The sequence below is a fragment of the Blennius ocellaris genome (genome assembly GCF_963422515.1).
Source record: "Blennius ocellaris genome assembly, chromosome: 15".
NCBI lineage: Eukaryota > Metazoa > Chordata > Actinopteri > Blenniiformes > Blenniidae > Blennius > Blennius ocellaris.
The window spans coordinates 3,284,129-3,418,669 of NC_137664.1; the positions used below are offsets into that span (position 1 = coordinate 3,284,129).

The 134,541-nt window shown below is 41.2% G+C and overlaps 4 protein-coding genes across 4 annotated transcripts; all 4 read right to left on the minus strand.

The window, feature by feature from the left end:
• Positions 1-11,598: 11,598 nt before the first annotated feature.
• Positions 11,599-68,672, minus strand: LOC308140523 (uncharacterized protein). Its single transcript, XM_080510340.1, has 11 exons — positions 68,382-68,672; positions 65,716-65,787; positions 36,352-36,444; positions 36,210-36,268; positions 34,971-35,079; positions 33,696-33,840; positions 32,586-32,782; positions 29,373-29,534; positions 28,684-28,879; positions 27,096-27,417; positions 11,599-14,339 (listed from the first exon to the last, which is right to left on the minus strand). Exons 1-11 carry the CDS (start codon positions 68,484-68,486, stop codon positions 13,727-13,729), a joined length of 2,073 nt encoding a protein of 690 aa, XP_080366466.1. The 5' UTR covers positions 68,487-68,672; the 3' UTR covers positions 11,599-13,726.
• A 4,597-nt stretch (positions 68,673-73,269) lies between these two features.
• On the minus strand, positions 73,270-81,283 carry cacfd1 (calcium channel flower domain containing 1). The gene is made up of 5 exons (XM_080509804.1): positions 80,918-81,283; positions 77,779-77,851; positions 76,362-76,487; positions 76,144-76,251; positions 73,270-75,797 (listed from the first exon to the last, which is right to left on the minus strand). The coding sequence occupies exons 1-5, from the start codon at positions 81,024-81,026 to the stop codon at positions 75,707-75,709; spliced, it is 507 nt and encodes a 168-aa protein (XP_080365930.1). The 5' UTR covers positions 81,027-81,283; the 3' UTR covers positions 73,270-75,706.
• An 873-nt stretch (positions 81,284-82,156) lies between these two features.
• On the minus strand, positions 82,157-85,724 carry ptcd2 (pentatricopeptide repeat domain 2). Its single transcript, XM_080510047.1, has 10 exons — positions 85,610-85,724; positions 84,841-84,933; positions 84,631-84,760; positions 83,867-83,984; positions 83,702-83,780; positions 83,522-83,613; positions 83,310-83,423; positions 83,151-83,225; positions 82,941-83,054; positions 82,157-82,800 (listed from the first exon to the last, which is right to left on the minus strand). Exons 1-10 carry the CDS (start codon positions 85,716-85,718, stop codon positions 82,579-82,581), a joined length of 1,146 nt encoding a protein of 381 aa, XP_080366173.1. The 5' UTR covers positions 85,719-85,724; the 3' UTR covers positions 82,157-82,578.
• Positions 85,725-92,457: 6,733 nt separating this feature from the next.
• On the minus strand, positions 92,458-108,897 carry map1b (microtubule-associated protein 1B; the record flags this gene model as incomplete). The annotated part of the gene is made up of 7 exons (XM_080509732.1): positions 92,458-92,613; positions 92,738-92,970; positions 93,087-98,280; positions 98,955-99,095; positions 99,896-99,973; positions 106,813-106,919; positions 108,714-108,897. 7 exons carry the CDS (start codon positions 108,895-108,897, stop codon positions 92,458-92,460), a joined length of 6,093 nt encoding a protein of 2,030 aa, XP_080365858.1.
• Between the last annotated feature and the right edge of the window lie 25,644 nt (positions 108,898-134,541).

The following is a 134,541-nucleotide window of genomic DNA, read 5'->3' on the forward strand; positions in this document are numbered from 1 at the left end:
GGCGTGACATTTGTGATGACATTTATGATGGCGACACTTCCACCATCTGGAAAGAAGCTCAGGGAGAGCGTCGGTGGAAGGTTCTGCCAGACAGCAGCTTCTTCCCCTCGAGCCATCAGGACTCCCAACTCCCTCGAGATGCAGCCCCCCCCCCCCCCCCCCACACAGACACACACAGTAAATAATACATTCACACAATTGGACACGTGCACGAGTTTCATCCAGGGAAACCGCTGCACGAATGACTTTTACTTTGGCGGTTGATACAACGCTGAACAAAAATATAAACGCTTTTGTTTTTGTTTCTCAAAAGATGCAAAACATTCTCCATAAACCCAAAAGACCTATTTCTCTCAACAATTGTTGACATATTTGTCCAAATGTATAGTGAATCCATCCCCCCTCACAGGTGTGGAATATCAAGCTGCTGATTAGACAGGTGTGCCACAATAAATAAATAAATGTGTATTTCTTTCCAGCTTTTGCTGTTTTTTGTTGTTGTTTTTTTAACCTTTTGTGATGACTTTTCAATCTATTTCATTGAGATTTCTTATTCTACTTCAAGGTCAATAATATCCTGATTTCCAATGATGCCAATAACGTGTTAATGAGTAACACAACACTGTACTCTCATATGACCACTATTTCCAGTAACGAGTAATCCAACTGCTTTATTTATTTATTTATTTTTAAAACAGAACCAAGCCCTCCTTCCTTCAAACGGACACACACGCACACACGCTTCACGCTCATGTGACCCCGCCCCCTTCTCCACTCTCAGCCAATCACAGGCCAATTTGCTCAGACGACACGAAAGAATCGGAACCAACAAACGTAATCATTTAACGTCCAAATTGCATGAAGGACACAACTGCAGAGATTTCACACTAGTTTTCCTGAGTAAAAAGACAAATTGGCAGGAAGCCCCGCCCCTTTTTTTCATTAAATCAAATCAAGCAAAGACTTCGATTTCTGAAAATGCCGTCGTCTCACAATGTAAGGGGACGGTATTGTCCAGCGTGCAACTTCTCTATGTCAACTCGCCAATTTATAGTCTTTTGGATTGCAGCCAACATCACAGTTTGCATTGAGTAAAAAAAAAAGTTGGATATAAACTCATGCATGCTCGGGGAGAACATGCAAAATAGAAAAAGTCTGGAGGGAAACTCCAAGTATTGCAGGAGTGAGACCACCGGAGTATTATCTGTATTTATATGGTTGATAGATGATAAGACAAGGTTAATTAATTTCCCTGTAATGTTGCAAATGCGTAAAAACCAGTAACAAAATATTTTTGGACTTTTTAAATGTATTATTGGCTATATTACATTCCAAATGGTTGAAAATACTACATCATTGCATATTGTGCTCCTGAAGCAGCAGGAGAGTGTAATGGGTCACTTGATAGAATATGTATAAAAAAAATTTTTTTTTTAAAGAAAAATCTGATCTGGACATCAAGACTTTCAGTCTGAGTTGGAAACTGAATAGAGGAACAGAAAGAATGTCTCATTGAAAACAGTCTGCTTCTCCTCTAAACATCCCCTTTAAACTGTAACAACCATCAAACACTTCAACGAGAGCCTCAGCTTGTAAACAGAACAGAATCCCCCCCCCCCCCCCCCCCCCCGCCCTGCTTGGCTCCAGATGTGAGTGACTCTCCCAAAAAATATCATCTGCAAAAATCTGGATCTGGAAAAATCCAGGCCAATTTATTGAAGTCAACTCTAACCTCCACCATAGACAATGACCTGATGACCAAACCTGTTAAAGGCACATCATAAAGAATATACATTACATACCTGCAGCGTCTCTGCAGTCTCCATGATGCAGGAAACATTTCCCCGGCTTGTGTCTCCCTCCAGGCCACACAGACACAGAAGCTCACCTGCCCAGGTGATCCTCCTGATGAAAGGCCGCCCGCCTCTCTTCTCTGAGCCACACCCATTCAAATGAACACTGCCCTCATGCAGCAAACACAAAGGGTGCGTCCCAATAATCCCTCCTATCTCCTTTCCTATCCACTTCTCCTCAACCCCAGGAAGTGTTTAAGTGGCGGCCATGAAAAGGAACGTTGGAATACTCACTAAGCCACGAAAAGGAAGTCCAAAGCTTCCTTTGGAGCCTCCTTTAGCTTAGGAAACATTGATGCTTCCTTTGGAGCCTCCTTAAGCCTAGGGAACACTGCTGCTTCCTTTTAGAGCCTCCTTTAGCTTAGGAAACATTGATGCTTCCTTTGGAGCCTCCTTAAGCCTAGAGAACACTGATGCTTCCTTTTAGAGCCTCCTTTAGCCTAGGAAACATTGATGCTTCCTTTGGAGCCTCCTTAAGCCTAGGAACCACTGATGCTTCCTTTGGAGCCTCCTTTAGCTTAGGAAACATTGATGCTTCCTTTGGAGCCTCCTTAAGCCTAGGGAACACTGATGCTTCCTTTTAGAGCCTCCTTTAGCCTAGGAAACATTGATGCTTCCTTTGGAGCCTCCTTAAGCCTAGGAACCACTGATGCTTCCTTTGGAGCCTCCTTTAGCTTAGGAAACATTGATGCTTCCATTGGAGCCTCCTTAAGCCTAGGGAACACTGATGCTTCCTTTTAGAGCCTCCTTTAGCCTAGGAAACATTGACGCTTCCTTTGGAGCCTCCTTAAGCCTAGGAACCACTGATGCTTCCTTTGGAGCCTCCTTTAGCTTAGGAAACATTGATGCTTCCTTTGGAGCCTCCTTTAGCCTAGGGAACACTGATGCTTCCGTTAGAGCCTCCTTTAGCCTAGGAAACATTGATGCTTCCTTTGGAGCCTCCTTTAGCCTAGGAAACACTGATGCTTCCTTTACCAAAGGAGACCAACTCATGCTGCCCCACAATTCCTTGCAGCGACAACATTTAATCGGAGCGTTCAGGGAAACTCAGGACGGATGAAAAGGGAGCAGATCATGTAAGTTACCGAAGCAATAATCTGCCTGGAACAACTTGAAGTCCTCTCGAACCCAGATCCCAACTAGGAATGTTCTGGATGTTGTCGAACCGACACGGTAAAGTCCAGTTTTTGTTTGATTGGTTCTTTATTCTCCTGCAGCCATTTACCTATAGTTCCTCTTTTCCTTTGATTTACATCCAAACCTGATTATACTTGACAAATCAGTGGTTAGAACTGCAGGGCGAAGTGAGAGAAATCACCTTTTTGTTGTCCATATTTGTAAATTTGTAATATTTTTCAACACAGCAACCTTTGCCACCATCGGATTATTATTACGGAAGTGCGGTTTGATTGTGAAAACAATGTTTCCCTCCTCACACCTTTCCTTAACCCTGTGATGTCATCCAGGTTAAGGAAAAGTGGATAGGAAAGGAGGTAGCAAGGACTATATATGGAAGCGCTCGGAAGGCACTTGTATGTTACGTTTGTAAGAAGAAAACCAAATACACTGGAAGCAATTTTTTGCACCGACCAATTGGGTTTGAGGAACTTTCATGTTGTCATTTCAAAGCAGGTATAATGAAATTAGAATTACTGACACTGGATGTGCTCGTCGTGAGAAACGGATCCTCTCTACGTCACAGGCGGAGAGAAGAAGCCGTTCCTGCAGAAAATGAAAAGATGAGTGACGCCTCACGGAGTCGTCTTTGACCGGTGAGTGATGAGGCTTTGTGAGAAGACCAAAGAGAGCCGACTCAGGTCTCCGTGCAAAAAAACGGGTGCGCTGCAGAATCCACAATCCAGAAACCAAACGTGTGGATACGCAGAAGCTTTGGGGACGGTCCATGCAAGTGGTTGCCGGTGAGAGATGAAGAGGAGGATGTGAAGAGTCAGGCAGAGGATGCAGTGACACAGAATGACAATTATTTATTTATTTATTTATTTGGCTAAATGGGAAGGGAAGAGACTCTGCAAGGTCAGGGACGGGCCGCAGTCACATCACAGTCATCCATCTAAGCGAGCCTGATGGGCTGACGACGCCGCAGGGTGGGGGGGGGACGACTGCTCCCAGGCTGGTCTGGCACACTTTAAAGCGCCGCCGCCGCCACAATACGACGGCCTGCCCTGGACTTTCCTGTCGCGATGATGGCGAATGGATGTGGCGGCTGCCGGGCAACCGGATCAACTTATAACTGTAATGCTGTCAGCCGCTCCTGTAACAACCGGAGCACAAATTAAAAGACATAAATCAGCCAGGAAGGGATAAATCAATGGGTCCAGGCCTGTGTTTATGGCATGATGTGTGTATCCTGTGTGTGTGCGTGTGCGTGTGCGTGTGCGTGTGTGTGTGTGTGTGTGTGTGTGTGTCCTCTCATCTGCACAGCATCACCTCCATGACAGGCATTAGATTGAGCTCTGTAAATGTGACGGGATGTTTTTCCCGCTATGCGTCTCTCCGGAGAGTGCTGCTCATGCTGCTTCAGCATCACCCCGATCAATTTGTCACTACGGTGTGAATAATCTGATTAATCTCTATAAGGCAGGGTTCTTTTTTCTTTTCTTTTTTTTCTTTCCTTTCTTAAAGTGTGTCTGCAGGGAGATGTGAGGCCTCACAAAGTCTCCGCAAGCCAGTCTTTTCACAGTGACACAGCGATTTTCTTCTGCCGCCACAGAAGACTTGGACACTTTGTCGTGTGCCGATTTTAAAAAGCAATTTTCCACGAGGACAGAAATCGGGAGCAAATGCGCTGAAACTGAGAGACATTAAAGAAGAGGGGGGTTCAGTTGTATGCATGCAGTATGTCCTTCATCATCCAGCAGAAAGTACCCAGTGATTGCTGGTACATGGAGGATCTGCGCAGGACAAGAGCATCATCCCCAGTTTCCAATGTAGACATCAATAAACCACATTATAGACTCTTTTTTTTTCATCTGGCGTGTGATGTGTCGTCTTTATCAGGCGACTGGCCAGACTGGCTGAGGAAGTAAATATTTAACATGCCCACACTGCCAAAGCACCAAAAATTGGATTTGGTTTAATTCAATTTAATTAAGTACCAAATACAACACAGTCATTTCTATGTGCTTTTAACAGAGAAAAACCCAACGGATCCACATGAGCAAGCACATGAAAAATTCCCTTTCAATGGGAAGAAACCTTTGCAGGAACCAGACTCAGAGGTGGCGGCTTTTCTGCTGACCGAAGCTTTGATTGGCCCCGATGTGATTCTTTAATTATCCAATTAGAGACCAACATTAAGTCACATGGAAGCCAAACGTTTAAGAACACACACACACACACACTCATTTGGCTGCCGCCCGCCATTGAAACGTATGTATTTAGATCCACACAAATAAACAAAAAATTTTAAAAAAGATCTGTCAAAAACACAGATAAAACTTGTGAAATGTCTGAAAAATGTTTATTTACAAAAAATGTTTGGATAAATACATACATTTATTATAATGTTGCTACTTTGACAGGCAAATTAATCTGCTGTGGAATGAATATTGCTCATATTTCATCTAATATTAGTCATTTAGTGTAAACAACCCTCACAATAACATTACTATTGACTCCCTAGAGTACTTTCCCTTCCAACCAACCTTGTTAGTGTACTCTTATATCTGCAGTAATAGTGTTTTTGACCATTTAAGTGTGGCACTGTCAACTCAATATTGCTTTGGAGTCAATCAAGCAAAAACGTCAGATACGGAACAACATTTTCACCAACATTCATTTGTGGAGCAGCCAATTAATCAAGTCCTGTAATTATTCCCCTCTGTTTTTCCAGAGCGACTAAACAAACCCTGCACAGCGGTGGGCCCGGATAGTTCAAACAGGGAACTTAAAGAAGCCCGCGGAGCCGAGGAGAAGAGTGAAATTGCTAATTGATTTCTGGCACAAACAGCCCATGTTGTTATTCAAGAAGTTATGTGATACAAGTAATTCCAGCAGCTTTATGAAATACAAGAAAATTCAAACAAACAATGTGAAAAAAGTGAGAAAATACAGGTTGCTTCTTGGCTATATATAATTTTACCATTAAAAATTATGTATTTACCCTATTTTTTTTTTTTACAGTTCGCATTTGTTGGCATTGGCAGAGATCTAACTTTTTTTTTTTTTTTTTTTTTTTAAATGGGTGCAACATACTTTTCTGTTCATTCTACAAATGCATGTTCCTTCCATATGTAGAACTTTTATGTAAGAAATTAACTAACAAATACAGATTCTCTCACTTTTGCCACACATTCTTAATAATGTCTCTCAAATCCGTCCACACACAGAATAATCCCAGTCTTTTCATGACTGAACACAGGTTGAACAGGCGCGAGCGGCTCCCTCGAAGGGCTGCGTGGCTTGAACGCTGGTAATTATTTTCCGTTTGCAGAAAAGAGCTGGAGGGGAGCGGCTTCCTCTATGGAGCAACGTCACTGCGACGAGGAAGTGAAAGTGTGCGGCCTTTGGGTGGCAGTCATGGGCGTGGATGGGAATATAAATTCAGGAACACAGATTGTGCAAAGCACTTTATGAGGCAGCTTTGTGAACTCGACATTCAGACTGGAGGAGGACGAGCCTCCCTCAGTATGATTTTGGAGTGAATCCTCTTTATTGTCCTCTTCTTTTAATGTAATCAGTAAATATCCGTCACGTCGTTACTCAACAGTTTAATTTATACCCGGGACAACCGTGCATTTCCACCTACAGCTACGTTACAAGCAAAGTGAGCCAAAGGTATGAACCCTGAGACCACTGCTGATGGGTAAAATAAAATAAGAATAAACCCTATTTCTTTTCAGAATTTTAGAGTTGTAGTGCACGGAATGAGTCAGGGATGGGTTTTTTTCTTAAAATTCATCGACGTCCTTCAAGTAACGACGGTGCCGATTGGTTTGACCCATTCTCATATGCAAGGAGATTTTCTATGTGAGCCATTAAAAATAAAAGTTCTTAAAGATGCAATTCAAGTTTGATTTCGCTTTGAACAAACAGAAAAACCTTTATATTTCTTCATTCATTTCAAAAGTAAAAATTAAACCGTCTTCGTTGCGGAATTTCCAGTTCTTATTTTGAACGAAAGCATTATTACATCTGCCCCTTAATAGCTTAGTTTAACATTGTAAATATATATAAATAAATTTTTTTTAAGAGATATTCAATGTGCAGTATGCACAAAAGAAAACAAATAATAAGATAATCATTTTCATGTTTGCCCAAATTATATATCTCATATGTATATATATTATAACTTATATTTTATTCTATTTTTCATACTTTAACATTGATGATTTTATGAGTTTCTTGAATTCCAGGAGAGTTCCTGACTCTTATTTCTTTCTGAAGTACCGTCCATAAATCTATTCCCGTCTCTGTGACTCTTCGTGCCATTACTTTGAAATTAAAGCTGCTTTTTTGAAAGACGTCTGTTCCTTTCAAATAATAGTGACTTTATTTTCCCCAAACCGTTCTTGGATGTTCTATGATTGGCTTTATACAAACCCTGAAGAAGATTATAAATCAACTAGATCATTAAATTTTAGTGACTTACATTTAATAAATAGCGGGTTTGGTGATATGTAAAGGACTCCGACTTCAGTAAACGTGACGACAAACTCCTGTGTTCCTTCTTTAATGACAGGCTTCTGAAATGTTTTGACTTTTTGGAGGTCGTTTCAATAACAAATCCTCAAGATGGGAAACGACTGGATCACGCTTACAAATTTGGATCCATTCTCACAAAATCAGAAACTGCAAAATGCAAATATTAAAAGTTGTATTTTTTTTGTGATTCGCACCAATTTAATACGCATTTACAACCAGGAGGCTGAACTATTAGGAATGGTGGTGATGGATTTCCGTGACATTTCGAACAGATTTTCGGGCCCACAGAGGATTTACTCCTACTGACATTATGGAAGAAGCATCCAAAACATTGACCTCAAACCCCCGAGTCATCAGTTTCATGCAGGGCTGCCAACTTTTGACCTCGGCTTTGTGGACACTCGCACACTGTGCATTAATTACCATCCGAGATGTTGCATCCATTTACACTCTTAACTGCATCTCAAATATTTCCATAGTTTTAGTTGAATTGTGGACACATTTTCACTTTAAGGCCGTTTGTAGCTTAACATAAAATGACTGCATGAATTTTTATCATTCATTAAAAAGTGGAACATGTTTGCTTCCTGCACATTGATGCACTCTGACCTCATGGACGTTACATCGTCTTAATATATTCAGGAGAATAGAAATTTAAGTGCAAAACAGTCAATCTTTGATCTCATTTTTTTTTTTCAAAAGCAGATATTTTGGTTTATTCTGCACATTTAAGTGTTGTATGTGCCGCAGGAGTGGATTCATTCATTATAATTCTTGAATTTATTGCCTCACAATGTCACATTGTGCAAGTTGAGAAAAATAAGTGTATTACAGAGAGCGCAACTACTGAATTGAGGTTACGTCTCCACACACACACACTAACAATTTTACCGATTCAGAATCACACTGCAAGTCCACGCTCTCAGACACCAGGGGGTTTCAAACCTTGGACCTTATTTTAACTCCTCTGCATCTTCCTCCTCCTCCTCCTCTTCTCATGCTCGCCGAGGAGAAACCACAACGCCTCTCAGTCCGACCTGCCAGAGGCAATATTATGCCGTACTTTTATTTTCTGTGCAAAACTGTCAATTATCACATTTCCTGACAGCCCCTTTGAGAATTTCAACAAAATAATGTTTTTTTTAAAAAAAATTTTTCCCCACACACTGTATCCGATTCACTGCTGTAGTAATGTACTTTGTTTAAAGTCAAGGTTTGAACAACACTGTTTTTGCCTTGTGTGAAGAACATAAAGCTTTATTTTATTTTGAAGCTTGAATTTAAACTCACTGTGAGTCAGGAGATCTCTGTAAGCAGCTTTTTGGCCTTTATGGGTTGGAAAAGCAGCGGGTGGACCCTCGGAGTACGGGTTGGCCTCCACTTGACCTCCGAGCGAAGCCTTTTCTGCAGAAAGGAAATGATTTGAACCTGGAGGTTATTGTGTCTTCTGCAGGGCCCCGACTCCAGACACAACCCACCTAAAGCGCTCGTTCAATAGGGGCCTCGCCGACACACTTGATGCCCGTCGAACAGGAGTGTGCTTCAGGATGATGGAATAATAAAAAAAAAAAAAGGAAAGGTAGAACGACGAAGACACCAGCTGTTTCACACTCCAAGACAGTCGGGAGAACCTTGAATTAAAGCAAAATTCACCACTAACTCCATGTAATTCTCTAATAAAAAGAAAAACTGCTATGTCAACAATGTGTCCGTCTTCCCAGTAAAGCCTTAACGTCTTTAAATGGGACGCTCCATTCAGGGATAATTCATACTGTTCTCATACATACAGACATAAAAAATACAAATAACCAACATTCAATTTTTTGGGATAACATTTACATTCCTACTCTTCACGATGAATTCCTCCTCCTGAAAGAAGGATATTGAAGTTGGACAAGTCATGTCTTTTCTGCGTGTGAAATCAGTGTATTACCTCAAATGTTGAGCCCAAAATCTGACATCAAGACAAAGTAGGTGGAGGACGAGCCGGAGTCGTTCTACTGGGGATTGACGAAGACGCACCTCAGGTGTGCCGCTCAGCCCTGGTGCTGCCAACCAATGAGTTTAGCTCAAAATGTAAAATAAAATAACATTTAATTTAATTAAATTAAATGAAATGAAATGAAATGAAATGAAATGAAATAAAGCAAAATATATTAAAATAAAATAAAATAAAATTTAATTTAATTAAATAAAATGAAATTAAATGAAATAAAGTAAAATATATTAAAATAAAATGAAATAAAGAAAAATAAACTAAAATAAAATAAAATAAAATAAAATAAAATAAAATAAACAGGTGCCTTGTCTTGTTTATTCTTGAATATCCTGTGCCTCCTCTAAAATCATAAATTAATTCATCAAAACAACAGAAGCAGGAATCCCCCACCCCCCTTCAGTCACCAACACTGATCATCAGCAGCTCCGACCTTCAACGTGTAAAATGACAGACTTTGTGGTATTTTGTGATCAGGTGCTCGACCTCTTTATGTTTTTCACATCATAGTGTATTAACAGATTCATTTACTTTTCACCCAGTTCTAATAGGTAAAGCAGACACAACACAACGCCAGACCACCTACCATCCATCCTGCCATTTACAGGTCCTTATATTTTCTCCTCGTCTCACCCCTCCGATACCAAGTTAGTCTTTTATATGAACTATAATGAGTGCTTTGCATGTAGGGTGAGATGCCTGAACAGACGTTTAATAAGAATGAAGAGAACAAAACGAGAAAAGAAGCGCTGAAAGATCAAGCCCGGGGCCTGTTAATTATAATATTACAGCACTGCAGTCTTTACATGCCGGTTCGAAGCAGCGTCGTGACGTGATCGAGATGAAGAAGAAGAAAAACGGCTTTATCTTTATTCCTCCTGGCAGCGGTTATAAGCAGCAGGTAAGTTGGTCGCTATGATCCTCCCACATGAAGCTTTGATCATCCTCCTGACTGCACACACACACACACACACACACACACACACACACACACACTGCTCGGCAGCATTAATGAGCAGGTAAAGCAGGGCAGCTGCTCGCTTTAAGGGGCGGCGTAAAAGCCACACAGCCAAGGTTAACAGGCGAACAGTCGATCTCGCAATCAGCCGGGATTGATGGCGGATCAGATGCAGTCTGGTATCGAACGAGGGAAGAGCCACACGGGGCGTCCTGCACCATCGATCGCCTCGCCGAGGGGAAATCCCATGTTGGACGTGTGTGTGTGTGGAAAGACAACAGTGCTACAAATAAACTGTCGTGTTTTTAGCTCGTACTTAAAGCTTCAAAGTGGTGCACAGCAGGGGGGGAAGGGGGGGGGGGGGGTCACTTCTCATGGCTGCTTCCCGCTGAGGCCCCCACCGGAGGCGTCGGGCCTGTCAGTCACACTCTGCCGCCCGGAGCTCCTGGACGACCTGCCAGGAAGTAAAGCTCACTCGAGGGAAGAACAGAACGAGCAGAAAGTGACGGGGAAAGAAAAAAAAAAAAAAAAAATCTAAATGAACCTTGAAAATGTTACGCGTGAGGGAGAGGACGTGAATTTTTAATGGCAAACGGGACGTAAGGGGATATAATTAGTGCAGGGAGAGAAAGAAAGGGCGGAAGAAAGGGTGACGAGGCTCCTGTTTGGATCTCCGACCACATGAGATTATTATTATATATATATATATATATATATATATATATATATATATATATATATATATATATATATATGGGGGGGAAATCAACTTTTAACACTATATATAGTGTGTATATAGTTTACATATAGTGTTAAAAGTTGATTTCCCCCCCTTTTTATTAAAAGAAATAAAGGAAAAAAAGAAAGAAGAAAAATTTTTTTTTAAATGAGATTTGAACACACACACACACACACACACACACACACACACACACACACACACACACACACACACACACACACACACACACACACACACACACACACACACAAAAAGCGCATTTAAGAGCAACAGATTCTCAACTAGTCCACTTTATTTATTTGTATTTATTCATTCATGTGTTATTGCTTCCAAGCTCCCTGTGCTGGGCGACGTTTTTCTTTTTTTTTTATTGGGGGGGGGGGGTCTGGCTTGTTTCTGGGTGTAAATCATTTACACCTGCACCTTCTCACCGCCACCACACCTCAGCTTGCGTTACCTCTCACACCCGCTTTCCCTGGAACTTCTACCCAATCGCAGACAAAACCTGACGACTTCAGATCCCCTGACGATGCAGAAAAACTACAACCACTGCTCTTTGTTTACTTCCATAATAAATTACATTTCTCCTCAAGAAGGCATCACCTCTGTTAAAAAAAAACAACAATAACAAAACAACAACAAAAAATGCAGTCTGGAAGTTGTAAATTCAAGTTTTTTTTTGTCAGTTCTCCTCTTAATCTCAATGGACTTTCTTTCTGCAGCTTTAATATGTTGTTCATAATCGATTTAAACTTCTTCAAACCTTCAACTGAGTCTTTCAACATTTCTACAAAGAGAAAGCTGTAAAAAAAATAAAAAAATCTATCAAAGCTTGTTTTTCCAGTGCGATCCACTGTGTTTTATTACATATTGGTAATGTTCCACTAATGCTGGTAAAATCTGAAGCTTTTTATGGTTCATATTTAGATTTTGCTTTCTTCATGTGCCGTTTTGAAAAATGTGAAAATACTTTAATTCTGTTTTTCAAGGAGAACGGGTGAAATCGGGGCTGGGTATATGTCAGCACTGGAAACATCTGTTTATTTAATAAACGATAAACGTGTAGATTTATTAACAGTGCTCGAGGCATTAATGCGACAAATTACAAATACCCACATTGCTTGTGCTTCGTGAATGTTAATTTTCAAGTATGTAACTTTAGTCACACGAGTTCCATCTCTTTTTCAATTCACATTCAAACCCTTTGATCTTTTTGTTTAGGAACCAATAAGTTTATTCTTTTATTTGGCTTTGTATTTACATTTGTTTAGAAACAAATACCCATAATTAAAATGTTCACGTCTTATTATTTGTCTGAAAAAAGGAAATTTTCGTACATTAAAGAGGCTCCTGAGGCATAATTGAGTTTTAGATTTTAGCTTTTGTAAATACTGCAAGAATAATTTGGCGCAGTGACAAATTAGTTTAGTTAAGCCAGAAGTTTGCAGGTTCGACTACTCGATTACTGCCATGGGCCCCTGAGCAAGGCGTTTACCCTAATAGACTTCAGTTTGAGGACTCAGATTAGTGTCTAAGTATATATTATGGCTTCTGTTCACCAAATGGAGCACCCGGCCACCCCACAAGCACGAAAGCAAACATATTGACGCATCATAGCCAATAAATCTAAACTTGACTTATGTTTGTAGGTTCAAATCCCACAAACCCGCGACTCTGGCAGCTCCTAGTACGTCTAGTTCAGGTTAACAATGAGTAGGACTGGTGAGATGCAGAGAAATACTCTTTGTTAAATGTAATCTATAAAGAATTTGATTGACTGGAAATTGGTTTTAACTTGTTACCAAATAAGTAAATTAGAAGGTTAAAAATTGTAAAAAAAACAACAACAACAACAAAAAACCTGGTATATTCTCCCAGTTGCAGTCTGTTTTAGCAGAACGAGACTGAAAAACTCTTAGAAGTAAGACGAAACGTTCAATAAACCCGCTGAGGTCCAAACGCACGAACCCAAATAAACATCTAGATCTGTTAACGTCTATCTTTTATTCCCTCCTTTTAAACACTTTCTGGTTCTTTTCTCTCTCCGCTCGTCATCCGGTGAGGCGCTTCAACAGAAAGCCAGCCCCCCCCCCCCCCCCCCCCCCCAACAAGCCAAACATTGGCACCACAAATCGCCCTGTGAAATCTGCAGGAGACGTTTTCCACCACAGTGACGCGTCATACAAAATAATGCTTCCTTTTCAATGTCGACCACCAGCAAAAAAAAGGAAAATAAAAGGTGTTCCATCCATGGCTTTTTGGAGTCTACAGTAAATTATGTGTCACCTCAAACAGTGCGAAAAAAAAACAACAACCTGCTACATGAATTCTGCTGAACATTCTAGTCACTAAAAAGTCAAATTAGATCCTTAGATTCATTACAAAAATACTAAATCTGTCCGAAGGCTAGGATTTTACACAACTGAGTCGTCGGGACCCGTGTCACGAGTGAGTGGAGCGATTAAAAGGGCCCAGACGAGCGGTCAGTACGGGGTTAAAAATCTGCCGCTCCCTCAGCTCCGCTGGGGGACGGCGGCCTCGTCCTGGCCGTTCTCCAGCAGCTCGTCCTCGGAGAAGCTGATGTGGAGGCAGGTCTCGTTCATCGGAGAGGAGAAGGGCGGCGGGGGGCCGCAGGGGTCCGGCCGCCGGGCCACGGCGGAGGGCTCGGGAGGCGACAACCCCGAGGAGGAAGAGGAGGAGGAGGAGGAGGAGGAGACCTGGCCTCTTCCCCGCTGCTCCTCCGCCTCCACCTCCACCTCCACCTCGTCCACGTCGCAGCCGCTGGAGGCCGTCAGGAACGTCCCGCGGTCCCCGAAGGGGTCGTCGTCGTCGTCGTCGTAGTCGCCGTCGCGCAGCGGCGACAGCAGCGACTTGGTCTCGGAGCGCACGCCCGAGTCCTCGCTGGCCGAGCACGAGCTGCTCTCGCCGTTGCTGAGCGAGTGGAAGTCGGCGGAGGACAGCGAGCCGGGCGTCACGTCCGGGAACGACAGGCTGCCGCTGCGGCTCGGGGGCTCGCCGGGCGCGGCCGCGGCCGCGACCTCCGACCCCGGGGAGAAAGTCCTGCTGGCCCTCTTGCGGTTGTTGACGGGAGGCGGAGGGTCCAGTTTGGGGATTATCTGTTTACACCTGCGAACGAGGACACAGACAAGGCAAATAAAACCTCTGGAGAAGATTAGAGTGTTTTCTGTTTTGTTTGTTTTTTTTACTTGCGACGTCCTCATTTCTTTCAAACACGTGATTCATGAACAAACAGTGAAACATTGAAACAGGTGCGAGTGGTGGAGGCCTTTTTTTTTTTTTTTTTTTTTAAGAATTTCTCTATAAATGACAAAACATGAATCTTTCTGCTTTAAATTACTCAAATATTGACATAAATACTAAAGTGTTTTTCCCATTTTGCAATTAATACATTGTGAAAAACCGAATAAATTAAAGCTGTAAGCATCCTTGGTCGGGACCTCGCACTCTGGACTCTGGCCCGTCGGTGTTGGGGGCTTTTATTTTGAAAGCCAACTAAACTCTAACGTAGCTCGCAGCATATAGGACATTCCTACGGGGCGTGGTGGCCGTGTTCGTGTCTCTAGGTGGCGCTAGAGAGCACATTTTGGAACTCTGGGGGTTAATTTTTACATTTCCTTAATATTTTTGCTGAGTCTTGATGAGTGGTTTATATTTAATATTCTGCACTAATTTTCAAAACATTGTGTTGACCACATATGTATTACACAGTCTATAGCTCTATTACAGTTTTAGTTTTTAGTTGTTTTTTTAAAAATGACATTTTAATCCCAACCAGCAAGTAAGAAGTGGAGCAGTTTGTTGAATTTGTAGTTTTTGGTCTGTTTCTTGATTTTCTGATTTCCGTTCTTGCCACCTGTCATGAAACAATTAATGAATCAATGACAAATATTAGTTAAGCAGACATTTTTTGTGTGTGAATCATTCAGGTATAATAATCACACTTTTCTTTCTTACTAAATATTCTGCCATTCTGAATTTGCAGTGTATGAATGGAAAATGCATGGGAACATAATTCACATGAGTTAAATCAGTCAGCATATATATCTTTTGTACAATAATGGTGAATTTGCGATGTGTTGTGTGTGTTCGTGGTTAAGGTTAACTATGAACAGGACGGGTTGAACACGTCGCAGCAGTACATGATAATCCATACATGTGTCAGAAATACATTGACCTGTCTTTTCCACAGTCTTGGGTGACTATTGAGCCTTCAAGAAGAATCTTCCCGCCTTCACGTATTCTAGTTGAGGGAATAAAAACGAGCCTGAAGCCAATTTCGCTCTCTATCGGCGACATTTATACCCCATTAACCCGCCGTGTGACGTCGGCTGTTAACTACACAACGCAGACTTTTCCCCCCGGATGCCTGTTGTTCTGCCTTTCTGGGGAACTTATCTGCATCCAAACAGCTCGCCTGCTGAGAACATAGAGGTGCGGGGAGAGAAAGACGGCCAAAGAAAAGGAGGGGAAAGAGAAAGAGCCGCTGCGGGACTGTGCTCGTCCAACACACCAGGAATAGCACGCACGCGCGCGCAATTACAGTCATTCTGTCTGAAAATGACACACACCCGATAACAAGCCCTTCTTCCCCCCTCATGCACGTTGTTCCGGTCCAATCCCGGTCTGAGGAATGAACTCATGTGACCTAACGAGGTCTTGACCGCCTCCGCTGAGAGACGGGCCTGATGGACGGCGAGGTGGACGGCGAGAGCAACGACAGATTTGTAATGGTGAGGAAAAACATCTACGAAGATAATTACCCAACGTTTCCAATGCTGGTAAATGGAGCCCTACACACACACACACACACACACACACACGCACACGCACACGCACGCGCACACGCGCGCGCACGTGCACGCACACACACACACAGGACGCCCAAAACGTGACCAAAGCTAAAAACATTGTCTTGTAAAAATTTGATTTTTTTCTTATTTTTTTCCCTCCTTTCTCTCCCTCCCCCCCTTTTAAAAGAAGTAATAAAAAAACCCAAAAAGAATGGGAAAAAAGAGAGAGAGAAAAAGCAGAAAAAGGGGAAAAAAAGGGAAAAAAGGAAAAAAAAAATATAATAAACAAAAATGAGATTTGAACATTTATACACCCGTCTTCCCACAATCATTGACTTAATAGCTGAAGAGGACGAGCACCAACACGCACGCACGCACGCACACGCGCACACGCACGCACGCACACACACACACACACACACACACACGGGGGCATCATTAGTTTTTATGTCTCACTGCGGTCGTGTGGCTCCGGGGAAGGCGACCGTGAGCCGGTTCACACTTTGCTCCAGAAAAACAAGGAGCGACCGAATCGCCATGAAGGCTTGTTGAAGACTGACGCAGATTCGCTTTGATCCCTCTGACTCTTCCTCCAGAAACACGACAAGGTCTGTTTTTCTTTTTTCTTCTTCTGTGTTTTTTAAGCCGCTGAAATGTGGCGCCAACGAGAACAGATGATCATAGCGGTGCTAAAGGTCAGACGACTGTGGGTGAGGCTAACCAGCGCTGGTTTCATGGTCGCGGCTTTTAATATCGGAGAAGGTTCACATATTTATATCTCGGTCAGGAAACACAGTAAGTCAGGAAAAAAGAACTACTAAAGCAAAATAAAACAGCTAAAAATAAAGCTACAAAAGCTAAAGCTGCACTATTCTATACTATACTGCAATATACTATACTCCAATTTACCACACTATATCACTGCAATTCTGCACTATACTATACTACACTACACTATACTATACTATACTATATTCCTACACCACCAAACTAAACTACTACTATACTATAGTTTACTATACTCCTACACTACTATACTAAACAACTACTATATTCTACTTCTACACCACCAAACTAAATCACTTCTATACTATACTATACTATACTGCTATACCACTATACGAAACTACTACTATACTACACTTCTACACCACCAAACTAAATTACTACTATACTATATTACACTATACTATACTGTACTATAATATACTTCTACACCACAAAACTAAGTCACTACTATACTATACTATACTTCTACACCACCAAACTAAATTACTACTATACTATATGATACTATACTATACTTCTACACCACCAAACTAAATCACTACTATACTATACTTTACTATACTCCTACACCACTATACTATACTATACTATACTATACCACCAAACTAAATCACTTCTATACTATACTTTACTATACTCCTATACCACTATACTAAACTACTACTATACTATACCATACCACCAAACTAAATCACTTCTGTACTATACTATACTCCTACACCACTATACTCCTATACTAAACTACTACTATACTACATTTCTACACCACCAAACTAAATGACTACTATACTATACTATACTTCTACACCACTATACAATACAATACTATACTGTACTCAAAGGTGGAAAGACAATAAATTGCCATAAAAACTACTACCACATCCTCAGTGTATACAATACTCTATTCAAAATATTTTCTTTGTTGTCCTTTTGTGTATACATTTCAGAGTAATTTGTTCCTCAGATTATCACTGGTATCTATAAACAGTACTCAAGTATGAATAAAACTTTACAGTGATCCCCCCCCCCGTCTCTAACCAGCACAAAGCACCAGAGCTGGTTTTAGTTTGTGAGGAATAACTTTGTGCCGAAGCACCAATCAACACAAACACGCCCACATTTAGTGTTCAGACGCCGCAGACAGCTGCCGTCACTTCACTTCATCGTGTTTCCATCAGACCCCGCGAACAAACAAAGAACAACTAATTCACCCGAAAAAAAACGAAATCCTCATGTTGTTAGTCTGGCTCATACCAAAATGACAATGTTGGTTCAATCCTGCTCATATTTACTAGGAAGTTTAGCGGATTATTGTGTTACTGCATCTTTGCCTCTATTCACGTCAGTCTTTTTTTTCCTTTTTTTTTTAATTGCCTTTTTCATTCCTGCTCTAGAAATTCTCTCCCGGTGAAACAAATCAGTTGATTCACGTCGTTTCGTACTAAAAGTTAATGTGGAAACATTAAAGTTGTATTTAATGCAGGCTGATATCGTCGCTGATGTCCGGAGCGATTAATTGTTCCTGTCTTGGCCGAGGTTTTATTTTCGTAATAATTATGACTATTCATGTTCCAGGTGCTACCTTCACCCCTGATTGTATCCGGCGTGCCTTGTTAACAACTGCATTTTCCTCGAGTCCACCTCAGTATTTGCATCCTTAAATCGAGACTCAAAAAATTATTGTTGACGAGCTTTAACAACTAAATACGGTCAAATTCTGGCAATATATTCACATATAATCACATTCTCCATCTGGAGAATGGTTGACTCAGTAAAGAATAAATATATATATAGATATATACATATAACAATAAAACATGCAACACAGACATCAAAACACTGAAATGCAGCACAGACCCCACCAGTGTGAAACAGGTACATAAAGATGTACCTCCTCTGGCTGGCCCCCCCCCCGAAACAATCCAGGAAAGTGCCTCAAGTATACGAACACATCCAGCGCATGCTTGTGCCACAGACATGCTGCTTATCCCGAGTCATACTCACATAGAGGGAGAGGAGGAGGAGGAGGAGGAGGAGGAGGAAGAGGAGGAAGAGGTGGGGGGGGGGATTGTTTGAAAGCTGAACTTTTTGATTGGAAAATGGGGGATGGCTAGAGGAGGAAGAGGATGAGCAGGAGCGGGTCGTCACACCTGTACCAAAGAGAGGCAGCGGTTAGACGACAGACGACCTGGCAGCTCGCCAAACGGAGCGCGGCCGGGATACTTTTTTTTTTTTTTTTCCATTTTGAATTCCTAGGACAGCAATAATATATAATATGTAGTTTAAACTATATTAATACCTATTAAAGATAATAAAATATATACATTGTGATGGAGAATATTTTTCATTTAAATATTGCCAAACTATATTTTGTATTTAAAATGTAATTGATGAAATTTAAATAGTATTATTATTAATATTATGTGTATATATGTGTACTTATGAATATATGTTTGATGCATAAACTATATATAAAGCTCCTGTATAGTATATGCGTAATGGTTTTTTTAAATAGTAAAGGGGGCAGTGCATATGTGACGTTACGCTCTCTTATTTTATTGTGAAATTCTCAAAAAAGCACTTGCCTAAATAAACCTGCCTGCCTCTATCAATCCGTGACGGTAACACCCGGGTGCTTTTCTTTCCTAATGGATGCGTTTGCTTGCTTGCCATGTAAAATTGTACGTTTTCCATCTTTGTAAATTACAGTTTTGTTTTTTTCTGTGTTTTTTTCCCCGACTTTAAAGCAAAGCGCCTGCTGTGCAGAGAGAAACAGACGAATCCAAGTCCACTCTGCGGAAAATCGTTAGCAGTTTAAAGGTAGTGGATGTTGGAAAATAGTTTTTAGTGTTTTGCAAGCAGGGATGTGTGGAAGGCAGAAATTGTGCGTTTTAAGGCAGAATGAACGCCACACATGAATCAATAGAAACAAGAACGGCAGCGGTGTTGAAACGAACCCGCCCCTCCCCCCTGCAGTGTTTGAGGCCCATATGACTCATAAGCACAGCGTGTTCATTTGTTTATTTCGCCATCCAATAAAACGGGAACAAAGCAGGCAATCAAGAGGATGGCGTGATTCCGAATGACCGCAGCAGGAAGCTCCGCGGATCAACAGGTGGGAGAAAAGTAAAGCCAATGCAGGAGAAAGAAAGAAATAAATGAAAAAAAAAAAGAGATCTCTATCGGATTCATATCTCGGAATAGACGTGTTGCATGCAAGAGATTTCTAAGCCTTTAAGAAAGACAGACAGGCCGGCCGGCCGGCGGACAAAGAGGTGGGAAAAGAAAAGAAGCAGTGGGAGGTTTAAAGGGCCGCTATCTGATATTCATGTCATTCCTCTGTTGCACAGCGGGGGGGGGGGGCGCTGCTGAGTCACTTTAGTGGTGGCCAAATTGAGTTTTAGCTCGTTGACTAAAGTAAGTGTGCTTGTCGTATTAAAAACACTGTGTCGCTACGAGAATCAGCCACTGTTGTGTTCCCCGTCGTTCCTGCTGATTATCTGAGTGACTCAACGCACCATCTGGTGGTGCGGAACCGGTACTGAAAGTTGACTTCATTTGCCGGAGACGAACGAAACGGCTCAGAGACCTGGTTCTATCGAAGCAAACAATACTTCCTGAACCATTTCACTATAGATTTCCTCTCCATTTTCAAGCTGATCATGATTGGTCAACTGCAGTTTGGACAAAAGGCTCCAACCTCAACAAAACAGAAGACAAATTGATGTATTTCCTTTTATATTTTGCTGTGAGATTCTCCTCCGTTGACCCCAAATGCTCCTGGAGAAACACACTGCTTGTAGCGTGTAAAGTTCAGGTTAACCATGAACACGAATTGGTCAAATGCAAAGAAGTGAAGGGATCAATAAAGAATCCTTTCTTTCTTTCACTCTTTCTTTTATTCAAAAATTTTATTAAAAAGAGCCAGAATTCACTCGACTGGACTTCAGTCTGGACTGTTGTTCTGTCATTTGGCTGTGATGAAGGGCGACTCCGGTTCGAATCGTGGTCTAAAATAAAAGTTGCACTGACTTTTTATGTGGCAAAACTTACAATTCCGATCAAGAAAACTATTCCAAACAGTATGGAACATTTTGAACTCGACGAGGACGAGCTGAGCCCTTTTTTTTTTTTTTTAAGAGCAGCTTGAATCAGTAAAGCAACGAGCGCACGACTCTCGAGAGCGCTCCTGTGATGTACGGGTGGGAGGAATGTGGGAGTCTTTGACGTGTGTTAAGCGTTCGGGTAGCTGTCTTAGAAATCATAACCCTGTCTGAGATAAATCATTCTTTAAGGCTCTGTCATTCTGAAGGCAACGCGACAAAAGTTAGAAACAGCAGATCAGCCGTGCTAAAAACTGTCAAAAAAGCTGCGTGTAAATCTATTTGACTACCGGCGAAACATCATCCGTTACACTCATATCACGTCCCTGCAATTAAATTACTGGTTGCCGTGATCGAACACACACACACACACACACACACACACACACACACACACACTGATGTTAATCACTGAACGGTACAGCATGCAGGGGAAGGGGGATATCATGAGGTCGGGCCAGGAAATGAGATTATGCAACATGCAGATAGAAGCGAAGCCCCGTCTCCACGGGCAGCGGAGGAAAACATGACTCACATGTGGATAACACACGGCGTCGGTGTTCGTACAAGCTGGACGCCATACTGTACGTATGCATTTGCTCTGTGTGGGCTTGTAGCAGAACTTCAAGCGGCCCGGACCCTCGGGACGGGAATCTCCGGTCAGTCCAACACCGAAATACCTTCCCCGTGGATCGTATGGATTCGACGTTTGGTTGCAGGACCGCCCTCTGAATCACTTCGAGGTTGTAACCGCCGCGAGTATTTTAAGCCTCCGCAACATCCTGTTTTCATCCCACTCGGTGTGTTTTCAGTTCGTTGTGTAAAGTGTGACTCACGACGCGGTCGGATTGTGGCGTTCGCCACGATCCCCAGGAACCTTTAAGTATATGAAACGAACAGGCTGATGTGTGAGTGACCTGCTCTGTGGAAAAGTTTTACACGGAAATACAAGACTGACATTTCCCAAAGTAATTTCGATCGGGGGTGTGGAACCTTTAGATTTAAACTTTAAAGTTTCTCTTTGTTGTCGCACCGATTATATCTGATGAAAATGTTGAACATATGGGTGTACGCAAACAATTACTATGTCAAATAGTTCAAATCCTTTTATTTGTTACCTTCGCCAGTGACCGTTGGGTTGAAGGTTATGTATTTGCCTGCGTGTATTTATTCGTTGGCTTTATATGTATGTATTTTACCGACTTCGCAAAAACGAGCAACCTGAATTCTATGAAATCTTCAGGGATAATCCGTCATCATCCAAGGACCAATTAATTCGATTTTGGAACGTTAACGGCAAACCGTTTCCGAATAAACCCCCCAAAAATATCCCTTAAAAAGTGGATGGGAGAGGCACCTCATAGAGGAGATCAGCATCTGTTGCCATGGAGACGTGGCTTTCGCCAAGACCATTCACCAGAATTGCACGAACACAGTCATACAGACGACAGAGGGAGTGGTGTGGAGGATTAAATAACCTTGTGATCCAATCGGTTTCCATGGTGACAGAGGTGACGTTGGTGAAGGTGTGCGCTCGACCGGGTGTCGTTCTTGTTTTAACCGTTTTGTTGTTTCGCGTCATCACTGGCAAGGAGACAGACGTATCTGTTTGGTATCTGTTGGAAAACCATTAAAAGAAGAATTTTGCATAATATGGCCCCTTTAACAGCGAACCACCAAATCTTATTGAAGTCCTGCAGTTGCAATAAACTTATTGTCGGACATCTTGCAGAAAAGGGAAGCTTTCAGAGATATTTACAGAGATATATATATATATACACGTATACATACGGATGGAAGAACTGCGCACAGACATAACAGCTCCCGCTGCACCGAGGCATTAAAAATTAAATTTGCCTTTTGTTAAAGGAGGCAGGGTGACGCTCACCGCTACGACCGTCCGCCCTGTGGCACTCCAGTAAAAAACGACGGCGTTGCATCACTCTGCCGGGCCGGGTGGGTGAGGTGGGCGAGGCGGAGTATCAGTCTGATCGCTCGCGGAACATAAAAAGTCGGGCCACTCAGGCCGTAAACATTGATCCGCTGGGGAACGGCAGAAAACAAAAGCAAATGGAAGCAATAAAATGTGCAGTGCTGAAGGGCGGCGGGGGGGGGGAGGAAGGGGGAAGGGGGTGGGGGGGGGGGGCTACCGACAGCATGCGCCGAAGGTAATGCAAAGTAGTTTGGCAGACAGAAACAGAATAACACAAACGAGATGAAGTTTCCACCCCCCCCTCCCCCCCACCCAACTATTCTTTTCCTACGCAGCAGCGAGATTAAAAGACTGAGTCACGGAACCGAACTATTCTTGGGCGAAGCGAACAATGTCTCTTTGCAGAGGAAATTATTCCTGCTTTTTTTGTTTGTTTTTTTTTTATCAAACTTTTCATTAGAAGCCACTTGAAGGATGATACAATCTTATGAATTTGCATGACGTCAGTCAGCGCAGGAGGCAAATAAACAGGTGGGGGAGGGGAGAGAAAAGTCTCTTTGGTGTTATAATGTATGCAGTTCTTCCTTTAAGCTCCTGTGAGAGAAAATAGAAAGCGTGAAAGGGACGTAGGGAAGGAGCAACTTGTTACGTAACTTGAAATAAAGAGTGGGGAAAAAAAAAAAAAAAAAAGGAGGCGAGGGGTTTAAACCTGGCAGAAATGTAAATGTACAGTAACAGGAAGCCTCCCTCTCTGGAAGAGATTTGAGGTTTTTCTTTTGTCCTCCCTCTCGCTCGCGTCAGAAAAAGAAGAAGAAGAAGAAGAAGAAGAAGAAGAAGAAGAAGAAGAAAAAAGAAAAAAAGAATCTGTGACATATGCAGCAGCAGCAGCAGGGTAGAGTTTCAGGTTGTGGAGGGATGTGAGGTGGGATTGGCTGAGAGGCTGCGCTGCTGGAAACCGCAGGATGTGGGGCTGGGTAAGCTGCACACACACACACACACACACACACACACATACGCACGTACACACACACGCGCGTGCATAAACAGGACTTCCACACCAAACACACTTGTGCTCCACTCCGGGGCTTTACAGCCAGAGAGGCAGAAGAAGCACAACAGGCAGAAAAAGACTAAAAGACTTTCTTAAAAGCTTCTGTATCTTTAGTGCAGCTTGTAATAGATTTAACCCTTTATTTTAACCCTTATTTATTCCAGTCCCACCCCCCCCCCCCCGCAAACTAAAATGATGTCCAATGTTATGATTGAATATTAATACAAAAAACATGTCTGCAGTGCATCTTAAAACTGTATTTTCCTCATCGGTTCATCATCTCATTATCAGTGCAATTAGATGATGCGTTTGGCTCAATAATGCAATAAACTGCTCATATAAACAAGCTCAATAGAGATTATTTGTCCTTTTTTTGTGAAAAATGCATCATAAAGCTGGATTTCACAAGTAAATAGTTCAAAGGGATAAAACAACCTGATTGTACAAGCTTTTCAAATTAAGTGTATTATTACATACAGTATACAATCATGGAGAATGTGTGATAAGAGTCACTTTAAACTTTCCAGTTGTGTCCTTTACATTTAGATTCGCCAAAATAGTGTTCATTCAAACAAAAAACTAAAAAGCAAATGGAATCACAAATATTAAGCTGCTTTGGCTCGGTTGTTCTTACTCGTTCATAAATGAGTGACTTTAGACAAAATACTGGAAAAGTATAACCGATGAGGATTTGATGACGCAGTTGTTTTGATTTGATGCATATATGTTGTAAATAAGACGAGCAAAGGAAGATGTGGTGACATGTTTTTTTCAAGTTAAAAATAAGAAAATGAAAAGAAAGAATGTAATTATGCATTTAAAAAAAAATATTTTGATATTAAAGGGTCATTAAAGTACGATTACATGCTGTAGTTCCTTGCATGTGCTGCGTGTCGCTGAGATAAATGCCAGATAATTCACATATTAACAGAAAAAGGTGCAAAAAGAGCAAGAGAAGCCTCTGAAAAGCAAAACGCGTCTATCACGATTCATTCCAAAGAAAAGAAAGACTCCAGTGGCAGTCTTTACACTCTCGACATGCTCTAAATGGCTTATCAAACTGAGTTATTCCACGAAATAGAAACACTCAATCAGCTTCTCTGGAATCTCACTCTCTTTTCTCTCAGCCTTAAACCTGATTCCCTCATTGTTTTTCTAACTCTTCTTTTCTCTCTCTCTCTCTCTCTCCCTTCCCTGCGTTCTGTAATCCCCTGATTACAGTCACACTTTCATTAACTGGAGAAGCTTTTCTTTTTTTTTCTTTTTTTTTGCTGAGTCGAGCTTTTCTGCACTAATAACACTAAAAGCTACATGATGTGGACGCGGCTGTGTGGCCTCGGTTAAAAGAGTGTGTGAGATCTGAGCATGTTTGGGGGGATAAATGAATGATTTAGACAATAAAGATGGAACCTACGCAGTGTGAATATGGTCTTAGAACACCGGGATGTTGAGAATTGCTCTTAATTACACTAAATCTTGAAAAAGAAACTTGCGTATGAGCAGAAACCTGGATTTCTTTAATTTTTCGGAGGCAGGAGACATTGTGAGAATAGCAAGTGCCAAATATATGAGGGATGAATGGCTGCAGGCCAGTAGGAACCGATAATGCAATAACGGCCAGTAATGTAATCACCTTGTTCATTTTAAATGCAATAAAGCCAATAATGCGATAATAATAATGTAATAACAACAATGTACTGCGATAATTCATGGAGATTGCTGTATCGCATGCTTCCTCAATAAATGAATATTATGACAATGCCATATGTAACAATATTTACTTTTGAATAAGCAGCAAAAAAATATTTGATTTCTAACAATTTGGCAAACGTCACAGCAATATTGGCTCAAACATCAAATCGCACAGTTTGCAAGCGATTGCATTTAAAATGGTCAAAAGAAGTCCGTGGTTTGGCCGTTTGTTGACATCGCTGGTTGCTATAGGGACAAAATGAGCTCCATCATCTATATTAGTTTATATACAGGGCGACAAAAGACTGGAAATCCTGGTTTCAGTACGGTGGCTCAGAAGGGCCAACGCGACACAGCACAACCCGAAAAAAAGCAACTACAAAAAAGAAAAAAAGAAAAAAAGACCACGACGGAAGTGTGCAGCGGTCGGAAGAACAGGTTTTGTTCCTCGGGGACGATATTTTTCAACACGGTGACTGATTGCTGCTTTCTGAAAACACATAACGATGGTGTTTTGCTACGAATTGAATTGAATGGATTTTTTTTGTAATTTTAAATACATTTTAATATTTATACTTTCATTAACAGACCCCCTCCTGAAGGCCACACCCCACACGCTGCCTTTGGACATGACCACGCTACGCTAAATGCTATACGTACGTTCACAGTGCGCTGCTGCGCTCTCCAGCTAGTTGGCAGAATTTACAGGCAGGATGATGTTTTTACAACTTTTAAAAGATGGGAGACTAACTCCTGAGCGACCAGACCTTCAGTCAAGGGAAACGTCAGAACAGTGTTGCTACCTTCATGTCAATTTGCGCCGCAAAAGTGGTTTCAGCACCGCGGACAGCTCCACCGCCAGAGTGGTTTTCACTTCCTCCGTGTTTCCAACATAAACGACGGAAGCGCTGCCATGTCACGAGATACATATCTTGTCGGGACAGTCTGGAGACCGCTACTGAATCATCGTTTAAGTTTTTTTTTTTTTTTTAAATTTAATCTTGATTTTGCCAGCCGAAACCTATTGTAGCGTCACGGAGCTGATCGCTGCAATGCGTGATGGGAGTTGTGTTGGCGCGGCTTGAAATGTCTTTATTTGGGGTTATATCCTGTTTTCTGTTGTTGGTTCGTGTAGTTTTAGCTTGTTTAGTTTAAGCTCAATATTTGGAAGTTGGCGACCAGGAGTGAAGAGGGTTTTTTTTGCGTGTCACGTCGTCCTGCCATGGCGTTTCTGTTTGGTGCGTCAAAATAAAAGCCTCTGGCTGGTTGCAGTTGGCATCGAGGCTCATTCCAATTTGTGAATCTCCCACGCCAAACGCCACAACGTATAACTGGCGATGGTGTCGACATTGGTGGTCTGCTTATGCAACACACTGCTGACCTGCTGCCCACGTCACTGTTATCAACGTATAAATGATCTGAAAAGCCACAGGAAGTCGTGCAGTCCTGCAGGTTGCATTAGTCCACGCCAGACTAAACCCCGTGTGAGGACGGTTCTCTTACTTTTCCTCCACGTTGGCAGAGTTCCTGGACGAGAACGGGACGATCTGGGATCCCGCCGCGGCCTCCGTGCCGCCGTTGGCCCTGACGAAGGGATCCAGCTCGCCGGCCGAGGCTGCCGGCCGCCCGCTGTTCTCCAGGTTGAGCAGGTTGAGGTAGGACTCGGCGCAGTCCACCTGCGGCGGGGAGCCGGAGGAGGCCTGGAGCGGCCAGGCCGGCGTGGAGGTGATGAGCTGATCCAGAGTCTGGCTGTAGTGATTCTTCAGATTCAGGGAGAGCGCCTTCGCCGGCGTCGGGGCGGAGCTGCACGGAGACTGAGGGGCCGCTGGGATGCAGGGGGTGAACACGGAAGACGGATCAGGAAAAAAGCATGGCAAGAAAAGAAAAAAAAAACTTTTTATGAATGAGGATTTCTAAATGCTTTCGCTCACATGTCAGATTAGAAAGATTAATAAGTGATCAAAAATGATGACTGAAACAACCTTTATTTGACCAGAAAAGCCTCATTGGGATTAAAAATCCTGGCCCAGATGGGAAAAACACTAAAGTTTCAGACAAAACATCCACAGAAACCACATGACACATATAAGAAAAATGTTAAAATGTACAAATTTGCTCCCAAATAAAAGCCCATAAAGAAAAATTAAGTCTATTATTCAAAACATCTGCAGAGAGATGTGGTTTTTTTGTAGTTCATTCCACCTTTGTTTATTTGATCTTTGGAAGCATTTGTATCCACAGAAGAACGTAAACATGTTGTATCAGTTATAATCAGTGGTCTGTCAAGAAAAACTGAAATAACGACGCAGAAACACCAATTTAAATGTAAAAACACTGGCGTATGATGTCATAGGAAGTGACTCGATGCTGCCACCTGATGCACGACAGAGGAATGACTTGAATATTACATAGTGCCCCTTTAAAGTTCCCTTTGCTTTTGTTGCTGGTCATGGTTTCTTTTTAGCTCATTTTGAAAACTATTTAAGAAGGTACACTAAATCCTGACATGTGGGCGTTTCCTTTGATGCTATGATCAAATCATTCAAACATCAGAAAACCACATTATTGTCATTTAGAGAGGTTTTACACTGCATCTCGTCAGACCAGGGTTGGATAAAAACAAACAAACAAAAAAAAAAGCTCAATTTAACTGATTTATCGAATTTGTAGCTTAAAACGATTTTTATTTCGCAAATTCCAAGTTTCCCCACCCCCCCCTCCCCTACAGTTTTTCGGCATTTTACGCATTCCATTCTTGTGTTCCTTGTGGGCTTCTGTAGTTGCTGATGCACTTAAACCTGTGTTAAAGCTTGAATTTGTTGAATGACAGAGCCGCAATTGCTTTTAATTTTGGGAATTGTTCAGATGCATTTTAGCTCTGAGGACAAATCACAGCAAATAAAGTTGCACTTAAGCGCATCGAGAACATTTTTATTTTTATTTATTTATTTTAAATCGACTCGAAACTCACATTTTTCTTTAAAGGCCAAATCGCCCAGCCCTGTGGCGTTCGTGCTGCTGATGGGCAGACTCACCTGACCTGACCCCCGGCATGGTCTGACGGATTCACACCGTCACTTCGGTCACTCACCGTGTCCGTTGGTGAGCTGCGGCTGCCCCGGCTGCGTCGCGTTGGGCGACTGCGCCTCCAGCTCCTTCAGCTGCTGCACGAGCAGGGCCAGGTGCTGCAGCAGGTCTCTGTTCTGCAGCAGCAGCTGGTGGACGCGGGCCTGCGCCTCCATGCGGGCGGCCGTCTCCGCCGCCATCTGATCCTTCAGCAGCTGAACCTGGAGGGGCGACGGGAGGCGCGTTTACCGGAACGAGAACATTTCTGGTCAGGAACACGGCCGGAGGAGTGAAATATGAGCCGGATATATGACAATGATGATATAAGTGTAAAAAAAAGTCGAATTATAAGCCACATTATGATTGAGAACGAGAAACAGCTGCAAAATCAGCCATTAATTTTCAAAATAAGAGATTTTATTGCGTTATCATCAATAAGCTGAGTACTCCTTGTCTTTAGCTTTCACTTCATCGACTCCCCATTAATATGTCACTGCTGCCCCCTAGTGGGGAAACGCATAAAAGACCAACAGTGGGGGGGGGGGGGGGACAACAACACAAAGCTCCTGGGGACACTTAATGATTCTTCCAGCTATTTTCGTTCTCGAAATGTGGGACGAAAACAAAAAATACTAATATTGTGACAAGGCTCAACAGCAACATATTGTGCAATATTGATTATTGATCTTCGTGTGTGTAAGTGTGTGTTCCCACCTGTGCCACAGCCACCTGTGTGTGCTGCTGCTGCTGCTGCAGCTGCTGCTGGAGAAGCTGCAGGTAGTGCTGCGACGCCAGCGGCGTGAGCGATGGAGAGCAGGGGCTGCCGGGAGTGACGCCCTGGGACGTCACGGTGAAGACGGACCTCCGATCAAAGTCCTGCCAGACAGAAAAAGATTATTAATTTTTTTTATTATCCATGGAAATGAGTTAAAATATTTGTATTTTCTATATCACGTTTATATTGGACATGCATACATATCATAGTTATTGAATGCAACAAGTAAGTGATGTGTTATTATATATTATTCATGCATGTGTTGTAAATATTACATTATACACATATTATACACTTTCAATCCTTTCCTCTGGCTGCTGAGGAGATCTGGTATGTATATTGTTATTTAAAAAAAAAAATCCTTAACCATTTATGACATATAGAAAATTCTGACTTTTTCACAGTAATTTTTGCAAAACAAGATTCACCAGTGTTTTTACAGCTCAACCAAGAAACGCGCCGTCAACTGCCAGATATTGTAATGAAAAAAACAAAAAAAACAACTTATTTCACTTATTGACATTATGCCCTTTATAAAGATGTAGAAAATAAGATGTTTGATTAAAAAGCTGAACTGCCAGATTTTGTAAAACTTCAGTTCTCTAAAGAGAAATTAATCCCTCGAGGATTAACACATTTATTTTTCTAAAAACGTGCCACTTGAAGCACGAGTCTTTTAACTTTATTCAAAACCATACCCATGTACTTCATCATTTTCCTTTTTAAAAATCTTTTTTTCTTCCTCTCACGATGTTGATGAAACATAAAATTACACCCCATTTTAAAAAAGGAGAAGAAAAAAAACACATGCAAATTTCATTTTAAAAAGTTTGGCCTGGATTTTATACAGAGAAAAATGTGACGTTTGTGTGTCTGAGGTTCATAACCAGAGGAAGTGTGAATGATACCAGCAATACAACATGTTGTATCACAATTGTACTTCGTTTTACTTTAAAGGTAGACTGTAATTATCACATCCAACCACTGGGCGGCAGTGTAACACACTGTAAATTCCATCTTCAACGTCAGTCTCTTAACTGTGACTCTGTGGATCCCCCCAAATATATATATATATATATATATATATATAAAATGTGAAATATTCAAGTAAATAGAGTCTAAAAAAGGGATTTTAATTTGTCCGTCTGTTTTTTTATTTTGCAGACTTGGACAATTTAGTCTTTCAGGTTGACGATTACTCACTCCTATTGAGCGTAATCCACAAAAATTCAGATTGGAGATAGACAACTATGCAATAGAGCCGAAGTGAAGTGGCTGACATGCATAAACGTCTGAGCTGCTCTCATTCCAGCACGAAAAGCGAGTCTCCTGGAAGAAAATCCAAGGTTAATATCATTTAAATAGTAAAGAAAATGATTAAAAAAATGCAGATTCTCTTTCACATCATCAGAATTGAGAGTGTCTTGTTTGCTGATTAATGTTGAATCGTGTTTGAATGCAGCAGTTTGCATGTTTTCTCTGGGTCGCCTCTCGCGTTTACCTGGAGAAAAGCCTCCGACCTCCACGCCGACCTTCAAAATAAAAGCAAAACCACTGCGGCTTCTTCTCCAATGATCACCTCCTCGCATCAGCCAAAAAAAAAAAAAAAAAACTTGAGCCCCTAAAACTCATCCGGGGGCGCTCTCGAAGCGTGTCGCCAACTTAAAAGTTTGGAACGATTTCACAAGTTAAAAGAAATGCAGAAGGACTCCGGAGTAACGTGACGCAAGAAAAATCTCACACAGGCTCGAGAGGGAGACTTGGGCCTGATTTCACAACAAGTTTGAAATTGTGAACCGTCTCAACAGAGCAGAACAGAGCAGAACAGAACAGAACAGAACAGAACAGAACAGAACAGAACAGAACAGAACAGAACAGAACAGAGCAGAACAGAACAGAGCAGAACAGAACAGCCGTCGTCCAAATCGGCTATTATTCCCGCTTCTCCGCGCTCTTACTCCCTCCTTGCTTATCTTCACGGAGCAGATGTGGGTGAACTCCTCCTGGATTACGGTGCCGTTTCACACAAATCAAAGGGAACCAGGCCGGCTTTTTCAGGATTAGGTGTCGTGTCCCCCCCCCCCGGTACATTCAGGTTCTCTGCTCCAGTCCTTCTCTTTCTCAATCTTTTAGCACCGCGATTTAAAAAGAAACAGAAAGCAGTGCACTACTGGCAAATGTAACAGAAACACGACACGACATGTGAAGGCACGAGAGGAATCTAACGTCAGATCTGAACTACAAAATGAGTTGTTTTATTTGTTTTTTTTCTACCTCGACTTCAAGAAAGAGGTGAAGTCGAAGGCAGAATAAAGACGAGAGCGATTCAGATGCAGGAAGCTGCGTTTGTAAGTCCTTCAGTCGACATTCACGCGACGTAACTTTGAGGACTTCCTTTTAAGTCCTCATCCCCGCCTGAAACATTGTTTTAATCCAGACCGATGTTCTCCGGGAAGTTCATACATCCACTCCAGTGAAGCTCGAACGGAAAGTAATCGCTGCATTAATTAACACTTTGGTGGTTTTAAACCGTGTCAAAGGACAGAATTTCTCCTGACGGAGGTCAAAAAGTCTTGCAATGCAGCAGCTCTCTAAGAGAAATCCTCTCACCTTTTGCAATTTGAGGCCGACTGAAGCAACGTCACAGTGATTGAGTCGAGTCACAGGTTGACCGAGGAGCCGTGGAGGCTGCTGGACTATGTAAAGGAGGTACTTTGAGCTACTATATTAAATAATTATAATATTTAATAATAATAATTAATTAAATTTTTAACTCGTCTACCTCCGTCAGAGCCTCATTATAATTACTCACGCTCATTTCTTAAGTTATGTCCTACCCAGATATTTTTATATTTGTATATTTGTATATTTTTATTCCCTACTTTTTATATTCTATTCCATTGTATTTTATAAACCAGAATGCTGCAACAAAACAATTTCCCTTCGGGGATTAATAAAGTTATCTATCTATCTATCTATCTATCTAACTGAAAACATTTACATGCGTTTGCGCGAAGCAGAACAGAAAACAGACGCAGAAACAAGTACGCTTGTTGTAATGCGGGGCTGCAGACGCCTGGTATCTAATATTTCCAGTTTTGTTTTTTTTGTTGTCGTTTGACCTCATGGGGGGGGGGGGGGGTGTGTCTCACCACGATGGTCTGTCCCGGTTTGACGACGTTGAGCTCCGCCAGGCTCTGCAGGATCTCGCTGACGGCCTTCTCGCACAGCGACGCCCCGGCCGGAGGATCTCCTCCTCCTCCTCCTCCTCCTCGTCTTCCTCCCGGTTTGCTCTCATCCTCCTCCTCCTCCTCCTCTTCCTCTCGCTCGGCGCCCGTCGACTTGCGGCCTGGATGGCGAAACGCAGACGACACAATGTCACGCCGCTCTGAAAACTCTATGAAGTAACGAACGAGTATCAAACACACGTCTTCATCCCAATAACTCAACGCTGCGTTATTTCTATTTTGAGCGCCGGCCGGTTAATTTACATAATGAACAGTTACTGGTGTCGGAAAGCTTCTCATCTCGTGAGCAAATTACAGTTATTACTGCTCGCCGTGTCCAATGGAAGAATCCCTGTCGCCTCCAAATACAACACTTGAGGAAAATAGGGATGAAGAATGACTTCCTGCTTTTCACACTTTTCATCTTTCAGTAACTACTTTGTAAAAGTTCATTTAAAGAATTAACACCTTCCTTTATTTCTACCTTTCTATAGGAAATCTTGCCACTAAAAATCACTTAATTCAAATTTCAAAACCATTTTTTTTTTGGTTCATTTTCGATTCAAACAATTTACATGAAACGAGATTGTGTGCATTATAGCTGCAAAATGTGGGTATTTAAAATCTGCAGTTGTAGAACATGAGATATATATATATATATATATATATATATATATGAAAAGCAGCATAATTTCAATGTGACATTCATATTAAATCATCTGAATCGTTCCGTATCACCATAACAATTCGATTTATAGAAATTGCTTAAGTTTCTGCATTCGACTGACAGTAGAGATGTAATCGCCTTTTTTCCCTCTTTCTTTTAGAATAAAACATTCTTCTTTTTTAGAATAGAAGAAAAAATAGAAAAGAAATAGAAAAAATGAATAAGAAAAAAAAAATCCTCTCAAATCATCTCCATGCTTCTCATTAAATCAGACTACATTTCAGCCCCTGACCCTAAATGGGCGTAAAAATCAAACCAAAGTTTACGGCGGGCGGGAAATGGGACGAGTGTGTCTGGCGGGCGCTCACTGCTGCTGCTGCTGGGCTCCCCCGTCGACTTGTCGCTCTCGCCGTCCGCCTGACCGTCGGCGTCCTGCTCGGCGTGCTGCAGGCTGAGCTTGTGGCAAACCTCGAAGGCCTGGCCGACCGTCCGCACGATGCGCATGGCCTGTGTCTGGGGAGGGGGGGGGGGGTTACTGTCACTGTGAGTTCCTGATTCAAGTAAGCTTAAAAAAAAAAACCCGGATTTGAACCCATGACCTTCTCATTGTGAGGCGCCAGTGCAAACCATCGCTACAACCGTATTGATCTCATCTATAAATGAGAAACAAACCTGCACGAAGCTGCTCTTTGTAATTTCTTTGATAAGAAATTAATTTTATGCTATTGTTCTTTCAATGAACAAAATCATGTTTTTTTGTTGTGTCATTTTGTTTTTGCTTTTGTTATCATTGTTGTTGTGCTTTTTGTTTTGTTGTTGCTCAGGCTGGTTTAATCTCATGACAGTTGGAAAATATTTGGATCACTGTGATTATTGTATAAAAAAAAATATAAAAAGATATATAATTTTTTTTTAATATATATATGTATATATATATATATATATATATATATATATAATACTTTCCATAGTCGCAAACAAACCTGCTTACTCATGTGGATATGTTGGGCTTTTCTATTTTCTCTGTAAAAGCACATCGGAATGACTGTACTGTATTTAAAAATGTTTTTTTTAATTAAAAAAAGTTCACTTTCCGATGGTATTCCAACAGTGCTAATCATCTCCATACCTGCAATGACGCCACAAAAGTCAATAAAGTCTGTCCTCGCTCAAAAAAAACCCCCAAACAAAAACTAAAATATCAGACAAAATGCATGTTTTTCCACTCCTGGCAGACGCACGCACACGTTCCTCCCTCCGGCTCGGAGACAAATAATATCGTTTCTGTCGTTCGGTTCTCATTACAGCTGACAGATGAACACCGGAGCTCGGAGCCAGGACACTGCAGCGTCTCGAGGAGACGCGTCGGATGAGATTCAGCGGAAGAAAAGGTAAAGAGTCTGTATTCGCTGCCGACTCGGCCGGCGAATATCGACTAAGCCGCGGGAAATTAGACGCGAGATCAAACTTCAAAACCCGCAGATTGGTCAACTGAGCGGGCGGGAATCAGGAGGCGAACGAGGAGATAAACAATCAAATCTGAGGCGGATACGATCGGCCGGGTTAAACCGCTGGTTTTCCAGTTTTCCTATGAAAGTGAATCAACTCTTGCACTCGGAGCTGCAGACTGAACTTTACTTTACCTTCTTCTTTGATTTGAAGACGTTGCATCTGAAGGAATTACTGGAGCCGTCTCTGGCGATGTAGCTGAAGATCTTCAAGTCCTGCGAGTCGTGGGATACGTAGAAGATTCTGGAAAACAGTCACGTTTTCTAGATTCAATTTATTTATTTTTTAACATCATGAATCAGGTTTTTCACCCAAACACATAAAGTCGACATCTTTTGAAAATTTAATATTCATATAATCCAAAATGTCCTGGATATACAGATGCATCTCAGTGCAATCAGAATACAAAATAGTTTTTTTTAATAATAATCATTGATTTTTTTTTTAAGAATAAAAGCCTGAAATACATCGAGTTAATATGCTGTGTATGTGATCTGTCAAGTTTTCATTTTGTTATTGAATCAGTGAAATAAGTTTTCAATGATATTTTAATTCAATGAGATGCACCTCTATATTATATTATATTATATTATATTATATTATATGTAAATCCATACATAATATTATGGAAGTATAGGTTCTTTTTGTGTTATTTCTGTGCATTACACATATCGATTATGCAAGGTCAGCTTTTAATATGTGAAATAAATGTGTGACTAAAAGTGGTTACATCACAGAAATTGTGCAACTCACTGGTTAAAGGAGCTTATTCGATTGATATTTCATAGTTTGTGGCCGAAGCACAAAAAAAACCCGAAGGGAAAAATGAAAAACAACAAAGTCACCAAAGCACAAATGCATTAATACTCTTGTGTTTCTATTGTTCCGTTATCTCAATACACCCGTCCGGTTTTGATAAACCTCCGATGACCAGTACTGACATTAGAGGTCAGTATCGGCTCTTATCTGTACATAGATGCAACAGACTGTGTGTCCTGAAGCCTTTCTATCCGTTCCACCGTGAACCCCTGCAGCAGTTTGACCTCCTGACCTTCCGACGACGCAAGAGCCTCAAACATCACAGATTCAAAAATAAATAAATAAATAAATAAAAATCTCAGAGCGAAACAGATGACATACTTTTTAAAGAGGACATATGCTCCGGCAGCGACGAGCTCTGGATTATTCATTATCGATGCAGATGCATTCGGCACGTATGGAAAAAAAAAGCACATTAGCCGGATCTTGAAAGCGGCGAGGCGCGACTCTGATTTCCACTAAGAGCCGGAGATTCACACGCGAACGCGTCGGGTGAAAATCCCAAGCGCCGGGAAGCCGAAACGCGTCGTGAAGACGCGTCGAGCACCACTCACCTGTATATTGGATCGTGCATGATCAGCATCTTGCTCTCGTCCCACGTCCATTCTTTCCTCTGTTTGAGACAATCGGGCACAGATGATGCGGTTGATCGCCGATATTTGAAGGGGTGAAAGTTCAGAAACAGCGTCAATTTACCTTCTGTTTCCTCCTCAGCATGACTTTGACGCCGTCCACCGACACCACGATGCTCACCTTCTTCTTCTTGATGTTCTTGGCTTTGAATTCATACTGCGAGACGATGAAAATACGCAAAATTCAGAAGACGGTCGAGTGACACGGTGAACAATTTAACATTGCGGAGCCATAAATATCATAAAACTTAAACGGTTTGAACCCTGCGATCCGATTATGTCTGTATTTATTTCCACCGTGTTTCATGTCTCATAAACGAATTTGTATTTCCTGATTTACGATCTTGTCTTGCTTATTGGCCCTCAGGCTTTATGTTTGGCAACCCTGCCTGAGTGTGTGTGTGTGTGTGTGTGTGTGTGTGTGTATCAGTGTATTCCAGCGATCATACGCTTAATATCTGTTCCCGACTGTGACGTGAGTCGTGGACGTCATGAACTCGGGTGCACCAGTAGGTTTGATTGCAAATATCATGACGACATCAAAACAAGTGGAAATGAGGTCAATGAAGACAAGATCACAGGTTTTTGGGGTTGGTTTATTTATTTATTTATTTGTTTTCTGTTCGAGCGTGGAAGCGGACAGTGCTCTGTGACGCTGTGTCACTTTGACTTAAAACATAAATCCGATTCGAGTCACATCATATAGACACTTCTCTCTGATTGTATTGACTTTTCCAATTGGCATTAGGTAATTCAATACATGCGCTGCTATTATTTTTTTTTTTTATAAATTGGTCGTAACAAAGCCACAGGTTTTCACAAGGGCGATCCATTGCTTTTTGACATTAATAATTAAATTCCTCTGAAAAAAAATATACTAAAACAAGAAAATTTATACTTAAAATAAGCAAAATTATCTGCCAACAGAACAAGAAAATTTTACTTGACAAGATTTTCAAAAATAAGAAAATAATTCTAGCCCCATATGACCCAGCGTCTTGAAAATAGTATTTTTGGACTCAAAACAAGTATTATTTTCATGTGTTATTATTTTCAAATCTTAAAATAAGAAGATTTAGCTTATGAAATGTGAGTTCAGGTCCTCTGGTTGATGGTCAGTCATCTTAAAATGAGAAAAATGCTTGTTTTAAGCCAAACAGTACTTATAACTAGTTTTGAATACTCAACGCCAAGACCATTCTAGCGAATCAGAAAATAAAGTAATAATAATCGTAAAACTAGAATAATCTTGGCGGAGAATTTTGTTTTAAGCAAAAATGACTTATTAGTCAAAAACAAGTATTTTTTCACTTAATTTAAGAAATTATATCTTAACTTTTTGCAGTGTATATGTATTAAATCGTGACGTAAAGCAAATAGATGAGCAGTGCAAATAGCTTGGGAGCTCCCAGAGCCGGAAAATCAAACAATAACGACATGCGTTGAGGGTAAACGACGGCGTGGTTACAGGCTGCGGCCCACGGAAGCCCGAGGACACCGACTGCACTGAATTAAACAGCAGCGCCTAAGTGATCTAAGTGAAAAGGCCCGGGACTCGGGATCGCCGTGACTCCTGCTCGCCGGGTGGAGGGAAACAGCTGCGTGTGCACTGAGTGACTAACGCGTTTCCACCTCGTCAGCCGGTCGAGCGCTCCGCCGAGGAGCTCGGCCTTTCTGGCCCGTCGAACCCGATCAGCGTCTGTTTTTAACACGGAGCGGGTTCGGCGGCCAGGAGAGGCGCCCCCCCCCCCACCACCCCCACCCCCCACCCCGCCGGGGTCAAACGCCGGGTCGCCGGATGCACGCGTACGACTTCTGGCCTCAACGGACCGCGAGACATTTTCACTAGTAAATTTGTATTACAACATAAACTCGGCCACACTGTTGGGAGTGCATTTAACACTTGAAACGGCAGGTGTTTCTACATTGAAACCATACGTGACGTACTTATAATGCCAAAAAAATTTATATCAGATGCAGACAATAGCTTGAGATTAGCCTGAAAGATAAATGGGAATGGGTACACAATAAACAACACACACACACACACACACACGTTCAGAAGAGACACCAATGAAGATCACACATTCTTGAAGTGTGCACACAGAAAGAACGTGCGAATGCTGTCAAAGCAATTCATATTTACTGTAAACAAATTAAAGTATAGAGATGTGCGCAGCAAAAACTTAATTTTGACCTTCGAAAAAAAATTCTGCTATTTTTCAAACTTTAAATTCTGGTGCTTTAATCAATTTTCGTAAAGATTGCCTACCAAAATGATAAGAAAAAAAATACATTATTTTAGCAATGCAGCAAGAAAGCACATGTCAGTTCATATACGCCCCCTTGAGGTGAGGCAGAGTACTGCCTGCCTCACCTGCTGACTTTGTCGTTACGATCGGCGAGAACGATTCTATCACACGTGCTTTAAAGACAATACACAGACAGAGAGCCATGCTGAATAACAAATATTTCTGTAAAGTTCATGTTGTTGATATGCTGAGGAACAAAAACGGACCCGTGTCATGTGACCCAGTTTGTATTGGATCACAGTGGTGAAGTTTCTTTCCAAATAAACTGTTAATTACAGCAGAATTAGGTTTTTTTGCAGGCCTGAATGCCTATTTTTCTTTTTTTCTTTCATTTGTTGTATTTTTTTTTTTTTTTTTTTACTTCCCGCGTAAATTGCTTGTGTGGGGCAAGTTTTCAAACCCATGGTTGCTTGTTTCTCTCATCAGATCTGGCAGCTCTGCAGTGGATCTCCTCAGAAAGCAGTAAAAGGTGCAGTCCTTTGCCACAGACTGCCAAAAGTAACAACAAACAGCTGAAACCAAATGCTCTACAGCCAAATGGCACAAGCGAACGCAGAGGGGAGTGAGCGGATACAAGAGGACATAAAATGCAAAGGTGAACAAGCCACCTGGGACATGTGACCTTTTAATGAAGCCGCCATGGAGCAATTAGGAGCGGGATGATGGAAAAACAAATCAAGTCAACTAAGCACAGATCAGGGCGGCACAGTACAACACAAATATCTGGTCGTTGCGATATCAACAAGCGCAATAAACGCATCGCAAAAGAAAAATATCTCAAATGTTTAGCACCGATGCAGAACACGTTGTGTTTTTAACACATTTCTCCTCGATCAGCTTGGATTTCTTTACAATCACTTTACCGTTCACCGTCTAAAACTGACACTAAGAATTAAACCTTTGTTTTGGCAAAATAGACTTAAACAAACAAAAAGTTCAAAATAGCAGTCTTATACATATATTTGATGTGGAGGAAGGTATTTTGCAAGCAGAGCTGTGAACTTCCTGTTAGCGCAATATTATGTTATGTTATGCTATGCTATGCTATGCTATGCTATGTTATGTTATGTTATGTTATGCTATGCTATGCTATGTTATGTTATGTTATGTTATATATCTGTGCATTGATGCTCTGAAATTCGAAAAGACAGACTTTTAAATATGAATGAAAAATAGGACCAAATGGTGGATTTCCCCAAATTGTACAAATAACAATTTTATCAAAAGTGTATATGATTAAAAACCCAAATTACTTCATACCTGCTGGGTATAGAGGAAAACGCAAAAATCTACAAAAAAAAATAAAAATGGGGGGGGGTCAAAGGCGGTAAAAGTGATGGCCGAGTACATATCTTTGCAATATCTTCTCGACAAGATGCTCGTCATCGTCACAGATCTGACTGAGCAAACGACCCAATGAAGTCACTTCAGCGTCGCACTTTCCTTTCCCGATCACCTCCCGCCTGTGTGTTTCTGTGCTCTCCCCTGCCCTGGATCCATGGTGATTAAAGTTTTCAGCTTCTAATTATACAGAACCGTGTCCTGAGAGAGCTGATTAAATAGAGGAAAAAAGGTTTGGAGTGGGACTGAAAGGAGGGAAATAAACCACAGAGACGGGTGAAGAGAAGCTGCTTTAAAGAGGAGGATCGGAGGGTAAAAAAATGAAAGTGAAGCAAAACGTAGTGGTGAGATGAAAGGAAAGTGTGAAAGCAAAATGCAATTTAATTCTATTGCATGGTACTTGTGAAATGTAGAAAACCCAGACACCGATGTGAAGAATGTGGAATTTTGTAGGGAGTTACTAAAGTGACACGCGTGAGGCGACTGAGCAGAACAAGGATCTTAAGGAAAGGCTTGGAAGGCGACATTAATCTGAGAGGGAGGGAACAGAAAAAGTGTGTGATTGTAGTCAAATGTGTTGGTTTCTGTTTTACCTAGAAACAAAAGTACAAACAAGACCGAGACTGATGTTTTGGCTTTACAAATTAAAAGTTTGATTTGATTCTCAAACTGGATTAAAAATTTAAAAAGAAATAAAAAGTCAAAAGTGGTCAAAATTCTTCTTTTTTTAAAATATATTATTATTATTATTATTATAATAATAATAATAATAATTATTATATGGTTATTATTGATATAAATATCTATATTTTAGATTATAGATATTTTAGATTTACAATTTTTAATTTATTGCTGCACACAAGTGTTCAATTATAGAGAATTTCATTTCAGTAACAATAAATATTTGTAACAATCCATCAGAAATAAATATTTCAAGTTAGGTAAAGAAGCCTAAAGGTTCAGGATTGCTTCGGGTCTTTTGTGGAAATTGAGCACAATATTGTCTTTAAAAAAAAAAAAAAAAAAAAAATTTTAATGAACAGAGAAAAGCAGGTTTCTCATTCTACTTCAAAACACACCATTGATAAGACGTATTCCTTGGTAAAACGTATCGTTTTTGCATTTTTCGTTTCAGAAAAGTATCGCATGTACACGGCAAAGTTTTGAAAAACAATGTCCATTAAAACAGAAATGGTCAAAAAACTACGTAATTAGCAGAATTTCTGAAAAGCTGCATTAACCCCTCCCACTTCTTCATGGAGTCGGAGAGTTTTCAAAAAGTTGTGTTTTCAGTGGCTCTGAGCGCCATTGTAAAATGTAAAAGGACCCTTAAAGCACAACAATAGTTTTCAGTTTTCACTTGAAAAAGTTTTTACACAGGGCCTAAGTTACGTTTACGCAGATTTTACGAGGTCCTTGTTGTGATAAATAGCATTTTCAAATCATTAAGAATATAAAACAATGTCAAACTCGCCAGAGTGTTGTTTGCAGTCCAGTGCAAGTTATCAAACAAATATTTTGTTTTCCAGACTTAGCCTACATGTCACTTTGTGTTTATTTTCTAGATTTTCTAGATTCTGTCAAACTGTGATGATTTAGTTAAATAACGTTTAACTGCAGCACAGTTTTAAAACCATCTGACGAGTTTTGACAGTGCTGTAGCGCCGACTGGTGGCGAGTAGGAGCATGACATTTAAGTGTTTTTTGGTTTCTTTGCACATTATTAAAACTATTTCTCAAATTATTGTGACTTATGTGACAAAATGCTGCTAAGTACTTCATTTTTTTTAAAAAGTTGTCCACAAATAAAAGTTATTAACAAGAAAACAAACTGCTATAAGATTCGAGAAGGATGAGCAAGACACAGTTTATCGCAAATATTATCGTCATAAACACGACTTCAACAGCCACAAAATAGTAACTGAACTTCAAAAATGTTAAGTTTTTCTGCTCTATGCATTTATAGCCACATATTTGACCAATAAGATGAAATCTGACAAGTTCGTTTCTCGCAACACCCAACAATTATCACGTTTTTCAGCCAATATCATGCCGACACTGTCGTTTCACGCACAAAAAACAAATTAACCATCTTCACAACAGTTTGAATAATTCACAGCTCATGTCATCGCCCCGATGAAGCAAAATGAGTTTTCGCATCTTCACCCAAACTATGAAATTTTCATCCCGACAGTGTAAAAGTGCTTTTAAATATTCACGCTTTAATGCGATTGTGTTGTTCGTTTTTTTTTCTCCTCTTTTCTTTCCTGGAACAAACAATTCAAAGCTTCCCCTCAGCCTCGACATGTCAGGTGAGGAAAAAGATGTTTTGTTTTGTTTTTTTACAAATTTTCAAACTGTTCAGAATTACACGACCACGTCCAGGAATAACACACATACGCCGAATATGGAGAAGATTTGTATAAAAAGTCCTAAAAGCGACCGCTGCGGAGCGGGAATACCGAGGTACGCCGGTTGGGACGTGTCGCATTTACGCCGTCGGACTCATCAGTCTTCCCACACAGCGGGAACAAATTCTCTCTGCAATCTATTATGAAGGCGGCAGACAGAACAGTGACGGCTGTTGCTGTGCGCACAAAATGAGGAGTGAGAGGAGGAGACCGGATCTCAGCATCATAAATTTTGACTCAGTTGCTTTAAACAGTGACGACTAAACCGGGGGAGACACGAGGGGGCCATTCACTTTTCATTAGTAACATTGAAGCACGGCAAAGACAAAAGAATTTGGTGTGACAGTTTTGGAGCACTTTCTCGTTGTGGCATGAATAATCAAACTGCATGATCATTATTTGATTGCGGAAACCGCATCTCAAGATCTACGCCTGTTTGCACTCAAGCGGTTATTAACGAAACTGAGAACTGTGTTAGTCTTAGTGGCAACATGTAAAAATGTTTGTCGTGTGGTTAAAGTCTTTTTTATGTTTGTTTGGGGTTTTTTTTCTGAAGAAACTTGTACTTTTCCATCAAAGAGCATCAGTTTCACTGAGAAAATGTTTATTTTGAGTCATTTGATGTTGAATCAACGCCTCCAACCAGTTTATCAAACATTAAATAATTAATATTAGTATGAATATCTTTACGCTGGGCTTAAAAAGACCAAAGAAAACAGTTTTCTCTTGCAATAATCCAAAGGTTTAGTTCGGTCGTGTGCCACCTTCCGTTTTCACGGCCCACGAGGCATTTAAAAAAAAATTCAGGATGCAATAAGAAAGCCCACTAACTCAATTCAGACCCAATAATCATTTGCAGTTGGTTATTAGATATTGTAAAACAAGATGAAAATGAAGACGGCATTAATGCACATGCACGCATTTGTATACAATTAGGTTGATTTAATTTAATTAGCTCTTTGTGTTGCATGTCAACAAACAGCTCAGTCATGCAGCGAAGGTTTCCTGTCAACATGCAATAATCCCACAATGTTGAGTATTGAGCCAGTAATATGATTTTAGAGTAACAGAATCACTTAAGTAGATGACTCATGTCTTTGTCATGACAGTGTGTTAATAGTGTTCCTTATCTCGCCCTGGATATCCACCAGCTGTGCCTGGGCCATGTTTTGTTTTTTTGTTTTCTGTACATCTGATTTGATGTAGTTTGTTGATTTATTATTTTAGTTTTTTTAATGTTCCACTTAGTTTCTGATTTTGGCTGCATATATATCTGCTGTCAATGAAATGTCAAAGATTTTTCTTTTCTGTGTTGCTGTAGCTAAATTTTGTTGTCATAAAGTGACATCTAGTGGTCCTCGATGGTATTTACCTGTATATTTTGATCTATAAGTTGTCGGATTATGTAAAATTCCTTTTCTAAAGGTTTTCCAGCAGTACTAATCGTCTCCATACCTGGAGCGACGCCCCAGAAGAGAAGAAAGTGTGTCCTCTCTCTCCCTGGCTTGTTTCAACTTTTAAAAAGTGTGTTGCTCCAACCAGCCAATCAGAAATCAAACCCTATATAGTGTCGCCGGGGAGCTTTAGCCAATCCCAATCAAGGTAGGCTCCTCCCCCTTTGACTCCTCCCACAATTAGGCAGCTCTGCTCTGGCACATGGCACCACGAGAGGAAGTTCTTCCTCCTCTTCCCATAGATGGGCGTGTGTGGGCGGAGCCAGTCCAGCTCACACAGACACAGCAGATTCTGAATGCAGCTCCTATGAGCCAAGAGTCAATGGTGCAGCTTGTTCCGCCTGTTTCAGCAAAAGATTTTAATATCAGTATTTTTCCATAACATTATCAGGCAAACAGCTTTATAAAAATAGACTTCTGTCATTTTGAATTTGCAGAGCATTGAAGGACGATCAGCTATAAGACGATCTATAAAGAAGGTGGAACATAAAGAAATGGAAAAAAGTTTCAGTAAAGAAATCCGAGCTGCTGTTTGCCAAGTTTTCCACCATCCAGCTCTCTAATTGCTCCACTCTGCCACTGCGACTTCATTAAAAAGGTCACCAACTGAATATATGTGCTACATATTGTGCAGCCCTTCTTTAGATACTGTAAATAAAACCCCAGCCTCCAAACTGCACCTGCCAAAAAAACAAAAAACAAAAAACGACTACCATAGAGGCCGATTCAGTAAATGTTAATCGCTTTGTGCTTCAAAGAAAAAAAATAAAAAAAAGAGTTGGGGAAAAGGACAAACGCCCCCCCCACTCTGCTTTTAATGTATATTTTTAGAACGAGTAAACGAGCTCGACTTACGTTGAGCAAAATAAATCATAGATTGGGAATTTTGAGGGCAACCTCCCAGCCCCCCTCCGACAATCCTGAAAAGCAGAGGAATGCGGGGTGCATTGTGGGTCATTGATACTCCCTGTTGTACCGCCGAATCCATACAGGAGGCCACAATAGGCTCTATAGATGGAAACCTAGCAACGCCTTCATTATAATTCCCAGGATTTGGGGAGTACCAAGGACTTTCGCTGCTTTTTTTTCCCCTTTCTCCCCCCCCCCCCCCACCAAATTGGTTACACAAAGAGACGACTGTTGGGATCAGAACTGAGAAACACAACAGCTGCCTGAGAGCCAAGAGGAAAGATTTCCAGGAAATCGACATGTGGGGAAGGAATCTGAATGAAAGTTGATCATTTAAGTCCCTTTGTGTTGATCGCTTCTTTGCGTCCAGTTGTTCACTCACTTGTCGGTCTAACGTGAAACAGAATATTTCATGAAGTTTTACTGTGGAAACTATTAATTCAGTTTAATTCAAATTTAATTCAATTAATTCATTTGTTACATGATGCAGTGTGTTTTGCCTGGTACCGGCGATTCATTTCTACAAGATTCAGTAAATTAGTCAGTACAAACTTTATATTCTTCCTCAAACTTCTTGTTTTTTTTTTTGTTACGATGAGCCACCAAGTTTGCCAAAATGCTTATGAGCACAAACATTAGAGCGTAAATAAAGAAAAGCAGTTGTACTGTATGCATCATGTACACTCTCTTTGAAAGCCTGGCTACTTTGACCACACCTCCTTTTTTTTTTTGCCTGGACATTTATTGTTTTTCATGTGTTTAAATGGGCAGGTGCTTTAAACAGAATAATACAGTACTTTCGGAAGATATGTTGCAGATTGCTCAGAAAGCAACAATACCTCCCATATTGCAGCCCTGAAAACAATTACAGTATTTTATAAATAATAAGTCAACGTTTTTTTAGTTGCTCAGTTGGTCATGTGACTTAAGTTAAAAAGCAATTTATATCAAAATATAATAGTACATACAATCTGTGGCCACCAGTTGTCCCCGTATGGCAACAAAATGCTTCTACAGGACCACAGAAAAAACCTGTATTACTGTTGTGTTTGACTGACACTTTAAAGCATGACGCAGTAATTAAACAAAACATGTCAAAATAGACAAAATAGAAAATTGAACAGAGAGACACAAAGAAAGTTTGGAGTTTCTCAGAAACTTTGTAAAGCTGGAGAAAACAAAGGAGGCTAATTGTGGAGTAAAAGAAATTCTCGAACAGGAGCTGCTGCTTGAGGATCAGCACACAAATTCCACTCTTCATGACGTATTTTCTGACAGACGTGATTTTTGGTGCGACTTCTAGTCCAGAAAATACGGTAAGTAGTTTGATTTCATACAACTTGAAGTTATAGGACACGATACGAATTAAACGAATGGAACTTTCAATAATGTTTTGGGTTTTTTTGTTGAACTGCAATCATGACAAACACTTAAGTATATGAACTTATAATACATTGGTACAAGCATCTGATGTCTTTCTGCTTTGTTGTTAATGTCCAAATAACATTTACTTCTTTTTAATGAAATGCGGGTCTGCAGTTCTCAACAGCGACTGAACAGTTGTACATCTTTGTTTTTTGACTGTTTTGCTTTTTATTTATTTTTTGTGCTTGTATATTTCAGATCCCAGCCTGCTGCCACAAAGTATGATGTGATGTTGAACCCCCCCCCCAAAAAAAAACACTAAACGTCAAATACGGTAGCTGTGCCAGTAGAACTCCATCTGACAATATATTGGCATGCAGAGCATGGATGCATGGTGCAGGGAAGCATCATCTGTATACTGCAACCGTTGATATGACATTGACGATAAATCTGTGATATATAGTCGAAAGACAAATTTATTTTTATTTTTTTTAAGGGATAGGCCTGCATCTTAACATTTCCCTTAGGGAAGTGTTTTTGCCCCTCGTCTGCTCAGGTGGCACTTTAAGACGGATATCTCAATATCATGATCGGACAGGGAGGAGGGGGGGGGGGGCGGTTAGATTCCTCCAGAGCAACCTGGCACGTCTCATCATTAGTCAGCAGGCGAGCGTATGAGGGAGCAATTACCTCGACAGCAGCCACTCAGGGCGACCTTGGCCTAGATCAGAACCAGAGAGGGATTTCTGCACGCTGGCAAAGGAGTATGTGAAAATCATCTCTGAGCGAGATAAGGAGCAAGAAAGAAGAAAAGAGGAGAATGTGTGTGTGGCCTGATGCCGACTCCCCCCCCCCCCACCCTCTCCCCTGTGCTCTTATTATCATGGATTGAGCTCCAGGGCCGGTGAGCAGCAGCAGTCGTCTCCTGAGGGACGGCGGGCACTAACAGGAAACAACCCGCTCAACGTTCTGCCTAATGGGGACTTCTCCATGGCACCGAGGTTTCACACATGACTGGAAACCCACTGCGAAAACAACCCGGGGCCGTTAACGACCAAACCTGTGTCTTATAAAGACAATCTGGATGTTTACGTCTATATTTGTGTGACAAGCCGGCACCGGCGCCACATGGGCTCCATGCGAGGGCTGCAGCTGAGACTTTTCCCCAGACAAATGACTTCCATTACTTACTCCTGCAAGTCTGTTTATAGCGGCAGACGGGCGGAATTGATCAATCACGGTTTGGTTTTTAATACGTCCGACGCCGAGGCGCAGAAAGAATCGGGGCCCGTGAAGTCGGGAGGGCGCAGACGGGCATCACAAGCTCGCCGTGATTGATCGTCGTAACGTTCTCTCGCCTGGAATTGAAGTGGCAAGGTCAGGGTGGAAAACCTTGCCCCGAATCGAAAGCAAGCAGTGTCGGCTGGGTGGAACCTTTGAAGAGGAGCCGACAGCGACTTGAAGTGTGTGTGTGTGTGTGTGTGTGTGTGTGTGTGTGTGTGTGTGTGCGTGCTTCTCCTCCAGCGTTGGCGCCCTTCGAGTGGGAATGGACCCACGCTTGAGCGAGCCTCTGACACGCCGAGAGAAAGGACAGCCAGCCTGACGGCAGCTACTCAGGCTCGGTCACATGGGACGGCGGAGGAAACACAAAAGAACAACCTGAGCATGCCAAACGCTGGCGCTCAATGACAAGCAGGGCAGGAGGTGTGCGGGAGGCGGCGAGGTTGCCGGCAGAACGCCCGCGCCCAAAGTGGTATCGCCGGATCCGCATCGCACCGGAGTTTGAGGCCGGAAAGCTCAGATGAGCTTCAACATGTTGTTAAAAAGGAATTAATCAGGCGTGTCCAGGCACCTGGAAGAACTGAGGAAATGAAGAAATGGAGGTGTTGCATTCGGGAGGAGGGATATCTGAATATCTATTTGGCTGCATAAGGGAGCATAACATGACGTGACGTGAGAAACTGAAAGAGACTCGGGCTGCATTAATAGCAGAAGACGCGCTAACGCTGCTGCTGAGGCGGTTTGAGATCATTGAATTCAAAGTTATGGCATGCCCAGTGTGCAAATGTTTCTGAAAAATTGGCTGCATTTCCTACCTTTGATGAAATATTCCCTTTCCAACTATTGCAAGTTGCCCTGTTGTCGTCCTTTCTGCTGGAACGGAACCAAACGCTTTGCGCGTTAGTGCCGCTTGGCGGCCATTTTGGCTGCACTGGTCAATGGCTTTGCGTAGCTTGTGTAAGCTACTCGACGTCATTTGCGCAGACTGGAATCGATATCGTTTTGCAAGTTGGGCAAAAAAGATTCCAGGGAATTGAAACACTGGGAACCGGTTGTTGTTGTTGTTGTAGAATCGGTGATCCCGACTCACTCGTCAACAGACTGGATCTCTTAACCCACAGTAGCTCGATTATTGAAAGCTTTAATTTAATGTCACTTAAAATCAAGAGGTTTCAACTTAAAACCATTGAAATGTAAAATAATAAATGGTACCAATCAAAAATGATTAGGACAAGTAACTTAAGAGGAAGTTTTAGTTTTTCTCTTCTTTGTTATTATATTATATATTATACTTCTGTTATGTTTGATTTCTTTCCCAGTTTTTTTTTTTCTCTTGCATCCCGGATAACTTTATGGATTTTTAAGTGAAAGGCAAAAATAAGCCTTGGTATCAGCCGAGACCCATTTCACCTACAGAAAAAGTGGGAAAAAAAGTGTGTGAGAACTTTAATGAACTATAAAGGGAATGCACAAAATTCCATTTTTGCACTGTCAGTGTAACCAAAATAAACCATTCATTCCTTCACGTCTGGCAGCAGACACACAACAAAACAGACGAAAGGCAGCGCCTTCAACATTCATTCCCAGACCCCCAGTTAAAGTGATCCATACATTAGAAATTGTAAATCGTTAAAACCTAATTGTGACTGGAAGACTAATTTGCCATGAGAATGATCGTCGCAGGAGTGGCCGTCCCGATGTGGCGGATAATTGGACCTGCCAGCGACGGTCTGCGGCAGTGACGCACGCCGCCGCTGCCGCGGCTTTAAAAACTGTTGCATTTCATTTCTGGAGTGCTTCACTGGCTCGGGCCAGAGAGGCTGTCAGGACATCATTACCGACTGATTTAGCCACCGGCAGACATTAGGATAAAGAAAAGGTCCTTTGAGGTAGAGACTGCTCTGTACCCAAAAAAAAACACACACACAAAAAAAAAAGAAAGAAGAAAGAAATGCACTGGTGGACTGAAGGATGGGAATATCGTGGCGGCGGCAGCGCAGCGTTCTGCAGGAGGAGGTCGACGCAGCGGCCGATGCCTCTGACCGACGCAGTCGTCAAGCAAAGCAGCAGTCTAATAGGATTACTGGGACCGACGCTGTCAGATCACGGGCTTCAAAATCCCCTCAAGCACCGACTGCAAACAATGCTGATCACCCCTAAACTGTACAAACAGTCATTTCAAGGTTTACAGGACTAAACTCTGACCCCCGGCCAGTTTAACGAGCGGCGACAAGCTTGTTATTGAAAGTTACACAGGAGTCAAGTCAACATTTAAGTGGCTTGACAGTCATACAATAATGTCTTATATTTATTTGAATTACAGCCTCTTTAAAGAAAACAACTTCAAATGGGCTGTTTAGTGTGAAATTCAACCAAAAAAAGGATTGGAAGTCAGACTTACAATGCCTTATTTTGTCATCTTAATGATATAAAAATTGTTTAATAAAGAATAAGAATGTAATTATAGAGAATAAACAATCCAAACAAGGGAATTGACTTGCATCAGGCAAAGCTATGGAACCATTCCTTTGTTTGCACAGTTTAGTTTCACGAGTTGTGCGAAATTATATAAAAAATAAATACCAATCCGAATTTAATGAATTGCAATTATTCACACAGTTTGTCAACTAGTAATGAACACACAAAATGACACATTTAATACACATATATAATTTATGCAGAATCCACTGACCTAACTTGGGAGTGGCTTGACTTCTGTTGTAACTGCTGTATAAATTCAGTTAAAAACAGTTGAAAGGTTATTTAATAATGTCTTCTCTATTTTCACTTGTTCTTTTGCATCATTTCCTGCAGGATGCAACAACAGTGGCAAAGTGGCAAAAAGCAAAGCAGAAAAAGTTCAATGCAATCAAACTGCCTGTTTTTCACCTTGAAATTATAAAAAATGCATCTAAATTAATAATTTGGCCGTGTTGTTTTGTACTTTGACTTGTCATTGAGCCGCCAGTCGAGTGAGAATCGTCACTTCTCTTCCGCCTCTGGGAAAACAAAAGGCGGGCGCCGCGGCAGACAAAGGCAGCGATGATAAAGTAGGTGATGAACCATTAATAAAACAGTGGCAGGTTGGAGGTCAACGCTTTAGCCACATGCTCACCCTGTTTTTTTCGGGGGTGGGGGGGGGGGGGGGGGGGGCGAGGGGAGTGAATCAGGGGCGCCATCTGTGCGACTTGCATGCAAACGTGCCCCGACAAAAAACAAAAAAAAAAGCCCCTTGAAAAGAGGCTTTAAGTAAGTGTGTGTGTGTGTGTGTGTGTGTGTGTGTGTGTGTGTGTGTGTGTGTGTGTGTGTGTGTGTGTGTGTCTGTGAGAGAGGGATCTCACAAAGCTCAAACAAGGAGTGGCTTAAATCTGTATGTCTGGCAGGAGTGAGACAGGTCGTCATGCAGCCTCGCGACACACCGGCACCGATTTGTCTGACAGACAGAAGGTCGGGCAAAAGTGTGCCGCCGCCGCACGGCGCCGACTGATGACGGTCAACTCCTGCTGCTGCGTTCCTGCCCTTTCCCCACCGCTTCCTTCCACACATCAAACGACACGCGCGACCAGCCCTGCAGTGAAACAACCACAGAGGCAAGAGATCGGACCTGGACTTCTGTGTCCCCCCCCCCGGAGGACCGTGGGACCCTCCATTAGTTAAAACACCGCAAGCAGATTCGAAGCCATCAAATACACTCATTCGGAATCGAACACTCTCTGTGGTGACGAGCGGCAGAGAGCCCCATCCGGGGCGGAAGGCTTGGGCCTTGTTCACACTGCAATTCTGATTTTTTTTTTTCACTGACAAGTGACTCGTATCCCGTCTGGTTTGTCAGATTTTTTTTTTTCCCACACCAGACCCAGGCCCTCGTTCGTATGTGGTGCCAATTCTGAGATTGTTCCGCATGCGAAGGCTTCGCCATTGACGTGTGACCGACGTCACGGAGAAGCGCCGGAGGAAGCAGCTCCGACAAAATGTTAAAAAGTCGTACTCTTTTTTTCCCCCCCTCATTCTCATTTGAAAGTGGAGCCTCATGCGCTGACTAGCGTTGCCAGATATGACGGTATCCCCCAATTGTGGAGCAAAACTCTCTTTATTTTGTGCATTTGTGTGTTTATGGCACTTTTTTTTTTTTTTTAAATCACACTTCTAATAGTTTTACAGTTTTATCACGATTTCTACACAGGCTGAGAGCTATTGAGGCGTGACGGTTGCGTTTGAAATGATGAAATGAGATCAGGCTCCGCCCACACTGCAGGAGCCTGATTTCCCCAAGAGGAGCTGCAGCAGAGGGGCAGTGCCACAGGTTGAGCTGTGACGTCTCCAATGTTTTCCTCCGGCAAGCAGAAGTTTACCTTCCGCTCCCGTGAATCGCTGTTTATGTCGTTTAAATGAGGCGTGTTGTTATCACTCGCACTGAAAACAACCCTGGTTCAAGTCCAGGCTTGTCACTCGTCTCCTCTGCTAATATGGAAAAAGACCCCCCCCCCTTTGAGAACTATGATGACATTTAATAATCAATTTAAAAAAAAAAAAACACTTAAAACAAATTTAATTGCGACTAAAAAGAATAAGGAATTCAATGTTTTAGTTCAAATAGAAAATTAATTAGAACAAGATAACACAGAAAACTAAAGCAAGATTTAAAAAGACATATTTAAATATAAATACCAGATTATCACAGAATGTCAAAAAACCCATTTTACATTTTTTGTAAATAGAATAATATTGAAAGTTGAACTTCATCCATAAAAAAAAACAACTGGATAACTTAAAAACCATATGATGTGTTTGAGTCTTGCACAGGGTTCATCTGCATTGATCTTGTTAATTGAGTTCAAATGAAATGTTGAATTTGAAAAAATTCTCAATGTTGGAACTGATTTCCCGAGACGGTGACCTGTCCAGACTTTTAGACACACTTTTAGGTTTTCAACTATTTTCAGACAATGTCTGTCAATAGCTGTTTTAAATTAAAAGTTATTGAGTGGAAAATTCATTCATCCTGTAGTGTTTCTTGAGGAAACACAGCAGAATTCCAAAGCTGCAACATTCAGTGGTATTGAGAAAAATATGCACATATACACTGATGAGCCTATACATTATGACCACAGACAGGCAGTGAATAACACGGGTTGTCTTTTTAACAGAGCACCGGCTTTCTGGCGGAATGAGGAAGGAGGAAAAACAGGCAAGTATGAATATGTTTTGTTTTTTTCCTGGACAGAATTGATGTATAAAAACCACATAACCTTGTAACTTGATGTTTGGCTTGTTTTTAAACAGAAGACAGCCGAGTAAAACTTTTGAAATGTAGAGGCCTGAACTGCTGGGACGATCACCGCCGGGATAATGAAACCAGGATGAGTCTGACAACTTGCTGCACTTGTCTGATGTACCTGAAGAAAAAGGTGATTTCAACATGAGATAAACAGCAAAGAGGCTCGGGGCTCATCAAAACACCCGCAAACACAGTAAAAAGTGAGAAACCAGATCTCGTCAGAAGGCAAAGATTAAACTGAAATCCAGCAGGGATGGAACTATTCAAAGGAAAACATGAAAAAAAGCTCAGGAAGTTCCAAAAATATGCAAATGCCTCTAGTGCATATGATGAGACGGCTGATGGGCCCGTCTCCTCCCTCATGATTCATTCAGTTCCTCTGCCCTGATGAGTTGATGGGAGATAACAATGAAGCGGCAAACGTTCACTGCAGATCACAAAATTAACAAACCAAAAAAAACATAAGTGAATCAAACAAGATTGAAAACCGTTTATCCGTCACTTCGCAGAGCGATGATCGTTGCGCCGCCAAACAGATGAAGGCGAAGGGCAGCGACATGTTTCTGGATCAAATCTGCACCGAATCCACCACGGAGAGACGTACGCACTGGATGAGCGTATGGGTTTAGTTTGTTTTAGAAACATGGAGCTATGTCAACGAGCGAATCTGGCGAGACGAGATAAAACCTGCTATTGGCCACTTTGAACTCACTTCACCATCCAAACTGAAATATGAACCAATTCTGAACAAAATGATGCCCTAAAACCACTTTGAAAAAAAAATCTCAGTCATTCAGGACATGTTGCCTTTGCGTGCACATAAAAGTACCATGAAGGGCCGCGACAGAAGAATCTCGGATAAGAAGTGTCTTTCATATAGGCAGCGATTGTTCCAGTAGAAGTTCAGCTCTAATTGCAGTAAATCAATTAATAATATTTTATCAGGAACAAAAAGCCAAAGGTTCAGAATAGATGATGCCTTTTGGATGAGGTGAGGTCAAGGGAGGTCGCCACCAGTTGTCAGTTGTAATTACACTCTAATTACTCTATTTTGTGCGGGGGGGGGTAAATCAAAGTCCACTGCACACACGTGGAATTATTATATTTAAATGTATGTATGGATAGAAATTTGAGACAAAAACTCCAGCTATAATGTTCATTCTATGTTGAATTCTAGGCATCCTTTTTTTTTTTTGTGTTTTTTTAAATCTTCCATCTTTGCCGTCAAATTTTTACCCAATCGGGAGCACATATACAAAAAAAGCACATCAAAACGTGAGGAAAAATGTGGTAATCGTATACGTATGTGAAAAAGTTCCCAGTCTTTACTTGATCTCGTCTCTGCATTTCAGCGACATTTTCAACAGTCCATCATCGCAGGGAAAATCGCAAAGAAAAACGATTCACGCTCCGATGGCAAGCAATGGAATGTTTAATTCACCATAATACTTCGTTTTAGGCAGCGAGCCGTCCAGCAGTCATTTGGACGTTCATTTCCCGGAAAAGATGGCCGAAAAACTAAAATTAGCGGCTCAAAGTCTCTAAAACAGGCCATCACTACTTCTCACCGTATAATTTTACCTAAAATTTTGCCAAAATATAGCAAATTATCAGCTCGAGAAGACAACGCACGACTGACTTCCAGTTTGTGCTACGCCCAGTAACGAGCAACGTGATTGGTCAACTCGCACCATGTGGCAAATGACGTTTTGAAAGGCGGCCTCTGATTGGTTCGTAGTTCTATGAGTCACACAGATGCGTTCAAATGCATTTGAAGGAATTCGAGCGAATTTTCTTTCCGCGGATTTATATCTGCCATGTCATGTTACTGTGACGCGGCAGTGCGAGCCACTAGCACACTGTGCCTCCGCTGCTCTAATTCCATACGTGGAAACATGATATATATATATATTTTTTTTTTCAACATTAAAGACTCTCAAGTGGTGCCGAGCGCTCGGCAGGAAGCTTCAAAAGTACACTGGAGATAACTGGTTAATGGAGGTTTTGACATCGGGGATGTCAGCAGCGATTTAACGTCGACTTACAGCTTTTAAAACCTCCGACTGCTTCCTGCGTGTTTCAACCAACACAGACCTGAGACAGTGGGGGGGTGCGGTGGGTGCGGTGGGTGTAGGGGGGGGGGGGGGGGGCAGAGAGCAAAGGTAGATACGATGAAAGAGAGACGCGACGGCGTTACAAGAAGAGAATCAGAGTGCGGGTAAGTCGAACGATAGGACTGGGAAAAGGAGACCTTGAGGCTCTCTATGTGGCATGCTGGAAGAAGATGAGAGGAGTGAGATGAATGCTAGTGCGCACACACACACACACACACACACACAAATGCACACACAAATGCACACAATTCTAAATCACATTTAGAAGTAGGGCAGCCTCTCTGCCAGCTCGGGAGCCTGCAGCACTTTCCTCAATCATTATCCAACAAGCGATACCATAATACAATAGGCCCCGGTTCATCTGCCTACTCATGCTGAGAGAGAGAAAGAGAAAGAGAGAGAGAGAGAGAGAGAGAGAGAGAGAGAGAGAGAGAGAGAGAGAAAGAAAGAAAAGCTCCGGGGCAGGAAGACGCAACTTACAAACCTGACACATGTTTATTTTTAAGTCATGTGAAGAACGACGCATGTCTGGTGAAATGTGGGGCTTAATGTGCAAACATGAATCAAAGCATGACCTGAGCAATAAATAAAATAGAATAAAATAAAATAAATATATGCAATTCCTTCATATGTACTGGGATAATCGGTAAGTTCATCCCTGGCTGAACTCCGATGACGAGTTGAGGAAGACGCGCCTCAGCGGGAGAAAACTGTCGCCAAAGCGACTTTTGAGGATCAGCCTGACGAAATGTGTTCGGTTCAGAGCTCGGGGGATAATAATGGCGAGAATGAAAGTGAGAGCGCAGCAGTGTCATTCATCACGCTGGAAACTAAAGCAGTCGGACAAACGCGGCGGATTTGTCAGGTCGGTGGGGTCAACTGGACCACATTCTTTTTGAGCCCTAAATTCAAGGTGGGGGGGGGCAAAAACAAAGAAAAGGAAAGAGCGGAAGAGACAAATTACAACCGTTACAAACATCAATGGAAGGAATTCTATTTCATCAAGTTGAGTCACATAACGTCACTCGCTTTCTGCCGACTCAAGCGTGAGGGAAAAGTTTAATTTACAAAAAAAAAAAAAAAAAAAAGTGAAGTTACCTAATTAGAATGATACTCTAATTCATCAACACCCTAATGGCCACAAACAAGAAATAAAAAAAAGGCTAAAAACAACATAATTTGCACAAACGGCACCATTTGCAAAGTGTTGCTGGTGAGAACCGCAACGGAAAAGCAGTTTTGGAAAACAAATCTCAACACTAAAAGACAATCACACAATGAAGTGTAAGCATTTTAAATTTAAATAATATAATAATACTTCAGTGGCAAAGTCTTTTGAACTATTGTAACAATGGCCAATAATGTGGTAACCATCTAATGATGTAATAGCTTGGGTATTTTAGCCACTAATGTGGTAAATTTAACCACTACACCAATTTTTGTTAACAAAACTGCACAAAACCTGCAAAAACAAAGAATGTTGATTTTCCAGAAATGCCTTGTTTAATATTATAAACAATCTTAACTGTAATTATTGGGTTTTCAAAGTTTCTTCTTAATGCTACTTCAATGATGTGATAACTTATTAGATGAGTGGAAACTGTTACAATGGCTCAATACTGATGACTTAAGTCATTTCGGAATGTGTTTTTATTCCATTATTGCAGGGGGGGGGGGCAGGTCTTATAGACCAGTGTTTTTCAACCACTGTGCCGCGGCACACTGGTGTTTCCGCGAGATCTAGTCAGGTGCGCCGTGGGAAATTATCCAATTTCACATTTTTTTCCTAAAAAACATTTGCTCTCACAGCCGACAGTGTGTTGCAGAGTAATCATGTATAAATACTCTTCGCCAAAAGATGGCAGCACAAAACTTTGCCAGTGAAATCGAAACTGAAAGACGTCAGTCTGGTTAATCTCCACCTCCTGTTACCATCTTGTATCAAAGTACTGTGTCAGTAACAGTGATGGAGAAGTTTTTGAAAAGGAAGAATGTGAACCAGGATCTCAGCTCTTCATCCATCAGGTCCAGGTTTCACACTGAGGGAGTCAAAATTAAAAAAAGAAATTGGGAAATACTTTTTTTCTGTATTTATGTGATTCCTGTTGACAAAGCATTGATGTGAATGACTTTATATTGTTAATATAGGCTACAGAGTTTCACATTTTAACATTTTTGGGTGGTGGTGGTGTGACTCCAGATTTTTCCAAAGAAAAAAGTGTGCCTTGGCTCGAAAAAGGTTGAAAAACACTGTTATAAACGACGGAGGCGGACTATGGACGTGTCGAGGTGAACGGTTGGCGGCAGAAGCTCCCCGGCAGGCTTCAACTTAAATCTAATATTGAGTCTCCAAATATAAAATTACAGCCTGCAGTTACTCGGATTTGCATGCAGACTAGAAACAGGCGACACCCGAGACTCACTAATTGGTTGATTTCATTTCCTTGGCGTGCCTTGGATGTCGACATTACCATTGAAATCGTAGCCGGTCGAGTGTTTATTCATTAACGCTGCACTTTTTTTTTTTTTTTTCATTTTGCGGATAAACACACGGCTCCTGAAAACCTTAAATAACTACCGGAGCCGGAACTATGAGTGCTTTAAATACCGACACTTTCTCGTGACAGCGGCTCACGAGCCAGAAATACACGCACGTCGACATGCGTTGGGGCTTTTGCCGCTCCTGGTTTGTTGACTCTGGGTCGTGTTTGCACAGGAGATTAGCTGCAGCAGGTTGGCGGCGGCGTTCAGGATGTTCTTGTCATGTGCTCACCGAAACTTTTACCGTGAAGAACGCACAACTGCAGTGGGAAGCTTGAACGTCTGGGCATTTTCAAATATACTCAGCAAAGACATGTATTACTTTTAACTTTGGGCATCATTATGCTTATATGAAAAGTTAGGATTGGTTGAGGAAGTTCCCGTTATTGAGATTCATATCATATCGATCCATGGTGCACTTAACTTTCAATTTTATGCAAATAAAATATATATAGAGACTTCTGGGGCGGCTTTGATTCAAGCCCTATTTAAATGACATTTCAAGTGGAAACGCATCGTTTTTGTAACGTGGTTTGACACAACTAAAGTAGTGAAAACGCCTTTTTTCCAATAATTGGGATGAGAATTCATATCACTTATTGTAAAAAATAAGAACCCATTTGTTTACTGAATTCACCTGCTCATTTGGTGTGTATGTGTTGTGTTGTAGTTGCAGATTTATGTGACGATTACCCCACATATTGTTGTGCGCTAAGAGACTTTTCACACCTCAAAGCAACGGAAAGCTTAAACTTTAATGAAACAGATGTGATTTTTGTCAACTATTTGTTGTATAATAAATAAATAAACAAATAAATAAAATAACATTTAATTTAATTAAAAAACATAACATAACATAACATAACATAGCATAGCATAGCATAGCACAGCACAGCACAGCACAGCACAGCACAGCACAGCACAGCACAGCACAACACAACACAACACAACACAACACAACACAAAACAAAACAAAATAAAATAAAATTAGTTTGCCTATAGACTCATTGATTGAAAGGCTGGGTGCAAAAAAATAAAAAGTTTGACAAAAACACAGAAACTGACCCGGCTGGACGTGCCGAAGCTGCCCAGTGAAAATTGGTCAGAGACAGTCTAGGAACAAAATGTGCCCCCGGGCTCTGCGGCACAACGGAGTTTATAGCTTTAGTGATGTTTTCCCAGGGGGGAGGGAGCTTGTGTTAGCTGAACGAGAGAGAGAGAGAGAGAGAGAGAGAGAGAGAGAGAGAGACAGAGAGACACCGGACTGACGGCGCTGCCTCGGGGCCCATCATGAAAGACAGAAACTCGTGTGTTTGCGTGTGCGTGCGACACGATGCCGGTAGTGGAGCCGGTGTCCACTCACCACCTGTCTGTCCATCCATGTGAGCGAAGACCGGCTGTCCCCTCAGCACATCCACAGCCCACGCACCGGCGGTAAAGTAAAAGGACGAGGCAGAAAATTCACAGCGACAAAAAGTCAGAACATTACTAAGTGTTACATAACTTTTGGTGCGTGATTGTTTTTTTTTAATTTCCTCCGCATGACTGCAAAATTATCCGATTGTGTGTTTGACGATCACAACTGCATTAATACAGAAACTTTGTGCAATCAAGCATAAATATAATTTTGGAATAGAGAAAAGGAGTTTCTTTGTCCTTCGAGGATTTTAAATCATAGACGCAATGGTGTTTTTTTTTATATACTTATACTTAATATACTTTCACTTGTTTTACCTCACTCGTTCGAAACAAACATCTCGAGGGATCAATAAATGATGTTTGTTGAAACGGTAAAAGAGGAGATAAAAAAACAGCTTTGGTCACACGACAACTTGCTTTGTGTTTTTAAGGTCGATTCACAGAAGAGCGCTGCTCGGAGCCACTGAAAACTTTTTGAAAACGACTTCCAAGGTGGAATTTTTTTGAAAATGTGTGTGTTGTTTCATTCTAAAAAAAACACAAAAAAAAACCAAATCCACTAGTGGCCAAACATGAAAACTACATTGTTTTTTTCCGCTGTTTTCGTGGAGACGTATTTATTTAAAACGTAAACGTAACGTCATGTAAATTGAGACCTAAACCAAGTGCCGTTGGTTGAAAGTTGAATATTAAACGGGACACGATTTTGTAAATCATTCTGGAGCCAAAGTGAATCGGGACCGCCGTTCTCTCCGGGTTTAGATAAACAAAGGCGAACTTCTTCCTTTCAAAGCTGCGATCACGTCTAATCCACTACACATATAGGTCACTTATCTATGCTCTTGTACATCTGCCATTAAGCTACGAGCATGAACACAAAGTGAAAACAATGGCCTCCGCCGTTGTGGGTCATGCCTCCCTAAATACAGCGTAACACACACAACTGCCCCCACTGTGCCAAAGATCTGCAACCCCCCCCCACCCACCCCCTGGAGTTAAGCTGCACCCTCCTTTCTTCTATGAATATCTAGGACGTGCAGTAATTGTTATGGAAATATCATAATATTTACGGCCTGTTGGGCTCTGGATCGCGTTCGGTTGGACATATTGTTTGATCGCCGTGGGTTTCAGTGCAGCCTGGGATTCTCCTGCAGGTCTAAACTGCTCTCCCGTTCACACTCATGCATAGTCATAAGCGGTGTTTATCGCTCATCTGGGCTTGTTTTGTGTGTGTGCGTTCCGCAAGCCTTCGGGCACGGATAAACATTTGTCGTGGGCAGCTGCCAAAATACGACCATTTATTATTAATGTAGGAAGGACAAGAACTGAAAGCAGGACATCCCGCTTGTCCCCCAGTCGAGGGCGATTGTTTTGTTTTTTTGGACGCTGTCGAATAGATCCGGACACCTGCCACAGTGACGCACAAATGGCCGACGGTTGGGGGGATGAATGCGCGGGCTGGTTAAGAAACACGACCACGTGCTTTCGCGGTGGCTGGCGCCCTGGTGGCATTTGAAGATTTGGCAGTTCTTTCTGCCAATTGTTGACAAAATCTCTGAGAAGCTGCAAGATGCAAAGCCCATTTTTATCAGCCAATATTTACTTCTTTTCAGGTTGTTGTTTTTTTTATATAATCATTACATAAAGTGCCAACGCTGTGTCAAGTCTGAAGCATGGACAAAAGAGCAGAAAAGTCTGGTATTGTGTGTCTGGTGGATTTCTGTTAAATACTTGTTGGTTTAAAAAAAAAACCAAAAAAACCTCTGCATGTATGGAAAAGAACATGCACCTGTGGGATGAGATAATTCTGCAGAATCTTCTCTACCGATGCCAAATATCTTTTCCGGGCATTGCGGTCGACTCTCAGTTGATATAGACAAAAAAAAAAACAAAAAAAAAAACTCGAGTTGAGTAGAAATTTCTGCCGTGACAGGTCGGGAGTGACTGTCGCACCGCCGCATCTCCCTCGACAGCCAAACATCTGCTTCTGACTGAGTCATGACAGTCGAGTAAGCTCTCCGAAGAGCGGCTCGGGGATCTGAAACGGTAACTACCCCTGCCCCCCCCCCCCCCCCCCCCCAAAAAAAAAAAACTAAATTTAAAAAATGCGATGTGTCCCTGTCGCCGGCGTGGCAGACGATGCTCTGCCCAGGAGATGCTCCAGACAGGGAGGGAGAGAGAGAGAGAGAGAGAGAGAGAGAGAGAGAGAGAGAGAGAGAGAGAGAACCAAAGAAAGGTGTGGAAATCTGAGGAAGCTGGATCCTGACGGACATCTGAGGGAAGCTTAAAATCCCATTAGAGCTGATCAAAATTCAAAGGGAAGCATGCATAGCTTGCCCTCAGCCTAAAATCTATTCCTGTCAGCACTGAGTAGATAGCCAGAGATGGGCTAAATCGAGACGGTCTATTTTGGTTAGAGTGAGGGGATGGAAAGAAAACAGCAGGAGGAGAGAGAGGAGGGAGAGAGGGAGGGAGAGAGGGAGGGAGAGAGGGAGGGAGAGAGGGAGGGGGGGAGGTGGGGATAGTGATAGAAACATAGGGTCGGGGAGGAGAATAGCCTTCAACTTGAGAGACGGCGGCCTCCCGGAGACGGCACATGTCCCGGGTACATTCCAGGACATACGCACGTCCCTTTTGTGAGGCGGCGAGGCGTGGAAGACGCCCCATCTCTCCGTGCGGACGCGGCGACACCGGCCTTTTGTTGTGCGGCCTCGTTAATCGATGGTGGAGGTCGACTGGGTGCGAAAGGTCTTACTACTACGAAGGCACGGGGGCTCGCGCGCGCGCGCACACACACACACACACACACACACACACACACACACACACACACACACACACACACACACACACACACACACACACACACACACACACACACACACACACACACACACACACACACACACACACACACACACACACACACACACACACAGATTTGCCAACCGGTCTTTCTATGCCACTGGTCAAACTGAATGAAAAGATTTCTTAAAAACCAACACAGTAGGTCCAGTGAGCCATAATGGGAGAGTGTCACGCACACGCACGCACACACACACAGACACACGCACACACACACACACACACAGTGAAGAAAAAAAAAAAAGCCCACCCTGAAAGGATCGGCGGGATACAAAACTGCGTCTTTTCACTCCCTCGCAGCGGAGCAGCAGGTGCTGCAGAGTTGGTAAACCCGGCTGAAGGCCGGACAGAACGAGCACAGCTCCCCTGCCAGACTCGCCGTTTATTCAGGAGATGATCCCCCTCCCCTCTCTCTCTCTCTCTCTCTCTCTCTCTCTCTCTCCCCCTCCGACTCTGCTCGTCTCATGTTTGCCCCTGTTTTTCTCACATCGACTGAGACTAAAGAGATTAGCCGGGGGAGTTTGAAAACGACTGCGGCTCTGCCAGCCACCCCTCGCTTCCATCCCGGGACTTCCTCCCAAAGTCTTCATTCCTCACTCTTCTTTAATCACGCTCAACTCCGCCATCGCAGTCCCTCGGTTTGAATTAAACGGGAGGCCTCTGCTTGTGTGAAAAGAGACGGAAGGAGGAGGCGAGGGGTGGGGGGGGTCAGGAAGGCCCGGTCAACATTCCGGCCAAACAAAGCTAATTACATCGCACTTGGCAAAACGGGCCTAAACGTGCACGCCTGGCACGAACCGCCCGAGTGTTTGCATTCAGGCACCGCGGCTGGTCGCAGGAATGCAGTACGTGTTTGAAAGCTGCACAAGCAGCGGATGAACTGGGGGTTTTTTTTTTTTACGAGACAGACTTCACGTTGACGTCACTCTCCAAGATAGCTCAATTGATTTGTCTTTTCCACCCCCCCCAAAAAAAAGCAATATCAGTTTCATCACAATATATATTCAAAATCAAAGATAAGCATTTTCATATGAAGAGATATTTCAGTAATACACTTTTTTTTTTTTTTGCATAAAATGAAAAACGGAAGACGCTTTCTACTTTTTTCTGTGCCGATATATATTATTTAGCATCTCAGCTGGATTTATATCTATATCAGATGTCTAAAAACAACTGTGGCATTATTATTCCAATCTATTTAAGTGGAATTTGTCCAAATTAAGGGCGCATAGCAAACTAACTTTATCAAACACCATTTGTTCTAGCTTGTCGCCACTGGTGGAAACATGCTGGAGGTTTATGGGAGATTCTGTGAGATTTACTCTAATCTAAGAGATACTGCCATTGCATTTCCACTGCTGCCTCTTTGCACGTGAACCTCCATCTTTGCTTGTGTGTGCAGGAGCACAAGCACAATAAATTACAGCAGAAATCTTGAAAAGCTGCATGTGAACCAACATCAGTTAATGTCTACTCTATGGTGGGACTTCCTTCATCTATTTTCCTTATCTCTGACCAAAACCAAACAGATCCTTCTCCACGGCCACCTGGAGGCACTGATAAATAACTTTAAAGCGACTGAACCTGACATTTCATTTCTTCTTCTTATTATTATTATTATGCACTTTCTCCTCGTGCCTACAGTGACCACTTCCCGGCTAAATCCATACGTTTCTGGGGCTTTAAAAGCTCCAGAGACGAGAAGAAACAGTAAAGACTAAGCCATAAGTCATCCGCCGGTCAGTGTAATATCTCTGGTGTATAAATAGCAATATCTCTTCACTGTCAGCAGGGATTACTTGAAGCACATCTGACAAATTAATAAATCAGATGGGGTTTTTTTTCATAGACTGACCCTTTCTATCCACCATACTCCCATGTTTACATTCACAACAGGAGATTGAACCCGGAAGCATTATGCTTTATTCATTGCCCATTCACAAACACAATCCCTCCATACAATAGGCTTAGAGTTGCTCCATTAATAGACAAAGTCATTTATTATTAAGGCAAAGCTTTCTTGGGCTTGTGCATGTAGACAATATGCGAACAAGCATTAGGGAGAAAGGCTGTGAAGGAGCTTGGAAATCAAGACTTGACTTTACTGTAAAAACAAGCAAATCTAAGATATTTATTCCACATGACTGATGTCTTGTTTCTTTTCTTTTTTTTCCGTGGCGCAATCAAAGTCAGCGTGTGCTCCTGTTTCACGCTGAAAAGCCTCCGCCTGTGGCGCATCACCCCGGTGATCATGTTTACTTTACAAACAACCGTATTGATTCGCCGGTGTTGGGAACTGCAGGAAAATAGCAGACGTCTGCACACTCGCACAGACGACAATTCAGTTTTGTCTCCGTTCTTTACACCTACTTTTGAAGATCTGTTCAGTCTCTTTCTCACTGGAAGGATTCCTCTAATTTCTCACACACACACGCAAACCCCCATCTTTTACACTCCGGCAGCCTAAAACAAACTAAAAGTCTGAAAAAATAAAAAAAACATGGAAGGATTTCCCCAAATGGCTTTAAAAAAAAAAAAAAAAAAAAAAAGTTGAAATATTTTGCATTTTTCAGAGCACACTATAGCTTTTTAGTCGCTCAGAAAACAGAAGAAGAAAGAAATCACACAATTCTTTGCCGCATATTTACTCAGCCAGGGCTAAAAGCCTTGTCGTGTTTGAACTGAGCGAGTCGACTGAGTCACACTTAGATTACAGAACCGCCCCGGCTGTGTGATTCAGCTCTGTGGTAGCTTCTTCAAGAAACCGCCGGCCCCCGAAGGCAAGGAGAAGAGATAAAAACTGCTTACATGATACCCACAGTATCACTGATGTAGCAGTTTGGAAGGAAGAAGAAGAAGAAGAAGAAGAAGAAAAAAAAAACAAGCTATGATTAATATGACATGATAGTGTGAAAAAGTCAACAGGGAGTGGAGAAGGCGAGGAGAACATTAGCGAAACATAAATCTTGTGACGATTAAAAAAAAAAAAAAAAAAAAAGGGCTGATTTGACAAATGCTAATAAACTATTAGCTCAGCAGTACCTGGAAATTATAAGCCACAGGCTGAGTTTAATCAAAGGCGGCTACAACCACACATACACACACACACATATGCAGATACAACACACACAGTGCGTACTTGAACTCACACACACACACACAAAAAAATTGAAATATATATGTATATACACATATATACATATATTTATACGGATCAGAGCAATCTCCTACAAAATGTAACAAACTTCACCTCCCGCGCTTCTTTGCAAGATCTGAAGTCACGAAGTGTCACTGAATGCGTCACGACAAGAATTCATCCGACAGCTGCACACTCTTTGTCCACGATGTTTATAAAAGGATTTTAGAGAAAGATTCTGTCCCTGGTTCCCGAACATTCATGTGTGTTTTTGTGTGAAGACGTGTTTTTTTTCCTACATTGTGGGTACCCAAGACTAATTCAACACACATCTATACGGACCAGTTTGAAACAACGCAGTTCTCAAAGCATAAGTGATTCCATTCTGAGGTCACGACATGTTTAACTACGGTTAGCTTTCAGGTTGTGAAGTAATAATTAAGGTTCGCATAAAGCTGCAGGATATGAATTAAAAGTCAAGTGCAATGTCCCCGGAAGGCTCGAAAGCTCAACCGTGGCGGTGAAAACACAACGTGCGCATGACTGCTGTTGGGGTATTACGGCGATTCGGAGATCGGGTTGAGTTAAGGTAAGAAATAGTGACGGCTGAGGTTTGAAATGAATCGGCAAGAAAGGAGTGTATTCATGCATGTAGGCGTGTGCAGATGTGTTTCACCTTCACTGCGGGGGGCCTCAAATTCTAAACACGTGCATTTTATGAACAACTGTTACGTTTATGTGCAACCTCTTACAGGGAAAGGTTCTCGTTCGGGGTAAGGTGGTATTGATACGTATTCCGCGAGAACTGAATGAAAGCCAATTGCAATGCAGACAAAGTGCAATTCTGCACATGGACTTAAGTGACACGAGGGACAAACACTGATGGAAACTGAGGCTTGCGTGTGCAAAGCTGATACATTTTCAGGATAAGATTTAATTTGAGGTGAAGGTTGGTGTAAGGTCAGTAGACAAGTAGTTGATTGAGCGTGTTTCTAGTCTTACCCGGATTCTCCTCATGGCTGCTACGATCTCCATCCGACTGTTGGGCCTGGACACATCGAGACTCCCCACATACTGCAGTAACCAGCCATGCACACACATACACACACACACACACACACACACACACACACACACACACACACACACACACACACACACACACACACACACACACACACACACACACACACACACACACACACACACACACACACACACACACACACACACACACACACACACACACACACACACACACACACACACGAAAAGCATCAGAGTCAGGTATCATCCCATGACAGAGTAGCAACTCAATTAAATTTGCATAATCACAAAGACAAACCCAGTGACATTAACTATTGATGCATACTTCCCTCCTATACATTCATTTAACACGAGGCCTATTTAAACTACACAAAACCAAACATCAGGCACCAGAGTCGACTTAAGTACCTCAATAAACTGCAGAAATCTTTTTTAAGAAATCACTTCAACTTTTGTAAGCTGCATAGAAATACACCCCGCCAGCAAGACAGCGTGAAGCATCGGCACCTTGAGCAGATTTTCACTTCAGGATGCAGGTATTTAGGACAGAAAAGTGTGTAACGTGCAGCAAACAGGACAAACCCATGCCTTATTAATGAGCTCTTTGCCTCTTGCATATATTTATGTACGTGGACGTGTAATTAAGGATGCTCCTGAGATCCAGCTTCCTTTGATGCTACTTTTCATTTTGATTACGGCAAATGTTCTGAAGGCACACAATTAGAAATACTGGCTTTATTTTGTTGTTTACTTAGTTGGAATTGGATTTGTTTTGTAAATCCCCATCTCATGCAGGTTCAGGTATGGATTTAGCGATTGAATTCCTTGTTTTGAAAATCACTGTCTATGTGTCTGAGTTACTATATGTGGCAGCTGTAGCTCACTTACATTTTTACTCTACTTGAGGTTTTATTTTCCTTTTTAAATTATTATATGAAAGAAAACTGGACGACCACACTATAAAAAAAAGAGGCAACTGTATGCCATGAATTTATTACAGGACAGTGTGGAATGAAGAGATGTGCACTCAGCTTAACAAGCTTTAAGATAAAAGCCAGAAACACACTTGTGTTGGAACTTTGGACCCAGTTACACTCCTTTGTTTTCACTCTTTTTACTGCTGAGCTTTGGTTTCACTTCAGCACAAAAAGGTGCCTCTTGGGAAACCACGTGTCAATATTGAGAAAGCATTAAACACAACGTTTTGGAACAGATCTGCCCATTAAAAAGTTCTCTATTTGTAACAGTGACTTAAATACACCACCAAAAATATGCATACAGAACTTATTCATCTTTTTTTCAGCAACTGCTTCGTCAATATGCTGAACGTTTGCTGTTTTCAGTCTTACTATGTAAGAATTTGTTGATCGTTTTAACTAAACTAGGTTTAAAACTGTTATTTTAGCACAACGAACTCTTTGAAAAACAGATAAGTGCGTGGGGAAAACGTTTTCTAACTGTAGTTTTTCTATATTTTGACTTTTTGACAGAAGAAGCCCGATAAAAAAAACAAACAAACTTGAAGTTAAAAAACAAAACAACTATTTCACTAAAACATACAATTGTAGGATCTAATTTATCATCAGTGTAAATATAGATGCATGTACATCTACTAAAATGTAAACAAATTCAGTTACGACCATCTGCAGACTATATATGAAGACTTGACTGGCATGTGTCACAAATTAAAAGCTTCCAAGTCAGGGGAAGCCAAACATAAGGCCCGAGGGGCCAAAAATAGACCGCGAGTGGCTGTCATCTATTACCGACAAGCAAATTGTAAAAATTTGCACGAAAACATGAATTTTTTAAACGGAATTCTTACACAACACCGAGACTTGAGCTGCGATATCGGCGATGCTGCTGTGACAGATAGCAAAGTTGCTCTGGCCTGAAAGCCGCGCTGTCACAGTGCGTTTGTAAAAACATGCATCATGTATTGTGCTATAAGAGAAGTTTTTGGGGTTTTTTTTTTTAAGGGGGGGAGGGGTCACTGTATTTTGCACCAGAAGTTTTCATTAAATTTGCTTTAATGTTGAGACTGTAGTTGTAATTGTTCAGTTTTTGCAACAAAAAAAAATTAAGAAATTGTCTTCAAATATACTCACAACAAAAACTTTTAAGTGATCATGGCAATAATTTCCCACTCAACATGAAATCTGCCTGAATTCAAATGAGTTTCTGATCTGATCAACACTAATGGTTTTTACTTTAAATCTTTACTTGATGATTCCTAGAAAATAATCTAATAAAATTCTGCACCTAAAAAAAAATAAATCAGGTCTCCAAAGCACTGCCAGGTTGTTTCCACTAAAAATGAATAATTCAGTGGCTTGACAAAAAAAACCAAAAAAAAAAAAAAACCGTGAAAACAGCCCGGAGCTTCTTAAAATGGACCAGAGAGGTTCTGGAGCAGCAGAGGCTCTAAAAAAAAAACAAAAAACAAAAAACACATGTGTGCAGCTCAGCCGCCATGCCTTCAAACTTCACGACTGATCCCAGCTGAGGTCCAGTGCACCTGCCACTCCGAGGAATAACAACAACAACGCAAACAAAAAACAAAGAGAGGGGTTTTTTGTGTGTGTGTGAGTGTGTGTGAGTGTGTGTGTGCGTTTTCTCACCTTGGCTTGGAAGCAGATCCCGTGCTGATACGCCTCCTCGTTGTGCAGCGGCAGCCTGGAGTCCGCCACATCGTCCACCAGGTTGTACCTGTTCCTGGCGGGCATCGCGGTATTATTCAACAACAACAACAACAACAATAACAACAACTGCGAACAACGCGAGCTACAGCCTCCATGCGTGCGCACGGCGGCGGCAGCGGCGCGCCTCCTCAGCTGTGCGGCTGCTCGCGCTGGAAACGCGCTCCATTGTGACGCTCCGGAGGTCCCGTCCTCGAGAAGGACGCAGCCACTGCACCGTGTGCGCAACCCCCCCTCCCTTTTCCCTTCCTGTCTTGATTTGTTCAATTAAAAAAAAAAAAAAAAAAAAAAGTAAGGATTTCCTTCCGCACACGCTCTTTGTAAGAGGAAGAATTAAAAAAAAAATGTTATTTTCCGGGAGCCACAAGGAGGGAAATCCTGCTTTCCTTCTTTCTTTTCTTTTCTTTCTTTCTTTCAGGTGACGTGCTTTGCTTTGCTCTCTGGGTCCGTTTGATTCCCGTCCTGTTGGTGGCAACCTTGCTCCCCAACCGTCTCTCTCTCTCTCTCTCTCTCTCTCTCTCTCTCTACAAAGCACAAAGCAGGTCCCTCATTGGAGCGAAGTTCCCAAGCATGATGCAACCCGGAGCTGGGAGGAGAGCCAGCAAACAAGTGAACACCCCCCCCCCCCCCCCCCTCTCTCTCTCTCTCCCACCCTCCCCCCCAAGGAGGTGATACACTCCTTTTTCCTGGGAACTGAAGGTGGATCAACTGTTCTGCAACAAGAAAGGACATTAGCATCAAGAGTAAATCTTCTTTCTGCAGAGAAATAGACTGCAATCAGTCTTAAAGGTTGATGCCCCCGCAAAAAATGCATTTCAGGTTAATTAGTTATTTTAAATGTCCTTTAATTCTCGTTTCAGCTGCACGTTGTTGTGGTTTGCACTCCAGCCACAACAAAAGCAATGTCCTTGGGTCAAAGTCTTGGTTTGGAGCACAGTTTTCACGTTTTTTTCCTCGATTCCTTCCTCTATCCAGCTGAAACTTCCGCAATCTAAAACGTGCATTTCAGTGATTTAATGCCTTTATTTGCCTTTTGGTTAGGCACAGTGCTGCAGGGGTTGACACTCCTCCTGACCAATCAGAGTGACTTCTGGTTCAAGTCTGGCTTTGGACTGATTTCTGCATGTTCTTCCTGACCTTTGACCCAAATCCTGTGATCGGTCCCTCATCGGGCAAGCTTGGTCGTATTTCCGATAAAAGCATAAAAAAAATGTTGTATTCAACCTCGTCAGTGAATCAAAAACGTCCCCGATTCCCAGTCACTGCACCTGACTGATGCATCTGGTATACAAATAGAAAGCAATGAGAAAGATGGGCTTGAACACACACACTGAAGAATTTATTTTTTGTAAGCATGCACATAAATCATGTTTTCTGCTTCTTTTAATGCAAAATGTACAGTATTTCTTAATATTATATAGATTAATCAACTTCTTTCAATGAGTAAACGATGAAGAGGTTTCTATTTATTCCACACTTGCAGGTATTAATGCCAATATGGAGTCATTTACTTTATATTGAAGTTTTGTGTTCGTGACGATCACTTTGCATGTGGTCTTGCAACTCGTGCATTAATAACTTTTGCAGTGTTCATTCAACAAATGATTTTTGATTGTCAGAAACTTCATGATTGACTTGAACATTATACCAAAAAAAAAGCATTTAATGTTCGTATTTAAACGCTATTTAACTTAATATAAACTATGAGCACTGAATTTACATTTAGAAAAAAAATGCATAAAGACAAAAAAATAACAATACTGGAACTTTATCGTATAATAAATATAAAGTTTTACTCTTGTAACTACCAGTAAGTACTTGCCTTGCTACTGTCTGTCTCTCTTTTATATAACATACTCGCTCAAATGCATAACAAAATGTTGTAATAATTCTTTATTTCTCAGCGATCAGTATATATAAGATACGTATATATTGATTTTTTGGTCCTTTATATCCACAATACCTCAGTACATTTACTTTTTACAGCGGGCAGCTTCACCTCATATGTCAGATTAAAATATCACAGTTCCTCTTTTGCTATTGTCCGTCTCTATTTCACATAATGTAGTTTTTCTTTCTCCCCTTCTTTCTTATTTCCCATCTTTTAGATCTCCAGACACATTATTTCATATTGCCTCATTTGGTGATTCCACCGCCGGCAGTGAGCCTGCGGCTGTTCGTTTTTTCCCTCCTTATCAAAGTTTTCTTTCAGGTTTTATTTCACTCTTCACGGCTGCATTTTCACATCTCGGAGCGGTTACGACCCAAGAGTCACACTAATGGTCATTTTCATCATCCTGACAAATTCCCCACAAGAACTCAGTGCAATGTATTAGTCGATAATATTCGCTCACTTAATATCACCTGCATGATAAATTGTTTCTGCAACTAATCTCAGTTTACACAAGAGTTTGAGACTCATAACCTTCAGTATTTATTAGGTTTCTTCTTCTTGTAATATGAGTGCAGTGCCTGTGAACGCTGGTATTAACATTAATAATTTGTTTGTGTGTGTGTGTGTGTGTGTGTGGGGGGGGGGGGGGGTGTCAGACACAACCTTTGATTGACTGCAGAAATAATTAAAGAATTGTCTTTCCTTTGTACCTTCATCTTGTACCACTTATTACATAATTAGATCCCTGATTAAATTCTGGAGACGCATTAAGAGAAATAATGCAGCAGCGCCCTCTGTTGGCGGAAAGATTCAGTCACATTAAGAAGTTTTGAAATTAATTTCTGCACACTAAATCCAGTTTTTTTTCCTTGATCCCAGTCCTCAATTTTCGTACAACTCTCTGCCACCTTTTCAAATATATCAATAATATTTCATTTTTATCATCAACAAACCTTGAAATTGTGTGAATCGTCTGTTTCTGGAGTGCAAAACAATCATACAAAACTTGGCAAGACGATGGATGATGGATGGATGGATGGATGGATGGATGGATGGATCAAAAGGCCTCAAGTCATCTTGATGAGGCGGTGTTAATGTTGAAATAATGTGCTTACGGTAAATGTATGCTAAAATGTTAATAGTTGTTTGTCAGAATAACATCAATTAACAGTACTATAATTAAAAGATACTTTGGATTTTCCTCTTCAATAAATCTCAGGCTACGGCGACTAAATGGGTCATTGGTTAGATGTAAAGAAATGATCAGTTTTACAGTTTTCAACTCATTGTGTGACACTTAATTTGTATTTAATGATTTTAATAAACATTTACAGCAAAAAATAATTCCTTCAATCCATCAACTAGAATGGATTGACATTAAAATGCTCTAAATGACTAATCAATGCAGAAATGTGAAAATGAATGTTTTATCTTTATAACAGTGCATATTGGCTCTAATAGAAACTTTTACTGTTTTAACCCGGTGCTCATTATGATCTATACTGGGGAAACACCAAACTGTAAAAGGTTATTTAACAAAGTACAAAATTTAGAGCGACTATTTAATGCATTCCATAGTTCCCATTTTTTTATGCCTCTAGTTCCACAATATTGTAGTAATAATTGTATATAATGTTTTCTTCAAATGCATTATAATGTTTAGAAATTATCAGTAAGGAAGACAGATGAGGTCCATGTCTCTTACATAAGAGCGAATAAAAGGAGCATAGAAGAAGAATCCACTCATTATGAATAAATTGACATTTAACTCCTCGTGTCTCATCTGGTTTTTTACGGCTAATCCACAAAGAAGAACTCAAAACATCATTGCACTGCAGGCAACGGTAGTCAGTAAAAACAACAGTTAAAATAAGTCTGGTAACTATAAGATCATTCACGTCTCTTTAACGCCTCAAGAGGAAAATGCGTAGGGAATATATATTCCCGCGAATGTCAACTAAAACTGAATTTCCTTTTCATCTCAGAGAGAATAAACATAATTTCAGAGGCAAAAACAATCAAAAGCAGCGAAAAAATACACAGAGAAAAAAGAAAAGTGGCAACCCCGGGGCATCTCGACTTCCTGTGATGAGCGGATGACACGTTGTGAGGATTGTTTTGGTGCCCGCGACTTGAAAAACACTTTTTTTTAGATGCTGTTCTTTGATCAATAATAAAAAGGAAGAAATGTTGACATTCGGATGAAATATAAAGCGGTGAGATCTGTCCCGTGCTTGACGTGCATCTCGCAGGAAAGTGAAAGTATTCGATGAACCGAAAGGGGAAAAATAAGATGTGTCGTCTGAGTGTGAACAAATAAAATATTTTTACTTTTAACTGTCGTAGTAATAGGGGTTTATTGGAAAAAAAAAAAAAAAAAACTGTTTCGAGGGGGGGAAAAATTTGAAATTTTGTAAAAAAAAACCTGAAAAATGGAAGGAGAAAATAAGGGAAAGACATGAACTGAAAAACATAAAGAAATATTTAGAAAAAAAATGAAAAAAGTGAAAAATGGAAGAAGAAAATAAGGAAAAAGCGAAAAGAGAGAAAAAATGAAAAGGGAAAAAATATAAAGAAATATTTAGAATTTATTTTTTTTTTTTTAAACAGAAAAAATGGAAGGGGAATACAAGTGAAAAGAGATTGAAGGAAAAAAGGGAAACATATAAAGAAATTTTTATTTTTTTAATTGAAAAAAGAGAAAAATGGAAGAAGAAAATAATGAAAAAGAGATAAGAGAGAAAAAAGGGAAAACTGAATAAACGAAACACTGTTTCGTTTACAAGGGAAACAGTGTATAAAGTTCCCAGATGAGAGGAGCAGATCACGGTGAACGTACTCATGAATCCCATCAAAATAAAAGCACCGACACAATGGTAATAACAGTAGCAAGTCAGTTTAATTCACGACACACATTTTACACACACACACGTCCCTCACAGCGAAACACACACACTCCGCGACGGCGAAAGCACGAAGAGTCAAAGTATAGTGGACGGCTGGCTGAGGAGGCTGTAGTGTTCAAACTGTAGCTGGTGGCCATGTGGCGTTTTCACACTTGTGTATGCTGCTTGTGCACGTTTTGAACGCATCACAAGTGTTTCATGAAAGCTTTTCCAAAAAAGCTTGAGCTTCTGCTTATGATCTGAGGTTTAAAAATGCTGTGTGCCATTCGGTATGATAACCTGAGAGCTGGTGATGCGAGTGTGAAATGACTGCGAGTCCAAAAAGCATCCCGACAACGACGACAAAAAATTATATAACCCAAAACCAACGTGACAGGCCACAGCCACACCTCAACTCGAGAGACGAAGCGAAACCCTGCCGGAGCCAATGACTCCCTGAATAAATCCATTTTCTCCTCAACCAGCTGTGAAAGGATTCGAGTAGAGGGAACGAATTGGGCCCCGTTTACACGACAACGAATGCGAGTGTATCTGCACAACTTGGGGGGGGGGGGGGTCTGTTTACATGACACCGGTATTTTAATAAAGTTTTAATACCGGCTCCTAAGGTGGAAAGATTCTTTCACGGTCGCTATTCCTTCCTACAGCCAGAACGCTCTTACAGCGCATGCGCGCCTCCACTTGTAAACAAACATGGCGGCCCGTCGTGGAATTACTTGAGGTCAATTGTTCTAGTTTTATCGTTCGTATCAGTAGTTTTATGGTTGAGACTCACCCATGATAGCATCCGATACGTCATCAGTCCATACGGAGGTCGGGTTCTCTCTATTTTTTTCCACGTTTATAGCGTATTCTTCTCCGCACACGTCGGTGTGGTTTCTTTACATAATCAAGCAACAGCGCACCCCAGTGGCCCGGCAGACTAACTACATCATCAGTGTGTCCGCTGCTGCAGCGTGAACACATCTTTTTTCTTTTCTTTTCTTTTTTAAGGGATTCGGTGTTGTCACGTGAAACGTTGTCGTGTAAACAGGGTGGACAGGGATCAGTACATATTCATTAACACAGTAAGTCCAAAAAGGAAAAACAAGTTACAAAATATTGTTTAAAGGAGAGCACATTCAGGTTTCTCGTTAAAAATAACACAGTGAAAAACAGCTTCCACATGTAAACCGGCCGAGTCACGCAAATGGTTTCGTGTCCCAACTGAGAAAAGAAAAAAAAAAGAAAGAATAAATATATAAAAAGCCCACAACAAAAATAGAAGATAAGAGGTCTTTATCTTTGGGTATACCAGACAGATACATTCCCGCCTTGTTAAAAATATCCCTGTGTACGTTTAACGAATGCACTCGGGCTGCGGTTCAGAGTCGTGTGCAACCGGCGGACATGATACTAGAATCACTCTGCTACTTTGTGGGGAGGGGTTAGAGTCTGTTTATTTTAAGACTTTCGTTCTTGAGGAAAAGTGGGGAAAACCTTAATGCGTCTTTCGCTTCAAATTCAAAGACGCGGTTAAGGTAGAAGACTATTTTTTAAAAACAATCTTTTTCAATGACGGTGGTTACTAAGGAAGTAGGTTGTGAAGTAGTGATCTCTGATCTCACGGGGAGAAGAGTTCAGGTTCAGTTAATGACCAACTTAATACTAAATGAGTGTGTTTCTCTGTGTTTGGTCTTTGTTTAATCAAGTGGTGGATAATGTATGCACTATTAAAAAAAAAAAAAAGATATCAAAGGAAAACAAAGATATACACGTCCACTATTTGTTCTGAGATCAAACATTTTTAAGAAGCCCTCTGTGGAACTGATAATCCAGCTCTGCAGCCCTTTTTGTACCAAGATTTCGAACATTTGCATCTCGTTTTGTGCTACTTGCACCATTTTACCTGGATGTTGTTTTTTTGTCGATTTCTGCTGACGTTGCCGGACCCACAAATGAAAATCTACCCACCGCAGTCGAGTGCGGGACGGCTGCCAAATCCCGAATGACAACGGCGCCGAGTACCGCTTGACTGATGTCGACGCGCCGCTCTCCCTCCGCCACACAACTCCTAAAACGCAGCCTCAAAGTCACACTGAAGAGCCTGAAGGCGGTACAGACACATTAATTTTACTCACGCTTCCCGGAAGGCTTTTAAAGGTTAGAGAAAAAAAAAAGGAAAAAAAAGTATAATAAATAAATAAAGTGGCGCACACTGCAGAGCCCGTCCGTTTCACATTATTACAACAGTAAGTTTCAAACAAACACGAGGTACGAAGTCAAAAATGATAAATAAGGAGAAATTAATCCAACACCGATTTGGGAACAAAATCTGTCAGGACGCAGCAGTTTGGAGTCGAATAAATAAAAAGTTGCTCTGTAGTGACGGGATTCAAAGTAAAAGGTCTTGGAGGAAGAGGTAGTAGTAGGAGGAGGAGGAGGAGGAGGAAGAGGAGGACGAGGGTTCATTCTGGAGTTGCGTTTGTCGTTCCCGTCATCCTCTCTTCGTCGCCCTGCTTCTGGTGCTGCAGCCGGGCGTACGTCACCGCGTCTCCCCTGGGGGGGGGGGGCGAGAGCAAACGAGAGAGTGGAGGAGGAGGGGATGGTAAGAACAGGTTAGGAAGGGGAGGAGAGAAACAAAAACGAAGGCCATCAACGCACTCGCCCCGTCAGCAGCTCATTAGATTGATTAAAGACTCTCATTAGGATTGTTAGCAAGTCCACACACACACACACACACACACACACACACACACACACACACACACACACTCTCAAAATAAAATCAAGCGTGTTTAATATGGGAGTCTGTTTTAAGAGCAGGACAAAAAGAGATATGAGCATTTTACAGTCTGAAGGATGTCGTCCTTTTTGATTCTCTTGGGAGAAATGCGCGACTTACTTCTTGCCGAGAGACGCGAGGCCGTACAGAACCCCCGTGGCGAAGGCGATGGCGTTCCCAAACAAAGTGGTGAAGGAGAAACTCAAGAAGACGGGGAACAGGGCCAACCTGCAGACAACCAGAAGGAAAAAAAAAAAAAGAATCATACTTTCAAGGCTTTTAAAAGGACGTTGCGATGCGTCCAGTGCGCGTTTTTTTGTTGTTTTTTTCTTTCTTACCCACAGTAGAAGAAGGATTTCTGCCAGGGTTTGAGTTTGTCCGCGCGGGCCGCCACCGCGTTGGCGAACTCTATGAACTGGCAGCAGAACGGGACTTCACAGAGGAAGAGCACGAAGGCGTTCAGTCTGGAGCCGGGAGGAGAAGTGGCACAAAGAGCAGTGAGGGCACAGCGTGGATTTTCATCTCACACAAAACGTGTCGTCGTCAACGTCCAGTTCATTTTCGGCCGACATGCAAATCGCTGGTGGATTTTCTTTGGGATGCTTCCCTTCGTTAACACACGTGTACACAGTTTAGATGGTTGAGCAGTGGGTGGAGCGACGGACGTCGCAAAAGCAATGCAACAAGCGCGCAATGCACTGGAATCTTGACGGGCCGTGGCGTTTAGGGAAACTTCTGCCACGCTGAAAGGAGCTATGATCTAACGGCTTAAAATGAAATTGGAATATAATTGAAAAGCTCATCGTTTTGGTCAGTTATTTCTACATTTATGACACGGAAAACCCATTTAATAGTGCTAAATATGGTTCAAAATGATCTTGTGAAATATTACTGGTGAACTGTTGAGGTATTATTTATTCAGACTTTTTCCTGTTTGATGGGTCGCGCTGCTGTGTGGGATGGGGGGGCATTGCTCGTTTGTCTGTTTGTTAAAATAAAATAAATAAAATAAATAAAATAAATAAAATAAATAAAATAAATAAAATAAATAAAATAAATAAAATAAATAAAATACATAAATAAAATAAAATACATAAATTAAATTAAATTAAATTAAATTGAAAAAAGTTTTAAGAAATAATAAAAATAAATAAAAAGTAAAATAAAACAAATAAATAAAATATAAAATTAAAAATATATATAAAATATAAAATAAAATAAAGATTGTGGTGCTGGGAAAGTGCAGACTGCACAGCTCACCGCTGTTTAAGTGCAACTTTGGTTTCGCCGCTTCACACTGTAAAGCCTCATCAATACTTCACATGTACATAATAAAAAAAAACAACCCAGAAACGATTCCTTAAAAAGGTGTCAACTTCACTGCCTTTTTAGTTTAAATCTGTCAGAAGGAGCGATTATAAACGAATCCACCTGAGGGGGCCAATCTGAAATTAACCATCCATCCGTTCAACTTCTATAAAGCCTTATCCAGTCCAGGTCAGATCTGTGACAAATATAGATAGTAACACACACACATACTCAGATTCACACTTTTGAAATTGAGAAACGCAAATTAAACTCAAATGCTTATCGTCAGACTGTGGAAAGAAACCAGAGGTTTTTTGAAGAATTGCATTTACATTGCACCCTAAACACCACAAATGTATTGTTTCTGCTTCTATACATCCTGGCTTGTTGTGTAATCTATCGAAAACTAATAATATGTAATTATATGTGACTGTGTTGGAGACTTACACCATCCATACTCCAGCAGCAATGTTTAAAGGGTTCACAGTGACACAGTTCCACACTCCCGCGATGGCACAGGCTGCATGAGTCAGACAAGACAGAGAGAGAGAGAGAGAGAAAAAAAAAGGGATTAATATAAGAGATGAAGCAGATCACGGCCCGATGGAGACCGTATGTTGTCAGCGGAACATTTATCTCACATTGACTTCAACCATAAAGCACGAGGATCACAGTCACGCATGCTGCTGGGTGAGTAATTCCATTAACCTGAAAGCAGCAGGAGAAAATCAGCAATGTGGAAAACATGAAAAATGTTTGACTTAAGACCTAATTATCCACATTGCATTTATAACACTGATTGTGCCCAAAATCAAAGCAGGCTGCACGCCAAAAAGCTGGGCATCGTAAATTATTATTTTTTTTTTTTTTTCCTTTCTTTCTTTTGCACACTGTTTGTTTTTAAAACTTTTAATCTTTTCTCTGCAGCATTTTCCTGTGGAGGAGAGTGTGGGAGGTTTGCTTGACACAAGGGGCCAACGGGGCCTGCCTCACACCCACAGTCTGCAATATGAGATCAGAAAAAAAAAAAAAAACCAACAACAACAAAAAAAAAGCAGTGAAGATGCCTTAATGATGTGTTACATGTGGGGCTTTCTGCTCGTTCTGGAAATAACCTGCAGCTTGACATCGAAACACAATGGAGAGGTGGCGTCAGAATAAAGTAATTAACACCAAAGATCTCAGTCCCAGACCTCTAAAAAAAAAAAACCCCAAACATAATTAACAGTTGTCAATCAATTGCAAAAGTATCTGTATGGAAATGAGGCATTTGCAAGAACGTAATCCTGAAGGACATTTCGGAAGCGAGCATGTGATGCTTGTAGTAAAGAAATCAGTGACACCTTTCTACTTTATTGTTAATGAAATAGCATCAGCATCACGATATATAGACAGATCATTAATCACAAGGGAAATTAAAGAAGTTTGTGAAAATGTGGCGTTTTTTTCCCCCCAAAAGGGAACTGCAGGTTTTTCCAACCTGTAATTCTGTTTGTAGTGCATCAAATATTCAGGATCCGAGTGTGTCATCGCTTGTATTTACAGTCGCACATTCTTAATATTAAATTGGACTGCATGTGGTGGACATGTTAAAACAGATCAGAACATTCTGTTGCAATCCGTAAAGAAGAAAGCTAAAAAAAAAAAAAAAAGAAGATCCTCATAGAACTGTAAAGGCAGAGAAACTGTTGAAAACAACTGGCTGTGTGTTTATTAGTGTCCATTTCTACCCATTTGACTCAATAAGTCCATTTGAGTTGGAATTAACAGCTAGAAAAATGAAGCGCCGTGTGAGTTGAAGTCACACTGTGTAAAGAGAAGTATTGATTTGTCAAAAAAAAACTGGAGCACGCCCAAAGATATTTACTTTATTCCAGCAGATTTGAACATGTTAAATTATTTGTAGTTTTTCAAAATTTAACTTGGATTTTTCTGTGATGTCCTTTTTATACATTGGGCTCATCTTTAACAATATTCTTAAATATTTACAAACTACTTCTAATGTTTTTCCCATAGTTAAATCAATAAATAAACTTACTGACATTTAAAAAACAAAATTTTACTGCTTGGACTTTCCAAAGATTTTAAATTTCTTCACAATGAGATCAGTGTCTCCGTTTCATGAGAAACTTTAAAATTGTCCTACATATACATTTACTTGAATTCACATTTAAAGTAAAAGAAAAGCAAACGAATTAAATACAATCAATTTTTTTTCTTTTTCTGTATTTCTTAAAATGACTTTAAAATCTGCTGGACACTTTCTGAGCTAAGTTAGAGGAAATTGTACCGCTGTAAAGAGAAGAAAGAGCAAATCTCTTATGAGTAAAATCTCCTTAAATCAGTGGCTAAACTGAACGAAATGTATGAGTAATTGTGCTTTTGTTTTAATGAAATAACTTTGATAAAAGTCATTTAATTAATAGAGGTTCAGACGTAATTTCTTTTCAAATCATGTAGCAATAAAAGTTGAAATATGTTTACAGGTGCTTCTTAAAACAATATAATACAAAAGAAATGTTCCCCATAACATGTGTACAAATAGTATACATAGGCTGAAATCTTAAAGTATTTCCCTCAAAACTTTAGCTTCTGAGTAAAATATCAAAACTCCAGTGTTAAAACATCTTATCAGATCAAGATCAGATATCTTTGCCATAACTATCACGATTATTCTTTTTTAAATGCTTTGAAACTTCTAGTATATATATATATATATATATATATATATATATATATATTATGAGAAGTGTAAATAACAAACAAATCTTGATTATATTCGCATTTCCTTTACGCATTCTTATATTTGCAACTTCAATTTCATGGACTATGGCCACTGGATATAAAGTTAGAGCTTCCCAAAAAAAAAATCCATGTGGCAATAACTATGATTGGAAGAGTTGAATATGTTAAATAAAACACCAGCTCGGTGCGATATCTGAGATGCAGTAAGCCTCAGAGCTTAAAATACCGAATTGCAGAAGGAAAACACAGCAGATCGACTGAGAGTCTGACAAGCCCAGACTGGTTTGAGACACTGGGACACTGCATATTCTGCTCCAGCCTGCTTTTAATAATAGAGAAGCCCATTGACTATGCAGCTGTTAATGTGATACTGAGGCTGTGACTCTGGTGTCAGTGTGAAGGGGGGAAAAAAACAAAACAACAAAACTGCAAACCCAATCACTTCAGGCTAATGTTATACTCCTAAGAGAGGATTTCAACGTAGTTATAGGTAATATAACAAGCTGTTATGGAAAAGGGTTTATGAGCCACCAGGCGAGCAGGCGGTGCCCACACAGTGACTGCAGCAGTGGGGGGGACAATGAGCTCTGTGACAAGGCTTTTGTTTAGTGGCACAGCAACTCCAGTGCGGCATATTCAGCAGCAAAAACATGCTTTTCATGCAGCTATTCATAAATCAATGCAACGTAAACGACATCCCATAATGAGTAGTGTCAAAACGTGCTGATAAGACAAATATAAGTATGTCGCTCTCGCAGGATTAAGGTTTATTATTCAAACAGAGGAAGGGGGGGGGGGGGGGGGGGGGTTAAAAAGTGATAAGAAATCGGACTTGACTTACATATTCCTCCCAAAACTCCGGCTATTTTGCAGAGCCATCTGTACCACCAGGTCATGCCATCGTCTTCTGCGGGGGGTTTTGAAGCGGCTGTCGTCTCCTCGTTGCTCATTTTGTCCTTTTCTTCCCCCCCTTCGAGCTAAACGTGCTAAAGCTACAGTATTTACAGATGTCAGCGCCTTTATCCAAATTAAGTGAAGCGAGGCGCCACCAACTCAACGCTCACTCGCTCCCAAACGACACCACGACCTATTCCTGTGCTCTACGTTAAACTTTAGAGCTCGTTTTTTTAAATTGAATTTTTTGTTATTTTGCTGTAATTTTGAGTTAGCTGCGGCTAACCGGCTAGCTGACGCTACAAAGCAGCGCCCCTTGGCTGCCGCTAAGAGTGGATTTCACCGTCGCGTGTGCCCTCAAAATAACATTTGAGAGCACAAAGTAATTCAAGACAAACTTAAATCCCCGTTTTGTGGATTTATCCGACTCCACGGCTTCGCTTTGGATATAATAGCGCCTCGGAGATCTCGGACCAGTAGAGGGAGCGGAGTGGGCGGCGCTTGAATGTGACGTCACCGTTTGTTTACATGCGGGTTGTGTTCAAACAGGCAGATTTTGGGGTGTAATTATATACGTAAACACATTCATGCTTCTTATAAAAGAGATAAAACTATCTTAGCCATTTTTGAACATTTAATTTTAACAACGAACTTGTGGACTTGAACAATCAACCAAGTGTTCAACAATCAGGGGCGGAGCTAGAATTAGTAATGCTTTTTATTTATTTATTTTTTACCAAGAGTTATTGTTGAGGAGGCATCCATAAATGACAAAAAAATCAAAGTTGCAACTGGTACATTCTTCTAATGTTTGGACTAGAAAGTGGAAATAAAAAAATGTAATCTATAGTATAAAATTATTCTAGGTTTCAATGGCAAAACTTAAAAAAAACTAATAGTTTCACATTTTAACAACAAAAACAGAATTTTTGTTGTGTCAAGATTTAAATAACAAAAGTACCTTTACAAAGTCTAAAAAAATATTTTTATAGCAGCTGAGTAGAGCAAAGAAAAAACAAGTTTTGGTTTTATTAAATATCTGATGGACCTTTAATCATCATTCACATAAATAGACACATACTTTACATTTCTCCCGAATCACCAGAGACAATGGAACAAAATCTTTGCAAATACCCATTAAAAAGTTTGCATTTCTGGTTTAGACCAAAATACTGTCAAGATAGAGCAAAGGACCAGTCTGCAGAGGGATGTACGTGTATTTAAGAGGTAGATCATCCAAACAAAGAGGGGTGGAGAATAAAATGGACATCGATGTCAAGAGCTGGGCTGCCGGTCAGTTTATGGTTTAGAGGTGCAGTGCTGAAATTCATAAATTCACCATGAGATGGCATTACATTACACACTTGTACTTCAATCAATGCTTTTTTTCCCAGATGATGTGTTGACCTGATGATGATGATGATGTTGATCGTTAAGTACAAAAATAAACGTTTCAAAATTAGCAAAATTTCTCCCTCTTTCATCTGCATCCATTACATGAAGACTGGTGATTATTTTATCTCTGGATGTAACAGCTCTGATACTACATTGTTTAGTTTAGTGATGAAATCAACTCTAATCGAAGCCATAGTGTTAAAAACTGTGCGTTCACTCTGAGACCAGTGCAGAGTTCAATGGCCTCAGAGTCCGTCGGCTTTTCCTTCTCTCCTCTACGATTGGCTCTTGTTTCCTTTTCCCAGTGGGGGTGCGGCACAGCATGTCGTCCAGGGTCTGCCGAGTCACCTGACCGCACTGTTCCAGCTGAGTCACTATCTGCTCCACCCTCTCCAGTATTGGTTTTCTCTCGCTCCGCAACCTTAGCAAATCCACCTGAAATAGATCGCAGGAGGCCGGACAGACGAGCGCTTTCACAAATGTTGGATTTATGACTGATTTATATAAGTCAGCAAAACCTAATTGTTGTAACTTTTGGCTGAATCGTGCACATGCAAAAGCCGACTTTCACGTACCACTTCCTGTGAAAACTCGGGCTTTTTCACAAAATACGGGCTTTTTGGAGACATGGCAGCTGAGAGAATGGACAATGTGTCTGGTATGGCTCCGGACATCACCAATAAAACAACCTAAAACACAGTTAAAAGAAAAGAAAAGAAAAAAACCAATCCATGAACTCATTAGAAATCACACCCAAGAAAACAATTAGAATGCCTTATGTTTACCTTAAAGTTTTGACAAAGTCTGCTGTCGGTGTTCATAATTTGGGAAAACAGCATTTGCGCTTTTTGTAGGTCACTCTGAAGGAAAACAAAAGGAGAACGTACACGGGCTGTCAACACCATTCATGCGTTTCTCCGTGTACGCCTGGAAATGAAACCCACCCGTCGAAGTGCCAATGCCGTGGCAAAGCAATACGCATGTCTGGGGATGAAGTTCCCTTTAGACTGTTGTTCTTCTATCAGAGTGGTGCACATCCTGTAGGACTCGGCGGTATTCTAGCCAACACAAAACACAACACGACAATCTGGGAAACCCTTTCAAAAAAAAAAAAAAAGCAACGATATTGCAGCTGTACAGTGGGTTGAAGTATTACCAGTTTATAGCAGGTACCAGTTGCCAGTGTCACTGTGTCTTTGTTGAAGGCGATCCCCTGGCTTCTCATGGTTTTTAGTACCTCCAAAGCAGCTGCAAACAATCAAATATTCCAAACATTTGGGTCACGTTTTTCACTTTAATTGCAAAGGAAATACCAAAAGTTCAAATCGCTACTCACTTTCAAATGAACCTTTCAGGAATAACATGTCTATGGCGATGTTAAAGGAGGTGGAGTCACTGAAAAATCCTTTCATGCTCTGTCCGGAGAGGAGAGGGGAACCTTTATTGCTAAAAGTCAACTCTTCATTGTTGTTTCAGTGCATATCGGGGCTCAGATTTTTACCTCATCTGTCAGTGTAGCAGCAGCCATACTCTCCAGGCCGAGCTCGTAGCACAGCCGCATGAAAAGTGGGCCAAACTTGAAATCTCCGTACATCAAGTTACGGTTCTCTGAGTGATACCTTGAGAGAGTTATTTAAATGATTCGTTATTTGAGGTTCAGATATTTGAGACGTTGTTAAAAGCTAAATAAATATACACACACGTATAAATAAAAAGTGTAAGAATAGCACAAATACACAGAGGGCTAAAGTCAGAAGAGTATCATAAAAAAAAAAAAAAAAAAACTTTTAAAGTTTATTATTACACCCAAAAAATGTCACTTCGCAAAGACAATGCAAGATAAACTGTTGCAAATAACCAATCCTCAGCTATGGAAAATTATTCAGCAAATATAAATGCTCCATTCTCTGTCTTTTAGCTCACTTTATCATCAATATTTACTCTCTCACCGACTCCCAAAGGAACAAAAGTGGCTTTTCATGCTACAATAATGCTTCACTTTATTTACAAATAAATTGGAGATGTCAAAGTTACAACAATGCAAAGCTTGTCATGCCTTTAATATGATATGTCACATAACTACTTTTATGATAGTAAAGTGTGTTTTTGCAAATAAACAGCTTTTGATGATATTTCTTTGTCTATTTTTTTTTTAATTACATGAAACACAATTCTATTTGTCTCTCGAACGCTTTGTATTTCATCTCTGTAACACAGCATGGCACTTTTCCACTGTGCTGGTATGCATGTTTGCATGTTGTGTACCTGTAGATGGCATCTTTGGCGATCAGCATGTCGTCTGGAGACTGGCACAGGTGAAGAAGAAGCTTGAGCTCATCACGCAGAATCAGCTCATTCCTTTTCAGTTTCTGATTGAACAAGTCAATAAAACTCCCTGTAAATTCAAACAAAACAAACTATAAACATTAGAATTTGCAACACAGTGCTCTTATGAACATGCACGTGACATTTTACCCTCCGATCCAGCAGCAAGGTGAGCCACAGCCAGCTTCTTCTGCTGGAAGGTCTGTAGTTTGACAACATCTTCTGACAGCAGGTGCCTCTTTGCTACAGAGACAAAAACAAAGATAATAGAACGTTTCCTGATCAGTGTTTGTTACCAACAGACTCAAATAAGAGTCTTTGCTTCACTGACTGACTTGCCAAACATCAAGCATCCCGATCCCCAACAGTTCAAGATTAAAACTGAAATATGAAGTTCCTGAATACTTAAGGCCCTGTAAAAACCCTCAGCTAGTTTCTTTCATACATATTTTTTTTTTTTTGCAGCTGATGTACACATGATCTCTGATCCATCTATAGATACTGTATTTTATGATCACTGTGATGCCTTACCTGTCTTTAGAATCGTAATAATCGTTTTCCAAGAAATACATTTCAATGCAACTGCAAGTATTTGTTTCTTAAAATATAAAAAACACAACTAAAGTTAAAGTGCTTATTCAAAAACATCCCAAGAGCACAATAAACAGCACTGTGCCTGACTCATGCCATTTGAATGAACTTATTTGATTGAGCCATGCAGGTGTGATTTAAAAGCCCGCAGTCCTTGTAGTATTCATTCACATACAGACGTTTTTTTTTGGTGGATTTTACTTTCCCTGTTTTCGTGTTTTGATTGTTTTGCAGGATTATTGCTTGACACCATCCGCGACACGCGCTTTTCTTAATTGCCACGCGTGTTTGAGAAAAGACACGCGTGGGGAAATCGTGTCTATCTTACCTCCTAAACATCTCTCAAGCCCGGCTGGAAGTGAAACTCCACAGAAGACTCGTTTGGAGGACTCGTGAAGTAACGACCGACAACATTTGCCAAGTCTCCCCAGCGCCATGTTGCCCACTGGCCGTACCACGACGACGAAAACAAGAGGGGAGTTATTGGGAAATCAAGTTTTAGTTTAAAACCACATTTTCAATCATAAAACACCAACAAATGAGTTAAAAAATAACTAATTTTGTGAATATCTTAATTACAATACTTTCGAACCCGCGTGTGACTTTATAATTATTTAATATGACACCAGCGGTTGGATTTACAATTGGTATCACCCATCATGGCGCCGCACTGTCAGACGAAGTGGGCCGAAAGTTCAGAAATACTGAAATTGCGGATATATGTTTTTATTGTCATTAATATTTTCTGACAGGTAGATTAAACTATGTTTAATTTTGGTACATTATACGAAAAAAATATCGCAATATTTATTTATTTTTCTTTTGAACCACAATTAAAGCACATTCGCATTTTAACCAGCAGGTGGTGCTTTTGCATTGCATAACATTCCTGCTGACTTTGAAGCGTCTGTATACAGGATATATTATTATGTGTTACAATAATGCGTGGGACATATAAATGAAAGTATAAATATCCCCTGCTGACTTTACAGTAATCTGGGCAGTTATTGTTATATCATACCTAAATAAATAAATAAATACATCTATCTAAACTTCTGATTGCTTATTTGCATTACAAGTTTTGGAGGAATAAGAGGGTTGAGACTGACTGGCACTCCCCACACCAAACCCACAAAAGGCTTTTGGAGCCAAAGTACCACATGAACATGAAAACTATTCAAGGATGATAAAGTGCCACAGCAATCCTGCAGAAATTGTGTCAAAGAGTAAGTTGACTAAAATGACTCTATACTGTTTTCAATGTATCAACAGTATAGTTTCTGTTTAAGACAGGCACATACAGATTATGTTATATTTCTGAAATATACACTCACTGATCCCCGCATAAAGTATGCCTATGCAGTGTATTGTGATGCAATAAAAGCAGCTCCATCACGGAACCCTTATAAAGTTGATCATCTATGCCGAAGAGTTTTATTTGAATTTACAACAGCTTTAATGTGAGGACAAGTATTTGCAGTATCCCTTTGTATAATATCCATCTCATTGCAAATCTTTATTTTATATGAAACTTGCACAAAATTAGTGTACAGGTGTGTCTTTTAGAAGGAGTAATATCCCTCTGAAATGTTTCGCCCTGTTTTAAAGGGGAATCAAAACAAATGAAGTAACCGAGTCAAAAACGTCATTCTGATTTTGCAGTAGATGCATTTCTAAACTCCACAGGCAGGTCATGTACAGAGAATAAGCAAAAACCCAGAATATCAACCAATTAAATAATTCGCCAAAAGCCTATTTAATGAAGACGATACCTTTTTAAAATAGCCATTCTCTTATTTTTTTTACAGCATTAAATCATTTTAACAGGACTCGGTGTAATTGCTTTAAGGCAGGATGCTGCAGTCTGCTCTAAAGCCTGCGCTAGTTAATGCACTCACTGACCTACACAGTATTACATAACCATCGACTTACAGTACATCCTCAGGAGAGACTTCCGCTGCATTTTCTATGAGTTTGGTCATGTTTGGGTCACGCATTCATCACGGAACTTTATGTTAGGATACAACTGGAATCATAATAACTTGCAGTTTCATTTAAATTTACACAAAAAAAAAAATATGAGCTCACAAAATGTGATGCCACTGTGCACCATCGTCCATATATCATGATTATTATAACTGGTTCTTGCTTGATTAAGGTGTTTCCTAGACAAGCTGTGGAGATAAGAGAGCATTGCTCAGAGAAACTGGGGCTGGGACAGGGAGGTTCCCTGCTGTTGCCTTGGCAACACGGTCTCAGCCCACCCAACTGAGATTGCTTGCTCAGCCAATCAGATACGAAGCCGTGGATAATTTATAGCATCCTGCAAGGTGTGTACGTCTCCGTGGACTTCCATCTCTCTGCTTAACCACATGTGGGCATGGATTTAGCACCGCCTCGCCGACAGCCAATCTATAGCTACAGGTTGGATTTACTGTGGAGGCAGCCTCACATTAAGTGTAAGGATAATGAAGTAATCAACAGGGAGGGGTTGCTCTGTTCGCGGGGGTTTATTTCGGCGCTCGCGCTCTGATTTCCCGTTGACAAAGAGCCAGGTTTCGCCGACAGATAGTAGCTCTTACATCTCCTTTGATTTATCCCTGTGTGCACTTCCCTTTGGTTTTGGAAAGTGCCTGGGGTGTCCCATCATCATTAATAAATGTCCCCACTGAAATAGTTTAGGAAGGGAGAGAGGGGAAAAAAAACAGCTGGTGCTGATTACTGCGATAGACCGGCTGTGCCACAGATTTCAGAGCCGCTGTCCTTGAACGACAATTAAATAGGTTAGCTTCCATCTGCAGGGAGATTTAGAATGCACGTTGAAATGCAGGTTGAACTCACCCGGCGACTGATTTTCTACTAAATCATAAACTCCTGTAGCCGTGTGTTCTGGGTATGGTTGGTGAAGATGCTCTCTGATTTGCATAACTTGGGCGATAGTAATTTATTGGAGAACGGAACAGAAGGGAAATGCTTTTCATTCACTGGTGCAAAAACTCCAATAGTGAAGCTTGTTCACTTGCTGGAAAACCTCAGACAACGTGGAGATGGGGGGTGGGGGGGGCGGGTGGGTGTCCCTCACTGCACAACAAAAGCATTCTGTGTCGTGGAGACACGTCCCATTCTCTTGATCTTCTTGGTGTTCTCTCCATCAGGCTCTTCGGGGAGTCTGAGCCGAGCCGCCCTTCAGTTTACTCCACACAGGAGGTGCTTCAGTAGGCCTTGAATTAGTAGTTTTTTCCAGATTTCAGCAAGCTTCTCCTGTCATATTTAATTTCTGATGCACGAAATTACATTTCTAGTGTTGTAATTGAGATAAAATTTCTTATTTTCCATTAAATAACTTTCTTCTTTACACTTATTTACCACGTAGCAATCTACACATCCGTGGGCTCAACAGGGATTCAATGTGAGAACTTTTACTCAAAAATATCAGCTGTGTTTTACAGTTTTTGAAGATTCTCAAGCTATACTTTCTAACAGGATGATCCAAAAGCAACAATCATGTGGTGTTTTTTTGTTTGTTTGTTCTTCATCCTCTTTTTAACGTCACATCTACTGAGCACTGACTGCTGGTGTCCACCTTCTCGATTAGTTTTAAATATTTTCATGCATTTAGAGGTCCACCTTGTTAAATCCATACTGTCGATTAAGGAGGGCTCAGGTTCACATGAAGGATTGATTGGCATAAAAACTAGTGTGCAGTGCAATGATTTACCACAAGCAAGCAGCTGATCAGTCACCGAAAGACAACTTGAAAAAAAAGAACTTGTTGATTGTAAAAACACTATTGTAATTCAATAAATCATGGTATAAATATTCAGGGGGTGGAGTCATCGCACTCCAAGACTAAATTAAAGTAAGACATAGTGTCAGGATGTACATTTTACAACTTGCATGTGAGGATGGTGTGCAAAGCCTCTCACAGTTCGTTTTATGTTGTCTTTGTTCCATCCCCTCAGAATAAACCATTGGAACTGAGCCCCCAGTCCCTGTCCATCCTGGAAGTCCCTGAGGGAACATTAATCCTCATCCTGTCTGGGTTTCAGGGACACTTGTCGCCCAGGGAGCCTCAAGAAGCAATTTCCCTCCTGGTCTACAATGTCATTCACAGCCTATCAGCAGTCAGTGCGTAACAGATATGAGTCAATCACTATGATGGGGGATGTACATTTCTAATTAATAATGATAATAGATGGAGTTTTAATGGGGGTATAGGAGGGAAGTGTTCAAAAATAAGTATCATTGTATCCGTGTCAATGTATGTATGATATGTGGTCTTAAAACCTGTAAAATGAATGACTGGTCTATAAATTTGAGTTGTTCGCCTGTCAACACTTTGAATTGAAGTTGTGGCATTGGCGCGAATTCCATCAGTATGTTATGTGTTTGATTTATGGGGGATTTCAACATTTGTTTTAATTTGATTTGATTTCCTCTGTCAAACAACTTTAGTCATTTTTGAGGTAAACTTTACTCTCGTCGCAACAGTGGAGACCTTTTCTTTGGTTCTTGATGACGTAAGCATTGAATAAAATGCACACTCATCATTGTATTTGGAAAAAGGAAATTAAACATGAGCCTTGATGAAATGTGAACAGGAAGTGTAGACCTCGACCTAATATTCTCTTAGTTCACAGTTTATTTTAGTTTTTCTTATTTAAAAAAAAAAAAGAGAGTTTTTCTCCTCTTAAGGTGATCAGGATTTAGTTGAACGACTAACAAACTTGTCAGAAGAACCAGATGTTGAAGGGAATAAGATAAAATGCATGAACTGGAGGGTTAAGATACATCTTTTGAATGAATAGTCTGAAAATCAAAGAAAAACACAATTGTGTGGTATTTATCTCACAAAAAAATCTCTAGAATTGAAAATATATATTAAAAAAAACACAAAGGCAACAACACGTGTTTTTCACAATATATTTTATTGTGGCTTTTTTTTAATGTTTGTTCTTTCTTAGTGGTTCCTCTTACATTAGAGTTGCCATACAGAGGAATTATTGCACACAAACATCAGAAAGCACTAAGGAGTAGTTTGACTAATCGCTATGGGTTACATATGAGTTTGGGGGGGAAAAGGGGGCAGAGAGGACGCGAGATCACAAGACGAATATACCGCACAGCTGCAGACAAACATTATTAAAGTTCTCCCGGGAGAAAGAGAGGGAGAAAAAGGCAGATAAATAGATGGAAGGAAAGAAAGAGAGAGAGAGAGAGAGAGAGAGTGTAGTAGAGAAAGAAGACAGAGAAAAAGAGAGATGTCAAGTTCAAGAGAAATGTCACTTCAGTGTTTGTTAGGTGTGTTGCTGCTTGACTGTAAGGTAGTGGTGTTAGTTTGAGGTTCTCCTGAAGGAAAACTGGAACCGTTGTATCATGAACACCTGCCGTCGCCTCAGAAATATCCGGTGAGTTTATCGAAAACGTCAAAACCCGTTACTGTCATGTTGTGATTTGATTGTTTCTGCATAAGCTGGCCTGTTCGAGCTGTGGCCTCAGTACTGTTTGCTGCTTTATGTGTGTGTCTTGTTCAAAGTGTCCAAGTTTTTTTTTTTTGTTTAGTTATTTTTTTTTTTTCCCCTTTATGTACTTTCATTTAAAACACAAGTCACTTACTCTCATCTCTGTGTGCTGGCCTTCGTAAAAAACAACAACCCCGAAAAGCCGATTTCCTCAAGTTTTTAGTCAAACAAAAAAAAAACCAAAAAACTCCATCTTAACCTTGAAATCTACAATGTGCTGCCACCATTATCAAGTTTCATATCCATGCAGTGCCACTCGCAGTTGCTGGAGTTAAAATTAGTATACATATGTCATGGCACGACTTGCAAAAAACGAAAAAATGCTCCTTTCAGTTCTTTATCCCATTAGCCCTGTTGTTCTGAATGATAAGCTGAGCAATATCCCGAATAAAAGAAGAGAAAATTCCTAACGTATCGTAACTCATGCGCGTCTTTCAACCGCCTCATTGGCCAGAAAAGCTATTTATAATTATAGTACAATGCTTTAGAAAAACAAGACATTTTAAGGTTTATGAAAATATCCTGCCTCACCAGCTTCACAGGGGGGAAAAAAGCGCAATGCCCCCACAGCTCGTTGGTTACATAAAAAAAAAAAAAAAAAACCCCACTATAAGAAATAAGATCAGCTTTTTTTCCCTTGCTAAATGAAATTGGAATAAAATAAGTGATCGGAAATAAAAGGCAATTTTTTTCAAAAGAGATCTGTGACAAAGGCAAGTGAGAACATTATGAAGCAACCCGCTGTTGCACAGTGAAAAAGGCTGTCTGGACAATCAAGTGCAATAATTTAAATGCAATAAATATAATTTACACATTTAAAAAAAAAGAAAAGAACAAAAAAACTCACCTCAGCAGCAACGTAATTCAAAACAAAAGACTTCAATAAAAATAAATGAATCTAATGAAACCTGCGCCAACCTGAAAACATAAAGAACACTCTGATTATGGTCGGGGCACTCTGATTCGCCCGTGACGAATAAGAAGAGAGACATCATATTACTGTTAATCGATGCTGAGTGTCCCTTCTGGTTAACCCGACCATCACTCACTACTGGACCCGCTCGTTTAAGGAAGTGACCTCCAGTCTTTAGTCACTCGTCAAACCCGCTGCTACTCACCACACCGTCACACCGGCTCTTATACATTCATTTGAATTCTCTAAGGCATAACGCAAAAAAAAAAAAGTATTGTTTTTATCCTTTGGTGCGGATAAAAGCTGCTATTGTCAGGACGTACAAGAAGTGGGGAAGATTCGTTTCTTAAAAGCAGTTCAAATTGATTGAAAGCGTTCATAATTGATTTTTTTTCCCTTGGGATGCAAAGGAGAGCCAATATGTCGACAACAACATCATCGTTATTTTGAACTATATGAGAATCAGCTTCACTAGAACAATCACGACGAGTCTTTTCGGTTGCTAATCTTCACCCAGTTCAATCCATCTGTGTCTTACAAAAGCATTGAGGATTTTTAGGGATGCATTACATTTAACATTGCCCCTTGCATGGACCCGCCTCAAAGTCAGCTTAGTGTTAGTAAATCCTCAATGCAGATGATTATTTCATTGTCATATATTTTGTGTTTTAAGTGTCTGCTTAGGCTTTTTTTGCTACATTTTTTCTTTATCAGTCAACAATCCCCCCCCGGGAAGAGGTTTTACATCTCTATCTTACACGCGGGGAAGGATTCATCCTGCATGACGACAGTGCTGCTGCTGGCCAGCACCATGATGTTCAGCTCCTGCTGCTTGTCATGAGTCTCCTGGTACCACTCCCTCATCACGTCGGTGTCGTGGGTGGGAATCAGAGTGACCTGGCATCGGGGGTGAAAAGAAGCCATGAATGCTGAGATTTCATGGAAGCCAAAAAACACGGATTCAAAAAGTGTGTAAAACCCCCAAAGAAACTCAGTTCTTACATTGAGTTTCTAAACTTACTTGCATATTGTTTCCCCACTGGGCCTTTCCTTCCAACAAGGCATCGAGGACAGCCCGACTGGGTTCCTGAGCTGTCTGGTCATTGCCACTGACCACATAGTAAGAGGAGCGCACACGCTTGAAGAACTCAGCATCCACATTTTTGGCACTGCAGTGATTGGGGATGTAAACCAAATCCATATACATGGGAGGACAATTGGGTAGAGATGCCCCGGCTGATGCCTTTCCACTTCCTGCATCAGAAAAAAAAAAAAAAACATGAAAAGAAAGTATGATAATTAACAATTTAAAAACAGCATGTGTTTTCACAATTGAATACAAGTAATAACATTAACAAAAAATAACTCACCTAATGTATTTTTCACACCTCTGGATGCAGAAGTGTTGGTTGCATTTTTGGCATCCTTCCCTTCTCCAACACCTTTCTTTGGAGAGGCGGTCTTTGAGTCCTTCACCTTTGAAAGACCGGTCTTCCTCGCCGGCGACGCCGACTTTTTTGCGAGCTTTTTCTTGTTGGACTTGTCCCCTCCATCAGTATTAGCATTGTGGAGGTTTTCTTCAGCCTTAAGGGCTTCTGGGTCCACCATGCAGACGTCATGGTGGCCTGAGGATGGGGCAGGGTCCCTGAGTGCCACGGGAGGGGGGTCAGCATGCCTGTAGGTCAGGGTTCTGTCAGTAGGCAGAGTTTCTGAGTCATCTTCAGAGTCGATATTTGCATCCGCCGTGATGGATGGACACTCTTCTGTGCCTGGTGGAACGTCTGAATCTGTTTGAGATGGAGCGGATTCGCTGATGGATGTAGGTGGGGTCTCCTCACATTGCTTGGTGGAAAGCTTACCTCCCGGGGGTGGGGGTCCTCCTCCCGACTTGGTCAAAAGCTTCTCCTCATCCAGGGCATTTTCCTCATTGATGAAGTATTCCAGAGGGTTAGGATTGATAAAGGACGGGGACAGCTCAGTCTTTGGATGGCGGTACTCACATGAAGTGACTAAGCAGAGGTCAACATCTGTCTTCGATGGAGCACAGGGGCTCTTTTTGGTGTCTGGGTCTCTGGAGCCACAGGCAGAGTTATGCAGATCAGAGAGAGGTAGATATGATGGCGAAGGAACTTTGGGGCTCACAGGTGACTTATTCTCAAGTGGTGAAGCCTCACATTTAAATGGATTTGTCTCCTTTGCTGGAGAAATAGCAGCCTCCTTTGAAATTTCTGATGGTGAAGTAGCTTTCGGTGACAGAGAAGCCTTTTCAGGTTTCTCTGTGTTTGATTCAGCAATGTTCTCCACAAATGGTGAAACTGGACTGGAGCTGTCTTTGCCCGGAGAGTTTCCCAGAACTGGAGATGGCTCATCTGAATGGGGAGAGTGAGTAAGCGAGGATGCCTTTGGGGTGACGGGAGACTTATCTTTTTGTTCAGTCACAACATTAGACATCTCTGCCATTTGGCATGGGGTTGTTACCGAGGGCGTTGACTGAGATGCATCTGATGGCGTTGCCGAATGGGCACGGGCCGTGTCACTTTCTTCAAAATGCAAAGGGTTCTCCAATGTGGTGTGAGACTCTTCAGATGCTCTTATATCTGTTCCCTCTGAGGGGCTGTAGTCGACTTCAGTCGGGCCGTTCTCAGTTGCACGTGAGCCGCTGCCCAATGATGGGTGTTCTGGGGACTGCTTGCTAAAGTCCAGGGCCAAGGAATGGTCAGGTGACTCTTGCCCAAACTCTATTGACATTGTAGAGTGCTCTGGAGATTTTGTGTCCTGCATCTGTGTCATGCCCTTCGTCTTTGGTGAAATGTCTGGTGAGATGGACATGGGCCTTGGGCTATCTTCCTTGGTGGGAGATCCTTCAGCTTCATGAAAAGTGGTCGGGGTCTGAACCACAGAGACAGAAAAAGAGTCATCAACTTCAGTTGAGTGAGGAGAGCCAACCTCAGCATGAAGTGAAGGAGAGTCAGTCGTTGGTTCCGGCAAGGAGCTGGTGGCCAAAGAAGCTGTGGATGCGGAAGCTAAATGTGAAAATGTATCTTCAGCTACGACCTCCTCCAGCGGGGTTCCGGACTTGTCTGACGTAGTGCCCTCTGAAATGGACATTTTACTATCTTCTTTGAAACCTGTAAATGGATTGGTGTCAGCTTCATGTTTTGTAAGTGGCACCGAAGAAAAGCTTGAATGACTACTTTCTACAGTTTTCTTCAGATCCATATCAAAGAGTGACTTCTCCTTCTGTGTTGGGGAATCATCATCGAGTGGTAGTGGGCTCTTTGGAGAGAACACTGGCTTTTCCACTGGGGAGGTACATTCTAGCTGTCGCTCACCAGGTTCTGGAGTAACTCTGGAAGAGGAATCTTCTTTATCACTTGTGACCTCTACGATTACTGGACCCTTTGAATCTGTCACAGGTGGTAGCACTCCTGCTTTTTCATCTACTGGCGACTGATAATAAGGAGTGTGGCCAGAGGATTGAGGCGAATTTGCTAATTCCAATGTCTTGTCATCTGGGCTGATGGAAGAATCAGCTGCTACTCTGGTGCTTCCTGTCAGTGTGGTAGACAGCTCTATTGCAGCAGCAAACAATGGTGGAGACTCAACAGCGTGTTTGCATTCCACTGATGGAGAACGTATAAGAGGTGTCGTCGTGGACATTGAACTGAGTCTCGCCGGATCAGTTTCATACACCTCACATGGCTTCTGAGCATTGGCCAACCCTTCAGCTTTCCCTGCTAGAAGGAAATCCTGACCCAATTTGTCTTCTTCCAGTGGTGAAGGTGGAGATATCGTAGAAGCAGAATGGTTATAGTCCCGACCTTCGGTAGCACCACTCAGAGAGTGATCTGATCCTGGGATGTCTTGAAGTGGGGAAAGTTTCTTTCTATCAAACTCACCAGTTGCAGATGTCTGAAACTTTCCAATGTCTTGCGATGGAGATTCGGTCTCGTCATTGGTGGCTTCGTCACTTGTAATGTCCCTGGGAGTCAACATCTCATCCAGAGGAGTGGGCACACTAGACACTTCGATGGTGGAGTGAGTGTGACCAGAAGTGAAATCCTCTGGGGTTTCATCTCTGTTCTCATCGTCCGAAGCCGTTTCACTCTCAAATCCAACCACAAACCTTTCATCGTGGATTGATGCAGCCGGAGAAACTGGTGAGGACACCTTAGGAGAAGCTGATATATAGAGATTTGGCCTCTCTGCATCTTTATGACCTTCGCATTCAACCTCCACATATTTATTTGCAACGTCTTCTTCCTCAGCGCTGCATTCCTGCTTCATTTCCTCGTGTTTGCCTTCGTGCTCATCGACACAAGAAGCAAGGTTATTTTCATGTAATTCAACGTGCTGCGGTTCATAAGCTTCTTCAATCTCTCCTTTCTCTTCATAATCCCCACCGTCGGATGTCTCCTCCATGCCAGTGCCCTCATCTTCAAACTTCTCAGATTGTCCATTGAGTTTTCCCTTCATGACTTGTTCCTCTGGAGTCTCCCCATTGTCTCCTTCTGCCTCTGTTGTGGTTATACCCTCATCCACAGATTCCAATGCTTCCGGAGACTCTTTGGTCTGTATTGCTTCTTCATGGTGAACCATCACAGGCTCCGCTTCCTTGTTTTGTTGTACAGTTGCATCATCCTCAACCAACTCTTCAGCTTTAAGCTCCTCGAAGTCCTTTGTGAGGTCTTCTGGTGAGGACATCAGAGCCCTTTCCACTTCTGGATCGTCTGCAATAACAGCTGCAGCAGCAGTTGCAGCAGCAACAGTTGCAGCCGCAGCAGCAACAGTTGCAGCCGCAGCAGCTGCCACTTTGCTACTGTCCACCTTTGCCGCCTTCTTTGTCACCTTCAACTTTCCTTTGTCTTTTAGCTTTGATGGAACTGTCGCGTCTTTTCTTGAAACGTCATCCTTTTTCAGCGGCTTTGGTTTGAGATTCTTTTCTTCACCCGACGATGTCTTCTTTACATCTTTTGAGGTCTTTTTCACATCTTTCTTGTCTTCCTTCTTCTCTTTCATCGGGGATTCTCTTCTGACATCCCTTTTTAAGACTTTCTTTGCCTCCTCTTTTTTTACCCTCTCATCCTTTTTAGCCTCTTGTTTGGGTGAATCATCTTTCTTCACAACTTCCTTTTTCACCTCTTTTTTCTTTTCCACAGACGCTTTGCTGTCCTTTTTGACAATCTTTTCCTTTTCAACTTTGGGTTTCATTTCAGACTTCTTCTTTTCCGGAGTATCATTTTGGGCTGCCTGCTCTGCCTTTGCTTTTGATTCTTTTTCAGGTGCCTTTGCCTTTTTTGGTAATGCCTTTTCTTTTTTCTCGGCCTTTTGTATTTTTTCATGAACAGATTCTGATTCTGTCTTTGCCTTTTCCGCAGTTTCCTCTTTTGACTCCTTCCTGATGTTTTTGCTTGGAGATGGCCTTGGGGTAGACTTTAAGCTCTCTTTGCTGTCTGTTCTGTGCTTCATCTTGGCTTGCTTGAGAGTTGGCGTTGATGGCATGTTTGAAGACAGCAGTTTCTGAGTAACAACTGGTTGCTTCAAGAAGTCCAAGTTCTTCAGCTTTTCTAAACCGTCGAAGACTTGATATTGGGTGGCATTTCCAGGAAAGAGGACGCGCACCACTTTATCTGTGGGATTTGCAGGGTGCCAGACAATGAGCGAAGAGATAGAAGCCATGTAAGAGAGAGGAAACTCAGATTCTTTCGCATTTGGAAGCAGAATGGAAGTGGTGTCTTTTTCACTGCCTGTCCACTGCTTCATAAAGTGCTGCATGTCTTTGCTATTTTTCGATGGATTAAGCACATACATCTCCAGCTTACCGACACCCATTTTCTGAAAAAGTGTTAGTGGCTCAATTGTATTTCCCACAGGCCTCTGCAAAGGCTCGATCCTCAGATTGAGCTTGGCGAGGAACTGCTGAGTGAACGCTGCCTCCTCAATATTCTTGCGTACTCTATAGTTAGGCTCAGGGTGATCCAGGTTTTCTGGGAAATTCACAAATACTACACCAATATCGGGGGAGATCATGTTCTTCACCCAGTCACTGTTGGCTGTGGAACCCTGCGACTGCTCCTCTTCGAGCTCTGAAATCTTCCTCTGCAGCATGCTGTTGATGCCCGGCAGATTGTCGTCCCCGATGTGAGTCAGGAGGATGGAGTCCACTCGGTCGAGATGTCTCACCAGCTTCCAGAAGCAGGACCGCCGATCTGAGCCGCCATTAATCAGCATGTTAAAGCCGTTGACGGCAAAGAGAGCGGAGTCGCCGTGACCGCCGGGAAAGATGTAGCAGCACGGTTTGGAGAGTTTGAGGAATCCTCCTGAGGTCGGCGGCTCTAACATGTCAAAAGGAGACGGGATCTCCACGGATTCGGATAAGTACTCTGTGAACTCTGAGAGTCCCTCCATCTCAGGGAGGATGAGAGCCGAGTTTAGTTTCATGTTGATGAATTCCTGCAGGTTGTGTTTGTCCAAGTTGGAGTTTTTCCAGTCACCTTGCTCAGGGCATGATAGTGTAAGGTTGGCTTTGTTGGCTGGGTGAATTGTGCTGAGCAATTCACCAATCTGGACATGAGAGAAAATAAGTGACTTTTAATTATTGTCTTATATGAAGCAATATAGGATTTTAAAAAAATATCTCAATTCATTTTTATTTGCATAATGCTTTTAGCAGTGAGTTGCAGTGACATATACATATACAGGAACACAATCGAAGAGCTTAAATTACTTCATGTGCTTGCGCAAAGACTGTTGTGACTGACTGACCGTGTTTAATATCTCATATAAAAAATTATTTACACACATATGAATAAAGTGCTTATTTAGTCCAATCACAATGTTGCATTCAGAGACACAGCTGTATGCATCTTTATGTGGAGTTTTAAGCCCAAAAAATTATCACTCCTACTATAGTTTTTGTTTGAGGAACATTTTTAAATATTAAAAAATTCTGAACGAGAAAATAGTGATTATTAAATGTAATATTTTCTCATTTCATTATATTTTTACAGAAAGGCGAATTCGATCCTTAAGCTTGGATATTAAACTTTCATTTTTTGCCATCTGCAAAACAAAACAAAAAACCAAGACCACAATACTGAACTTGACTCTCTGGTCCTGTGTGCTCAGAAATGCCCCCTACCGTGACATGTTTCCAAATGTGTTTTCATCAATATCTGTTGTGCTGCACGTCCCTGCTTTATAACCCATGAACAAGAATCTCCTCCCTGTCGGCTCACCTCTTGGTCGGTGAATATGTCGATGAATTTGAAGAAAGAGAAGGATCCAGACTGAAGAATCAGCTCCCCAGTGCTTTCGGTGCATTGCCCTGAGAGAACCAAAAGTTTGTGCCTGGCGGTGTCTGAGATCATCAACCGAACCTGGAAATAAAGAAAACAGCTTTTAACTTCAATGTGACGATAAATGTCTTTACACGATGTAACAACCCCCTTGAAAAAAAAGCGAAGACATTCCCCGACGGTAGAGAGAAAGCGGACATACAGCCTGATTGCTGCAGCAGCCAGTTCAATGTTTTGGCTGCGTTTGAATTATCACCAGTTTTACTTCACTCCAGTACATTAGCTGATTCGCTGACGTGTTTGACGTGTTTCACTGTGCTATGTTTGCTTTTATCCCTCCATCTCGCTGCCTTTTTTTCCTCCTCTTTCTGGTACTCTTTTGTCTTCAGCCACATCAGCTGTTCTGGGCGACTGGCCAGGTCAACCCTGCTGTGTAGTGAGACATTATTAATGCACAGTTTGACTGGAGACATGGCCGGGGGTGGAGGCAACGCTGAAAAGGTGCAGTGGCACAAGAAAAGAAAAAAAAAAAAATCATATCTTCTGTGCTTTTATCCCTCCTGTTTCTTTCTTCCATCAAAGTCTGCTGCACAAAGCAAACCTTAAAAGGCTGCACTTGGTTTTTTCTTCCAGTAATAAATGAAGCATTTATGGAGTCTTTTACAATTCTTTTGACGACTTATTTCATTTGTCATTTTTTTTGCAGTCAACAGAAACCAATTATGGACAGTCGGGTGTAAATATACTCAGAATTATCAAGCTGTAAATCCATTACCAGTTTCGTAATGGATTTGTGAAAAGCCTCCTTTAAAAAAAAAAGAAAATGGATGATGAGAGATTTAATGGAAATGTCAGCGATCACTGCTCAAACTGATTCTTACCTCGGTACTGACAGCATCATCTGAAGGGTTGATGAGGACCACCGTCTCCAGGATATTACTTTTATGGTGAAGAATTCTCTGCCCTGGAGAGAAAGTAGACAATGAGTACATTAAAACAAGTTTGAGATTGCTGATTAGGCCAAAAAAAATAAATAAATGAAGGGTAATTTGTCAAAATATAGTGACTATTCCAGAAAATACTTTTGGACACAATAGATTGTTGTATTTATTGGGATATAAAGGCAATGTCTTAAGGTGCCGTCCAGTCAGTCATTGATTCTATTTCTCTTTTGGATGAAAATGTCAATATAGCTCACTAAACCAGAGTATGAAGAAAGTGATTACATGCTTGTGATGTCTTTAAAGCAGCCACGCAATGAAAAATGACAAATCTATGCACAAAAAGCATTTAAAAAAAAAAGAGAGAGAGAAAACTTTGATCAAACCTTGAATTTTGCCTAAAATAGCAATAACAAAGCCTTTATTACTTTTCTCTCTTGTGGTTCTCATTGAGGAGCTCCGCCTCGAGTTCATCAAGTCATCCGTCAAACATACAATGTCCCAGCTGCACGGTGGTTGTGTAAATGGTGACGGCCCCTGTGGCGTAAAGCTCTTCATCACTAAGATGGATGAAATCTCCAGAGGATGAAGGATAACAAAGTTTCGTGATGACGACCAATTGTTCAGGCTCGATAGGACCTGGGCTTAAAATAATAATTCAGCGTTCTGCTGTTGGAAATTAGCTGCTTTCTCCTCTCATAAGGCCGAGACCTTTCTTGCAGAAAATGAAGCGGGGGCTCTGACAGGCTCACGATCCATCATCCCAGGTTGTGGACGATTGATTATGATAACAGTTCGATCGCACTTGACAGCATGTGTGTTTGTTTTTGGGGGTGAGGGGGGGTGGGAGGGGGCGGGGGCGGGGCAGGGCGGGGTTCCTCCAGCCCAGCTGATGTGACAGGAACACAGTATTTCCAGCATCATTATGCATCCCAGCTTCACTTGATCAACCTCACCGGCTCCCTCCCTTTGTGTCTCTTCCTTGTTCTCACATTTCTTCTTCAATGCACCAATCAATACATTTGGATCAATTTCCTTCCGGTAAAGGGCCGAAGAGACGCCGACGCTGGCATGCGAAGGTGAGGCTAAGAGTCGGCGTCTGCACGTGCCAGGGCTGTAAGTGCCTGCGTTGAGGCTTTAAATTCAGAGGCAGGCTGTTGGAAGTGTGCTCCGTCTCCGGAGACGTGATTCTGCAGCAGTCGTCTGACTGCTCGGCTGATTCCTCCATACATATTTCATATAGCAGAATCTCATCATGGAACAGACAGCCATTAACTCCACAGCCTCCCCCAGAGGAGCTGTCACTCCATATGGGAAAGCTCTGGCGTTCACTGCTGCGCCCTGAAAAACTATAGGACCATTAGAGTCCAATAATCTGGGGACTTGAAATGAAGGTAGAAATAATGAGTCCGGGTTGTGTTATTTCCTTTGCGCTTGTCCCCCCCCCCCCGTTTGCTGTTTCCATATTGCACTTTGTTTTACGGCGGTTGTTGTCCGAAGGGGAAAAATAATGTCATCACGACTGTAATTTAGAGCTTTGGTATAAATTCACCATCGGGATTTGTAAATTAAGAAAAGCGACTGATTTCGTCATTTGGGAGGGGCTGAGGTGACTTTTTCCTCTTTAGTAGCAGCAAATGTATGTCTAGTATGTTATTAATATTTCTTGTTTTTCCAGTTGAAATAGTTAGAAATGTCATCCTCCACAAAAAAGAAGAAGAAGAAGAAGAAGAAGAAGAAGAAGAAGAAGATGATGAATACACAATAAACATTTTAAAATTTTACATAGTTACATTATAAAACAGGCGAAACGTTAAAACAGAGGAACATTTTAAGTCATAAAACACAGCAGCGCAGCAGAGAATACTGTTGCGATGAATAAAATCTATAATACAAATTGTAAATATCAGACATTATTCTCATAAACTCACTCAAGTGTCATTTATCTATGATAAAACTGACCATACTCACGCATAATCCACCATCTAATCACCGTTTCATCATCATATCATTTCTTTAATTTCTATTTATTTATTTTTTATAATAATAATAATAATAATAATAATCTGTTATTATTCTTATTAGAAATATAGATATTTTTGATATTTTTTTATCTTTACATTTTTTTTTTTATTGCTGCACACAACTGTTCAATTTCTCACATTTATATTGTCACTCCTTGCCTTTACTACCTCAGCAGCCCTCCTGCCTTTTTATGTACCGCTCTTTGCCCACCAAATTGCCCCTCGGGGATAAATAAAGGTTTTTTTCTGATTGTGATTCTCTTCATGCACAAGTGATAGAAACACTTATCGCGACTCTGTGACATTAGAGAGCAATCGCTCCCCATGAAGTCTATTTTTTCGTTGCCGCTCCAGCTACTGTCTGTAACCGTTAATGTAATGAAGACACGTCTTCACTTTTTCCTTTGTCTCCAATCGGGGGCAACGCCTTCAGTCGGCAAGGAGTGCAGAAGAGCCACCGTCACACCCACCCGCGTGGCGTGTCGGAGACAAACCAAAATCAAAACTGAGAGATTGTGCACCGGAGCTTGCTTGACCCTGACAATTACCTTGATCGATTTGGAAACCCGGGACGCCCGGTGCTGCCCCGTCTCAGCGGGAGTCGAGGTAACGCGACATGCATCGCTGAGCATTTTCTCCTTCCGGCCAGATAGAAAGTGCAAGACTGGCGCGGTGGTGTTGTGTGGTGTGGTGGTGAGGTGGTGTGGTGTGGTGGTGAGGTGGTGTGGTGTGGTGGTGTGGCCCGCCTGCCACACACTGAACCAGACGGGAACATCAATGTGGGTGGCACCGCGCCATAAATAGACCAGCGGAACAACTCGATTCAGCGCTTCCTTCTTTTTTTTTTTTTTTAGCTTTGGGGGGTAAAAAAAATAAATAGATTAAAAAAAAAAAAAAAAAAGCATAATAGAATTTCACTCCCTCAGGTGGATCCCCTGTGTTTGTGTCAGCGCCTTCCTTCATTTTCCTTCCACCGTGTGACGGAATAATTGACCTCTGTGACTATCAGCTTCAAAGATGGAGCCGAATATCCGTGTCACCACGCAACTGGGCTTTAAAAAAAAAAAAAAAAAAAGGGATCCAGCGTACATAACATGTCTGGACGTGAAGCTAAGTGACGTGAAAGAGTCATTTGTATCAATAACAATCAATTTGTAATCTAGTATCTTCAGGATTAGGATGTTTCACCAACATCTTTCCATTAGAACTTCTCCACCTCCAAATATAAGCGGATATGAAAACTGTTGATACCATTACAAAGATCTTCATCTCAGACAAGCCTATTAGAGGAATAAACACTATTTATATTCATTATTGATCGTAAACTGCAGCGTTTTCAGCAGTCTCATCACTAAGGCAAGGCTCTGTGGCTCAGGGAAGGTATTTTAGGCTACTGCCTGCACACAAAGCAGAGTGCTGGGAAAACCAATACGTAAGCATGGGCATCAAATATCCATGAGGGAGAGACTGGTGGGGGTTCTTCTATCGAGCCCCTTCAGTTGGTGTCTCCTCCTCCCCCTCTTCCTCTTCCTCACTGTGGGGTCTGGACTTCCTCTGCACCGGTGCATCGTGACGGGCAGACGACTGCATTTATGCTCCCGGTTGACAAGATTTGACCCAAACGGTGACTCTCATATGCATTTCAAATGGAATTCTCTACTCTTGTGCATGAACACACACTCACACACCGATGGCGGCGGCTTTCCATGCAAAGCGCTCGACCCCCCCCCCCCACTGGGAGCAATTTGGGGATCAGTGTCTTTCCCCAAGGTGACATTGATGTATGGACGGGGCAAGATGGGGGGGGGGGGGGATCGAACTCACGTCAATGTGACTGGAAGGCGCGATTGGGGTGACAATGATTTCTTTTCTTGCTTGTGGAGCAAGGCAGGCTATCAACATGTGTGAGTTAAAAATGTCTTTCCTCCATTCATAAAAACCCCAAACAAGGTGTAAAGTAAGAGAGAACTCCACCCCCACCCCCACCCCCCCAGCTTGAGGCGTCATGAAACTCTGTGCATTACTACGGAAAATTATTCAAATGTTTCTACATAGAAGGCACTGACATTCAAATCTCTTCGCCTCTCTAGTAATTTATCACTCCGGTCTGTGATCTCGTTCTTGTTTGCATTTCCTTCAACCTCCTTCTTTGAACAACCCCCCCCCCTCCTCCCCCCTCCTCCTCCTCCTCCTCCTCACCCTCTCGCTTCTCCTCCCTCCTTTATTTTCGTGGACACTTGCCTCCAGGGATCCCACGCTGCTAATTACTCCCGAATCAACTGAGCATCTAGTTGCACGGCAACCGAAAACGAGAGGAAAGAAAAGGTCTTGTAATGAGTGAGAGCAAGATGTGGTGAAACCGGAGCGCCGTTTAAAACGTTAGTTCACAATTCAGCCCCCTTTGTTTTGCGGCCGAATGTCCATTTTAGAGAATCAGAGGCGTTAACTGCTGCTGACCGCCAGGGCCGCGCTGCCCACTGACAGGCCCACATGGCCGCGCCACACTTGGACCGCTTCCATCTTTGTGGAGCCACGCCTTCACTTTGAAAAAACGACACGGCGATAAAAAAAAAAAAACCCCAACAAAAAATAATGCTGTGCAACAAAATGCTGAGCGGGCGTATCGAAGGGGAAAGTAATAAAACCTGCACAACACACAGAGAGGAAGTTCTAGCTGACTACAATGAGACGTTATACACTGTGAGAGACAAAGTGGAGATGAGATGACAGGTAAGACGAGACAAGATGAGATGAGAGGTAAGACAAGACAAGATGAGATGAGATGACAGGTAAGACAAGACAAGACAAGACAAGACAAGACAAGACAAGACAAGACAAGACAAGACAAGACAAAATGAGATGAGATGACAGGTAAGACGAGACAAGATGAGATGAGAGGTAAGACAAGACAAGACAAGACAAGACAAGACAAGACAAGACAAGATCGAGATGACAGGTAAGACAAGACAAGACAAGACAAGATGAGATGAGATGAGATGAGATGAGATGACAGGTAAGACAAGACAAGACAAGATGAGATGAGATGAGACAAGATGACAGGTAAGACAAGACAAGACAAGACAAGACAAGACAAGACAAGACAAGACAAGACAAGACAAGACAAGACAGTTTAGGGTAGGGTAAAGTAGGGTATGGTAGTTAACGGTAGGATAGGACAAGACAAGACAAGACAAGGTAGGGTAGGATAGGGTAGAGTAATGTAAGGTAAAGTAAACTGTGGTACGGTATGGTAGGGTAGGACAAGACAAGACAAGACAGGGTAAGGTAAGGAAAGGAAAGGTAAGATAAGGTAAGGTAGGTTACAGTACGGTAGAGTAGGGTATGGTAGGACAGGACAGGACAGGACAGGACAGGACAGGACAAGACAAGACAAGACAAGACAAGACAAGACAAGACAAGACAAGACAGGACAGGACAGGACAGGATAGGGTTCATAATAAGAAAAATAGTAAAAAGCATACTAGTGAAAAACATTTGATCACATGCAACGTGATCCCCCAATGCAGTACATGTAGTAACTCATAATATTGCACATTTTTGCAAATAACACAATATATTGCTGGTCGTTTTTCCTCAAAACCCCATCAAGAACTGCATTGTATGGGAATTTTAAAGTAAACCAAATATACAGTTCCTGAAATTGGTGTGACTTTGTTGAGTTTAATACTTTGAAATCCTTCCTTTCAATAAGTGCCCCTATACTGTGTTGAAGATACCTTATATACCAAAAAATGACCAAGCTATTTCTACATTACAATTAACTTTATACTATATTCTAGTTGACTTTCAATCCTGACAAGTATTTTACTAAATGAGTAAACTATGATTTTATCTTCTTTTTTTTTTACAGAGAGGAAAAGTACCTAAATGAACTAAATGGTTTCTGGCTGTGGATTAATAAACACACATACATCGGATTAACACCATGCTGCTGTTTTTCTTTGTGAAATCACTCTTTCGTGAATGTTCTCCACCCTGCAATTAATATTTTAGTAGAAAAGACTATTTAAAGTAGTTTTACATGTCTTTTTTCCCCACCTGTTTAAAAATATCTTATTCCTAGAACATTCAAGCTTCACATACAGTTCAGATCATATGCCTGCATAATATAGGGCCGTTTTCAAGCCACGAATTCCTTCATGGTACTCAAATATTTATTTTGCAAGAATAAAAAGCCCATCTGTTATTATTACGTCAGGATTGAACCTGAGAAGTTTTACAGAGTGGATAGTGTGTCTATATTTGGTTAAATAGTCTCACTCATCTTCCACATCTCTATATTGCTGGATTTGACACAAAAGATTATATCAAGTCTTTTATCAGAAGGAACTTAAGTTTACAGAAATGCGTTTAAGAGTTTTCTTTGCATATTTTTCGGTTATTTTATGAAAATTCCTCAAATTCCAGTGGAAGAGAATTCGATTTAAGGTATTGGTACTGCTGTCAAATTACAAAATGGGCCATTAAAAAGCATTAAATAATGCAGCCAATCTTAATTCATCATCAGGATCACCATCTTCATGTACAGAGCAACTCTTTAAACCAGTCGTCTTTAAACCAGACAAAGAAAAGTGACAAAATTATATTTCATCCATCCATATTATCATTCATGGATATAAATGTGAACATATGTATGACTTTTTCCATATAAATTTGTTAATTTCAGCAGAATGTCTTAAGATTTGTGTGCAGGAGTTTCAAGGAGATTTTCAATATTTTTTACCTATTTCAAAAATGTATGTATTCTGTAGTTTAGAGGAATTAAAGTCCATGAGTCGACCGATGCTCAGTGAAAATGTAATTTAGTGTCACTTTACCTTTGACATCTGCAGAGAAACGAGCCGAGTGTCTGGAGACAAACAGCTTGAGCTCCTGGTCCAGGTTGCAGTCAATCAGGTTGGTGTCCCATGACCGGATCCCTAAAATAAAAATAAAAAATTTAAAAAAAATCACAGAGAGAATATAATGTGATTTGCTTTATGTTTTCATTTCCTTTCCGAGGAAATATCCTGGCACACGCTCAGCACATGAGGAGAGTCTCACCATCACTCTATAGACACATCATTGGAAAACCCCAAAGTAAACACGTTTACACTGATTTGGCAGGAGGAAATTAATCAATAATAGGAAATATCTATAGTCTGGTTTGTGTTCTGCATGCTCCAAACTCCACAGCCAGCAGCAGCTTCCGCTGTGCTGAGTCACTGTGGGATCAGCCGCTCGGTGATTGTGCATTGTCAGGCCCTAATGAAGGCCTTCAGCCAGTTCGTAGCATGAAAAATGTGTCTTAAATGTGGGGAATTAAGTTGATCTCTGTCATGAAATCTGTTATCATTGAAGTGATTTTCAACTTTGACCTTTTACAAGTTAATTCAAAGCTTCAGTTGGATTAAAAACGCTTAAAATGACACAGATGAGGCTGATTAAAAAAAAAAAAAAAAGCTGTTTTGTCATTTGGTCAATAAAAATCCAGAGAAAAGACTCTTAGATGTGATGTCCAAAAACAACAAAAACAAAAACGACTTTCAGTGTCACTATTTTTTTCACGGAGAGCACAGATCTGAGCTTTCCATGCCATTCTGGTAAGTATACAACACATAGAAGCCACTATATCTACTTTAGGAGCTTTCTGCCTCCTCAAATGCATTAAAAACAACTTGATTTGCCCAAACCCACGGTCACTGCGTCATTTTACACTCTCCTTTATGGAAGCACGGATGGTCCTGTGGGCCAGTAAAGCAGCTGTACAGCTTCTAAAAACGCCCTGCTCGGGATGGAGATCGACCCTCGTGGCTTTCCGTAGGGACCGCACTGCGGACCGGGCCACGCCCACCAGCCGGTGTGGGGATGAGGGATGAGAGAGCTGGATGCGGGCTGGTGGTGATGATGGAGAAATCTTACCCACGGGGATAAAACAAGATACTTAATCTCGCGTCCCTGCCAGAGGACAAACAATCTTAATTCAGCCGCTGCAGCTTAATTGGATTAAAATACAAAAAAGGTATAATAAATAAATAAATAACTAAACCCGGTGGTGTCGCTTGTGGCTGTGAGTGTGAAACAAAAGCCTGACGCATGTGAATAAAACCCTCGCAAGATGCTGCGGAAGTTTAAACGCAGCTGGACTAAGAGAAATGCGATATCCTGCATTATTGACGCATAGTCACCCCCCCCCCCCCCCCCTCCCCACTCCACGAAACAAAAAAAAATAAAAAATAAAAAATCGATGCTGAATCATTGCAGTCAGCTTTATTACAGGCCCTGGCCCACGTGTGAGGATGACAACAAGCGGGCCTACAGCTGATTATGACTGATAAAGGAATCCTCCTGAATCCAAAGCGCCGATAAACACGGAGCTTGTGGCGCAGAGAAATTACAAGAGGTGGGAATTGGCTTGATGGTCGGATTACGAGGATGACACTGGGGAGGGGCTCTTCAATAACCTTTTATTAACCCTAGCCCCAGGTCCCTGTCACTTGGAATTAAAGCACAGATAATGCAGTTCTCATACCAGTTGTTATTTTACGCGTTAATTTTGCGCAGTCGGCACCGTCGCATCGTGCGTAAAAAAAAAACACCTCATTCAAACAGGTGCGGCGGTGGTCGCTTGGTTTTCGGTTCCAAGTTCCGCACTCCTTTTCAAGTTGCCATTAGGACATAAAGTTGGGGTTCCCGGTGGCCCACACCCGCCGTTGGCGAAGCGGCCGTCTTACCTTTCTCTATGTCCGCGATCGCGCACTTGAGGTGGTCCTCGGATACGGTCTCCCCGATGACCACCAGCAGGTAGAATTTGCCGTCGTTGAAGTGCTGCGAGGGGCCGGAGGACGCCGGAGACGCGCCGGCGGCGCTCTGGCCGCCCAACGTCTCCATGTCTGCGGATTGTACCAGGGTGGCCATCCTCTCCTCTTGTCTCGTTCACTCTCACGGTCGCTCCAGTGCGCGCGTCGGATCCGAGCAGCAGCAGTGGCAGCCTCCTCCCGTGATTCGCTGCAGAGTCTCCAGACATGCAAGTGCAGCCGCGATAGGAGTGGCCCTAGCTTTTTATACCAGCAGACATTGTGTCATGTTCCCGGAGAGAAGAGAGGAGAGGAGAGAGGAGAGGGCGCCGGCTTTTTTTTTTTTCCGCACACTCACTCCTCAGCTGATGTCATCCGCACCAAATCAGACGCCCCCCCTCCCCCCGGAAGTCGTTTCATTGTCGGCCACATATTCACCAGGACTGGATTCTTCATCACTTGTTACTTAAATATAAAGATGACAAAAGTTTGAGTTTGAGTTCATGATCTGCAACAAAAATGGCTTGAAAACGGAATATTCGAATTGAGGAATAATTCCCAAAAGGGGCAAGATGTAGATGATCAGAAATCATGACAAAAGAAACAAAAACAAAAATACAGTTTTGACTTATTGTTGTCAAACACAAGGCCCGTGCACCAAAACTGCCCCCCCCCCCCCCCCCACTGCAAGAGGCTACAATTCGGTCCGTCAAACCACAAAGCAGATTGTCAGAATTTCAAAGATAACATTGATTTTTTTTTTTTAAATTCCTTGTTAAAAAAAACAACAACATGCATAATGCAACGTTTACTGTACATTACACTGCATTTTGCATCAGAACGTATCATTAAAATTGGCTTTATATTGAGATTATAGTAATTTTTTGTGTAGTAATAGTTTAAAGGGTTGGTTGGTGAACAGGAAAACTCAAAAACATGTGGGCAAATTGTGATGAAAATGTTCACGCAAACCGATAGTGGGACACAATACTAGTGATTTAATTTTTGTAAAAATCCCAATTACATTCACGCCAGTGCCTTATCATAGTGCTTCCTTCTTCTCCTTGTTGTTCCCAATATGCATTATGAGAAGTGTGTGGAGAAACAATAAAGTTTACAAGATCGCGGTTTGTCACAATAAAATGCAAGTGAGTGATCCTGAGATTAGTTACTCCTACAATAATCAAACTTCTCATGACTTTTATATTTGTTTATGAAGCAGTTCGAGCGAAGAGATTTTTGTTTTTTATCACGCCTAACTATAAGTGAAGTAAACCAGTGCTAACAGCTAACAGCTATAACCCAGCATTCCCATGTAAAAACTAATATCGCGTAAACACGTGGTCTCAAACTATCCTTCCCATGTGAACGTATTTGAGTTCTCTCACAGTCCAGGGGAGAGTTTTGAGACTTTCGCTTGAAGAAATCGCTTTGATTGAGGAAAAGGCTTCCATTAAAAAGTCGAGCTCGCACATGAAAGAGACGGCAGAACAGAGGGGGCGGGGTCAAAGATGAACAAGTGAATCTCAAATGAAAAAGGAAGTGAGATCACAAGCATCCAGTCTGTCGCAGTTCCCCACAAAGGAGGAGCGCAACTCTTTGTGGATGATAAACGCAGTTGGCAGCATCGAGTCGCTCTGTCTTGTGATGTGAACATAAAAAGAAAAAGAAAAAAAGACGATGTTTGGGGGTTTTTTCCGCTGAGGGATAATCCAACTGCCGATACAGAACAGATTTTTAGACGTGCAGTCAACTGTTGCCGGAGTCAGGGTTTCGAGGAGAGACAGAAAATGTTGCATGCATGGATTTCCCTGTCGGCACCCCCCCCCCTCCATTGATGCTCTGCAGTCTGGGTGGGGGCCGCTGCAGGTGTGTTATTGACTTTAAAGGAGGCTTTCAGGAACACGAGTCCACTCAGCGGCTCCTGGATGTGAATATTTCAGCACCTTTGTGACCCCGGTGGGCTGCTTTTATTGGGAGAGATGCACCCGGGGTCATGGGGCGGGGGTGGGAGGTGGGGGGGGGGGGGGGGGGGGGGGGGGGGTATCAAACATTCATTATACACAGCTGGGAAAAGAAGGAAGGCATTAAAAATACAACAGTGGCGCCACCAGAAGCCCTCCGACATACAGGCAAGGATGAGATGAACCTGTGTGTGAGGGAGGGAGTGTTTGGGTGGGGGGGGGGTTGTTGTAGATTTTAGGTTTGATGGACAGGTCTGGGAGGATTTGTGCTTGTCTTCTGAAGGACAGAGTGAAAAAAAAAAAGAAAAGAAAATGAACAGGGGGTTGATTTTAATAATTCACAAACTATAAACTCTGAGGGGCTTCTACAAAATATCAAAATCCTGTGCTGCCCCCAGGTCATGAGTACAGACGACAAAGGAATGGAATACATTGAGGGAATTTTCATTGAGACTTGGGGGAAAAAAAGAAAGAAAACTAAGCAAGAATCAAAATCAGTCTGCAAAGGAGACACATGGTTCTCCTGCACCATTGTAGCTCCATGAAACGTTCAGATAATTACATGGAATCTTCTTATTTATTTATTAGGTTTTCTTCTGTCTTGGCTGAAAAGGGCTTACAAAAAGAACAAATCAGCTAAAATGATTGACACAGCTAATTTGGCTTGAAACAAACAAAAATAAAAACAACCAAAAGAAACAAATACACATAGAAAAGAAGTTAAAAATGTGTCACTTTGCAAAAAAAAACTATCTGGGATAGAAAAAAGAAAAGAAAAGAAAAACGCAGCCAAAATAGCTCAGAGAAAAAGAAAATCTATCAAAATTACTGTAGGTAGTAAAACTGCGAAAAATGTCACAGAATGTCATAAATAAGTAAGTTGCAGGTTTTTTCTTTTGTTTTCTATCTATATCAAAGCTAAACAGCTTTTTAAACTGCCCTCAGAAATCATCACTCTCATGTTGCTCTTTGGGAAATCGACCTGTTCCGTCACTCTCACATCATTATGCACTTACCCAGTCTAAAATAAATATTTTCTCTTTACTGCTTGCCAGCGTCTCTCTCTCCTCTCTGGGCCAACACATATTTCTAAATCACATTTATCAATGACAAATATCCATGAAACCACGTGACCTTTCTTTCTTTCTTTTTTTAAAGTTTTGATAATGATCTTGGCACGAACACCACCATCTGCACTGATCTGGAGCAAAGCCACAATGCAATTATAAAGCCAGTGCGGGTTTTGCGGGACGGACATCTTTTTTCACAGGCGCCGTCTCGGCGGCTCCTCCTGTGCAGATCTGGCAACATAAAGTCCCCACATGTCGTTAATAACGCTCGTATTTATTATAGCGTGAGACATATTGAATGTGTTTGGATAAAGTCATTGTGATTCAGCACTGCGATCTCAACATGCAATGTGAAAGCAGAACATTTAGGAGTCTGACATGTTGGGGGTTTGTTTTTTTTTTATGTTTGTTTATCCAGGAAGTGACGAGAAGAGCCAAAAAACACATGAACGCAGCCAACATGCACCATGTGACAGGAGCTAAAGTTCACCTTGAGGAAGGGCGATACACCACAGCTCTTCACAGTAGCATAAAGAAATAGCTTCAAATGGTGTTACTTCAGCGGTGGAGTTGCCAAAATCGTGTCGTCAACATTTCCAATGCGATTAAAAACTAAATACCTTATCTTATATCGCCAATGCTACATGAGACTAGCTGAGCAAAGCTTTTTTTACATTCAGTATCACTGAGACTCCCAAAGCAAAGCAGCAAAAAATAAATAAATAAATCAAAACGTGCAAAGGACTGAAGTGAAGACTGGTTTTCGTGAATATCAGTAATGAATATAGGTCTTCTGGTAAACGTTTGATGACTCGCCTGCTATCGCCATGGTTTATCTCTGGACTCGTCGGCACCCTGCTGAGCTGACAACACCGCTCTGTCACTCTGTGTGTGTGTGTGTGTGTGTGTGTGTGTGGGTGGGTGTGTGTGTGTCTGCACATGCAATTGACCGATAGAGCCAGACACAGAAAGAGAGAGAGAGAGAGAGAGAGAGAGAGAGAGAGAGAGAGAGGCAGTGGGAGGAGAGTCCAATCGATGGTGTTCATATGACTATAATGAGGTCTTTCTACATTCAGTTCAACAGCTGACACCAAGTGTTCTAAAAACTATCATTCACATACTTTATTATTATTTCTCTCATTACGTTCACACATTTGATTAATTTTAAGATGTTGGACATAAAAAAAAAGAAGAAAAGAAATGCCTGTTTTATTGGTCATGCTTCAATAACAAAGCTAAATGAGTGTGTGTGTGTGTGTGCGTGTGTGTGTGTGTGTGTGTGTGTGCACGAACCAGCTGAACCCTGTTGTGTTGACTTCTGTGCAGCCAACATGGCTGCAAAATTTTGCACCGCCTGTTTAGATATTATGAGCCCAGTTTGTGTGTGTGTGTGTGTGTGTGTGTGTGTGTGTGTGTGTGTGTGTATGTGGGGGGGGGGGGGGGGGGGGGGGGGGGCGTTAGAGGAAATTCACTAATACTTATATTTCACTAATGTTGGTTGGGGATAACAATGGCATTTCACAGAATGAGAAAAAACATACTAATACTAATACTAATACTAATACTAATACTTACTACTACTACTACTACTACTAATAATAATATATTTGGATTGGATTATTATTGCATTGATTTTCCTTTATTGGATACCTGGTATTCACATCTTAGCGTCAGACCATCCATCCATCCATCCACTTTATTAATCCATGGTGGGAATTCTTTCAAATCTTTACAGAAATGCCCCCAACCGACTCAAACTGGGGATATTCTCATTATGCAGGGACATTGTTGATCACACACTAAAGCACTAGCATTTAATTTCATTGTCTATTACCGAATCAAAACTCACTCTTGTATATAATATATATAGAATGTTTTGTTTCCAATCCCGGTTAACCCAAATATGCTATGTAATGCTCTATATAAATGGTATTGTAAGCAACCGTGTTGCCTTGCTGCAGCGTTTTCCAGCTCGCAGGGAGACGACAGACACAGTCACTGCAAAGTCAAGGGCCTCCCTGCACGCTCCTCTAATCTGCACTTTACTAAGTGATATCCTGCCGGGGCGCAGAAAGCAGACGGGCTGTTATTGGCTGCTGGGAGGCCAAATAGCCTTTTGGTATTGATCCAGGGAAACGCTATTTTTGATTTGAGGAAGCAGAGTAATAACCACATGACACGGGGATTTCTCCAGTGATAAACACATATCTTGCAAATATATTCACGTTTGCATTGTAAATCCATGTTTTTGTCTGTGTGTGTGTGTGTGTTAAATATGGAACTATCATTGATAAAGTTTGAATCTATCAGTTAACGTCAGACCGACCGAGAGTTTGACAGCAGTTTTAACATCCGACTTCTATATAAGCTAAAGCTGCATTGTTATTTTTGTTTGTGCCGTTTAAAGAATTTAAAACAAAATGCAAATTGAAGTTTAAAAAAACCAACAACCCTTTTATCTCATGTTGTAGGGTTAAAAATAACAAATTTCCTGGTGGAAGAAGTTCTTTGCAAAGGTGAAGCAATGTACAAAATTGCAGTGAAACCCTGCAGGTACACAGGATGTCACTCTTTTCTTTTTTTCTTCAACTCAGGAGGAAAATACAAACGCCCAGACTCGAACCAGCGGTTCTGTCAGTCTGAGGCAAGAGTGTAGACCACTACACCTCTTTATCAGTATCTTTCAGAGGAAGAGTGCAGAAAGACTCCTCTTCACTATTAGACTTACACCGCCATCTTGTGGTCATTTAGTAGAATGCACCCCCCCAAAATAAACTTTGGTTTAGATTTTTATTATTATGAACTGCCACTTTTTTTTGTCTATTTTATTGACTTTATGTTCAGATTAAATAGTACTTTGATTTTACATTTTCATTCTGTTATTTTCCGTCAAACAGCTGAATCAATAAATTATCAATTTGCATTTATGAGCTCTGAAATTGCACACAGTTGATTAAACCTTTCCATTAACTGGGATGTACAATATTTTTTAATTGAAAATATTAAGTATAAGGAGAAACAGACCCTATAAATGTAGTTTAAGCTGCACCCGGACATTGTGGCTTTAGCAATTTGCAGATATTGTTTCAATTATGTCAGTCTCAATTGAGCTTATGTCACTGAATAAACATCTTCACCTGACTTTCATTTAAAAAAATGACTCACTGGTGATACTATTATCGTCTCTACAAGCACTTTAAAACTGCTAGTTAATCTTCATTTGGTTTGGGTGTGGATCCGGATGACTAAACCTTGTGTAACTGAGAAGTTAATGTGGTTAAATAAGCATGTATCTCCTGCTGTGGCACTCGGAGGAGAACATTTCAAGGCCACTGGTGACTCCAGACCAGCTTACTACCTTGACATCCCATCCCTGCAGCTGGAGAAAACCTCCACCATTACAACGTGCATTTCCTCTGATCCTAAAGTGCCTCGACTTGTCGTTACTTGAAATCCACACACGGAGTGGAAGCCTCAGCAGTGACCTTCCATGAATTACAGAAGGCAGTCAAAAGCACAGTCTGTGAGGTCTTGTTATTGTACTCAGCTTTAATCATCAGCCAAATGTGTGTCAGCATTTTTTTTTTTTTCCCCCATGAGCAATTTTAAAAGAGACGATCTGCAAAGTCAGGATGCTTATTATCTGAATTTCTTTGGAGGGCTATTAGTTATAATTAAAGCACAACCAGTGAGTGGAGCTGTGGGGCCGTAACATGGGGGGATGACGACACATGACAGTGTGTGTTTGTGCGTGCGTGTGTTTGTATAATGGTATTTTTGGGGACGTGTTATGGAGACCTCACTTATGGGGACAAAAGTCAAATCCTACAAAAAGGAAATCAAGGTTTTTATTGGGGAAATATAACGTTTAATAGGTGAAGACATGTTTTGCAATGCATTCATATGTTATCGTCTCAATTATAAACAAGCATACCAGTCTAAAAGTAGCCGAAAATGCCAAAAAGCACATCTGAAAGCAACTGTTTGCCATGTTAGTTTTACATACCGTTGCAGTTTGCCAAAGTTGGTGAAAAAAAAAAATACTGTTAATGTTTATCAAGCCTGTAGGAAGTCCCAGCTTGGAGCCAAGAAACGGCCCCGTTGAAAACACGATATTATCGCTATCTGAACACCAGCCAACTGCTGTTAGGTAGTTAGCAGTTTATCAAAGATGGGACACAGGAGAGAACAGCCGAGCCAACTTTCATCCAAAGATAATACAAACTGCCTCCTTGCAAATCAAATAACAAGTCGGTGCAAGAAAATATAGAATACTGTAGCATACAGGTGGTATTTACCTTTGGTGAAAGTAAAATCAATTTTTATTATATTGTGCACACAGTATAAATACATTCTTTTTTTTAAGCTTTGCAGGTTCTGAATTAATGTGACTACTTTAAACTTAATGCACTTACACAAACTATTCAACTCAATGAAACACATTTATCATGAATCCTACTGTAATAAGGGTAAAAATATTTACTTTGGCGTGAGACTATCATATACATTTTAATTATTGTAGGCAGGACTTTATTAGATTTTTTCTATTCATCCCACATGCGTAAATACAGTTTTGCTATCATATTCAAATGAGAAAAAAAAATAGGCCTAGTTGCACTGCAGTTTTCAATGAAAATATTAAAATATAAATGCTTAAGCACTCTGAGGGGTTATTTTATGACCTGACAAATATTAGACAGGCTGAACTTGTTCTATTAAAGCTTTTATCCTCAGTGTTTCCTGACAATCTTGTCAGACCAGTTGAGATCACAGCGTCTCTGGGTAAACGATATCCCATTGGCCTGAATGTGTTTCGCATCAACAGAAAAAGATGGCGTTGATCCTTGCAGATTTATATATAAAAGCTTGAGATGAATGTGCATGGATAAGTTTAGTTTGAGCGCTTTTTGTTACACAGTGTACGTGCTACTTTGTTTTTATTTATTTTTTTCATATAATTGTAATGCGAGACGTCTCCTGAGCAATGCCGTCTGATGGCTCTGGTTGTCCTCACTAATTGTCGGCAGCTACCTCACAGAACCGTGATCTGATTAACCGACTTATAGATCTGGTGCCGTCTCGCAGGGACGTTTCATCATTTATCCGACTAATGCCGTGCATCCTTATTAGGGACATAATTGATTGTGATGCGATCATTGAACGTAAAATAGAGTTAATACAATATCAACAGAAACCGGATTGATACAGACTTCATAAAGAGCTTTGGTACTGGTATAACATAGCCCACACTTTCTGCTTCATATTGCAAGTTAAACCTTTCAAACTGGAGCATTGAGACACTTGGTTATGTTACTGAAGCACCAAATCGATGTCTATGAACTAAATAAAACTGTGAGATGCTCCAAAACGTCAACAATCTGAGACAAAAGAAGACGCATTGCTGCTTTTGGCTGTACCGAGGGGTAGCCTGAAAACATCCCTCTTTTGGAACCTGGCAGGTGAAACAGACCGAACAAATAAATATTAAAGATAACTTCATGACAAATGGGAGCCAGCGATCTCCATTAAAGGGAAATCATGGGAACAACGACCTCAATGTTGAGCCACAAGGACCAAAATGAAAGCGTCCCCCGTTAATCATCCCCGGCGTTCCCTTTGGTTCGCTGCGTACGTTCTCAGCCTCAGTTACAAACGTGGAAACATGTTGTTCTGTGCTGATCAGGAAACCGTCACATGCTGTGTTGTGCTCAGCTCTGTGGGGCTTTGTCCTGCACCCGGCGGTTTAAAAAAAAAAAAAAAAAAACGCAGCCGCATTTAATCGGACTTTTGGACTGTTTGATATCCGCCAGGAGGCCGACTGATGTCCATCCAAAAGCACTTATTCACACACACACACACACACACACACACACACACACACACACACACACACACACACACACACACACACACACACACACACACACACACACACACACACACACACACACACACACACACACAGAAAGACATACATTCCTCTGGCTGACTTTCCATTGACCTGGCCATTAAAGATAACATCAATAGGAGTGGCATTGGCTTTTAATGCTGCACTACAGTATTAATAGCAATAGTTCAAAAAAAAAAAAAAATTCCTCCACCTTTATCGGCATCACTTCTGGCTAATTACACTTTGATGTCTTTTTAGTACAGGTTCGTGCAAGGCAATACGTGCATCATCGTGTCTTACGATATCAGTACACCACCAATAAATTGTATGTTCGTCAAGATTCACATTCATTTGGGGAAAATTATTTTGTACTTAAGCAAAGTGATGTTCTCATTATGCTCACGCGTTGTAGGGCAAATGTGACGCCTGACATACGTAGTTTATCTTAATGTCTAAATGCTGAGTTGGGGTTGTGAGTTTTGAACGCCTGATGGACATCGCCACGGGCAAACGGAAGGATTTAAAAAATGATTTTTTTTAACTTTGGAAACTATATATGAACATTATTGCGGATGAAAACATGATACAAATGTAATAATTATAACATCTCTGAGACAGATCCTTATTTTTTATCTATCTATCTATCTATCTATCTATCTATCTATCTATCTATCTATCTATCTATCTATCTATCTATCTATCTATCTATCTATCTATCTATCTATCTATCTATCTATCTATCTATCTATCTATCTATCTATCTATCTATCTATCTATCTATCCAAGTTTGTTGACTTGTTGATTATTTGTAATGGTACAGGACATTCACAGTCACACATTAGCCTCAAACGCATGTTTCAAGATTCAGCATCAAGACTTTATCTATGTCAACAACTTTTTTTCCCCCCCCCTTTTTTTTAAATGGTACTGACAGTACAGTTTTGTTTCTTAACCAGTTTGTGTTTTATCGCCGTCTTTCTGTGTTTTCACTTCCTGTTTTCCCAGAAGAAAACGGAAGGACTGTTCTCGACTTTCCCATTTGCCAAGCAAAACCGCTCAACAAAAGAAAAAGAGCAGATGTTTGAACTTGTGACTCTGCTCAAATTCAAACTTGATATTTTTCGATCATTTAAATGTCAAACCTCAAAGAAATAGCAGCTCGACATGTAACAATATAAATTAATTGTTGTATACGGCATAACATTGTGATCTTAGATACTACAAATTAATAAGTAATACAAAATGTGCTAAAATTGCCGGTCAAAGTAATCAATTACTAACATTCTGCCAAAAATAGTGATGTTATCGGAACACGATACTGTGTAATAGAGCTGATAACACATTTCTATCCTGAGCTATATGTCAAATGGCATTCCTGTGTATCAAATAGCCTTTAAGTTAAAGTTCAGTTGGCATGCGGTTATCTGCATTCCCTCTAAACTTGACTTTTTCCAGCGGGTGTCCACACTCTGTCTGTTTATTGTATCTTGGTTTGTGTGGCAGCAGTGGTCGGGCCTGGCCAGCATTACTGTCCGCAGCCAGCTACTGACTGGACTGATCTTACTTTCCAAAACTTTGTGTGTGTGTGTGTGTGTGTGTGTGTGTGTGTGTCTGTGAGACGCATGTTTACAAAACCAAGCGAGGTCGTCTTTTAAAAGACGGGCAAAACAAGGATGCTTGGGAATATTTCCTGATGCAGAAATTGAATGAGCATAATTTAGAAACATGGGAGAGAACAGGCGGGTGATTTGTCAAGTCGATGTTTGGCAAGATCACCGCATATTTGTTTGGCTTGCTGAAATAAAACATGAGCAAAGGTGCAAAACAAAACAGGAATTGTATTTCCTGTGATGAGTAAAAATCTGTAATAAGTCCAATATTTCTTGTCAAACGTTGACTGAGATGTACATTTGGAACAGGAAGACTTATTTCTAAATGTATTCCAATAATATAGATTTAAAAATATTGAACGCAAGCAGGTGATACTCCTACTTGGGTATCATCTTAATCATATTTATTCAAATTTGTATTGATCTTCAGCATTGAGACAGTATGGTATAATGTTAATGCCCTTAAACTGAGACATCTGCAAGGAACCGCATGTAATCTTAATAATAATAATAATAATAATAATAATAATAATAATAATGCATCAAACTTGTATAGTACTTTTTGTGCACTCAAAGCCATTTTACATAAGAAAAACACAAATGACGAAAAATATCAATTGAACTAAAAAGAGGAGTTTCAGGAAAAGCTTCATTTTGTTCATTTTTAAAGCAGAATTCAACTAAAATAATGTCAGAATTTAGACACTGTGTAGTATGTACATCGATGACGTATATAATGTCAACTTCTTTCTTCAATTATTCCAACAGATGTGACAAAATCCCCACGACTTCCAGATAAACTTTAATAATATGCGACCCACAAACCAAACTGCTTGCAAGAGCAACAAGAGGACGTTTTTTTTAGAAACAATAACTAAGAGTGGAATAATGATGCAATGCTGAAATCCAATGAACATTTCCAAAAGACTCATGATGGAGTCAATTGAGGCGAGAACAAATTAAACTGAATTTGGCCTTTTACACTTCCTCTTTAAAACGTCAGAAATGCCTGCAGCCACGTTCGCCCCAGTGGCATTAAAGGAGCATTAGATGTTCCCAGGTTCTCTGGGAAAGCGTTTATCTCCAGCACGATCGAACCCACAGTTATTTGGCCGAGAGTTCTCGGTCAGGAGGGGCGACACCAGTGCTTATATCGCGATCCCACCACGGGTCAGTCAGAGTGTGGCGGGCAGCCGCGGCTCGTTTCCCGTCAAACAAGAACCAGTGGCTCCAATGACGTCGGGCGCAATCCGCCGGGGGATTTCACAATAAAGGCTTTCAGAGAAGATCTGATACTCCCGGGCATCGCGTCTCATGAGGATTGGAACGGTCACGTTGCTCAACATGATCAAAGTGCTGTTTATGTGAAGCTGTGTCCAATTTGTTTGGATGACTGTGATTTATTTTTTACTTTATTGCTTTTCAGATTCTTTCGTCTCATGTGGTAATGATCTGGAGTTCAGGCAGCACTTCTGTCAACAATCCACAGCTTTTTATTGTGTTACTGACAAGTTCCTTCAGATGATTCAACTTAATATATATTCTACTTAAACACAAATATATGCAAATGTTCTTTTTTTCTCAGCTCCATTGCGTTTGTTTTTTTTAAAATCATAAGCAATCATGAATTACCTCTCAATAACCATGCATATTATTATATCCTCAATTGAATTTTGTTCAATCAGCTTAAACCACCAAAAAAAGGCAGAAATTCTCCTTTTTTTTCTTTCTTTTATTACTTATCGGAGGCGTAACACATCACTTTTGAAAAAAATGTCTTTGGAACGCTATATGAATCCACAGCAGGACATACTGTACCTTTCTACTGATAAAACATGACTTTGTTTCATAAATCTAAAGTATACATTCCCCTCCATGTCTCGACTGGTCGTAATGTTGTAAGACTATTTCGTATGAAATATCGCTTGAAGTGACACTGTCAAGGTAATTCATCATCTCAGCATCAATCAATGTGTGCGTGTGTGTGTATAGGGGTGCATAGGTTTTCTATGTGTACGTTTTGACATGTGTGGAACAGATGAATTGATAAGATCTTTGTTCTTTTTTGTTAATATAGCCACAAGTGACTCAGTTTCTCAGGAAAACATTTCCACATTGCCTCACTGCTCTGGAACACACCTCATTTCCAAGGTAGTGGGGAAATTAAAACCCTGACGGACACGTCTGAAGGATTTACTGGACACAAAGCAAACAAACCATGGGAAAGTTCACAAGGTGGCGTTTGACTTGTGACCGTCGGCGTGTATCTTGATCACATGACCTCTATCTGAGGACCTTGTACAAATATACCCGAGTAGTAATTCACAGAAAGGGGAAATTACATGACGGCGTTACAATCGGGAAGAGGATATGTCTTGTTAAAAAAAAAAAGAAAAGAAAGAAAGAAGAAGATAAAAAAGAAAGAAAATCCTTTTGTTTGACCTTAATTTGGTTTTTACTAATGAGTCGAGCAAAGTTATCTTCCTGCACAACCATTAAATCTTACAACTTCTGCAAATGAATCAAACTTGTGCAGCACATATAGATATCTCAGATTAAATACTTCACATTGTGCAATTCAAGTGGCGTCGTTAGTTTAATCATGTGACAACACTGATATCGGACAAAGCGAACAACAATCACTTGATTGAGGAAGTTAGCTCAGGATTATGAAGATTTGAGCCGGGGTTGGAATGACAATCGCAGCTGAGTGCAATAAAACCATCATAAAAACACACAGTTAATCATTTTTTATTAAATAACATATGAAGTGCTTTCAGTGTCAGATAACTTTTTTGTGTTGTGTAATTCGATGCAGAAACGGTTCGTCATTTCTAGTGTTTGAATAAAATGTGAGCCACGTACAAGATTTCGAACATTAGCAACACATGTAAGTAGTAGTGTTTTGGTGTTTTTTAAACTTGTGACTTTTTAATAGATCATATTAATACGACTTCTGTGGTGATGTTACTGCGTACAACATTTCTTAAAGAAATCCAGCAAGAAATGCATCTTATTTAAAAAACATTGTAGCTACAGAAGATTTAAAAAAAGAAAAATAAATAAATAAAACCAAAAATAATAAATAAATATATATATACACACACACACACACACACACACACACACACACACATATATATATATATATATAATGTATAGTATAATTTTGAACAGCTCCAGAATTCCAAGACATTTTATTGCACCTTAGGCTAGATTTACACAAAGATATGAGTCATGGAGTGGAAATGGCTTTTTGAAAACTTTTTGAAAAATGTTCTGACAACTTTTCTGCAACCGCACGACTGTGCATGCCCACCACAGCCAGAATAAATAGTCCTTCTGCACATGCTCAGTAGATGAAAACTCAGAACAATGTTTCCTCCGGGGTGTCGTGACTCTCGGTCCATAATCTAGGACTTGATCGTTTTATAGGCTGAGAGTCACTTGTAACAATTGTCTGTCCGTCGAATCGTCATCGTTTAAATCGTTAAACGGCATTGTTCTCTGCTGCATGTGTGCGTCTGGTTTCATTACAATAAAAACAACAGCACCTACTAGTGGCCCAACATCAAAACAACATTGTTTTTTTTTCCCCCACTGTATTTCGGCGTGGTTTCAGCTTATTTCTCTATTAATGAAGCAGCAGGGTGCAATTCTCTCGTCCTTCTACTTTGCCGCTTTCTGGAAGGAGGCGACAAGACTGCAGAGGATGCACACACGCACACACACACACACACACACACACACAACCTCTTTGCAGAAAGCGTGTTGATGGACGTGATGCATGAACCAGATGAAAACATGTTTGCGGAAAGCAAAACAAACAATTTAGATATCACAGAAACAGTTCAAGTCCAGCGAATGTTACGGCTTCATGGCGTTTTATTTCAAACAAAGTGTGATTTTCCATCTTTGTAAGTTTAAGATCATTAAAAAAAAAATGTGTTTGCTTTGTACACATTTGTAAGTGTATTTAATATGTTTAGCATTCTGGATGGAATATCTCGATTAGATATATTAGTTTTTAATTGAAGATAAATTCACCTTGTTTGTTGTTGTACGCATTTGATCGTACTACAGTCTCCCTGCAGCTGTGTGGCGATCCGAAAAAAAACAAAAAAAACAAAACATGCGTCAAAGTTTACGTCCGTTAACGGCAACAGACCCAAGTTTTGTTTTCAGACCTGATGAGCCACTCAGACACGGTTTGGAACATTTGCATACGTGTGTAAACATTCAACAGATGAGATCAGATATCACGACGGGATCGAGGCAGCAACAGCGAGAGCTGTTTTCGGCCTCTCGTCACGCACCGATACCCGTCACACAACCGCTTTCACCGAAACCTCAACGCTTTTTTATTTCTATTTTAGACGGACAGCGCTAGGCCGGGGCCCTTCACCCCTCTCGTCTCTGTCCGGAGCTGCTTCGACACTCCGGAAGACGCCTGCGCGAGCGCCTCTCCTCAAACAGGAAGTGCTTTGTTGTTCTTTTTTTCGCTTTTTTTTCTCTCTGCAAATATTTCATCCCTCTTCCTCTATTCTAATGAGGACACATGAAAATAGACACACACACACACACACACACACACACACACACACACACACACACACACACACACACACACACACACACACACACACACACACACACACACACACACACACACACACACACACACACACACACACACACACACATCTGCTTTAATACGACGGAACAATAAACCTCTCACCGGCTGCGGGAGTTAATCGCTAATCATTCGTCACCTCGTGTCACAACCTCCATTTTGCTCATTTTCGTGCAGAATTCATTTACATTTCCTCAAATAATCTCAGCACCCAGTGATTTGTTTAAGGTGACTAATGTAGGTCAGTAAGTCATAGGTTTCTTATTGTTAATAGTCTTTTGTTGGACAATGTCCTCTTTTTTTTTTTTTAAGGAAGCTGACATGAGGAAGTGCAAGTTATTTAAAGCCAAAGGACAAGGTGTGATCGTGTTGGTCACGTAAAGCGTATTATGAGTCGACGGAACATTATTGAACGGTTGTGAAAACTGGTTGTGAGGAAATGGTTCGTTTTTTTGTTTTTTTTAATCGGCAATCAGTTGTGCAGAGACAAACTTTCTGAGTCAGACTGAAACCGAAATGTTTTGAGGTTTGAACACCGACAAAACCCACACAAGTCAAAATGTACCCAGCGTGCGACCACACGTACTGGTGTTTGTCAGTGTACGCGCACTGCATCATCTACGTCATTTAATATCGGCTATTTTCTTCTTGCAGGGGATTAATTCAGTCTGCAAGCGGCTCGTGGGTTCAGATACGCTGCACTTGTGACAAGAAGCAGAGCATAAAAACTGTTTGTGAGGAAACTACAAATTAAAAGATCTGTCTTTATTGCTATGTAAGAATAAATATGGGTGGTATTGACACAGCGGTGTTTCAGATAAATATGTATGTACATTTTTTAGCTCAAAAACTTGAAAAAATGTTTCCCATAAGAAAATAAATCTTGTGAAAAATGAAGAAAAGATACAGGTATTTAAAATTGTTTTTATTTTTGTTAGTTTGTTTGCTTTTTCGTCCCTGATGACGGTTTGCCTTCTTTTAAAACTTTTCAGATGTATTTCTTTTATTAATATATTTCTTATGTCCTTGTAAAGCTTTTCTGTATTTCCTTAATTTCTTTTATTTCTTTGGCTAAGCTGGGGATTGGCTCCAGCGTCACGTGACCCCGAACAGGGAAAAGTGGTATAAAAGATGGATGATGTGCATAATTAATAAAATGTCAAAGCAGGAACATGATACCAACTGAAAACACTGAACTTCCCCTTTAATTTTTTTTTCTTTTTGGCACAAAGTGAATTATTTCTGTGAAACATTCAAGACAAATGAAGGCAAGTAGTGATTTGTTTTTGACCTTTGTGGATTTTCACTCCTACTTTGTAGTCTCCTCCTCCCAAAGTCACCCCCCCCCGAACTTTTCACTGATATTCGCCAAAGATTTGATGGACGGCGCATAAAAACTGATGAAAGGAGGATGGATCTTTTCAATATTGTTTCTGAGGGATGGCGTCATGTAACATTCTGGGGAAAGGTTTTAAACATCCACACCCTTCCCCCCTTTTTTTTTCCATTATATTGCTGAGTCGTGTGATCGTAAACTCATGTCCGTCTCATTCCTAAGTCTTTGTGATGTCATTTCAGAAAGATGAGTTTAATTACTGCTTACTGCTCAGTGTGCTTAGCTGAGTTTGTCGCTTTTCCAATCGCTTGGTCACTCAATTCACTTTGTACATTCCACAGGCGCCAGTGTGTGGCTTCAATAGTCTTGTGCTCTGGACTCAAAAGTTTGTGTGATGGAGCAAAGCACAGTGCATGTCGGGGGCGTGGTCTAACCAGTACTGCAGCAAGTGACGTAGGAATGGTAAATAGCTTCATCTGTCCTTGCAAGAAATCTGGTTGTTTAAATCAGGATTGTGCTAAAAATCTATATTTCATTTTCTCGAAGTACTCACAAGTTCCCAATATTTCAATGTTTAAAATCCCTGGCTTATTTCCATAAATTCCAGTTTATTCCCATGCAAAGTTTCAAACCTTGAAAATTCCCACTGTCACTAAATGTATGAGTGTGAACAAGTGAAGCACTTAAAATGTGCTATAATGAGTCAAGTGCATTTACCGCCATGCCACAAGAACTATTTGAATATTCTCAGACAAGCATTCAAAAGAGGGTTTTGCATGTTTTAAGCATGGTTTACACGAAAACAACCGGCGAGAAAAGGTATTGTTTCTTGATTTTTGCCATGCATTGATCTGATGGAGGATGGAGATGGAGATATTTGTGAAGGAGGCTATCAAACCTATTGAAACGTTGTGGCACATAAATCAAATTCTGGCACAAAGAAAAAGAAAAACAGCAACGCTCAAACTTTAATCAATCAGGCTCTACGTGTCTATTCGGCGACTGTTCTTCTACAGGAGTTGCCACAGTAAAGTCATTCCAGGTTGCGATGTCGACTTTTTACCCCGGACGCTCCCTCTGGCGCAACCAGCTGAAGGCCGAGACTCCATGCACATTTACGCGGAAAGTCCACACAAACACGATGTTCTAACGCCTCGCACTCTCATATCCTTTTCCGGGTGCGAGAACGGGGCGTTAGAAATGAATGTCCGTCCAGAGGACCATACTTTTTGAAAGCGGGCAGACAGGAATCGTACCTGTGTGCCGGGATGTGAGGTCGGAGAGTCGTTAAAAAACAAACATAACGTTCGTCATCGCTCCGGTAAAGTTCCTGCGACGACCGAGGGCAAAACTCACTATACAGACACATCCTGTCCTCGCACGCGTTGACCTCGGAGACGGCCAGTGTTTTTGTCAAAAGGACATCGGCAGGACAAAGTGTCAGTGATTCGGGGACGATATTTATTTGCGTTTTCGCTGCTCGTGTCTCTCAGAGCGAGTTGTAATTCAGCGCCGCTGCACACATTGTCAATAACAGCAAACAGCTGGTTTTCGCTAAAAAAGAACGCTGCACTTTAACAACTGCTGTCGACACCAAATGGAACACGGTCAAAGCTCGTGACAAGCTGTTGAACATAATGGACTTTTTAACATCTAAAGACCCAGATACCTCCGCCGGGTCGATCTTAGGGCAACATGTTACCAAAAAGAATGTGAATATCCATTTTTTGCTTTAATTTCCACACAATGGAATTAGGTAAATGACTTATTATATAGTGAGAGATGTTCTTAAATCCCCTGCCAGATTTATTGACTCTGAAAACTGTTCTGTCAGGAAGTCACTTTCGAGCTGGAAACTATTTTCACCTAGTTTGTATTTTATTTCGTGAGGTGGATTCGTTGGGTCTTTCTCTGTTAAAAGCACCTAGAAATGACTTGTGTTGTATTTGTTGCTATATGAATAAAGTTGAATTGAATTGATTTCAATGTGTGATAAATGTTGGTTTGTATTTTTAATTTCTCTGGGATGATTTGCTCTGTAGGTATAAATAATATAAATAATAATAATCATTTGAAAACTGATCAAGTTCGTTCGTAGACGACTTTGACCGCCAAGCAATCAGACAGCTATAGACAATTCAGATTATAACAACAATAAAGTTTCGAGCTTGTCCTCAATCCCTAGACGTGACTGGATGTTTTCTGAATCTCTAAGATTGAGATGTTAATCAGTCAAATTTCCAGATTTGAGGTAGAACACAGAAAAAAAAAGAAAATGCAGCAGTTAAAATAATAACTGCTGAGGTCAGAGTAGTTTTAAACCTCAAACAAGGGTAAAAAAATCAAAATAAATCACAGAAAGACTTTTTTAAACAATCTAAATCACATTGTGGATTAAACTCCTCCCTGTTAGCACATCATTTTTCACGGTGTGTATATTTAATATCCTGCCTGCGCCTGTATTTATGTGCAAACCGTCAGTCGGTCAGGTCAAATCCCTGCAGAAAAGCAGAACATTTCATTGTGTCCAAACACTTTTTCTCCACCACAATAACAGGACCTGCGGCTTAAAAGGTTCTTTGGCTAAATGAACTGTTGAATATAACATTTCACACAGATGGAAAAGAGAAACGTTTACAGAGCTGAATTAAAGAAAATGATGCAAAATCGAGTTAAAGACGGAATTAGACGTTGAGCGGACATGTTCCAACTTCTCTTTCCCATTTCAAAAAGCAAATGAAGAAATCGCAGGGACTGGAATTTGTTTATCCTTCGAGTCCATTCACTCAACCGCAATTGTGACTAAAACAAAACAGACCAAATGGGCGACATTGTGATTTTCGACATTTCAACACTGTGTGAAGAGACGAGTGCCCGAGGGAACACACCGGGGTTAAGATGCTTATTAAAGTGATTATTCTCTGAGGTAAAAATGTGTCTGATTGTCAGTTTATCCACACAAAGACCTCTTTGTGTCCCTGCAGTTAGTAGCAGTTATTACATCTTGTTGTTGAGAGTTGTTGGACGCTGGAGGAACGATAAAAAAAAACAAAAACAAAAAAAAAAAACGCTGTTCGCAGCTGTTAACATGTGTGAGATCTCGACAGAGACTCGTGTGACTACTGCATGCGTGTGAAATGGCAAACGTTCTCACGCCGACGCACGCGCACAAACGCACACGTGTGCACGTCTGTGCGGCCGTGTGATCGGAGCACGTTTCGCTGCGGTGGAATGCAGGAGAGGACAGGTGTGGCACTCTGGCATCTCGACTGGTCGTCATTAAATCAGGATAACAATGATGCTTTTACTATTTATAAACTCGAGTCAGCTCGCCGGATTGGCCAAAATCTGATAGTCCTGAGAGGTCCACAATATATATGTTGCATTAAATGTATTTATCCCCACGACCTCAAGGTGAACAAAAGCACCGTTGATAGAGAAATACACACAGAATACAAGTAATTGCCTCAAACGTTTAATCGTTAACTGGAAAATGACGTTTACTGATTTTCCGCCCTGAATCACTTATTTTGATGGATCTGTCAGTCCGTATAGTTCCATTTTCTCAGATGAACTATCCAAACATTTACCACACCTGCCGAATGAATTGCACTAGTTGATCCTTCATTTGCTCTTTAGAAATAACAACAACCACCTGATCGGGTCATGTTTGTGGGGTAACTCCTGGAGGCGACCCATCCCTACGCGCGATCACGCCACTCATCTTTTTCTTGGATGTGGTTCAGCTTATGAGACGAGTATACATATTCCAAAAAGAAGAAAAGAATCCGCATCTAAATTAGATTTTAGACAGGAGTTATCCTTTAGTGTTTCGCTCAGAGCGACAGGCCTCACTCCTCTCGAGACTTGCCAAGTGATGTGGAATAAACAGCCGGGTCAGCCGAGGTCAGCGCTCCCCCGGTAGCGGGAGTCGGCTGCCGAGGCCTGTTGGATCGCGGGGTCATCCCAGGTGAAGCACCGCCGACTTGTTTGTGTGTAGAATGAAAGGGTGGATGGGTAGGTTTCGGCATGCGTTTTAATTTTGTAATTATATAATGCATCTCCAGAGGCTCACACATGCACAAATACTGAGGAGGCTGTGGGACACGGAGTACTTGACGCTCGCCTCGGGGGTAATACTTCACAACTGTCGGGACTTGTTCCTCTAAAGCTTATGTTAAAACCGCACCTGAGTGTTGAACTGATGAACGTAATTACGGCCGTAAGTGTCTGAAGGTCTTCATGAATGCACCGATTGAGAGGGGGAAAACTGGGGCAGAAGGAGAAGAAGACCTCAGGTCTTATCTATACCCCCCCCCCCCCTTCTCTCTCTCTCGTTCTGAGACGCATGCATGCCCACGCCACTTCCCTGCGCCACATGCAAGCAGGAAGAGATAAACCGTGTCTGCATCATGGCGATAGTGCAGAACATGCCGTACACTGAGTCACGGCTCAGAAACGTTGCATCTGCTCAGCGGCGGTGTGGGAGGAACGTTGCGAGTATTCATGTTCCATTAAAAAAAAAAAAAATGCTGCAGGGTAGCATACAAATGTACCCTTTCTTTTTTTTTCTAAAGCGATTTAAACTTATTAATTTTAAGATGGCTTAAATCCTGGTTGGGTGGCACGTAGATTTGGATGTCTGTGGGGGAGGGGCTCGGTTTTTGTTTAGTTTTTACCATGTAAACCAATTTGTGCTTCACCTCAATCCATGAAAAGGATAAATAAAGTTTGTTGGATTGGGTGTTGGTTGATGGGTGATTGCTTTTTTATTTGATTTGGATGATTGTTTGATTGATTTGATTCGGTCCAGCTGTATTGTAATGCTGAATGCCCTTTGGATGATGGAAAACTTTTAAATTTTTTCCACTTCCGAACTGGCATTTAAGACACACTGAGAATAATTAACTGCAATTCGATTATTTATGGCCACATGGTTATTCCTGTGGATGGTGACTAAAGCAGAGGGGGTTGGATCATTTTAATTATCCAATTCATTTTAATGATCTTATTCCCGCTTCCCAATGCATAAGAATAGATGACGGATGTAAGACAAGGAGGACACAACTTCAATAGGACTGTAAATTATTAGTTAACTGATGGGTTTTATTAGAACGGCCGTGCCTCCAAAGGCGGTTAAACTTTAACGTGACAAGAATTCTGTTAAGCAGGTGAGTGCCCAAGTCATCCAGCCGTTCTCTTTCCCGCGTCGTTCAATTTAAGGTCAAAGAGTCGATATCAGCTGACCGCATGCGAAAGCAGAGGACTTTCACTTCATGAGAAACCGGCTAAAGTCTCAACCAGGGATTTCTGGCTACGAGAGGAGAGCAATTCTCTTCACTTTCTTTGACTCTCTCTTTCTAATTGTTTTTGGATTTATTCATAATCTCTTTCTAAGGAACTAAGTCCACAGCGGATACGGGATTTTATAGTTATTTATTGGGGTTGAATCCAGAATAGTTCCACATTTAACCCCAGCTGTTCCCACAAAGACTGGGGAAGCAACCTGCCTCTCCGGGGAGGTTTCCTCCTTTCCAAACCACGTTGGGGGCGGCGGGGGGGGGGGGGGGGGGGGGGGTGCTGTGCAGGATGTGCAATTAGCTGGACTTTCAACTGGAACGATCACGCAGACAAAAAAACGCATTTACGGAGCTCGGATTTATTGGAAGTAATTACTAAATTATCACAATATCACTATTGGAATTGATTGACGGCGTACAAGAGTAGACGAGGTTCCCTACAGAAGGGAAGTGAGTTTCCTTCTGTAGGGACACAAGCCACAAGCCACAAGAGTAAAATAAACAACAAAATGCAGGTTGAAAAACAACAACCCCAAACTAAACTGAAACAAGAGAGAGCGCAAGTGCAAACATGACGCTGACAATTATTTCTTTGCGTTTAAATGGAAAATCTCCTATTAACGTGACGCCTTCTGAGTGTGGCCTCTTTGGGAAACGTTGCGAGTGCACTTCACAAGCCATTAAATGCCTTTTCAGCAAATGGTGGTTTCATTGGGTCTCTGGGGGGGGGGATGTCTGCACTTCCAGAGAATCTGAGGGGTTTTGTAAACGTAACCCACATCCCCGAAGACGACCTTGAGTGAAAACGACGAGGTGGAAGATGGAAGGGGGGGGGGGGGGGGGGGGGGGGGGGGGGGGGTGGTGATACGTCCCCTGGGAACTCAAGACATTTCTCTAGTTTTCCCAGGCTGGAATGGTACATTTCTTCAGAATGTCTTTCTTGAAGCATCAGCAGTTTTTTATGTTGTTTTTTTTTTTTTTAATTCCACATAAACAGGGACCCACATTGATCCGTACAGGTTTGGCAACTGCAGAGCACCCACTTGTTATTGTTTTTCGTTGCGTGGGACGTCCAGGAACGGCCTGACAAAACGGTTTTCGTACACGAAATGCGCGACAAACATGTCGTCGTACTGTTGAGTCGCATTGGTATGAATAATGTGCGATGGAATTACCAACACGTTTGCACTTACTGAAGATTTAGTTTTCTTTAGTCTCCAAAAGCGTCATTGTTCTCTGGGTGTTTGTTTCCAATGGTGCTCAGATTCACTGAAAAAGTTTTGAAAACTGCTCCCGAGGTGGTGGAACTTTTTCGGAAAACAAAACTTTCGGAAAATGCTGCTCTTGCTCACAAATTTTTCTAAATCAGCATTATCGCGTTTTGTCCCTTTTGCTTCAGGAAGTAGTGTCGTTTACTCCCTGCTCTGATTTTAAACATCTGATGATGACACATTAAAAAAAGAAGTGCTCCTGTATTGACTCACAGGTACAGGTTTAGCAGCTTTGTATTTAAATAGCACGTTGCAGTCATACTGAATGAGACATGTAAACACCATCATGCAACAAAAGACACGTTTCTAAGAAATAAATTAGGAAATCATGTGCTTTTGTTCAGTTTTGGATTTAAACAACCGATTTTATGAGAAATAAAAGGCTATATTATTGAAAGGTTTTGCACACAAATAAAGCCTTGAATTTAAGTCCAAAAGGTAAAAAAAAAACAAAAACAAAAAAAAAAAACCAACCTATTTAAAGTTTAGAAGGTGAACTTGAGGAACTCATTCATCAGACTGGCCCACATATTATCTACTCACGAGTTACCTTCACAATTTATTCATAAAAATCAACTACTAGAAACACCTAGGAAAGAATGAAGACAAGAACTTAAAAAAAACGTAACTGTGCAATAAGAAAGCGTAATAAGTGAGAGTCGCTGAAACATTTCACAAAGTTTAAATCCTGCTGACGCCAATGTTTAAAAGGAGAAGTTGCTGATTGTTGCTGCCGTAGTTCAGCTTTAATACATTAATTCAAGTATATTGATTCTATTGTTGATGCGTATTAGATTACAATTTATTCCCCGAACGGCTCGGACGCGAGCAGAAACACGTCAGCTGTGAGGACGAATCTTTCACGGATTTACTCTGATCGTAAAAGTTAACAATACTTTTCAGAAAAAGGTCTGTTTCTCAAGCTTTTATGGGAAACCGGAAAACATCGAGGCTTCGTATTTCTACATTTGCAGTGGAAGGCAGGGAGAGAGAGAGAGAAGAAAAAAAGGCATAATGAAAGAAGGATGCACTTGTTCTAATTAGAGATCTACTCCAATTCCTGGTCATGTCTGGTTCCTGGAAATGGACTATAAAGGTGAGTCATATGGATGACCGTCTGCATCTGTTGATTTCATGGCTTAAAATTACATTTCCTGCTCTTCGGGCCATTTTGTGTACAATACTCCCGAAATGTAAACAGATTAGGCAGATTTACAAGCCGCTTCAAAGTGAAGAAAGAAAGAAAAGGCGAAAAAAAAAAAAAAAAATCAATGATCCATAATGTAGCTTGGGTGATTAATTTTCCCCCCCCTGGGGTGAGCAGCTTCACTAAATCTGCTCTCTTGAACGCCTCACTCCATCAACCCACCTGACTGGTTGGAGCAGACGTTTTCTATTCCTGTCGTTCCTTTTTTGGTTCGTGCCAACCCGCCTTGTGCAATAGAAAGTCAGCGGCATTCTGGTACATCCACCCACCAAATATTTTGTTTTGTTTGGCTACAGCCTATTGAAATATAAATAAAATCGGAAAAACGATGTGAAAAATGTCATAAAACCTATTCTCTCTCTCTCTCTCTTTTTTTTTTAGCAGGTTTAAGATGTTTTTTGTTTCTCTCATCACCGAATTGATCGTAAACAGCAATTAAGCACGAGTTCAGATAATCTACCACTGCGATGAACTCTTGATCCCGACAGACCATAAAAAGATTTGTTCCACCTCAAATATTTGGCTCGTATCTAGAAAAAAGCCACAGCAGGCATGTCCCTCAACTTGACATCATTGTTCTTGTTTTGCGCTTTGGTTTTTTTTTTTTTTTTTTTCTCGCCCTTGGGTGTTTACGAATGTTAACCCAGTGCCAGAAGTCATGCCTCAACAGTTGGATGTTTGTTTTCTTCTTAATCGTTGTGCCAAAGCCACATCAAGAACGAACCAGACGGCACTACCTGGTAAGGAAAAGTGAGGCAGCTGCTGCCCGGCGGGAGAAAAACAAGCACAGCCTACTCATACTGCTGTTATCGAGCTGAGGGAAAGATCCCAGGAGAAAAAAAAAAAAAAAAAAATCATGATTAAAACAATTCTATAAATAGTCAAAACTTCTGATTTTCAAGGTAAAAAGTCTTTTTGGATTTAAGTTTGATTGTACGACATCTCTAATTTAACCAGAAATCCTTAAAGTGATCCTCCAGTGTATTCTAAGCATTATTAGGAGTTCATATTGGAAACCACAAATGTGATACAACCTCAGCATTAATGGGGGGGGGGGGGGGGGGTTTATCAGGAGCCATTATGGTTTCCTTGAAGAGGAAACTACGGTTGCCCTGAAGTGCAGACCACAAAAACACATCAGCAACAAATTGAAAAAGCACAACAACATTAAGCTAGCGGCGAAGTGGATGGCGGCGCAGTGCAGCTTTTGAACGATTGCCGTGATTCTCAAAACATTCATCCAAAACGTGGCTGCCGCGATCCAAGAACAGTTTTGATTCAGGGGCGTGCGTACGAGGTGATGCTGGATGTACTCGGGTCTAGCCGCGAAACTTTCGTGACACTGAAGATGGATTTAGTAGAAGCGGGACTGTATCGATGAAACTATGAACGCTCCACGAACGAAATGACTTCCACTGTGCCGCCGTCCAATCGGCGATATCACCTGTTTGTTGTTGTGTTTCGTGATTTGTTTTTTTTTTGTG

Coding starts and splice junctions, on each gene's coding strand:
- LOC308140523 (XM_080510340.1), bottom strand. CDS start 68,486: ATGCCCGCCAGGAACAGGTACAACCTGGTGGACGATGTGGCGGACTCC. Junction 36,445..65,715: donor CAGCCATGAGGAGAATCCGG/GTAAGACTAGAA, acceptor ATCGTCTCGCAG/TATGAATTCAAAGCCAAGAA. Junction 29,535..32,585: donor AACCGGGACAGACCATCGTG/GTGAGACACACC, acceptor TCTGTCTGGCAG/GACTTTGATCGGAGGTCCGT.
- ptcd2 (XM_080510047.1), bottom strand. CDS start 85,718: ATGGCGCTGGGGAGACTTGGCAAATGTTGTCGGTCGTTACTTCACGAG. Junction 83,985..84,630: donor GCCAAAGATGCCATCTACAG/GTACACAACATG, acceptor AACTCTCTCAAG/GTATCACTCAGAGAACCGTA. Junction 83,424..83,521: donor CTGGTACCTGCTATAAACTG/GTAATACTTCAA, acceptor TGTGTTGGCTAG/AATACCGCCGAGTCCTACAG.
- cacfd1 (XM_080509804.1), bottom strand. CDS start 81,026: ATGAGCAACGAGGAGACGACAGCCGCTTCAAAACCCCCCGCAGAAGAC. Junction 76,488..77,778: donor GCTGCTGGAGTATGGATGGT/GTAAGTCTCCAA, acceptor TCCCGGCTCCAG/ACTGAACGCCTTCGTGCTCT. Junction 76,252..76,361: donor AAATCCTTCTTCTACTGTGG/GTAAGAAAGAAA, acceptor GGTTGTCTGCAG/GTTGGCCCTGTTCCCCGTCT.